At 50.1% G+C, this 144,179-nt stretch overlaps 2 protein-coding genes across 3 annotated transcripts in view; one reads left to right on the top strand and one right to left on the bottom strand.

Annotated features, from left to right (window-relative positions):
- Positions 1 to 40,937: 40,937 nt before the first annotated feature.
- Positions 40,938 to 131,180, top strand: ALMS1 (ALMS1 centrosome and basal body associated protein). 2 transcript variants are annotated; one of them, XM_073649878.1, is made up of 18 exons: positions 40,938 to 41,078; positions 96,146 to 96,329; positions 96,403 to 96,526; positions 96,722 to 98,618; positions 113,352 to 113,511; positions 118,312 to 119,433; positions 119,569 to 119,693; positions 121,091 to 122,459; positions 122,806 to 122,922; positions 124,663 to 124,818; positions 125,206 to 126,914; positions 127,022 to 127,127; positions 127,228 to 127,398; positions 127,523 to 127,767; positions 127,839 to 128,001; positions 130,289 to 130,352; positions 130,600 to 130,699; positions 130,976 to 131,180. In XM_073649878.1, exons 1-18 carry the CDS (start codon positions 41,055 to 41,057, stop codon positions 131,018 to 131,020), a joined length of 7,881 nt encoding a protein of 2,626 aa, XP_073505979.1. In that variant the 5' UTR covers positions 40,938 to 41,054; the 3' UTR covers positions 131,021 to 131,180. The 2 variants fall into 2 exon arrangements, with proteins under 2 accessions (XP_073505979.1, XP_073505970.1); XM_073649869.1 differs by having other exon boundaries at positions 40,958 to 41,099.
- An 11,278-nt stretch (positions 131,181 to 142,458) lies between these two features.
- Positions 142,459 to 144,179, bottom strand: part of AP5S1 (adaptor related protein complex 5 subunit sigma 1) — a 3,699-nt gene continuing 1,978 nt past the window's right edge. Inside the window, exons 2-3 of the mRNA XM_073657877.1 lie at positions 143,588 to 143,771; positions 142,459 to 143,501 (exon numbers count right to left, since the gene is read on the bottom strand). Coding sequence (XP_073513978.1) covers positions 143,090 to 143,501; positions 143,588 to 143,763 — 588 coding nt within the window. The 5' untranslated portion in view covers positions 143,764 to 143,771 and the 3' untranslated portion in view covers positions 142,459 to 143,089. The remainder of the gene's footprint in view (positions 143,502 to 143,587; positions 143,772 to 144,179) is intronic.

Here is a 144,179-nt window from a genome sequence, read left to right as displayed (position 1 = left end):
TCCTGGGGATGATGAGAGTGATACTCCATGTGTGCTACAGGAAGATAATACTGACAGCTCCTGGGGATGATGAGAGTGATACTCCATGTGTGCTACAGGGAGATAATACTGACAGCTCCTGGGGATGATGAGAGTGATATTCCATGTGTGTTACAGGGAGATAATACTGACAGCTCCTGGGGATGATGAGAGTGATACTCCATGTGTGCTACAGAGAGATAATACTGACAGCTCCTGGGGATGATGAGAGTGATACTCCGTGTGCTACAGGGAGATAATACTGACAGCTCCTGGGGATGATGGGAGTGATACTCCATGTGTGCTACAGGAAGATAATACTGACAGCTCCTGGGGATGATGAGAGTGATACTCCAAGTGTACTATAGGGAGACAATACTGACAGCTCCTGGGGATGATGGGAGTGATACTCCATGTGTGCTACAGGGAGATAATACTGACAGCTCCTGGGGATGATGAGAGTGATACTCCATGTGTGTTACAGGGAGATAATACTGACAGCTCCTGGGGATGATGAGAGTGATACTCCATGTGTGCTACAGGAAGATAATACTGACAGCTCCTGGGGATGATGAGAGTGATACTCCATGTGTGCTACAGGGAGATAATACTGACAGCTCCTGGGGATGATGAGAGTGATATTCCATGTGTGTTACAGGGAGATAATACTGACAGCTCCTGGGGATGATGAGAGTGATACTCCATGTGTGCTACAGAGAGATAATACTGACAGCTCCTGGGGATGATGAGAGTGATACTCCATGTGTGCTACAGGAAGACAATACTGACAGCTCCTGGGGATGATGAGAGTGATACTCCATGTGTGCTACAGGGAGATAATACTGACAGCTCCTGGGGATGATGGGAGTGATACTCCGTGTGCTACAGGGAGATAATACTGACAGCTCCTGGGGATGATGGGAGTGATACTCCATGTGTGCTATAGGGAGATAATACTGACAGCCCCTGGGGATGATGAGAGTGATACTCCGTGTACTATAATAGCAAAGATGGTGAAGCCAGCAGAGATATCACCAGGACGGAGCCATCAGTCAGTGAGATCAGTCAGGCATCCGGCAGAACGTTGTGTGCTCCATCTAGTGTTGAGAGAGCGTGCCTAACAAACAAGCAATCCCTGTATGTGTCACAGCTGCCTAACAAACAAGCAATCCCTGTATGTGTCACCGCTGCCTAACAAACAAGCAATCCCTGCATGTGTCACAGCGGACTAACAAACAAGCAATCCCTGCATGTGTCACAGCTGTCTAACAAACAAGCAATCCCTGTATGTGTCACAGCTGCCTAACTAACAAGCAGTCCCTGTATGTGTCACAGCTGCCTAACAAACAAGCAATCCCTGTATGTGTCACAGCTGCCTAACAAACAAGCAATCCCTGTATGTGTCACAGCTGCCTAACAAACAAGCAATCCCTGTATGTGCCACAGCTGTCTAACAAACAAGCAATCCCTGTATGTTTCACAGCTGCCTAACAAACATGCAATCCCTGTATGTGTCACAGCTGCCTAACAAACAAGCAATCCCTGTATGTGTCACAGCTGCCTAACTAACAAGCAATCCCTGTATGTGTCACAGCTGTCTAACAAACAAGCAATCCCTGTATGTGTCACAGCTGCCTAACAAACAAGCAATCCCTGTATGTGTCACAGCTGCCTAACTAACAAGCAATCCCTGTATGTGTCACATCTGCCCAACAAACAAGCAATCCCTGTATGTGTCACATCTGCCTAACAAACAAGCAATCCCTGTATGTGTCACAGCTGCCTAACAAACAAGCAATCCCTGTATGTGTCACAGCTGCCTAACTAACAAGCAATCCCTTTATGTGTCACAGCTGCCTAACAAACAAGCAATGCCTGTATGTGTCACAGCTGTCTAACAAACAAGCAATGCCTGTATGTGTCACAGCTGTCTAACAAACAAGCAATCCCTGTATGTGTCACAGCTGCCTAACAAACAAGCAATCCCTGTATGTGTCACAGCTGCCTAACAAACAAGCAATCCCTGTATGTGTCACAGCTGCCTAAGAAACAAGCAATCCCTGTGTGTGTCACAGCTGCCTAACTAAGAAGCAATCCCTGTATGTGTCACAGCTGTCTAACAAACAAGCAATCCCTGTGTGTGTCACAGCTGTCTAACAAACAAGCAATCCCTGTGTGTGTCACAGCTGCCTAACAAACAAGCAATCCCTGTGTGTCACAGCTGCCTAACTAACAAGCAATACCAGTATGTGTCACAGCTGCCCAACAAACAAGCAATCCCCGTATGTGTCACAGCTACCTAACAAACAAGCAATCCCTGTATGTGTCACAGCTGCCTAAGAAACAAGCAATCCCTGTATGTGTCACAGCTGCCTAACAAACAAGAAATCCCTGTATGTGTCACAGCTGCCTAACAAACAAGCAATCCCTGTATGTGTGACAGCTGCCTAAGAAACAAGCAATCCCTGTATGTGTCACAGCTGCCTAAGAAACAAGCAATGCCTGTATGTGTCACAGCTGCCTAACAAACAAGCAATCCCTGTATGTGTCACAGCTGTCTAACAAACAAGCAATCCCTGTGTGTGTCACAGCTACCTAACAAACAAGCAATTCCTGTGTGTCACAGCTGCCTAACTAACAAGCAATCCCAGTATGTGTCACAGCTGCCTAACAAACAAGCAATCCCTGTATGTGTCACAGCTGCCTAAGAAACAAGCAATCCCTGTATGTGTCACAGCTGCCTAACAAACAAGAAATCCCTGTATGTGTCACAGCTGCCTAAGAAACAAGCAATCCCTGTATGTGTCACAGCTGCCTAAAAAACAAGCAATCCCTGTATGTGTCACAGCTGCCTAAGAAACAAGCAATGCCTGTATGTGTCACAGCTGCCTAACAAACAAGCAATCCCTGTATGTGTCACAGCTGCCTAACAAACAAGCAATCCCTGAGTGTGTCACATCTGCCTAACAAACAATCCTTTTATGTGTCACAGCTGCCTAACTAATAAGCAATCCCTGTATGTGTCACAGCTGCCTAACTAACAAGCAATCCCTGTATGTGTCACAGCTGCCTAACAAACAAGCAATTCCTGTATGTGTCACAGCTGCCTAACAAACAAGCAATCCCTGTATGTGTCACAGCTGACTAACAAACAGGCAATCCCTGTATGTGTCACAGATGCCTAACAAACAATCAATCCCTGTATGTGTCACAGCTGCCTAACTAACAAGCAATCCCTGTATGTGTCACAGCTGCCCAACAAACAAGCAATCCCTGTATGTGTCACAGCTGCCTAACAAACAAGGAATCCCTGTAGTTGTCACAGCTGCCTAACAAATAAGCAATCCCTGTATGTGTCACAGCTGCCTAACTAATAAGCAATCCCTGTATGTGTCACAGCTGCCTAACAAACAAGCAATCCCTGTATGTGTCACAGCTGCCTAACAAACAAGCAATCCCTGTATGTGTCACATCTGCCTAACAAACAAGCAATCGGTGTATGTGTCACAGATGCCTAACTTACAAGCAATCCCTGTATGTGTCACAGCTGCCTAACAAACAAGCAATCCCTGTGTGTGTCACAGCTGCCTAACTAAGAAGCAATCCCTGTATGTGTCACAGCTGTCTAACAAACAAGCAATCCCTGTGTGTGTCACAGCTGTCTAACAAACAAGCAATCCCTGTGTGTGTCACAGCTGCCTAACAAACAAGCAATCCCTGTGTGTCACAGCTGCCTAACTAACAAGCAATCCCAGTATGTGTCACAGCTGCCCAACAAACAAGCAATCCCCGTATGTGTCACAGCTACCTAACAAACAAGCAATCCCTGTATGTGTCACAGCTGCCTAAGAAACAAGCAATCCCTGTATGTGTCACAGCTGCCTAACAAACAAGAAATCCCTGTATGTGTCACAGCTGCCTAACAAACAAGCAATCCCTGTATGTGTGACAGCTGCCTAAGAAACAAGCAATCCCTGTATGTGTCACAGCTGCCTAAGAAACAAGCAATGCCTGTATGTGTCACAGCTGCCTAACAAACAAGCAATCCCTGTATGTGTCACAGCTGTCTAACAAACAAGCAATCCCTGTGTGTGTCACAGCTGTCTAACAAACAAGCAATCCCTGTGTGTGTCACAGCTACCTAACAAACAAGCAATTCCTGTGTGTCACAGCTGCCTAACTAACAAGCAATCCCAGTATGTGTCACAGCTGCCTAACAAACAAGCAATCCCTGTATGTGTCACAGCTGCCTAAGAAACAAGCAATCCCTGTATGTGTCACAGCTGCCTAACAAACAAGAAATCCCTGTATGTTTCACAGCTGCCTAACAAACAAGCAATCCCTGTATGTGTCACAGCTGCCTAAAAAACAAGCAATCCCTGTATGTGTCACAGCTGCCTAAGAAACAAGCAATGCCTGTATGTGTCACAGCTGCCTAACAAACAAGCAATCCCTGTATGTGTCACAGCTGCCTAACAAACAAGCAATCCCTGAGTGTGTCACATCTGCCTAACAAACAATCCTTTTATGTGTCACAGCTGCCTAACTAATAAGCAATCCCTGTATGTGTCACAGCTGCCTAACTAACAAGCAATCCCTGTATGTGTCACAGCTGCCTAACAAACAAGCAATTCCTGTATGTGTCACAGCTGCCTAACAAACAAGCAATCCCTGTATGTGTCACAGCTGACTAACAAACAGGCAATCCCTGTATGTGTCACAGATGCCTAACAAACAATCAATCCCTGTATGTGTCACAGCTGCCTAACTAACAAGCAATCCCTGTATGTGTCACAGCTGCCCAACAAACAAGCAATCCCTGTATGTGTCACAGCTGCCTAACAAACAAGGAATCCCTGTAGTTGTCACAGCTGCCTAACAAATAAGCAATCCCTGTATGTGTCACAGCTGCCTAACTAATAAGCAATCCCTGTATGTGTCACAGCTGCCTAACAAACAAGCAATCCCTGTATGTGTCACAGCTGCCTAACAAACAAGCAATCCCTGTATGTGTCACATCTGCCTAACAAACAAGCAATCGGTGTATGTGTCACAGATGCCTAACTAACAAGCAATCCCTGTATGTGTCACAGCTGCCTAACAAACAAGCAATGCCTGTATGTTTCACAGCTGTCTAACAAACAAGCAATGCCTGTATGTGTCACAGCTGTCTAACAAACATGCAATCCCTGTATGTGTCACAGCTGTCTAATAAACAAGCAATCCCTGTATGTGTCACAGCTGTCTAACAAACAAGCAATCCCTGTATGTGTCACAGCTGCCTAACTAACAAGCAATCCCTGTATGTGTCACAGCTGCCTAACAAACAAGCAATCCCTGTATGTGTCACAGCTGCCTAACAAACAAGCAATCCCTGTATGTGTCACAGCTGCCTAACTAACAAGCAATCCCTGTATGTGTCACAGCTGCCTAACTAACAAGCAATGCCTGTATGTGTCACAGCTGCCTAACAAACAAGCAATCCCTGCATGTGTCACAGCTGCCTAACTAACAAGCAATCCCTGTATGTGTCACAGCTGCCTAACAAACAAGCAATCCCTGTATGTGTCACAGCTGCCTAACAAACAAGCAATCCCTGTATGTGTCACAGCTGCCTAACTAACAAGCAATGCCTGTATGTGTCACAGCTGCCTAACTAACAAGCAATCCCTGTATGTGTCACAGCTGTCTGACAAACAAGCAATGCCTGTATGTGTCACAGCTGTCTAACAAACAAGCAATGCCTGTATGTGTCACAGCTGTCTAACAAACAAGCAATCCCTGTATGTGGCACAGCTCCCTAACAAACAAGCAATCCCTGTATGTGTCACAGCTGCCTAACAAACAAGCAATCCCTGTATGTGTCACAGCTGCCTAACTAACAAGCAATCCCTGTATGTGTCACACCTGTCTAACAAACAAGCAATCCCTGTATGTGTCACAGCTGCCTAACTAACAAGCAATCCCTGTATGTGTCACAGCTGCCTAACTAACAAGAAATCCCTGTATGTGTCACAGCTGCCTAACTAACAAGCAATCCCTGTATGTGTCACAGCTGCCTAACAAACAAGCAATCCCTGTATGTGTCACAGCTGCCTAACAAACAAGCAATCCCTGTTTGTGTCACATCTGCCTAACAAACAAGCAATCACTGTATGTGTCACAGATGCCTAACTAACAAGCAATCCCTGTATGTGTCACAGCTGCCTAACAAACAAGCAATGCCTGTATGTGTCACAGCTGTCTAACAAACAAGCAATGCCTGTATGTGTCACAGCTGTCTAACAAACAGGCAATCCCTGTATGTGTCACAGCTGTCTAACAAACAAGCAATCCCTGTATGTGTCACAGCTGTCTAACAAACAAGCAATCCCTGTATGTGTCACAGCTGCCTAACTAACAAGCAATCCCTGTATGTGTCACAGCTGCCTAACAAACAAGCAATCCCTGTATGTGTCACAGCTGCCTAACAAACAAGCAATCCCTGTATGTGTCACAGCTGCCTAACTAACAAGCAATCCTTGTATGTGTCACAGCTGCCTAACAAACAAGCAATGCCTGTATGTGTCACAGCTGTCTAACAAACAAGCAATGCCTGTATGTGTCACAGCTGTCTAACAAACAAGCAATCCCTGTATGCGTCACAGCTGCCTAACAAACAAGCAATCCCTGTATGTGTCACAGCTGCCTAACAAACAAGCAATCCCTGTATGTGTCACAGCTGCCTAACTAACAAGGAATCCCTGTATGTGTCACAGCTGTCTAACAAACAAGCAATCCCTGTATGTGTCACAGCTGCCTAACTAACATGCAATCCCTGTATGTGTCACAGCTGCCTAACTAACAAGCAATCCCTGTATGTGTCACAGCTGCCCAACAAACAAGCAATCCCTGTATGTGTCACAGCTGCCAAACAAACAAGCAATCCCTGTATGTGTCACAGCTGCCTAACAAACAAGCAATCCCTGTATGTGTCACAGCTGCCTAACAAACAAGCAATCCCTGTATGTGTCACAGCTGCCTAACAAACAAGCAATCCCTGTATGTGTCACAGGTGCCTAACTAACAAGCAATCCCTGTATGTGTCACAGCTGCCTAACAAACAAGCAATGCCTGTATGTGTCACAGCTGTCTAACAAACAAGCAATCCCTGTATGTGTCACAGCTGCCTAACAAACAAGCAATCCCTGTATGTGTCACAGCTGCCTAACAAACAAGGAATCCCTGTATGTGTCACAGCTGTCTAACAAACAAGCAATCCCTGTATGTGTCACAGCTGCTTAACAAACAAGCAATCCCTCTATGTATCACAGCTGTCTAACAAACAAGTAATCCCTGTATGTGTCACAGCTGCCTAACTAACAAGCAATCCCTGTATGTGTCACACCTGCCTAACAAAGAAGCAATCCCTGTATATGTCACAGCTGCCTAACAAAGAAGCAATCCCTGTATGTGTCACAGCTGCCTAACAATGAAGCAATCCCTGTATGTGACACAGCTGTCTAACTAACAAGCAATCCCTGTATGTGTCACAGCTGCCTAACAAACAAGGAATCCCTGTATGTGTCACAGCTGCCTAACAAAGAATCAATCCCTGTATGTGTCACAGCTGCCTAACAAACAAGCAATCCCTGTATGTGTCACAGCTGCCTAACTAACAAGCAATCCCTGTATGTGTCACAGCTGCCTAACAAACAAGCAATCCCTGTATGTGTCACAGCTGTCTAACAGTCAAGCAATCCCTGTATGTGTCACAGCTGCCTAACAAACAAGCAATCCCTGTATGTGTCACAGCTGCCTAACAAACAAGCAATCCCTGTATGTGTCACAGCTGCCTAACTCACAAGCAATCCCTGTATGTGTCACAGCTGCCTAACAAACAAGCAATCCCTTTATGTGTCACAGCTGTCTAACAAACAAGCAATCCCTGTATGTGTCACAGCTGCCTAACAAACAAGCAATCCCTGTATGTGTCACAGCTGCCTAACAAAGTAGCAATCCCTGTATGTGTCACAGCTGCCTAACAAACAAGCAATCCCTGTATGTGTCACAGCTGCCAAACAAACAAGCAATCCCTGTATGTGTCACAGCTGCCTAACAAACAAGCAATCCCTGTATGTGTCACAGCTGCCTAACAAACAAGCAATCCCTGTATGTGTCACAGCTGCCTAACTAACAAGCAATCCCTGTATGTGTCACAGCTGTCTAACAAACAAGCAATCCCTGTATGTGTCACAGGTGCCTAACTAACAAGCAATCCCTGTATGTGTCACAGCTGCCTAACAAACAAGCAATGCCTGTATGTGTCACAGCTGTCTAACAAACAAGCAATCCCTGTATGTGTCACAGCTGCCTAACAAACAAGCAATCCCTGTATGTGTCACAGCTGCCTAACAAACAAGGAATCCCTGTATGTGTCACAGCTGTCTAACAAACAAGCAATCCCTGTATGTGTCACAGCTGCTTAACAAACAAGCAATCCCTGTAGGTATCACAGCTGTCTAACAAACAAGTAATCCCTGTATGTGTCACAGCTGCCTAACTAACAAGCAATCCCTGTATGTGTCACACCTGCCTAACAAAGAAGCAATCCCTGTATATGTCACAGCTGCCTAACAAAGAAGCAATCCCTGTATGTGTCACAGCTGCCTAACAAAGAAGCAATCCCTGTATGTGACACAGCTGTCTAACTAACAAGCAATCCCTGTATGTGTCACAGCTGCCTAACAAACAAGGAATCCCTGTAGGTGTCACAGCTGCCTAACAAAGAATCAATCCCTGTATGTGTCACAGCTGCCTAACAAACAAGCAATCCCTGTATGTGTCACAGCTGCCTAACTAACAAGCAATCCCTGTATGTGTCACAGCTGCCTAACAAACAAGCAATCCCTGTATGTGTCACAGCTGTCTAACAATCAAGCAATCCCTGTATGTGTCACAGCTGCCTAACAAACAAGCAATCCCTGTATGTGTCACAGCTGCCTAACAAGCAAGCAATCCCTGTATGTGTCACAGCTGCCTAACTAACAAGCAATCCCTGTATGTGTCACAGCTGCCTAACAAACAAGCAATCCCTGTATGTGTCACAGCTGTCTAACAAACAAGCAATCCCTGTATGTGTCACAGCTGCCTAACAAACAAGCAATCCCTGTATGTGTCACAGCTGCCTAACAAACAAGCAATCCCTGTATGTGTCACAGCTGCCTAATAAACAAGCAATCCCTGTATGTGTCACAGCTGCCTAACAAACAAGCAATCCCTGTATGTGTCACAGCTGTCTAACAAACAAGCAATCCCTGTATGTGTCACAGCTGCCTAACAAACAAGCAATCCCTGTATGTGTCACAGCTGCCTAACAAACAAGCAATCCCTGTATGTGTCACAGCTGCCTAACAAACAAGCAATCCCTGTATGTGTCACAGCTGCCTAACTAACAAGCAATCCCTGTATGTTTCACAGCTGCCTAACAAACAAGCAATCCCTGTATGTGTCACAGCTGCCTAACAAAGAAGCAATCCCTGTATGTGTCACAGCTGCCTAACAAAGAAGAATCCCTGTATGTGTCACAGCTGACTAACTAACAAGCAATCCCTGTATGTGTCACAGCTGCCTAACAAACAAGCAATCCCTGTATGTGTCACAGCTGCCTAACAAAGAAGCAATCCCTGTATGTGTCACAGCTGCCTAACAAACAAGCAATCCCTGTATGTGTCACAGCTGCCTAACAAACAAGCAATCCCTGTATGTGTCACAGCTGCCTAACAAAGAAGAATCCCTGTATGTGTCACAGTTGCCTAACAAACAAGCAATCCCTGTATGTGTCACAGCTGCCTAACAAACAAGCAATCCCTGTATGTGTCACAGCTGCCTAACAAAGAAGAATCCCTGTATGTGTTACAGCTGCCTAACTAACAAGCAATCCCTGTATGTGTCACAGCTGTCTAACAAAGAAGCAATCCCTGTATGTGTCACAGCTGCCTAACAAACAAGCAATCCCTGTATGTGTCACAGCTGCCTAACAAACAAGCAATCCCTGTATGTGTCACCGCTGCCTAATAAACAAGCAATCCCTGTATGTGTCACAGCTGCCTAACAAACAAGCAATCCCTGTATGTGTCACAGCTGTCTAACAAACAAGCAATCCCTGTATGTGTCACAGTTGCCTAACAAACAAGCAATCCCTGTATGTGTCACAGCTGTCTAACAAACAAGTAATCCCTGTATGTGTCACAGCTGCCTAACAAACAAGCAATCCCTGTATGTGTCACAGCTGTCTAACAAACAAGCAATCCCTGTATGTGTCACAGCTGCCCAACAAACAAGCAATCCCTGTATGTGTCACAGCTGCCTAACAAACAAGCAATCCCTGTATGTGTCACAGCTGCCTAACAAACAAGCAATCCCTGTATGTGTCACAGCTGCCTAACAAAGAAGCAATCCCTGTATGTGTCACAGCTGCCTAACTAACAAGCAATCCCTGTATGTGTCACAGCTGCCTAACAAACAAGCAATCCCTGTATGTGTCACAGCTGCCTAACAAAGAAGAATCCCTGTATGTGTCACAGCTGCCTAACAAACAAGGAATCCCTGTATGTGTCACAGCTGCCTAACAAACAAGCAATCCCTGTATGTGTCACAGCTGTCTAACAAACAAGCAATCCCTGTATGTGTCACAGCTGCCTAACAAACAAGCAATCCCTGTATGTGTCACAGCTGCCTAACAAAGAAGCAATCCCTGTATGTGTCACAGCTGCCTAACAAAGAAGAATCCCTGTATGTGTCACAGCTGCCTAACTAACAAGCAATCCCTGTATGTGTCACAGCTGCCTAACAAAGAAGCAATCCCTGTATGTGTCACAGCTGCCTAACAAAGAAGAATCCCTGTATGTGTCACAGCTGCCTAACTAACAAGCAATCCCTGTATGTGTCACAGCTGCCTAACAAACAAGCAATCCCTGTATGTGTCACAGCTGTCTAACAAACAAGCAATCCCTGTATGTGTCACAGCTGCCCAACAAACAAGCAATCCCTGTATGTGTCACAGCTGCCTAACAAACAAGCAATCCCTGTATGTGTCACAGCTGCCTAACAAACAAGCAATCCCTGTATGTGTCACAGCTGCCTAACAAAGAAGCAATCCCTGTATGTGTCACAGCTGCCTAACAAAGAAGAATCCCTGTATGTGTCACAGCTGCCTAACTAACAAGCAATCCCTGTATGTGTCACAGCTGCCTAACAAACAAGCAATCCCTGTATGTGTCACAGCTGCCTAACAAAGAAGAATCCCTGTATGTGTCACAGCTGCCTAACAAACAAGGAATCCCTGTATGTGTCACAGCTGCCTAACAAACAAGCAATCCCTGTATGTGTCACAGCTGTCTAACAAACAAGCAATCCCTGTATGTGTCACAGCTGCCTAACAAACAAGAAATCCCTGTATGTGTCACAGCTGCCTAACAAAGAAGCAATCCCTGTATGTGTCACAGCTGCCTAACAAAGAAGAATCCCTGTATGTGTCACAGCTGCCTAACTTACAAGCAATCCCTGTATGTGTCACAGCTGCCTAACAAACAAGCAATCCCTGTATGTGTCACAGCTGCCTAACAAAGAAGAATCCCTGTATGTGTCACAGCTGCCTAACAAACAAGGAATCCCTGTATGTGTCACAGCTGCCTAACAAACAAGCAATCCCTGTATGTGTCACAGCTGTCTAACAAACAAGCAATCCCTGTATGTGTCACAGCTGCCTAACAAACAAGGAATCCCTGTATGTGTCACAGCTGCCTAACAAACAAGCAATCCCTGTATGTGTCACAGCTGTAACAAACAAGCAATCTCTGTATGTGTCACAGCTGCCTAACAAAGAAGCAATCCCTGTATGTGTCACAGCTGCCTAACAAAGAAGAATCCCTGTATGTGTCACAGCTGCCTAACTAACAAGCAATCCCTGTATGTGTCACAGCTGCCTAACAAACAAGCAATCCCTGTATGTGTCACAGCTGCCTAACAAAGAAGAATCCCTGTATGTGTCACAGCTGCCTAACAAACAAGGAATCCCTGTGTGTGTCACAGCTGCCTAACAAACAAGCAATCCCTGTATGTGTCACAGCTGTCTAACAAACAAGCAATCCCTGTATGTGTCACAGCTGCCTAACAAACAAGCAATCCCTGTATGTGTCACAGCTGCCTAACGAAGAAGCAATCCCTGTATGTGTCACAGCTGCCTAACAAAGAAGAATCCCTGTATGTGTCACAGCTGCCTAACTAACAAGCAATCCCTGTATGTGTCACAGCTGCCTAACAAACAAGCAATCCCTGTATGTGTCACAGCTGCCTAACAAAGAAGAATCCCTGTATGTGTCACAGCTGCCTAACAAACAAGGAATCCCTGTATGTGTCACAGCTGCCTAACAAACAAGCAATCCCTGTATGTGTCACAGCTGTCTAACAAACAAGCAATCCCTGTATGTGTCACAGCTGCCTAACCAACAAGCAATCCCTGTATGTGTCACAGCTGCCTAACAAAGAAGCAATCCCTGTATGTGTCACAGCTGCCTAACAAAGAAGAATCCCTGTATGTGTCACAGCTGCCTAACTAACAAGCAATCCCTGTATGTGTCACAGCTGCCTAACAAACAAGCAATCCCTGTATGTGTCACAGCTGCCTAACAAAGAAGAATCCCTGTATGTGTCACAGCTGCCTAACAAACAAGGAATCCCTGTATGTGTCACAGCTGCCTAACAAACAAGCAATCCCTGTATGTGTCACAGCTGCCTAACAAAGAAGCAATCCCTGTATGTGTCACAGCTGCCTAACAAAGAAGAATCCCTGTATGTGTCACAGCTGCCTAACTAACAAGCAATCCCTGTATGTGTCACAGCTGCCTAAGAAAGAAGAATCCCTGTATGTGTCACAGCTGCCTGACTAACAAGCAATCCCTGTATGTGTCACAGCTGTCTAACAAACAAGCAATCCCTGTATGTGTCACAGCTGCCTAACAAACAAGCAATCCCTGTATGTGTCACAGCTGCCTAACAAAGAAGCAATCCCTGTATGTGTCACAGCTGCCTAACAAAGAAGAATCCCTGTATGTGTCACAGCTGCCTAACTAACAAGCAATCCCTGTATGTGTCACAGCTGCCTAACAAACAAGCAATCCCTGTATGTGTCACAGCTGCCTAACAAAGAAGAATCCCTGTATGTGTCACAGCTGCCTAACAAACAAGGAATCCCTGTATGTGTCACAGCTGCCTAACAAACAAGCAATCCCTGTATGTGTCACAGCTGCCTAACAAAGAAGAATCCCTGTATGTGTCACAGCTGCCTAACAAACAAGGAATCCCTGTATGTGTCACAGCTGCCTAACAAACAAGCAATCCCTGTATGTGTCACAGCTGTCTAACAAACAAGCAATCCCTGTATGTGTCACAGCTGCCTAACAAACAAGCAATCCCTGTATGTGTCACAGCTGCCTAACAAAGAAGCAATCCCTGTATGTGTCACAGCTGCCTAACAAAGAAGAATCCCTGTATGTGTCACAGCTGCCTAACTAACAAGCAATCCCTGTATGTGTCACAGCTGCCTAACAAACAAGCAATCCCTGTATGTGTCACAGCTGCCTAACAAAGAAGAATCCCTGTATGTGTCACAGCTGCCTAACAAACAAGGAATCCCTGTGTCACAGCTGCCTAACAAAGAAGCAATCCCTGTATGTGTCACAGCTGCCTAACAAAGAAGCAATCCCTGTATGTGTCACAGCTGCCTAACTAACAAGCAATCCCTGTATGTGTCACAGCTGCCTAACAAAGAAGAATCCCTGTATGTGTCACAGCTGCCTAACAAACAAGGAATCCCTGTATTTGTCACAGCTGCCTAACAAACAAGCAATCCCTGTATGTGTCACAGCTGTCTAACAAACAAGCAATCCCTGTATGTGTCACAGCTGCCTAACAAACAAGGAATCCCTGTATGTGTCACAGCTGCCTAACAAACAAGCAATCCCTGTATGTGTCACAGCTGTCTAACAAACAAGCAATCCCTGTATGTGTCACAGCTGCCTAACAAAGAAGCAATCCCTGTATGTGTCACAGCTGCCTAACAAAGAAGAATCCCTGTATGTGTCACAGCTGCCTAACAAACAAGGAATCCCTGTATGTGTCACAGCTGCCTAACAAACAAGCAATCCCTGTATGTGTCACAGCTGCCTAACAAAGAAGAATCCCTGTATGTGTCACAGCTGCCTAACAAACAAGGAATCCCTGTATGTGTCACAGCTGCCTAACAAACAAGCAATCCCTGTATGTGTCACAGCTGTCTAACAAACAAGCAATCCCTGTATGTGTCACAGCTGCCTAACAAACAAGCAATCCCTGTATGTGTCACAGCTGCCTAACAAAGAAGCAATCCCTGTATGTGTCACAGCTGCCTAACAAAGAAGAATCCCTGTATGTGTCACAGCTGCCTAACTAACAAGCAATCCCTGTATGTGTCACAGCTGCCTAACAAACAAGCAATCCCTGTATGTGTCACAGCTGCCTAACAAAGAAGAATCCCTGTATGTGTCACAGCTGCCTAACAAACAAGGAATCCCTGTATGTGTCACAGCTGCCTAACAAACAAGCAATCCCTGTATGTGTCACAGCTGCCTAACAAAGAAGCAATCCCTGTATGTGTCACAGCTGCCTAACAAAGAAGAATCCCTGTATGTGTCACAGCTGCCTAACTAACAAGCAATCCCTGTATGTGTCACAGCTGCCTAACAAAGAAGAATCCCTGTATGTGTCACAGCTGCCTAACAAACAAGGAATCCCTGTATGTGTCACAGCTGCCTAACAAACAAGCAATCCCTGTATGTGTCACAGCTGTCTAACAAACAAGCAATCCCTGTATGTGTCACAGCTGCCTAACAAACAAGCAATCCCTGTATGTGTCACAGCTGCCTAACAAAGAAGAATCCCTGTATGTGTCACAGCTGCCTAACAAACAAGCAATCCCTGTATGTGTCACAGCTGCCTAACAAACAAGCAATCCCTGTATGTGTCACAGCTGCCTAACAAAGAAGAATCCCTGTATGTGTTACAGCTGCCTAACTAACAAGCAATCCCTGTATGTGTCACAGCTGTCTAACAAACAAGCAATCCCTTTATGTGTCACAGCTGCCTAACAAACAAGCAATCCCTGTATGTGTCACAGCTGCCTAACAAACAAGCAATCCCTGTATGTGTCACCGCTGCCTAATGAACAAGCAATCCCTGTATGTGTCACAGCTGCCTAACAAACAAGCAATCCCTGTATGTGTCACAGCTGTCTAACAAACAAGCAATCCCTGTATGTGTCACAGCTGCCTAACAAACAAGCAATCCCTGTATGTGTCACAGCTGTCTAACAAACAAGTAATCACTGTATGTGTCACAGCTGCCTAACAAACAAGCAATCCCTGTATGTGTCACAGCTGTCTAACAAACAAGCAATCCCTGTATGTGTCACAGCTGCCCAACAAACAAGCAATCCCTGTATGTGTCACAGCTGCCTAACAAACAAGCAATCCCTGTATGTGTCACAGCTGCCTAACAAACAAGCAATCCCTGTATGTGTCACAGCTGCCTAACAAAGAAGCAATCCCTGTATGTGTCACAGCTGCCTAACAAAGAAGAATCCCTGTATGTGTCACAGCTGCCTAACTAACAAGCAATCCCTGTATGTGTCACAGCTGCCTAACAAACAAGCAATCCCTGTATGTGTCACAGCTGCCTAACAAAGAAGAATCCCTGTATGTGTCACAGCTGCCTAACAAACAAGGAATCCCTGTATGTGTCACAGCTGCCTAACAAACAAGCAATCCCTGTATGTGTCACAGCTGTCTAACAAACAAGCAATCCCTGTATGTGTCACAGCTGCCTAACAAACAAGCAATCCCTGTATGTGTCACAGCTGCCTAACAAAGAAGCAATCCCTGTATGTGTCACAGCTGCCTAACAAAGAAGAATCCCTGTATGTGTCACAGCTGCCTAACTAACAAGCAATCCCTGTATGTGTCACAGCTGCCTAACAAAGAAGCAATCCCTGTATGTGTCACAGCTGCCTAACAAAGAAGAATCCCTGTATGTGTCACAGCTGCCTAACTAACAAGCAATCCCTGTATGTGTCACAGCTGCCTAACAAACAAGCAATCCCTGTATGTGTCACAGCTGTCTAACAAACAAGCAATCCCTGTATGTGTCACAGCTGCCCAACAAACAAGCAATCCCTGTATGTGTCACAGCTGCCTAACAAACAAGCAATCCCTGTATGTGTCACAGCTGCCTAACAAACAAGCAATCCCTGTATGTGTCACAGCTGCCTAACAAAGAAGCAATCCCTGTATGTGTCACAGCTGCCTAACAAAGAAGAATCCCTGTATGTGTCACAGCTGCCTAACTAACAAGCAATCCCTGTATGTGTCACAGCTGCCTAACTAACAAGCAATCCCTGTATGTGTCACAGCTGCCTAACAAACAAGCAATCCCTGTATGTGTCACAGCTGCCTAACAAAGAAGAATCCCTGTATGTGTCACAGCTGCCTAACAAACAAGGAATCCCTGTATGTGTCACAGCTGCCTAACAAACAAGCAATCCCTGTATGTGTCACAGCTGCCTAACAAAGAAGCAATCCCTGTATGTGTCACAGCTGCCTAACAAAGAAGAATCCCTGTATGTGTCACAGCTGCCTAGCAAAGAAGGAATCCCTGTATGTGTCACAGCTGTCTAAGTAACAAGCAATCCCTGTATGTGTCACAGCTGCCTAACAAAGAAGCAATCCCTGTATGTGTCACAGCTGCCTAACAAAGAAGAATCCCTGTATGTGTCACAGCTGCCTAACTAACAAGCAATCCCTGTATGTGTCACAGCTGCCTAACTAACAAGCAATCCCTGTATGTGTCACAGCTGTCTAACAAAGAAGCAATCCCTGTATGTGTCACAGCTGCCTAACAAAGAAGATTCCCTGTATGTGTCACAGCTGCCTAACTAACAAGCAATCCCTGTATGTGTCACAGCTGTCTAACAAAGAAGCAATCCCTGTATGTGTCACAGCTTCCTAACAAAGAAGAATCCCTGTATGTGTCACAGCTGCCTAACTAACAAGCAATCCCTGTATGTGTCACAGCTGTCTAACTAACAAGCAATCCCTGTATGTGTCACAGCTGCCTAACAAAGAAGCAATCCCTGTATGTGTCACAGCTGCCTAACAAAGAAGAATCCCTGTATGTGTCACAGCTGCCTAACTAACAAGCAATCCCTGTATGTGTCACAGCTGCCTAACAAAGAAGAATCCCTGTATGTGTCACAGCTGCCTAACAAACAAGCAATCCCTGTATGTGTCACAGCTGCCTAACAAAGAAGAATCCCTGTATGTGTCACAGCTGCCTAACAAACAAGGAATCCCTGTATGTGTCACAGCTGCCTAACAAACAAGCAATCCCTGTATGTGTCACAGCTGTCTAACAAACAAGCAATCCCTGTATGTGTCACAGCTGCCTAACAAACAAGCAATCCCTGTATGTGTCACAGCTGCCTAACAAAGAAGCAATCCCTGTATGTGTCACAGCTGCCTAACAAAGAAGAATCCCTGTATGTGTCACAGCTGCCTAACTAACAAGCAATCCCTGTATGTGTCAGAGCTGCCTAACAAACAAGCAATCCCTGTATGTGTCACAGCTGCCTAACAAAGAAGAATCCCTGTATGTGTCACAGCTGCCTAACTAACAAGCAATCCCTGTATGTGTCACAGCTGCCTAACAAAGAAGCAATCCCTGTATGTGTCACAGCTGCCTAACAAAGAAGAATCCCTGTATGTGTCACAGCTGCCTAACTAACAAGCAATCCCTGTATGTGTCACAGCTGCCTAACAAACAAGCAATCCCTGTATGTGTCACAGCTGCCTAACAAAGAAGAATCCCTGTATGTGTCACAGCTGCCTAACAAACAAGGAATCCCTGTATGTGTCACAGCTGCCTAACAAACAAGCAATCCCTGTATGTGTCACAGCTGCCTAACAAAGAAGCAATCCCTGTATGTGTCACAGCTGCCTAACAAAGAAGAATCCCTGTATGTGTCACAGCTGCCTAACTAACAAGCAATCCCTGTATGTGTCACAGCTGCCTAACAAAGAAGAATCCCTGTATGTGTCACATCTGCCTAACTAACAAGCAATCCCTGTATGTGTCACAGCTGTCTAACAAACAAGCAATCCCTGTATGTGTCACAGCTGCCTAACAAACAAGCAATCCCTGTATGTGTCACAGCTGCCTAACAAAGAAGCAATCCCTGTATGTGTCACAGCTGCCTAACAAAGAAGAATCCCTGTATGTGTCACAGCTGCCTAACTAACAAGCAATCCCTGTATGTGTCACAGCTGCCTAACAAACAAGCAATCCCTGTATGTGTCACAGCTGCCTAACAAAGAAGAATCCCTGTATGTGTCACAGCTGCCTAACAAACAAGGAATCCCTGTATGTGTCACAGCTGCCTAACAAACAAGCAATCCCTGTATGTGTCACAGCTGTCTAACAAACAAGCAATCCCTGTATGTGTCACAGCTGCCTAACAAACAAGCAATCCCTGTATGTGTCACAGCTGCCTAACAAAGAAGCAATCCCTGTATGTGTCACAGCTGCCTAACAAAGAAGAATCCCTGTATGTGTCACAGCTGCCTAACTAACAAGCAATCCCTGTATGTGTCACAGCTGCCTAACAAACAAGCAATCCCTGTATGTGTCACAGCTGCCTAACAAAGAAGAATCCCTGTATGTGTCACAGCTGCCTAACAAACAAAGAATCCCTGTATGTGTCACAGCTGCCTAACAAACAAGCAATCCCTGTATGTGTCACAGCTGCCTAACAAAGAAGCAATCCCTGTATGTGTCACAGCTGCCTAACAAAGAAGAATCCCTGTATGTGTCACAGCTGCCTAACTAACAAGCAATCCCTGTATGTGTCACAGCTGCCTAACAAAGAAGAATCCCTGTATGTGTCACAGCTGCCTAACAAACAAGGAATCCCTGTATGTGTCACAGCTGCCTAACAAACAAGCAATCCCTGTATGTGTCACAGCTGTCTAACAAACAAGCAATCCCTGTATGTGTCACAGCTGCCTAACAAACAAGCAATCCCTGTATGTGTCACAGCTGCCTAACAAAGAAGAATCCCTGTATGTGTCACAGCTGCCTAACAAACAAGCAATCCCTGTATGTGTCACAGCTGCCTAACAAACAAGCAATCCCTGTATGTGTCACAGCTGCCTAACAAAGAAGAATCCCTGTATGTGTTACAGCTGCCTAACTAACAAGCAATCCCTGTATGTGTCACAGCTGCCTAACTAACAAGCAATCCCTGTATGTGTCACAGCTGCCTAACAAACAAGCAATCCCTGTATGTGTCACAGCTGCCTAACAAAGAAGAATCCCTGTATGTGTCACAGCTGCCTAACAAACAAGGAATCCCTGTATGTGTCACAGCTGCCTAACAAACAAGCAATCCCTGTATGTGTCACAGCTGCCTAACAAAGAAGCAATCCCTGTATGTGTCACAGCTGCCTAACAAAGAAGAATCCCTGTATGTGTCACAGCTGCCTAACTAACAAGCAATCCCTGTATGTGTCACAGCTGCCTAACAAAGAAGAATCCCTGTATGTGTCACAGCTGCCTAACAAACAAGGAATCCCTGTATGTGTCACAGCTGCCTAACAAACAAGCAATCCCTGTATGTGTCACAGCTGTCTAACAAACAAGCAATCCCTGTATGTGTCACAGCTGCCTAACAAACAAGCAATCCCTGTATGTGTCACAGCTGCCTAACAAAGAAGAATCCCTGTATGTGTCACAGCTGCCTAACAAACAAGCAATCCCTGTATGTGTCACAGCTGCCTAACAAACAAGCAATCCCTGTATGTGTCACAGCTGCCTAACAAAGAAGAATCCCTGTATGTGTTACAGCTGCCTAACTAACAAGCAATCCCTGTATGTGTCACAGCTGTCTAACAAAGAAGCAATCCCTGTATGTGTCACAGCTGCCTAACAAACAAGCAATCCCTGTATGTGTCACAGCTGCCTAACAAACAAGCAATCCCTGTATGTGTCACCGCTGCCTAATAAACAAGCAATCCCTGTATGTGTCACAGCTGCCTAACAAACAAGCAATCCCTGTATGTGTCACAGCTGTCTAACAAACAAGCAATCCCTGTATGTGTCACAGCTGCCTAACAAACAAGCAATCCCTGTATGTGTCACAGCTGTCTAACAAACAAGTAATCCCTGTATGTGTCACAGCTGCCTAACAAACAAGCAATCCCTGTATGTGTCACAGCTGTCTAACAAACAAGCAATCCCTGTATGTGTCACAGCTGCCCAACAAACAAGCAATCCCTGTATGTGTCACAGCTGCCTAACAAACAAGCAATCCCTGTATGTGTCACAGCTGCCTAACAAACAAGCAATCCCTGTATGTGTCACAGCTGCCTAACAAAGAAGCAATCCCTGTATGTGTCACAGCTGCCTAACAAAGAAGAATCCCTGTATGTGTCACAGCTGCCTAACTAATAAGCAATCCCTGTATGTGTCACAGCTGCCTAACAAACAAGCAATCCCTGTATGTGTCACAGCTGCCTAACAAAGAAGAATCCCTGTATGTGTCACAGCTGCCTAACAAACAAGGAATCCCTGTATGTGTCACAGCTGCCTAACAAACAAGCAATCCCTGTATGTGTCACAGCTGTCTAACAAACAAGCAATCCCTGTATGTGTCACAGCTGCCTAACAAACAAGCAATCCCTGTATGTGTCACAGCTGCCTAACAAAGAAGCAATCCCTGTATGTGTCACAGCTGCCTAACAAAGAAGAATCCCTGTATGTGTCACAGCTGCCTAACTAACAAGCAATCCCTGTATGTGTCACAGCTGCCTAACAAAGAAGCAATCCCTGTATGTGTCACAGCTGCCTAACAAAGAAGAATCCCTGTATGTGTCACAGCTGCCTAACTAACAAGCAATCCCTGTATGTGTCACAGCTGCCTAACAAACAAGCAATCCCTGTATGTGTCACAGCTGTCTAACAAACAAGCAATCCCTGTATGTGTCACAGCTGCCCAACAAACAAGCAATCCCTGTATGTGTCACAGCTGCCTAACAAACAAGCAATCCCTGTATGTGTCACAGCTGCCTAACAAACAAGCAATCCCTGTATGTGTCACAGCTGCCTAACAAAGAAGCAATCCCTGTATGTGTCACAGCTGCCTAACAAAGAAGAATCCCTGTATGTGTCACAGCTGCCTAACTAACAAGCAATCCCTGTATGTGTCACAGCTGCCTAACTAACAAGCAATCCCTGTATGTGTCACAGCTGCCTAACAAACAAGCAATCCCTGTATGTGTCACAGCTGCCTAACAAAGAAGAATCCCTGTATGTGTCACAGCTGCCTAACAAACAAGGAATCCCTGTATGTGTCACAGCTGCCTAACAAACAAGCAATCCCTGTATGTGTCACAGCTGCCTAACAAAGAAGCAATCCCTGTATGTGTCACAGCTGCCTAACAAAGAAGAATCCCTGTATGTGTCACAGCTGCCTAACAAAGAAGGAATCCCTGTATGTGTCACAGCTGCCTAACAAAGAAGCAATCCCTGTATGTGTCACAGCTGCCTAACAAAGAAGAATACCTGTATGTGTCACAGCTGCCTAACTAACAAGCAATCCCTGTATGTGTCACAGCTGCCTAACTAACAAGCAATCCCTGTATGTGTCACAGCTGTCTAACAAAGAAGCAATCCCTGTATGTGTCACAGCTTCCTAACAAAGAAAAATCCCTGTATGTGTCACAGCTGCCTAACTAACAAGCAATCCCTGTATGTGTCACAGCTGTCTAACTAACAAGCAATCCCTGTATGTGTCACAGCTGCCTAACAAAGAAGCAATCCCTGTATGTGTCACAGCTGCCTAACAAAGAAGAATCCCTGTATGTGTCACAGCTGCCTAACTAACAAGCAATCCCTGTATGTGTCACAGCTGCCTAACAAAGAAGAATCCCTGTATGTGTCACAGCTGCCTAACAAACAAGCAATCCCTGTATGTGTCACAGCTGCCTAACAAAGAAGAATCCCTGTATGTGTCACAGCTGCCTAACAAACAAGGAATCCCTGTATGTGTCACAGCTGCCTAACAAACAAGCAATCCCTGTATGTGTCACAGCTGTCTAACAAACAAGCAATCCCTGTATGTGTCACAGCTGCCTAACAAACAAGCAATCCCTGTATGTGTCACAGCTGCCTAACAAAGAAGCAATCCCTGTATGTGTCACAGCTGCCTAACAAAGAAGAATCCCTGTATGTGTCACAGCTGCCTAACTAACAAGCAATCCCTGTATGTGTCACAGCTGCCTAACAAACAAGCAATCCCTGTATGTGTCACAGCTGCCTAACAAAGAAGAATCCCTGTATGTGTCACAGCTGCCTAACAAACAAGGAATCCCTGTATGTGTCACAGCTGCCTAACAAACAAGCAATCCCTGTATGTGTCACAGCTGTCTAACAAACAAGCAATCCCTGTATGTGTCACAGCTGCCTAACAAACAAGCAATCCCTGTATGTGTCACAGCTGCCTAACAAAGAAGCAATCCCTGTATGTGTCACAGCTGCCTAACAAAGAAGAATCCCTGTATGTGTCACAGCTGCCTAACTAACAAGCAATCCCTGTATGTGTCACAGCTGCCTAACAAACAAGCAATCCCTGTATGTGTCACAGCTGCCTAACAAAGAAGAATCCCTGTATGTGTCACAGCTGCCTAACAAACAAGGAATCCCTGTATGTGTCACAGCTGCCTAACAAACAAGCAATCCCTGTATGTGTCACAGCTGCCTAACAAAGAAGCAATCCCTGTATGTGTCACAGCTGCCTAACAAAGAAGAATCCCTGTATGTGTCACAGCTGCCTAACTAACAAGCAATCCCTGTATGTGTCACAGCTGCCTAACAAAGAAGAATCCCTGTATGTGTCACAGCTGCCTAACTAACAAGCAATCCCTGTATGTGTCACAGCTGTCTAACAAACAAGCAATCCCTGTATGTGTCACAGCTGCCTAACAAACAAGCAATCCCTGTATGTGTCACAGCTGCCTAACAAAGAAGCAATCCCTGTATGTGTCACAGCTGCCTAACAAAGAAGAATCCCTGTATGTGTCACAGCTGCCTAACTAACAAGCAATCCCTGTATGTGTCACAGCTGCCTAACAAACAAGCAATCCCTGTATGTGTCACAGCTGCCTAACAAAGAAGAATCCCTGTATGTGTCACAGCTGCCTAACAAACAAGGAATCCCTGTATGTGTCACAGCTGCCTAACAAACAAGCAATCCCTGTATGTGTCACAGCTGTCTAACAAACAAGCAATCCCTGTATGTGTCACAGCTGCCTAACAAACAAGCAATCCCTGTATGTGTCACAGCTGCCTAACAAAGAAGCAATCCCTGTATGTGTCACAGCTGCCTAACAAAGAAGAATCCCTGTATGTGTCACAGCTGCCTAACTAACAAGCAATCCCTGTATGTGTCACAGCTGCCTAACAAACAAGCAATCCCTGTATGTGTCACAGCTGCCTAACAAAGAAGAATCCCTGTATGTGTCACAGCTGCCTAACAAACAAGGAATCCCTGTATGTGTCACAGCTGCCTAACAAACAAGCAATCCCTGTATGTGTCACAGCTGCCTAACAAAGAAGCAATCCCTGTATGTGTCACAGCTGCCTAACAAAGAAGAATCCCTGTATGTGTCACAGCTGCCTAACTAACAAGCAATCCCTGTATGTGTCACAGCTGCCTAACAAAGAAGAATCCCTGTATGTGTCACAGCTGCCTAACAAACAAGGAATCCCTGTATGTGTCACAGCTGCCTAACAAACAAGCAATCCCTGTATGTGTCACAGCTGTCTACCAAACAAGCAATCCCTGTATGTGTCACAGCTGCCTAACAAACAAGCAATCCCTGTATGTGTCACAGCTGCCTAACAAAGAAGAATCCCTGTATGTGTCACAGCTGCCTAACAAACAAGCAATCCCTGTATGTGTCACAGCTGCCTAACAAACAAGCAATCCCTGTATGTGTCACAGCTGCCTAACAAAGAAGAATCCCTGTATGTGTTACAGCTGCCTAACTAACAAGCAATCCCTGTATGTGTCACAGCTGTCTAACAAACAAGCAATCCCTGTATGTGTCACAGCTGCCTAACAAACAAGCAATCCCTGTATGTGTCACAGCTGCCTAACAAACAAGCAATCCCTGTATGTGTCACCGCTGCCTAATAAACAAGCAATCCCTGTATGTGTCACAGCTGCCTAACAAGCAAGCAATCCCTGTATGTGTCACAGCTGTCTAACAAACAAGCAATCCCTGTATGTGTCACAGCTGCCTAACAAACAAGCAATCCCTGTATGTGTCACAGCTGTCTAACAAACAAGTAATCCCTGTATGTGTCACAGCTGCCTAACAAACAAGCAATCCCTGTATGTGTCACAGCTGTCTAACAAACAAGCAATCCCTGTATGTGTCACAGCTGCCCAACAAACAAGCAATCCCTGTATGTGTCACAGCTGCCTAACAAACAAGCAATCCCTGTATGTGTCACAGCTGCCTAACAAACAAGCAATCCCTGTATGTGTCACAGCTGCCTAACAAAGAAGCAATCCCTGTATGTGTCACAGCTGCCTAACAAAGAAGAATCCCTGTATGTGTCACAGCTGCCTAACTAACAAGCAATCCCTGTATGTGTCACAGCTGCCTAACAAACAAGCAATCCCTATATGTGTCACAGCTGCCTAACAAAGAAGAATCCCTGTATGTGTCACAGCTGCCTAACAAACAAGGAATCCCTGTATGTGTCACAGCTGCCTAACAAACAAGCAATCCCTGTATGTGTCACAGCTGTCTAACAAACAAGCAATCCCTGTATGTGTCACAGCTGCCTAACAAACAAGCAATCCCTGTATGTGTCACAGCTGCCTAACAAAGAAGCAATCCCTGTATGTGTCACAGCTGCCTAACAAAGAAGAATCCCTGTATGTGTCACAGCTGCCTAACTAACAAGCAATCCCTGTATGTGTCACAGCTGCCTAACAAAGAAGCAATCCCTGTATGTGTCACAGCTGCCTAACAAAGAAGAATCCCTGTATGTGTCACAGCTGCCTAACTAACAAGCAATCCCTGTATGTGTCACAGCTGCCTAACAAACAAGCAATCCCTGTATGTGTCACAGCTGTCTAACAAACAAGCAATCCCTGTATGTGTCACAGCTGCCCAACAAACAAGCAATCCCTGTATGTGTCACAGCTGCCTAACAAACAATCAATCCCTGTATGTGTCACAGCTGCCTAACAAACAAGCAATCCCTGTATGTGTCACAGCTGCCTAACAAAGAAGCAATCCCTGTATGTGTCACAGCTGCCTAACAAAGAAGAATCCCTGTATGTGTCACAGCTGCCTAACTAACAAGCAATCCCTGTATGTGTCACAGCTGCCTAACAAACAAGCAATCCCTGTATGTGTCACAGCTGCCTAACAAGGAAGAATCCCTGTATGTGTCACAGCTGCCTAACAAACAAGGAATCCCTGTATGTGTCACAGCTGCCTAACAAACAAGCAATCCCTGTATGTGTCACAGCTGTCTAACAAACAAGCAATCCCTGTATGTGTCACAGCTGCCTAACAAACAAGCAATCCCTGTATGTGTCACAGCTGCCTAACAAAGAAGCAATCCCTGTATGTGTCACAGCTGCCTAACAAAGAAGAATCCCTGTATGTGTCACAGCTGCCTAACTAACAAGCAATCCCTGTATGTGTCACAGCTGCCTAACAAACAAGCAATCCCTGTATGTGTCACAGCTGCCTAACAAAGAAGAATCCCTGTATGTGTCACAGCTGCCTAACAAACAAGGAATCCCTGTGTCACAGCTGCCTAACAAACAAGCAATCCCTGTATGTGTCACAGCTGCCTAACAAAGAAGCAATCCCTGTATGTGTCACAGCTGCCTAACAAAGAACAATCCCTGTATGTGTCACAGCTGCCTAACTAACAAGCAATCCCTGTATGTGTCACAGCTGCCTAACAAAGAAGAATCCCTGTATGTGTCACAGCTGACTAACAAACAAGGAATCCCTGTATGTGTCACAGCTGCCTAACAAACAAGCAATCCCTGTATGTGTCACAGCTGTCTAACAAACAAGCAATCCCTGTATGTGTCACAGCTGCCTAACAAACAAGGAATCCCTGTATGTGTCACAGCTGCCTAACAAACAAGCAATCCCTGTATGTGTCACAGCTGTCTAACAAACAAGCAATCCCTGTATGTGTCACAGCTGCCTAACAAAGAAGCAATCCCTGTATGTGTCACAGCTGCCTAACAAAGAAGAATCCCTGTATGTGTCACAGCTGCCTAACTAACAAGCAATCCCTGTATGTGTCACAGCTGCCTAACAAACAAGCAATCCCTGTATGTGTCACAGCTGCCTAACAAAGAAGAATCCCTGTATGTGTCACAGCTGCCTAACAAACAAGGAATCCCTGTATGTGTCACAGCTGCCTAACAAACAAGCAATCCCTGTATGTGTCACAGCTGTCTAACAAACAAGCAATCCCTGTATGTGTCACAGCTGCCTAACAAACAAGCAATCCCTGTATGTGTCACAGCTGCCTAACAAAGAAGCAATCCCTGTATGTGTCACAGCTGCCTAACAAAGAAGAATCCCTGTATGTGTCACAGCTGCCTAACTAACAAGCAATCCCTGTATGTGTCACAGCTGCCTAACAAACAAGCAATCCCTGTATGTGTCACAGCTGCCTAACAAAGAAGAATCCCTGTATGTGTCACAGCTGCCTAACAAACAAGGAATCCCTGTATGTGTCACAGCTGCCTAACAAACAAGCAATCCCTGTATGTGTCACAGCTGTCTAACAAACAAGCAATCCCTGTATGTGTCACAGCTGCCTAACAAACAAGCAATCCCTGTATGTGTCACAGCTGCCTAACAAAGAAGCAATCCCTGTATGTGTCACAGCTGCCTAACAAAGAAGAATCCCTGTATGTGTCACAGCTGCCTAACTAACAAGCAATCCCTGTATGTGTCACAGCTGCCTAACAAACAAGCAATCCCTGTATGTGTCACAGCTGCCTAACAAAGAAGGAATCCCTGTATGTGTCACAGCTGCCTAACAAACAAGGAATCCCTGTATGTGTCACAGCTGCCTAACAAACAAGCAATCCCTGTATGTGTCACAGCTGCCTAACAAAGAAGCAATCCCTGTATGTGTCACAGCTGCCTAACAAAGAAGAATCCCTGTATGTGTCACAGCTGCCTAACTAACAAGCAATCCCTGTATGTGTCACAGCTGCCTAACAAAGAAGAATCCCTGTATGTGTCACAGCTGCCTAACAAACAAGGAATCCCTGTATGTGTCACAGCTGCCTAACAAACAAGCAATCCCTGTATGTGTCACACCTGTCTAACAAACAAGCAATCCCTGTATGTGTCACAGCTGCCTAACAAACAAGCAATCCCTGTATGTGTCACAGCTGCCTAACAAAGAAGAATCCCTGTATGTGTCACAGCTGCCTAACAAACAAGCAATCCCTGTATGTGTCACAGCTGCCTAACAAACAAGCAATCCCTGTATGTGTCACAGCTGCCTAACAAAGAAGAATCCCTGTATGTGTTACAGCTGCCTAACTAACAAGCAATCCCTGTATGTGTCACAGCTGTCTAACAAACAAGCAATCCCTGTATGTGTCACAGCTGCCTAACAAACAAGCAATCCCTGTATGTGTCACAGCTGCCTAACAAACAAGCAATCCCTGTATGTGTCACCGCTGCCTAATAAACAAGCAATCCCTGTATGTGTCACAGCTGCCTAACAAACAAGCAATCCGTGTATGTGTCACAGCTGTCTAACAAACAAGCAATCCCTGTATGTGTCACAGCTGCCTAACAAACAAGCAATCCCTGTATGTGTCACAGCTGTCTAACAAACAAGTAATCCCTGTATGTGTCACAGCTGCCTAACAAACAAGCAATCCCTGTATGTGTCACAGCTGTCTAACAAACAAGCAATCCCTGTATGTGTCACAGCTGCCCAACAAACAAGCAATCCCTGTATGTGTCACAGCTGCCTAACAAACAAGCAATCCCTGTATGTGTCACAGCTGCCTAACAAACAAGCAATCCCTGTATGTGTCACAGCTGCCTAACAAAGAAGCAATCCCTGTATGTGTCACAGCTGCCTAACAAAGAAGAATCCCTGTATGTGTCACAGCTGCCTAACTAACAAGCAATCCCTGTATGTGTCACAGCTGCCTAACAAACAAGCAATCCCTGTATGTGTCACAGCTGCCTAACAAAGAAGAATCCCTGTATGTGTCACAGCTGCCTAACAAACAAGGAATCCCTGTATGTGTCACAGCTGCCTAACAAACAAGCAATCCCTGTATGTGTCACAGCTGTCTAACAAACAAGCAATCCCTGTATGTGTCACAGCTGCCTAACAAACAAGCAATCCCTGTATGTGTCACAGCTGCCTAACAAAGAAGCAATCCCTGTATGTGTCACAGCTGCCTAACAAAGAAGAATCCCTGTATGTGTCACAGCTGCCTAACTAACAAGCAATCCCTGTATGTGTCACAGCTGCCTAACTAACAAGCAATCCCTGTATGTGTCACAGCTGCCTAACAAAGAAGCAATCCCTGTATGTGTCACAGCTGCCTAACAAAGAAGAATCCCTGTATGTGTCACAGCTGCCTAAATAACAAGCAATCCCTGTATGTGTCACAGCTGCCTAACAAACAAGCAATCCCTGTATGTGTCACAGCTGTCTAACAAACAAGCAATCCCTGTATGTGTCACAGCTGCCCAACAAACAAGCAATCCCTGTATGTGTCACAGCTGCCTAACAAAGAAGCAATCCCTGTATGTGTCACAGCTGCCTAACAAACAAGCAATCCCTGTATGCGTCACAGCTGCCTAACAAAGAAGCAATCCCTGTATGTGTCACAGCTGCCTAACAAAGAAGAATCCCTGTATGTGTCACAGCTGCCTAACTAACAAGCAATCCCTGTATGTGTCACAGCTGCCTAACTAACAAGCAATCCGTGTATGTGTCACAGCTGCCTAACAAACAAGCAATCCCTGTATGTGTCACAGCTGCCTAACAAAGAAGAATCCCTGTATGTGTCACAGCTGCCTAACAAACAAGGAATCCCTGTATGTGTCACAGCTGCCTAACAAACAAGCAATCCCTGTATGTGTCACAGCTGCCTAACAAAGAAGCAATCCCTGTATGTGTCACAGCTGCCTAACAAAGAAGAATCCCTGTATGTGTCACAGCTGCCTAACTAACAAGCAATCCCTGTATGTGTCACAGCTGCCTAACTAACAAGCAATCCCTGTATGTGTCACAGCTGCCTAACAAACAAGCAATCCCTGTATGTGTCACAGCTGCCTAACAAAGAAGAATCCCTGTATGTGTCACAGCTGCCTAACAAACAAGCAATCCCTGTATGTGTCACAGCTGTCTAACAAACAAGCAATCCCTGTATGTGTCACAGCTGCCCAACAAACAAGCAATCCCTGTATGTGTCACAGCTGCCTAACAAAGAAGCAATCCCTGTATGTGTCACAGCTGCCTAACAAACAAGCAATCCCTGTATGTGTCACAGCTGCCTAACAAAGAAGCAATCCCTGTATGTGTCACAGCTGCCTAACAAAGAAGAATCCCTGTATGTGTCACAGCTGCCTAACTAACAAGCAATCCCTGTATGTGTCACAGCTGCCTAACTAACAAGCAATCCGTGTATGTGTCACAGCTGCCTAACAAACAAGCAATCCCTGTATGTGTCACAGCTGCCTAACAAAGAAGAATCCCTGTATGTGTCACAGCTGCCTAACAAACAAGGAATCCCTGTATGTGTCACAGCTGCCTAACAAACAAGCAATCCCTGTATGTGTCACAGCTGTCTAACAAACAAGCAATCCCTGTATGTGTCACAGCTGCCCAACAAACAAGCAATCCCTGTATGTGTCACAGCTGCCTAACAAAGAAGCAATCCCTGTATGTGTCACAGCTGCCTAACAAACAAGCAATCCCTGTATGCGTCACAGCTGCCTAACAAAGAAGCAATCCCTGTATGTGTCACAGCTGCCTAACAAAGAAGAATCCCTGTATGTGTCACAGCTGCCTAACTAACAAGCAATCCCTGTATGTGTCACAGCTGCCTAACTAACAAGCAATCCGTGTATGTGTCACAGCTGCCTAACAAACAAGCAATCCCTGTATGTGTCACAGCTGCCTAACAAAGAAGAATCCCTGTATGTGTCACAGCTGCCTAACAAACAAGGAATCCCTGTATGTGTCACAGCTGCCTAACAAACAAGCAATCCCTGTATGTGTCACAGCTGCCTAACAAAGAAGCAATCCCTGTATGTGTCACAGCTGCCTAACAAAGAAGAATCCCTGTATGTGTCACAGCTGCCTAACTAACAAGCAATCCCTGTATGTGTCACAGCTGCCTAACTAACAAGCAATCCCTGTATGTGTCACAGCTGCCTAACAAACAAGCAATCCCTGTATGTGTCACAGCTGCCTAACAAAGAAGAATCCCTGTATGTGTCACAGCTGCCTAACAAACAAGCAATCCCTGTATGTGTCACAGCTGTCTAACAAACAAGCAATCCCTGTATGTGTCACAGCTGCCCAACAAACAAGCAATCCCTGTATGTGTCACAGCTGCCTAACAAAGAAGCAATCCCTGTATGTGTCACAGCTGCCTAACAAACAAGCAATCCCTGTATGTGTCACAGCTGCCTAACAAAGAAGCAATCCCTGTATGTGTCACAGCTGCCTAACAAAGAAGAATCCCTGTATGTGTCACAGCTGCCTAACTAACAAGCAATCCCTGTATGTGTCACAGCTGCCTAACTAACAAGCAATCCGTGTATGTGTCACAGCTGCCTAACAAACAAGCAATCCCTGTATGTGTCACAGCTGCCTAACAAAGAAGAATCCCTGTATGTGTCACAGCTGCCTAACAAACAAGGAATCCCTGTATGTGTCACAGCTGCCTAACAAACAAGCAATCCCTGTATGTGTCACAGCTGCCTAACAAAGAAGCAATCCCTGTATGTGTCACAGCTGCCTAACAAAGAAGAATCCCTGTATGTGTCACAGCTGCCTAACTAACAAGCAATCCCTGTATGTGTCACAGCTGCCTAACTAACAAGCAATCCCTGTATGTGTCACAGCTGCCTAACAAACAAGCAATCCCTGTATGTGTCACAGCTGCCTAACAAAGAAGAATCCCTGTATGTGTCACAGCTGCCTAACAAACAAGGAATCCCTGTATGTGTCACAGCTGCCTAACAAACAAGCAATCCCTGTATGTGTCACAGCTGCCTAACAAAGAAGCAATCCCTGTATGTGTCACAGCTGCCTAACAAACAAGGAATCCCTGTATGTGTCACAGCTGCCTAACAAACAAGCAATCCCTGTATGTGTCACAGCTGCCTAACAAACAAGCAATCCCTGTATGTGTCACAGCTGCCTAACAAACAAGCAATCCCTGTATGTGTCACAGCTGCCTAACAAACAAGCAATCCCTGTATGTGTCACAGCTGCCTAACAAAGAAGCAATCCCTGTATGTGTCACAGCTGCCTAACAAACAAGGAATCCCTGTATGTGTCACAGCTGCCTAACAAACAAGCAATCCCTGTATGTGTCACAGCTGCCTAACAAACAAGCAATCCCTGTATGTGTCACAGCTGCCTAACAAACAAGCAATCCCTGTATGTGTCACAGCTGCCTAACAAACAAGCAATCCCTGTATGTGTCACAGCTGTCTAACAAACAAGCAATCCCTGTATGTGTCACAGCTGCCCAACAAACAAGCAATCCCTGTATGTGTCACAGCTGCCTAACAAACAAGCAATCCCTGTATGTGTCACAGCTGCCTAACAAACAAGCAATCCCTGTATGTGTCACAGCTGCCTAACAAACAAGCAATCCCTGTATGTGTCACAGCTGCCTAACAAAGAAGAATCCCTGTATGTGTCACAGCTGCCTAACTAACAAGCAATCCCTGTATGTGTCACAGCTGCCTAACAAACAAGCAATCCCTGTATGTGTCACAGCTGCCTAACAAAGAAGAATCCCTGTATGTGTCACAGCTGCCTAACTAACAAGCAATCCCTGTATGTGTCACAGCTGCCTAACAAACAAGCAATCCCTGTATGTGTCACAGCTGCCTAACAAAGAAGAATCCCTGTATGTGTCACAGCTGCCTAACAAACAAGGAATCCCTGTATGTGTCACAGCTGCCTAACAAAGAAGAATCCCTGTATGTGTCACAGCTGCCTAACAAACAAGGAATCCCTTTATGTGTCACAGCTGCCTAACAAACAAGCAATCCCTGTATGTGTCACAGCTGTCTAACAAACAAGCAATCCCTGTATGTGTCACAGCTGCCTAACAAACAAGCAATCCCTGTATGTGTCACAGCTGCCTAACAAAGAAGCAATCCCTGTATGTGTCACAGCTGCCTAACAAAGAAGAATCCCTGTATGTGTCACAGCTGCCTAACTAACAAGCAATCCCTGTATGTGTCACAGCTGCCTAACAAACAAGCAATCCCTGTATGTGTCACAGCTGCCTAACAAAGAAGAATCCCTGTATGTGTCACAGCTGCCTAACAAACAAGGAATCCCTGTATGTGTCACAGCTGCCTAACAAACAAGCAATCCCTGTATGTGTCACACCTGTCTAACAAACAAGCAATCCCTGTATGTGTCACAGCTGCCTAACAAACAAGCAATCCCTGTATGTGTCACAGCTGCCTAACAAAGAAGAATCCCTGTATGTGTCACAGCTGCCTAACAAACAAGCAATCCCTGTATGTGTCACAGCTGCCTAACAAACAAGCAATCCCTGTATGTGTCACAGCTGCCTAACAAAGAAGAATCCCTGTATGTGTTACAGCTGCCTAACTAACAAGCAATCCCTGTATGTGTCACAGCTGTCTAACAAACAAGCAATCCCTGTATGTGTCACAGCTGCCTAACAAACAAGCAATCCCTGTATGTGTCACAGCTGCCTAACAAACAAGCAATCCCTGTATGTGTCACCGCTGCCTAATAAACAAGCAATCCCTGTATGTGTCACAGCTGCCTAACAAACAAGCAATCCGTGTATGTGTCACAGCTGTCTAACAAACAAGCAATCCCTGTATGTGTCACAGCTGCCTAACAAACAAGCAATCCCTGTATGTGTCACAGCTGCCCAACAAACAAGCAATCCCTGTATGTGTCACAGCTGCCTAACAAACAAGCAATCCCTGTATGTGTCACAGCTGCCTAACAAACAAGCAATCCCTGTATGTGTCACAGCTGCCTAACAAAGAAGCAATCCCTGTATGTGTCACAGCTGCCTAACAAAGAAGAATCCCTGTATGTGTCACAGCTGCCTAACTAACAAGCAATCCCTGTATGTGTCACAGCTGCCTAACAAACAAGCAATCCCTGTATGTGTCACAGCTGCCTAACAAAGAAGAATCCCTGTATGTGTCACAGCTGCCTAACAAACAAGGAATCCCTGTATGTGTCACAGCTGCCTAACAAACAAGCAATCCCTGTATGTGTCACAGCTGTCTAACAAACAAGCAATCCCTGTATGTGTCACAGCTGCCTAACAAACAAGCAATCCCTGTATGTGTCACAGCTGCCTAACAAAGAAGCAATCCCTGTATGTGTCACAGCTGCCTAACAAAGAAGAATCCCTGTATGTGTCACAGCTGCCTAACTAACAAGCAATCCCTGTATGTGTCACAGCTGCCTAACAAAGAAGCAATCCCTGTATGTGTCACAGCTGCCTAACAAAGAAGAATCCCTGTATGTGTCACAGCTGCCTAACTAACAAGCAATCCCTGTATGTGTCACAGCTGCCTAACAAACAAGCAATCCCTGTATGTGTCACAGCTGTCTAACAAACAAGCAATCCCTGTATGTGTCACAGCTGCCCAACAAACAAGCAATCCCTGTATGTGTCACAGCTGCCTAACAAAGAAGCAATCCCTGTATGTGTCACAGCTGCCTAACAAACAAGCAATCCCTGTATGCGTCACAGCTGCCTAACAAAGAAGCAATCCCTGTATGTGTCACAGCTGCCTAACAAAGAAGAATCCCTGTATGTGTCACAGCTGCCTAACTAACAAGCAATCCCTGTATGTGTCACAGCTGCCTAACTAACAAGCAATCCGTGTATGTGTCACAGCTGCCTAACAAACAAGCAATCCCTGTATGTGTCACAGCTGCCTAACAAAGAAGAATCCCTGTATGTGTCACAGCTGCCTAACAAACAAGGAATCCCTGTATGTGTCACAGCTGCCTAACAAACAAGCAATCCCTGTATGTGTCACAGCTGCCTAACAAAGAAGCAATCCCTGTATGTGTCACAGCTGCCTAACAAAGAAGAATCCCTGTATGTGTCACAGCTGCCTAACTAACAAGCAATCCCTGTATGTGTCACAGCTGCCTAACTAACAAGCAATCCCTGTATGTGTCACAGCTGCCTAACAAACAAGCAATCCCTGTATGTGTCACAGCTGCCTAACAAAGAAGAATCCCTGTATGTGTCACAGCTGCCTAACAAACAAGGAATCCCTGTATGTGTCACAGCTGCCTAACTAACAAGCAATCCCTGTATGTGTCACAGCTGCCTAACAAACAAGCAATCCCTGTATGTGTCACAGCTGTCTAACAAACAAGCAATCCCTGTATGTGTCACAGCTGCCCAACAAACAAGCAATCCCTGTATGTGTCACAGCTGCCTAACAAAGAAGCAATCCCTGTATGTGTCACAGCTGCCTAACAAACAAGCAATCCCTGTATGTGTCACAGCTGCCTAACAAAGAAGCAATCCCTGTATGTGTCACAGCTGCGTAACAAAGAAGAATCCCTGTATGTGTCACAGCTGCCTAACTAACAAGCAATCCCTGTATGTGTCACAGCTGCCTAACTAACAAGCAATCCGTGTATGTGTCACAGCTGCCTAACAAACAAGCAATCCCTGTATGTGTCACAGCTGCCTAACAAAGAAGAAGCCCTGTATGTGTCACAGCTGCCTAACAAACAAGGAATCCCTGTATGTGTCACAGCTGCCTAACAAACAAGCAATCCCTGTATGTGTCACAGCTGCCTAACAAAGAAGCAATCCCTGTATGTGTCACAGCTGCCTAACAAAGAAGAATCCCTGTATGTGTCACAGCTGCCTAACTAACAAGCAATCCCTGTATGTGTCACAGCTGCCTAACTAACAAGCAATCCCTGTATGTGTCACAGCTGCCTAACAAACAAGCAATCCCTGTATGTGTCACAGCTGCCTAACAAAGAAGAATCCCTGTATGTGTCACAGCTGCCTAACAAACAAGGAATCCCTGTATGTGTCACAGCTGCCTAACAAACAAGCAATCCCTGTATGTGTCACAGCTGCCTAACAAAGAAGCAATCCCTGTATGTGTCACAGCTGCCTAACAAACAAGGAATCCCTGTATGTGTCACAGCTGCCTAACAAACAAGCAATCCCTGTATGTGTCACAGCTGCCTAACAAACAAGCAATCCCTGTATGTGTCACAGCTGCCTAACAAACAAGCAATCCCTGTATGTGTCACAGCTGCCTAACAAACAAGCAATCCCTGTATGTGTCACAGCTGTCTAACAAACAAGCAATCCCTGTATGTGTCACAGCTGCCCAACAAACAAGCAATCCCTGTATGTGTCACAGCTGCCTAACAAACAAGCAATCCCTGTATGTGTCACAGCTGCCTAACAAACAAGCAATCCCTGTATGTGTCACAGCTGCCTAACAAAGAAGAATCCCTGTATGTGTCACAGCTGCCTAACTAACAAGCAATCCCTGTATGTGTCACAGCTGCCTAACAAACAAGCAATCCCTGTATGTGTCACAGCTGCCTAACAAAGAAGAATCCCTGTATGTGTCACAGCTGCCTAACTAACAAGCAATCCCTGTATGTGTCACAGCTGCCTAACAAACAAGCAATCCCTGTATGTGTCACAGCTGCCTAACAAAGAAGAATCCCTGTATGTGTCACAGCTGCCTAACAAACAAGGAATCCCTGTATGTGTCACAGCTGCCTAACAAAGAAGAATCCCTGTATGTGTCACAGCTGCCTAACAAACAAGGAATCCCTTTATGTGTCACAGCTGCCTAACAAACAAGCAATCCCTGTATGTGTCACAGCTGTCTAACAAACAAGCAATCCCTGTATGTGTCACAGCTGCCTAACAAACAAGCAATCCCTGTATGTGTCACAGCTGCCTAACAAAGAAGCAATCCCTGTATGTGTCACAGCTGCCTAACAAAGAAGAATCCCTGTATGTGTCACAGCTGCCTAACTAACAAGCAATCCCTGTATGTGTCACAGCTGCCTAACAAACAAGCAATCCCTGTATGTGTCACAGCTGCCTAACAAAGAAGAATCCCTGTATGTGTCACAGCTGCCTAACAAACAAGGAATCCCTGTATGTGTCACAGCTGCCTAACAAACAAGCAATCCCTGTATGTGTCACACCTGTCTAACAAACAAGCAATCCCTGTATGTGTCACAGCTGCCTAACAAACAAGCAATCCCTGTATGTGTCACAGCTGCCTAACAAAGAAGAATCCCTGTATGTGTCACAGCTGCCTAACAAACAAGCAATCCCTGTATGTGTCACAGCTGCCTAACAAACAAGCAATCCCTGTATGTGTCACAGCTGCCTAACAAAGAAGAATCCCTGTATGTGTTACAGCTGCCTAACTAACAAGCAATCCCTGTATGTGTCACAGCTGTCTAACAAACAAGCAATCCCTGTATGTGTCACAGCTGCCTAACAAACAAGCAATCCCTGTATGTGTCACAGCTGCCTAACAAGCAATCCCTGTATGTGTCACCGCTGCCTAATAAACAAGCAATCCCTGTATGTGTCACAGCTGCCTAACAAACAAGCAATCCGTGTATGTGTCACAGCTGTCTAACAAACAAGCAATCCCTGTATGTGTCACAGCTGCCTAACAAACAAGCAATCCCTGTATGTGTCACAGCTGCCCAACAAACAAGCAATCCCTGTATGTGTCACAGCTGCCTAACAAACAAGCAATCCCTGTATGTGTCACAGCTGCCTAACAAACAAGCAATCCCTGTATGTGTCACAGCTGCCTAACAAAGAAGCAATCCCTGTATGTGTCACAGCTGCCTAACAAAGAAGAATCCCTGTATGTGTCACAGCTGCCTAACTAACAAGCAATCCCTGTATGTGTCACAGCTGCCTAACAAACAAGCAATCCCTGTATGTGTCACAGCTGCCTAACAAAGAAGAATCCCTGTATGTGTCACAGCTGCCTAACAAACAAGGAATCCCTGTATGTGTCACAGCTGCCTAACAAACAAGCAATCCCTGTATGTGTCACAGCTGTCTAACAAACAAGCAATCCCTGTATGTGTCACAGCTGCCTAACAAACAAGCAATCCCTGTATGTGTCACAGCTGCCTAACAAAGAAGCAATCCCTGTATGTGTCACAGCTGCCTAACAAAGAAGAATCCCTGTATGTGTCACAGCTGCCTAACTAACAAGCAATCCCTGTATGTGTCACAGCTGCCTAACAAAGAAGCAATCCCTGTATGTGTCACAGCTGCCTAACAAAGAAGAATCCCTGTATGTGTCACAGCTGCCTAACTAACAAGCAATCCCTGTATGTGTCACAGCTGCCTAACAAACAAGCAATCCCTGTATGTGTCACAGCTGTCTAACAAACAAGCAATCCCTGTATGTGTCACAGCTGCCCAACAAACAAGCAATCCCTGTATGTGTCACAGCTGCCTAACAAAGAAGCAATCCCTGTATGTGTCACAGCTGCCTAACAAACAAGCAATCCCTGTATGCGTCACAGCTGCCTAACAAAGAAGCAATCCCTGTATGTGTCACAGCTGCCTAACAAAGAAGAATCCCTGTATGTGTCACAGCTGCCTAACTAACAAGCAATCCCTGTATGTGTCACAGCTGCCTAACTAACAAGCAATCCGTGTATGTGTCACAGCTGCCTAACAAACAAGCAATCCCTGTATGTGTCACAGCTGCCTAACAAAGAAGAATCCCTGTATGTGTCACAGCTGCCTAACAAACAAGGAATCCCTGTATGTGTCACAGCTGCCTAACAAACAAGCAATCCCTGTATGTGTCACAGCTGCCTAACAAAGAAGCAATCCCTGTATGTGTCACAGCTGCCTAACAAAGAAGAATCCCTGTATGTGTCACAGCTGCCTAACTAACAAGCAATCCCTGTATGTGTCACAGCTGCCTAACTAACAAGCAATCCCTGTATGTGTCACAGCTGCCTAACAAAGAAGAATCCCTGTATGTGTCACAGCTGCCTAACTAACAAGCAATCCCTGTATGTGTCACAGCTGCCTAACAAACAAGCAATCCCTGTATGTGTCACAGCTGCCTAACAAAGAAGCAATCCCTGTATGTGTCACAGCTGCCTAACAAACAAGGAATCCCTGTATGTGTCACAGCTGCCTAACAAACAAGCAATCCCTGTATGTGTCACAGCTGCCTAACAAACAAGCAATCCCTGTATGTGTCACAGCTGCCTAACAAACAAGCAATCCCTGTATGTGTCACAGCTGCCTAACAAACAAGCAATCCCTGTATGTGTCACAGCTGCCTAACAAACAAGCAATCCCTGTATGTGTCACAGCTGTCTAACAAACAAGCAATCCCTGTATGTGTCACAGCTGCCCAACAAACAAGCAATCCCTGTATGTGTCACAGCTGCCTAACAAACAAGCAATCCCTGTATGTGTCACAGCTGCCTAACAAACAAGCGTTCTGCTGCGGTCCAGCCTGTCATCTCGATGTAGCAGAGCTGAAGCTGTCGTGGGAACCATGGAAAGGTAAGGATGAGGTTGGTTTATTATTTTTCTTTTATTGCAGGAGATCGTTGGCTTCAGCTGGAATGGGCGTGATGGTAAGTATGGTTTAATTTAGAACAATAAAGAATTGTGTCTTTATTTCAATTAAAGGACTTTATTCTGGGTGTTTGTGTTTTTTTTAACTTTGACTATGGGGTTAGTAATGGGGGTGTCTTATAGACGCCTCTCCATTACTAACCTGGGCTTGATGTCAGCTGGCATTATAAGCTGACATCAACCCCAGCCCTATTACCCCACTGCCACCGCTACAGGGCAGTGGGAAGAGCGAGGCTAAGTGCCAAAATTGGCGCGTCCTATGGATGCGCCATTTCTGGGGCGGCTGACGGCTGGTGTTTCTAGCCTGGGAGGGGGCCAATATTCATGGCTCCCTTCCTGGGATATTAATATCAGCCCCCAGCTGTCTGCCTAGCCTTTGCTAGCTATTAAATTAGGGGGGACCCCACGTCATTTTTTGGGGGGTCCCCCATTTTAATAGCTAGTAAAGGCTATGTATTCCGCTGGGGGCTGATATTAGTAGCCTGGGAAGCTCCGTGGGTATTACCCCCTTCCCAGGCTTCAAACATCTGCCCCAGCCGTCTGCTTAACCTCCGCTAGAGACTAAAATTAAGGGGAACCCCACGCCAATTTTTTTTTAATAAATCCTTTATTTTAACACTAAATGACAAGTGCAGTAACCAACACTATCACTGTACTTCATATATATGTGACTGACATGTTTCTATCTATCTAATCTATGTGTGAAGCTCTATTCTGTCTGTTGTAAATTGTCGGGTACCGGTGTATGCCGCTGATGAATTGTGGGGTACCGGTGTATGCCGCTGATGAATTGTGGGGTACCGGTGTATGCCGCCACTGATGAATTGTGGGGTACCGGTGTATGCTGCTGATGATGAATTGTCGGGTACCGGTGTATGCCGCTGATGATGAATTGTCGGTACCGGTGTATGCTGCTGATGATGAATTGTGGGGTACCGGTGTATGCCGCTGATGATGAATTGTGGGGTACCGGTGTATGCCGCTGATGATGAATTGTGGGGTACCGGTGTATGCTGCTGATGATGAATTGTCGGGTACCGGTGTATGCCGCTGATGATGAATTGTGGGGTACCGGTGTATGCCGCTGATGATGAATTGTGGGGTACCGGTGTATGCCGCTGATGATGAATTGTGGGGTACCGGTGTATGCCGCTGATGATGAATTGTGGGGTACCGGTGTATGCCGCTGATGATGAATTGTGGGGTACCGGTGTATGCCGCTGATGATGAATTGTGGGGTACCGGTGTATGCCGCTGATGATGAATTGTGGGGTACCGGTGTATGCCGCTGATGATGAATTGTGGGGTACCGGTGTATGCCGCCGCTGATGATGAATTGCCGGTCGGCTTTTTTAAAGAGACGGTGCATGAAAATCAGAGGGCACTAGTGTGCTCTGAGTGCCCTGCTATGTTTTTCATGCACCCTCCTATATACCCTGCCTGCCTGTCTGCCTATATATTCTGCCTGCCTGACGTTTAATTGAGCACCGTTCCCATAGATTTGGGCAATTTTTGACCTTCTGCAGACCGCCGGGGGGGACCGCCAGAAAAATGCTGGAGTTTCCCATAGACTTACATTGGGCTCGTTGCTCGGGTCAAGCACCCGAGTATTCCAATCTGCTCGCCACGAGCGCCCGAGCATTTTAGTGCTCGCCCATCACTAGTAGCGAATAGCGATCAGTTGATAATCGCATCATTCACATCTATATTACCAAGTTCGTCCGCTAGAGGGAGCACAGGGTTATCAGTACAGCACACTGCGCACTGCGGTGATTCCCCGGCAGGTGTCGCTTCGCTCTCTCTGGTTCCAGCGGTGATGCGGCTTCTCCCCGGCAGATGGCGATCTCATCCCTCCTCTTCTCCCGCTCAGGCCCTTGGGCCGCGTCCATAGTAACGGGCGGCTGTGAGCGGCGGGAGAGCAGAGCACAGTGCGCAGGCGTCGGAGTCAGAAGCGGACATGGAGAGCGGAGAAGCGGCAGCGGTGAGTGGCTCCAATATGCCGGTAATAATATCACTGCTACGTCATCACTGGAGTGTTATACTATCACTGCTACGTCATCACTGGTGTGCTATACTCTGCAGTATACCTCCCTATACGGCTGTGCATTGTGTCTGCACTGTTGTAGTGTACAGTGTTGTGTACGGGGCGGTGTAATGTCAGTGTACAGGGTCTAGAGCTGTATATTATATGTGCAGGATCGGCTGAGGGCTGCGTATGCTGCTGTTTACCCCGTCTGTGGACCCCCCCCCCCCCTCCGAGACCCCCAGTACACGGGGCCTGCCCCTCCTGTCTCCCCCCGTACACGGCGCCCCCTCCCATCTCCCCCCCCCCCCCGTACACGGCGCCCCCTCCCATCTCCCCCCGGCACATGGCGCCCCCTCCCATCTCCCCCCATACCCGGCGCCCCCTCCCATCTCCCCCCGGCACACTGCGCCCCCTCCCATCTCCCCCCATACACGGCGCCCCCTCCCATCTCCCCCCATACCCGGCGCCCCCTCCCATCTCCCCCCGGCACACTGCGCCCCCTCCCATCTCCCCCCGTACACTGCGCCCCCTCCCATCTCCCCCCATACACGGCGCCCCCTCCCATCTCCCCCCATACCCGGCGCCCCCTCCCATCTCCCCCCGGCACACTGCGCCCCCTCCCATCTCCCCCTCCCATCTCCCCCCGTACACTGCGCCCCCTCCCATCTCCCCCCATACACGGCGCCCCCTCCCATCTCCCCCCATACACGGCGCCCCCTCCCATCTCCCCCCGGCACATGGCGCCCCCTCCCATCTCCCCCCGGCACATGGCGCCCCCTCCCATCTCCCCCCGGCACACTGCGCCCCCTCCCATCTCCCCCCGTACACTGCGCCCCCTCCCATCTCCCCCCATACACGGCGCCCCCTCCCATCTCCCCCCATACACGGCGCCCCCTCCCATCTCCCCCCATACACGGCGCCCCCTCCCATCTCCCCCCATACACGGCGCCCCCTCCCATCTCCCCCCGTACACGGCACCCCCTCCCATCTCCCCCCGGCACACTGCGCCCCCTCCCATCTCCCCCCGTACACTGCGCCCCCTCCCATCTCCCCCCATACACGGCGCCCCCTCCCATCTCCCCCCATACACGGCGCCCCCTCCCATCTCCCCCCATACACGGCGCCCCCTCCCATCTCCCCCCATACACGGCGCCCCCTCCCATCTCCCCCCGTACACTGCGCCCCCTCCCATCTCCCCCCATACACGGCGCCCCCTCCCATCTCCCCCCATACACGGCGCCCCCTCCCATCTCCCCCCATACACGGCGCCCCCTCCCATCTCCCCCCATACACGGCGCCCCCTCCCATCTCCCCCCATACACGGCGCCCCCTCCCATCTCCCCCCATACACGGCGCCCCCTCCCATCTCCCCCCATACACGGCGCCCCCTCCCATCTCCCCCCGTACACGGCACCCCCTCCCATCTCCCCCTGGCACATGGCGCCCCCTCCCATCTCCCCCCGGCACACTGCGCCCCCTCCCATCTCCCCCCGTACACTGCGCCCCCTCCCATCTCCCCCCATACACGGCGCCCCCTCCCATCTCCCCCCATACCCGGCGCCCCCTCCCATCTCCCCCCGGCACACTGCGCCCCCTCCCATCTCCCCCTCCCATCTCCCCCCGTACACTGCGCCCCCTCCCATCTCCCCCCATACACGGCGCCCCCTCCCATCTCCCCCCATACACGGCGCCCCCTCCCATCTCCCCCCGGCACATGGCGCCCCCTCCCATCTCCCCCCGGCACATGGCGCCCCCTCCCATCTCCCCCCGGCACATGGCGCCCCCTCCCATCTCCCCCCGTACACTGCGCCCCCTCCCATCTCCCCCCATACACGGCGCCCCCTCCCATCTCCCCCCGTACACGGCGCCCCCTCCCATCTCCCCCCATACACGGCGCCCCCTCCCATCTCCCCCCATACACGGCGCCCCCTCCCATCTCCCCCCATACACGGCGCCCCCTCCCATCTCCCCCCATACACGGCGCCCCCTCCCATCTCCCCCCGTACACGGCGCCCCCTCCCATCTCCCCCCGTACACGGCGCCCCCTCCCATCTCCCCCCATACACGGCGCCCCCTCCCATCTCCCCCTGGTAAACTGCGCCCCCTCCTGTCTGGGATCCCTCTGCCATTGGCCGGTGACACACCATATACTGGCGGGGGGCCGCCGCCGCTGCTGGTGTTTGTGTTTTCTCTTCTCTACCTGATAATTAACCTGCAGAGATTTCCTAATGAGGAGCCCTGTGCCCCTGGGAGCTCCCAGCGGGGGGCGCCATCTGTATGGCCTGGAACACGCGTGATATGTGAGGTGCGGCCTCCCGTCTGATCAGTGGCCTCGCAGCAGAAGGCTGAGGGCGGCCCCCCTTGTGATGGACCTGACGGTGGTATAGCACTGAGATGAATCCTTCCCATACCATCACCATCAGGTCCATAACAAAAGGGGGGCCGCCGACAGGACCCTGCTGACCTGTGCCGAAACGATGCAGGTAATGAATAAGAGTTACAGACGCCTGTGTGCGGTCCGGGCTATATCAGTGCTGTCACCACCAGGGGGCGAGGCTGACAACCTCTCACATGTATACAGGGTGGTTGTCATCAGTAGTGGAGCAGGCGGTGTGTGGATTTCACGTCCGATGACAGTCTGGGGGTATAAGGCTATGTTCACACATCATGTTTTTTTATGCAGATTTTCAGCTACGTTTTGCAGTACCAGCAAAGTCTATAAGATTCCAGGATTCTCTGTTCACACATCATGGTTTTGTTTTGTTCAGGATTTTGTGCTTTTCATGTTTTTTTGGAAAGTAGAGCATGTCACTTCTTTCAGCAGTTTTTCAGCATTTTTCACCCATTGGAAGTAATGGGTGGTGAAAAACGCTGAAAAAAACATGATGTGTGAACATGGCTATCAGGTTTTGCTGCTTTTTGTATTTTTTTTGTATTAGGAGAGTGTAATTAAAGTAGTGATGTGTATATTGTTAACATTGGCTGCGCTAGGTGTGAGATTGAACTATACCTGTGCCACTGAATAACAGACCCCATAGTGTGAAAGTAAAGAGTGCACAACAAACTCAATGCACTGTCAATGTCTTAGGTAAACTATTCCTGAACAATTCACCTCCCCCACTGTTATGCCAAAACCAGAATGAAATTTTGTTTTTAACAGAACTTTATGTACATGCATAAAAGAGACAAAAGGATAGTGAAAAAAACACACCAAAAAAGCAAGAAAAATCCCGAACGACCTCCTGGCAAAAGATCAGGTTTTGCTGCTGAAAAACCATGATGTGTGACCATAGCCTAAGAGTGCAGGGGTCTGTCTCATACCCAGAGCAGCCTCTGTTTCGCCTCCTGTCCTCTGACTCTCGGGGGAGAGAACAGGGGGGCAGAAGAGAGGACAGGGAGGTCCCCCCTCCTCTCCTCTGCCCCCCCTCCTCTCCTCTGCCCCCCCTCCTCTCCTCTGCCCCCCCTCCTCTCCTCTGCCCCCCCTCCTCTCCTCTGCCCCCCCCTCCTCTCCTCTGCCCCCCCTCCTCTCCTCTGCCCCCCCTCCTCTCCTCTGCCCCCCCTCCTCTCCTCTGCCCCCCCTCCTCTCCTCTGCCCTCCTCTCCTCTGCCCCCCCCTCCTCTCCTCTGCCCCCCCCTCCTCTCCTCTGCCCCCCCCTCCTCTCCTCTGCCCCCCCTCCTCTCCTCTGCCCCCCCTCCTCTCCTCTGCCCCCCCTCCTCTCCTCTGCCCCCCCTCCTCTCCTCTGCCCCCCCTCCTCTCCTCTGCCCCCCCTCCTCTCCTCTGCCCCCCCTCCTCTCCTCTGCCCCCCCCTCCTCTCCTCTGCCCCCCCTCCTCTCCTCTGCCCCCCCTCCTCTCCTCTGCCCCCCCCCCTCTCCTCTGCCCCCCCTCCTCTCCTCTGCCCCCCTCCTCTCCTCTGCCCCCCCTCCTCTCCTCTGCCCCCCCTCCTCTCCTCTGCCCCCCCCTCCTCTCCTCTGCCCCCCCTCCTCTCCTCTGCCCCCCCTCCTCTCCTCTGCCCCCCCTCCTCTCCCTCTGCCCCCCCCTCCTCTCCTCTGCCCCCCCCTCCTCTCCCCCCCCTCCTCTCCTCTGCCCCCCCCTCCTCTCCTCTGCCCCCCCCTCCTCTCCTCTGCCCCCCCTCCTCTCCTCTGCCCCCCCCTCCTCTCCTCTGCCCCCCCTCCTCTCCTCTGCCCCCCCTCCTCTCCTCTGCCCCCCCTCCTCTCCTCTGCCCCCCCCTCCTCTCCTCTGCCCCCCCCTCCTCTCCTCTGCCCCCCCTCCTCTCCTCTGCCCCCCCCTCCTCTCCTCTGCCCCCCCCTCCTCTCCTCTGCCCCCCCCTCCTCTCCTCTGCCCCCCCCTCCTCTCCTCTGCCCCCCCCTCCTCTCCTCTGCCCCCCCCTCCTCTCCTCTGCCCCCCCCTCCTCTCCTCTGCCCCCCCTCCTCTCCTCTGCCCCCCCCTCCTCTCCTCTGCCCCCCCCTCCTCTCCTCTGCCCCCCCCTCCTCTCCTCTGCCCCCCCCTCCTCTCCTCTGCCCCCCCTCCTCTCCTCTGCCCCCCTCCTCTCCTCTGCCCCCCCTCCTCTCCTCTGCCCCCCCTCCTCTCCTCTGCCCCCCCTCCTCTCCTCTGCCCCCCTCCTCTCCTCTGCCCCCCTCCTCTCCTCTGCCCCCCCTCCTCTCCTCTGCCCCCCCTCCTCTCCTCTGCCCCCCCTCCTCTCCTCTGCCCCCCCTCCTCTCCTCTGCCCCCCCTCCTCTCCTCTCCTCTGCCCCTTCTCCTCTCCTCTCCTCTGCCCCTTCTCCTCTCCTCTCCTCTGCCCCTTCTCCTCTCCTCTCCTCTGCCCCTTCTCCTCTCCTCTCCTCTGCCCCTTCTCCTCTCCTCTCCTCTGCCCCTTCTCCTCTCCTCTGCCCCTTCTCCTCTCCTCTCCTCTGCCCCTTCTCCTCTCCTCTTCTCCTCTCCTCTCCTCCTTCTCCTCTCCTCTGCCCCTTCTCCTCTCCTCTCCTCCTTCTCCTCTCCTCTCCTCTCCTCCTTCTCCTCTCCTCTCCTCTGCCCCTTCTCCTCTCCTCTCCTCTGCCCCTTCTCCTCTCCTCTCCTCTGCCCCTTCTCCTCTCCTCTCCTCTGCCTCCTTCTCCTCTCCTCTCCCCTTCCCTCTCCTCTCCTCTCCCCCTTCTCCTCTCCTCTCCCCTTCTCCTCTCCTCTCCTCTGCCCCTTCTCCTCTCCTCTCCTCTGCCCCTTCTCCTCTCCTCTCCTCTGCCCCTTCTCCTCTCCTCTCCTCTGCCCCTTCTCCTCTCCTCTCCTCTGCCCCTTCTCCTCTCCTCTCCTCTCCTCTCGACCCCCCTCTCCTCTCCTCTCCTCTCGACCCCCCTCTCCTCTCCTCTCCTCTCGACCCCCCTCTCCTCTCCTCTCCTCTCGACCCCCCTCTCCTCTGCCCCGTCCCCTTCTCTCCTCTACCCCTTCCCCTTCTCTCCTCTGCCCCTTCTCCTCTCCTCTCCTCTGCCCCTTCTCCTCTCCTCTCCTCTCCTCTCCTCTCGACCCCCCTCTCCTCTCCTCTCCTCTCGACCCCCCTCTCCTCTGCCCCGTCCCCTTCTCTCCTCTACCCCTTCCCCTTCTCTCCTCTGCCCCCCCCTCTCCTCTCCTCTGCCCCCCCTCTCCTCTGCCCCCCCCTCTCCTCTGCCCCCCCTCTCCTCTGCCCCCCCCTCTCCTCTGCCCCCCCCTCTCCTCTCCTCTGCCCCCCCTCTCCTCTGCCCCCCCCTCTCCTCTCCTCTGCCCCCCCCTCTCCTCTCCTCTGCCCCCCCCCTCTCCTCTCCTCTGCCCCCCCTCTCCTCTCCTCTGCCCCCCTCTCTCCTCTCCTCTGCCCCTTCCCCTTCTCTCCTCTGCCCCCCCTCTCCTCTCCTCTGCCCCTTCCCCTTCTCTCCTCTGCCCCTTCTCTCCTCTCCTCTGCCCCTTCTCTCCTCTCCTCTGCCCCTTCCCCTTCTCTCCTCTCCTCTGCCCCCCCCTCTCCTCTCCTCTGCCCCCCCTCTCCTCTCCTCTGCCCCCCCCTCTCCTCTCCTCTGCCCCCCCTCTCCTCTCCTCTGCCCCCCCCTCTCCTCTGCCCCCCCTCTCCTCTCCTCTGCCCCCCCCTCTCCTCTCCTCTGCCCCCCCCCTCTCCTCTCCTCTGCCCCCCCATCTCCTCTCCTCTGCCCCCCCCTCTCCTCTCCTCTGCCCCCCCCCTCTCCTCTCCTCTGCCCCCCCCTCTCCTCTCCTCTGCCCCCCCCCCTCTCCTCTCCTCTGCCCCCCCCTCTCCTCTCCTCTGCCCCCCCCTCTCCTCTCCTCTGCCCCCCCCTCTCCTCTCCTCTGCCCCCCCCTCTCCTCTCCTCTGCCCCCCCTCTCCTCTCCTCTGCCCCCCCTCTCCTCTCCTCTGCCCCCCCCTCCTCTCCTCTCTTCTCCCCCCTCTCCTCTCCTCTCTTCTCCCCCCCCTCTCCTCTCCTCTCTTCTCCCCCCCCCCCTCCTCTCCTCTCTTCTCCCTCTCCTCTCCTCTCTTCTCCCCCCCCCCCCTCTCCTCTCCTCTGGACCCACCGTCCTCTCCTCTGCCCCCACACCCCCCGGTCCTCTCCCCTGGTGGCCCCCCGGTCCTCTCCCCTGGTGGCCCCCCGGTCCTCTCCCTGGTGGCCCCCCGGTCCTCTCCTCTGGTGGCCCCCCGGTCCTCTCCTCTGGTGGCCCCCCGGTCCTCTCCTCTGGTGGCCCCCCGGTCCTCTCCTCTGGTGGCCCCCCGGTCCTCTCCTCTGGTGGCCCCCCCGTCCTCTCCTCTGGTGGCCCCCGGTCCTCTCCTCTGGTGGCCCCCCGGTCCTCTCCCTGGTGGCCCCCCCGTCCTCTCCCCTGGTGGCCCCCCGGTCCTCTCCCTGGTGGCCCCCCGGTCCCCCCCCGGTCCTCTCCCCTGGTGACCCCCCGGTCCTCTCCCCTGGTGGCCCCCCGGTCCTCTCCCCTGGTGGCCCCCCGGTCCTCTCCCCTGGTGGCCCCCCGGTCCTCTCCCCTGGTGGCCCCCCGGTCCTCTCCCCTGGTGACCCCCCGGTCCTCTCCCCTGGTGGCCCCCCGGTCCTCTCCCCTGGTGGCCCCCCGGTCCTCTCCTCTGGTGGCCCCCCGGTCCTCTCCTCTGGTGGCCCCCCGGTCCTCTCCTCTGGTGGCCCCCCGGTCCTCTCCTCTGGTGGCCCCCCGGTCCTCTCCCCTGGTGACCCCCCGGTCCTCTCCCCTGGTGGCCCCCCGGTCCTCTCCCCTGGTGGCCCCCCGGTCCTCTCCCCTGGTGGCCCCCCGGTCCTCTCCCCTGGTGGCCCCCCGGTCCTCTCCCCTGGTGGCCCCCCGGTCCTCTCCCCTGGTGGCCCCCCGGTCCTCTCCCCTGGTGGCCCCCCGGTCCTCTCCCCTGGTGGCCCCCCGGTCCTCTCCCCTGGTGGCCCCCCGGTCCTCTCCCCTGGTGGCCCCCCGGTCCTCTCCCCTGGTGACCCCCCGGTCCTCTCCCCTGGTGACCCCCCGGTCCTCTCCCCTGGTGGCCCCCCGGTCCTCTCCTCTGGACCCCCCGTCCTCTCCTCCCTTTCCTTCTCTCTAGAATAGATCATTGTTCTGCGTGTGGGTTGTCAGGTGTTGCGGTTGGTGCTCGCTGGTAACCAGTTTCTATAGTTAGCGGCTCTGACGCCTGCGCCGTGCACTCGGCATCGGATGGAAACAGAACAAGAGAATGTGGTAATTAGTTTTATTAATTCTTCTAATATAAATCGGCCTCAGGGGCGTAGCGGGGGACAGGGCGGGGGCCGGAGCTGTGGCATCACCTCTATCGGTGGTTATATAAGATGTGGCGGCTCCTCTCCTCATTGCGGTTACACTTCGGGCAGTAATCACCAGTGGAAACCTCATTGTTCTCTGTGCTACAGAGGAACATCCGGCCTAAAACTCAATCAGACGGGGAAATGGCAGTGTTACCCCGGAAACCAGTTAGTGCGTGACTGTCTGAACATGAACGCTGGCATGTGATTGGCTAATGTGGTCAGCTGATACTCTATTCCTCCGCCCTTCTCTCACAGCTGAAGCCTATTGGGTCTTTGTCTGTAGTGACCAATCAGAAAGCGTCTTTTAATTTCTGATCTGCACTGAAACAGAAGGCGTGGTGCCTGTGGGGGAGGGTGTGTCGCCTGTGGGGGGGGGGGGAGGGTGTGTTGCCTGTGGGGGGGGGGGGAGGGTGTGTTGCCTGTGGGGGGGGGGGGAGGGTGTGTTGCCTGTGGGGGGGGGGGGAGGGTGTGTCGCCTGTGGGGGGGGAGGGTGTGTCGCCTGTGGGGGGGAGGGTGTGTCGCCTGTGGGGGGGGAGGGTGTGTCGCCTGTGGGGGGAGGGGAGGGTGTGTCGCCTGTGGGGGGAGGGGAGGGTGTGTCGCCTGTGGGGGGGGAGGGTGTGTCGCCTGTGGGGGGGGAGGGTGTGTCGCCTGTGGGGGGGGAGGGTGTGTCGCCTGTGGGGGGAGGGGAGGGTGTGTCGCCTGTGGGGGGAGGGGAGGGTGTGTCGCCTGTGGGGGGAGGGAGGGTGTGTCGCCTGTGGGGGGAGGGGAGGGTGTGTCGCCTGTGGGGGGAGGGGAGGGTGTGTCGCCTGTGGGGGGGGAGGGTGTGTCGCCTGTGGGGGGGGGGGGTGTGTCGCCTGTGGGGGGGGGGGAGGGTGTGTCGCCTGTGGGGGGGGGGAGGGTGTGTCGCCTGTGGGGGGGGGAGGGTGTGTCGCCTGTGGGGGGGCAGGGTGTGTCGCCTGTGGGGGGGGAGGGTGTGTCGCCTGTGGGGGGGGAGGGTGTGTCGCCTGTGGGGGGGGAGGGTGTGTCGCCTGTGGGGGGGGGGAGGGTGTGTCGCCTGTGGGGGGGGGGGAGGGTGTGTCGCCTGTGGGGGGGGGGGAGGGTGTGTCGCCTGTGGGGGGGGGGAGGGTGTGTCGCCGGGGGGGGGGGTGTCGCCTGTGGGGGGGGAGGGGGTGTCGCCTGTGGGGGGGGAGGGGGTGTCGCCTGTGGGGGGGGGGAGGGTGTGTCGCCTGTGGGGGGGGGGGGAGGGTGTGTCGCCTGTGGGGGGAGGGCGTCCCTCACCATGGATTTGTACAATGGGGGGACCCGTTCTAGATCCGGGGTTCGGTCTCTTTACGTTGCTCATAGACAGAATTGCCCCGGATTGCAGATATTCAGGAGACGTCCTGCAGACAGAGTGATCGGTGATTATTATGACCCCTTGCATAACAGCTGCTCATATATATGAATAATACAGGTGTCCTATAGGAATATAATAATGATATACAGTACAGACCAAAAGTTTGGACACACCTTCTCATTTAAAGATTTTTCTGTATTTTCATGACTATGAAAATTGTACATTCACACTGAAGGCATCAAAACTATGAATTACCACATGTGGAATTATATACTTAACAAAAAAGTGTGAAACAACTGAAAATATGTCTTATATTCTAGGGTCTTCACAGTAGCCACCTTTTGCTTTGATGACGGCTTTGCACACTCTTGGCATTCTCTTGATGAGCTTCAAGAGGTAGTCACCGGAAATGGTCTTCACTTCACCGGTGTGCCCTGTCAGGTTTAATAAGTGGGATTTCTTGCCTTATAAATGGGGTTGGGACCATCAGTTGTGTTGTGCAGAAGTCTGGTGGATACACAGCTGATAGTCCTACTGAATAGACTGTTAGAATTTGTATTATGGCAAGAAAAAAGCAGCTAAGTAAAGAAAAACGAGTGGCCATCATTACTTTAAGAGATGAAGGTCAGTCAGTCCGAAAAATTGGGAAAACTTTGAAAGTGTCACCAAGTGCAGTTGCAAAAACCATCAAGCGCTACAAAGAAACTGGCTCACATGAGGACTGCCCCAGGAAAGGAAGACCAAGAGTCACCTCTGCTTCTGAGGATAAGTTTATCTGAGTCACCAGCCTCAGAAATCGCAGGTTAACAGCAGCTCAGATTAGAGACCAGGTCAATGCCACACAGAGTTCTAGCAGCAGACACATCTCTACAACAACTGTTAAGAGGAGACTTTGTGCAGCAGGCCTTCATGGTAAAATAGCTGCTAGGAAACCACCGCTAAGGACAGGCAACAAGCAGAAGAGACTTGTTTGGGCGAAAGAACACAAGGAATGGACATTAGACCAGTGGAAATCTGTGCTTTGGTCTGATGAGTTCAAATCTGAGATCTTTGGTTCCAACCACCGTGTCTTTGTGCGACGCAGAAAAGGTGAACGGATGGACTCTACATGCCTGGTTCCCACCGTGAAGCATGGAGGAGGAGGTGTGATGGTGTGGGGGTGCTTTGCTGGTGACACTGTTGGGGATTTATTCTAAATTATAGGCATACTGAACCAGCATGGCTACCACAGCATCTTGCAGCGGCATGCTATTCCATCCAGGTTTCGTTTATTTGGACCATCATTTATTTTTCAATAGGACAATGACCCCAAACACCTCCAGGCTGTGTAAGAGCTATTTGACCAAGAAGGAGAGTGATGGGGGGCTACGCCAGATAACCTGGCCTCCACAGTCACCAGACCTGTACCCAATCGAGATGGTTTGGGGTGAGCTGGACCGCAGAGTGAAGGCAAAAGGGCCAACAAGTGCTAAGCATCTCTGGGAACTCCTTCAAGATTGTTGGAAGACCATTTCCGCTGACTACCTCTTGAAGCTCATCAAGAGAATGCCAAGAGTATGCAAAGCAGTCATCAAAGCAAAAGGTGGCTACTGTGAAGACCCTAGAATATAAGACATATTTTCAGTTGTTTCACACTTTTTTGGTAAGTATATAATTCCACATGTGGTAATTCATAGTTTTGATGCCTTCAGTGTGAATGTACAATTATCATAGTCATGAAAATACAGAAAAATCTTTAAATGAGAAGGTGTGTCCAAACTTTTGGTCTGTACTGTACCTGCATTTAGTGCACCGCTATTCTTCATGTTGTATGCAGGGCTGTGGAGTCGAAAAGCCAAACCTCCGGCTCAATTTCCACGACTCCGACTCCCTCATACACGGCTCATGTTTAAGTGATAAGTACTGCTGCACAGATTCATCTCGGCTAAAAGTCGAGACCACTAGATCAGGAATAGGGCAGACATTTATAGGACATTTCATAACTTTCCCAAATTGTTATGAAAAAATATTCCCCACAAACTGCATTGAACTACTGTACCCAATTTATTATATATTTTAGGAGTTGGAGTCGGTCCATTTTATATCCACACCGACTCCACAGCCCTAGTTGTATGCTGACTGATCCCATCCTGCAGTCTGTGCCCTCTATACTTCATGTTGTATGCTGACTGATCCCGTCCTGCAGTCTGTGCCCTCTATACTTCATGTTGTATGCTGACTGATCCCATCCTGCAGTCTGTGCCCTCTATACTTCATGTTGTATGCTGACTGATCCCATCCTGCAATCTGTGCCCTCTATACTTCATGATGTATGCTGACTGATGCCGTCCTGCAGTCTGTGCCCTCTATACTTCATGTTGTATGCTGACTGATCCCGTCCTGCAGTCTGTGCCCTCTATACTTCATGTTGTATGCTGACTGATCCCACCCTGCAGTCTGTGCCCTCTATACTTCATGTTGTATGCTGACTGATCCCGTCCTGCAGTCTGTGCCCTCTATACTTCATGTATGCTGACTGATCCCGTCTTGCTGTCTGTGCCCTCTATACTTCATGTTGTATGCTGACTGATCCCGTCTTGCAGTCTGTGCCCTCTATACTTCATGTTGTATGCTGACTGATCCCGTCCTGCAGTCTGTGCCCTCTATACTTCATGTTGTATGCTGACTGATCCCGTCCTGCAGTCTGTGCTCTCTATACTTCATGTTGTATGCTGACTGATCCCGCCCTGCAGTCTGTGCCCTCTATACTTCATGTTGTATGCTGACTGATCCCGTCCTGCAGTCTGTGCCCTCTATACTTCATGTTGTATGCTGACTGATCCCACCCTGCAGTCTGTGCCCTCTATACTTCATGTTGTATGCTGACTGATCCCGTCCTGCAGTCTGTGCCCTCTATACTTCATGTTGTATGCTGACTGATCCCGTCCTGCAGTCTGTGCCCTCTATACTTCATGTTGTATGCTGACTGATCCCGTCCTGCAGTCTGTGCCCTCTATACTTCATGTTGTATGCTGACTGATGCCGTCCTGCAGTCTGTGCCCTCTATACTTCATGTTGTATGCTGACTGATCCCGCCCTGCAGTCTGTGCCCTCTATACTTCATGTTGTATGCTGACTGATCCCGTCCTGCAGTCTGTGCCCTCTATACTTCATGTTGTATGCTGACTGATCCCGTCCTGCAGTCTGTGCCCTCTATACTTCATGTTGTATGCTGACTGATCCCACCCTGCAATCTGTGCCCTCTATACTTCATGTTGTATGCTGACTGATCCCACCCTGCAATCTGTGCCCTCTATACTTCATGTTGTATGCTGACTGATCCCGTCCTGCAGTCTGTGCCCTCTATACTTCATGTTGTATGCTGACTGATCCCGTCCTGCAGTCTGTGCCCTCTATACTTCATGTTGTATGCTGACTGATCCCGTCCTGCAGTCTGTGCCCTCTATACTTCATGTTGTATGCTGACTGATCCCACCCTGCAGTCTGTGCCCTCTATACTTCATGTTGTATGCTGACTGATCCCGTCCTGCAGTCTGTGCCCTCTATACTTCATGTTGTATGCTGACTGATCCCGTCCTGCAGTCTGTGCCCTCTATACTTCATGTTGTATGCTGACTGATCCCGTCCTGCAGTCTGTGCCCTCTATACTTCATGTTGTATGCTGACTGGTCCCCGTCCTGCAGTCTGTGCCCTCTATACTTCATGTTGTATGCTGACTGATCCCGCCCTGCAGTCTGTGCCCTCTATACTTCATGTTGTATGCTGACTGATCCCGTCCTGCAGTCTGTGCTCCTATACTTCATGTTGTATGCTGACTGATCCCGCCCTGCAGTCTGTGCCGGACCCTCTATACTTCATGTTGTATGCTGACTGATCCCACCCTGCAGTCTGTGCCCTCTATACTTCATGTTGTATGCTGACTGATCCCACCCTGCAGTCTGTGCCCTCTATACTTCATGTTGTATGCTGACTGATCCCGTCCTGCAGTCTGTGCCCTCTATACTTCATGTTGTATGCTGACTGATCCCACCCTGCAGTCTGTGCCCTCTATACTTCATGTTGTATGCTGACTGATCCCGTCCTGCAGTCTGTGCCCTCTATACTTCATGTTGTATGCTGACTGATCCCACCCTGCAGTCTGTGCCCTCTATACTTCATGTTGTATGCTGACTGATCCCACCCTGCAGTCTGTGCCCTCTATACTTCATGTTGTATGCTGACTGATCCCACCCTGCAGTCTGTGCCCTCTATACTTCATATTTTATGCTGACTGATCCCATCTTATGGTCTGTGCCGCTCCCTTATACTTCATGTTGTATGCTGACTGATCCCGCCCTGCAGTCTTTGCTCTCTATACTTCATGTTGTATGCTGACTGATCCCGCCCTGCAGTCTTTGCTCTCTATACTTCATGTTGTATGCTGACTGATCCCGCCCTGCAGTCTTTGCTCTCTATACTTCATGTTGTATGCTGACTGATCCCTTCCTGCAGTCTGTGCCCTCTATACTTCATGTTGTATGCTGACTGATCCCGTCCTGCAGTCTGTGCCCTCTATACTTCATGTTATATGCTGACTGATCCCGTCCTGCAGTCTGTGCTCCTATACTTCATATTTTATGCTGACTGATCCCATCTTATGGTCTGTGCCGCTCCCTTATACTTCATGTTGTATGCTGACTGATCCCGCCCTGCAGTCTTTGCTCTCTATACTTCATGTTGTATGCTGACTGATCCCGCCCTGCAGTCTTTGCTCTCTATACTTCATGTTGTATGCTGACTGATCCCGCCCTGCAGTCTTTGCTCTCTATACTTCATGTTGTATGCTGACTGATCCCGTCCTGCAGTCTGTGCTCTCTATACTTCATGTTGTATGCTGACTGATCCCACCCTGCAGTCTGTGCCCTCTATACTTCATGTTGTATGCTGACTGATCCCACCCTGCAGTCTGTGCCCTCTATACTTCATGTTGTATGCTGACTGATCCCGCCCTGCAGTCTTTGCTCTCTATACTTCATGTTGTATGCTGACTGATCCCGCCCTGCAGTCTTTGCTCTCTATACTTCATGTTGTATGCTGACTGATCCCGCCCTGCAGTCTTTGCTCTCTATACTTCATGTTGTATGCTGACTGATCCCGCCCTGCAGTCTTTGCTCTCTATACTTCATGTTGTATGCTGACTGATCCCGTCCTGCAGTCTGTGCTCTCTATACTTCATGTTGTATGCTGACTGATCCCACCCTGCAGTCTGTGCCCTCTATACTTCATGTTGTATGCTGACTGATCCCACCCTGCAGTCTGTGCCCTCTATACTTCATGTTGTATGCTGACTGATCCCGTCCTGCAGTCTGTGCCCTCTATACTTCATGTTGTATGCTGACTGATCCCGTCCTGCAGTCTGTGCCCTCTATACTTCATGTTGTATGCTGACTGATCCCGTCCTGCAGTCTGTGCCCTCTATACTTCATGTTGTATGCTGACTGATCCCACCCTGCAGTCTGTGCCCTCTATACTTCATGTTGTATGCTGACTGATCCCACCCTGCAGTCTGTGCCCTCTATACTTCATGTTGTATGCTGACTGATCCCGTCCTGCAGTCTGTGCCCTCTATACTTCATGTTGTATGCTGACTGATCCCATCTTGCTGTCTGTGCCCTCTATACTTCATGTTGTATGCTGACTGATCCCGTCCTGCAGTCTGTGCCCTCTATACTTCATGTTGTATGCTGACTGATGCCGTCCTGCAGTCTGTGCCCTCTATACTTCATGTTGTATGCTGACTGATCCCGCCCTGCAGTCTGTGCCCTCTATACTTCATGTTGTATGCTGACTGATCCCGTCCTGCAGTCTGTACCCTCTATACTTCATGTTGTATGCTGACTGATCCCGTCCTGCAGTCTGTGCCCTCTATACTTCATGTTATATGCTGACTGATCCCGTCCTGCAGTCTGTGCCCTCTATACTTCATGTTGTATGCTGACTGATCCCGTCCTGCAGTCTGTGCCCTCTATACTTCATGTTGTATGCTGACTGATCCCGTCTTGCTGTCTGTGCCCTCTATACTTCATGTTGTATGCTGACTGATCCCGCCCTGCCGTCTGTGCCGGACCCTCTATACTTCATGTTGTATGCTGACTGATCCCGCCCTGCAGTCTGTGCCCTCTATACTTCATGTTGTATGCTGACTGATCCCGTCCTGCAGTCTGTGCCCTCTATACTTCATGTTGTATGCTGACTGATCCCGTCCTGCAGTCTGTGCCGGACCCTCTGTTCTTCATGTTGTATGCTGACTGATCCCGTCCTGCAGTCTGTGCCGGACCCTCTGTTCTTCATGTTGTATGCTGACTGATCCCGCCCTGCAGTCTGTGCTCCTATACTTCATGTTGTATGCTGACTGATGCCACCCTGCTGTCTGTGCTCTCTATACTTCATGTTGTATGCTGACTGATCCCGTCCTGCAGTCTGTGCCGGGCCCTCTGTTCTTCATGTTGTATGCTGACTGATCCCGTCCTGCAGTCTGTGCTGGACTCTCTGTTCTTGATGTTGTATGCGGACTGATCCCGTCCTGCTGTCTGTGCCGGACCCTCTGTTCTTCATGTTGTATGCTGACTGATCCCGTCCTGCAGTCTGTGTCCTCTATACTTCATGTTGTATGCTGACTGATCCCGCCCTGCAGTCTGTGCCCTCTATACTTCATGTTGTATGCTGACTGATCCCGCCCTGCAGTCTGTGCTCCTATACTTCATGTTGTATGCTGACTGATCCCACCCTGCTGTTTGTGCTCTCTATACTTCATGTTGTATGCTGACTGATCCCTTCCTGCAGTCTGTGCCCTCTATACTTCATGTTGTATGCTGACTGATCCCGTCCTGCAGTCTGTGCCCTCTATACTTCATGTTATATGCTGACTGATCCCGTCCTGCAGTCTGTGCTCCTATACTTCATATTTTATGCTGACTGATCCCATCTTATGGTCTGTGCCGCTCCCTTATACTTCATGTTGTATGCTGACTGATCCCGCCCTGCAGTCTTTGCTCTCTATACTTCATGTTGTATGCTGACTGATCCCGCCCTGCAGTCTTTGCTCTCTATACTTCATGTTGTATGCTGACTGATCCCGCCCTGCAGTCTTTGCTCTCTATACTTCATGTTGTATGCTGACTGATCCCGTCCTGCAGTCTGTGCTCTCTATACTTCATGTTGTATGCTGACTGATCCCGCCCTGCAGTCTGTGCCCTCTATACTTCATGTTGTATGCTGACTGATCCCGCCCTGCAGTCTGTGCCCTCTATACTTCATGTTGTATGCTGACTGATCCCACCCTGCAGTCTGTGCCCTCTATACTTCATGTTGTATGCTGACTGATCCCGCCCTGCAGTCTGTGCCCTCTATACTTCATGTTGTATGCTGACTGATCCCGTCCTGCAGTCTGTGCCCTCTATACTTCATGTTGTATGCTGACTGATCCCGTCCTGCAGTCTGTGCCCTCTATACTTCATGTTGTATGCTGACTGATTCCACCCTGCAGTCTGTGCCCTCTATACTTCATGTTGTATGCTGACTGATCCCGCCCTGCAGTCTGTGCACTCTATACTTCATGTTGTATGCTGACTGATCCCGCCCTGCAGTCTGTGCCCTCTATACTTCATGTTGTATGCTGACTGATCCCGTCCTGCAGTCTGTGCCCTCTATACTTCATGTTGTATGCTGACTGATCCCGCCCTGCAGTCTGTGCTCTCTATACTTCATGTTGTATGCTGACTGATCCCGCCCTGCAGTCTGTGCTCTCTATACTTCATGTTGTATGCTGACTGATCCCGCCCTGCAGTCTGTGCTCTCTATACTTCATGTTGTATGCTGACTGATCCCGTCCTGCAGTCTGTGCTCTCTATACTTCATGTTGTATGCTGACTGATCCCGCCCTGCAGTCTGTGCTCTCTATACTTCATGTTGTATGCTGACTGATCCCGTCCTGCAGTCTGTGCCCTCTATACTTCATGTTGTATGCTGACTGATCCCGTCCTGCAGTCTGTGCTCTCTATACTTCATGTTGTATGCTGACTGATCCCGCCCTGCAGTCTGTGCTCTCTATACTTCATGTTATATGCTGACTGATCCCACCCTGCAGTCTGTGCCCTCTATACATCATGTTGTACAGTGGTGGCAAAAAGTATTGGCACCCCTGCAATTCTGTCAGATAATACTCAGTTTCTTCCTGAAAATGATTTCAATCACAAATTCTTTGGTATTATTATCTTCATTTAATTTTTTGTCTTCAATGAAAAAGCACAAAAAGAATTGTCCTAAAGCCAAATTGGATACAATTCCACACCAAACCTAAAAAAGGGGGTGGACAAAAGTATTGGCACTGTTTGAAAAATCACGTGATGCTTCTCTAATTGGTGTAATTAACAGCACCTGTAACTTACCTGTGGCACCTAACAGGTGTTGGCAATAACTATATCACACTTGCAGCCAGTTAACATGGATTAAAGTTGACTCAACCTCTGTCCTGTGTCCTTGTGTGCACCACATTGAGCATGGAGAAAAGAAAGAAGACCAAAGAACTGTCTGAGGACTTGAGAAACCAAATTGTGCGGAAGCATGAGCAATCTCAAGGCTACAAGTCCATCTCCAAAGACCTGAATGTTCCTGTGTCTTCCGTGTGCAGTGTCATCAAGAAGTGTAAAGCCCATGGCACTGTGGCTAACCTCCCTAGATGTGGACGGAAAAGAAAAATTGACGAGAGATTTCAACGCAAGATTGTGCGGATGGTGGATAAAGAACCTCGACTAGCACCCAAACAAGTTCAAGCTGCCCTGCAGTCCGAGAGTACAACAGTGTCAACCCATACTATTCGTCGACGTCTGAATGAAAAGGGACTGTATGGTAGGATACCCAGGAAGACCCCACTTCTTACCCCGAGACATAAAAAAGCCAGGCTGGAGATTGCCAAAACTTACCTGAGAAAGCCTAAAACGTTTTGGAAGAATGTTCTCTGGTCAGATGAGACAAAAGTAGAGCTTTTTGGGAAAAAGCATCAACATAGAGTGTACAGGAAAAAAAAAAAGGCATTCAAAGAAAAGAACACGGTCCCTACAGTCAAACATGGCGGAGGTTCCCTGATGTTTTGGGGTTGCTTTGCTGCCTCTGGCACTGGACTGCTTGACCGTGTGCATGGCATTATGAAGTCTGAAGACTACCAACAAATTTTGCAGCATAATGTAGGGCCCAGTGTGAGAAAGCTGGGTCTCCCTCAGAGGTCATGGGTCTTCCAGCAGGACAATGACCCAAAACACACTTCCAAAAGCACTATAAAATGGTTTGAGAGAAAGCACTGGAGACTTCTAAGGTGGCCAGCAATGAGTCCAGACCTGAATCCCATAGAACACCTGTGGAGAGATCTCAAAATGGCAGTTTGGAGAAGGCGCCCTTCAAATATCAGGGACCGGGAGCAGTTTGCCAAAGAAGAATGGTCTACAATTCCAGCAGAGCATTGTAAGAAACTCATTGATGGTTACCGGAAGCGGTTGTTCGCACTTATTTTGGCTAAAGGTTGTGCAACCAAGTATTAGGCTGAGGGTGCCAATACTTTTGTCTGGCCCATTTTTGGAGTTTTGTGTGAAATGATCAATGATTTGATTTTTGCTTCATTCTCTTTTGTGTTTTTTCCTTGCAAGCAAATTAAATAAAGATAATAATACCAAAGAATTTGTGATTGCAATCATTTTTAGGAAGAAACTGAGTATTATCTGACAGAATTGCAGGGGTGCCAATACTTTTGGCCACCACTGTATGCTGACGGATCCCGTCCTGCAGTCTGTGCCCTCTATACTTCATGTTGTATACTGACTGATCCCGTCCTGCAGTCTGTGCCCTCTATACTTCATGTTGTATGCTGACTGATCCCACCCTGCAGTCTGTGCCCTCTATACTTCATGTTGTATGCTGACTGATCCCGCCCTGCAGTCTGTGCCCTCTATACTTCATGTTGTATGCTGACTGATCCCGCCCTGCAGTCTGTGCTCTCTATACTTCATGTTGTATGCTGACTGATCCCGACCTGCAGTCTGTGCTCTCTATGCTTCATGTTGTATACTGACTGATCCCGCCCTGCAGTCTGTGCCCTCTATACTTCATGTTGTATGCTGACTGATCCCGCCCTGCAGTCTGTGCTCTCTATACTTCATGTTGTATACTGACTGATCCCGACCTGCAGTCTGTGCTCTCTATACTTCATGTTGTATACTGACTGATCCCGACCTGCAGTCTGTGCCCTCTATACTTCATGTTGTATGCTGACTGATCCCGACCTGCAGTCTGTGCCCTCTATACTTCATGTTGTATGCTGACTGATCCCGTCCTGCAGTCTGTGCCCTCTATACTTCATGTTGTATGCTGACTGATCCCGCCCTGCAGTCTGTGCCCTCTATACTTCATGTTGTATGCTCACTGATCCCGCCCTGCAGTCTGTGCCCTCTATACTTCATGTTGTATGCTGACTGATCCCGCCCTGCAGTCTGTGCCCTCTATGCTTCATGTTGTATGCTGACTGATCCCACCCTGCAGTCTGTGCCCTCTATACTTCATGTTGTATGCTAACTGATCCCGCCCTGCAGTCTGTGCTCTCTATACTTCATGTTGTATGCTGACTGATCCCGACCTGCAGTCTGTGCTCTCTATACTTCATGTTGTATGCTGACTGATCCCGCCCTGCAGTCTGTGCTCTCTATACTTCATGTTGTATGCTGACTGATCCCGACCTGCAGTCTGTGCTCTCTATACTTCATGTTGTATGCTGACTGATCCCGACCTGCAGTCTGTGCTCTCTATACTTCATGTTGTATGCTGACTGATCCCGACCTGCAGTCTGTGCCCTCTATACTTCATGTTGTATGCTGACTGATCCCACCCTGCAGTCTGTGCTCTCTATACTTCATGTTGTATGCTGACTGATCCCGACCTGCAGTCTGTGCCCTCTATACTTCATGTTGTATGCTGACTGATCCCGTCCTGCAGTCTGTGCTCTCTATACTTCATGTTGTATGCTGACTGATCCCGACCTGCAGTCTGTGCCCTCTATACTTCATGTTGTATGCTGACTGATCCCGCCCTGCAGTCTGTGCCCTCTATACTTCATGTTGTATGCTGACTGATCCCGTCCTGCAGTCTGTGCCCTCTATACTTCATGTTGTATGCTGACTGACCCGTCCTGCAGTCTGTGCTGGACCCTCTGTTCTTCATGTTGTATGCTGACTGATCCCGTCCTGCAGTCTGTGCCCTCTATACTTCATGTTGTATGCTGACTGATCCCGTCCTGCAGTCTGTGCCGGACCCTCTGTTCTTCATGTTGTATGCTGACTGATCCCGCCCTGCAGTCTTTGCTCCTATACTTGATGTTGTATGCTGACTGATCCCACCCTGCTGTCTGTTCTCTCTATACTTCATGTTGTATGCTGACTGATCCCGTCCTGCAGTCTGTGCTGGACTCTCTGTTCTTGATGTTGTATGCTGACTGATCCCGTCCTGCAGTCTGTGCCGGACCCTCTGTTCTTCATGTTGTATGCTGACTGATCCCGTCCTTCAGTCTGTGCTGGACTCTCTGTTCTTGATGTTGTATGCTGACTGATCCCGCCTTGCAGTCTGTGCTCCTATACTTCATGTTGTATGCTGACGGATCCCGTCCTGCAGTCTGTGCCATCTATACTTCATGTTGTATGCTGACTGATCCCGTCCTGCAGTCTGTGCCCTCTATACTTAATGTTGTATGCTGATTGATCCCGCCCTGCAGTCTGTGCCCTCTATACTTCATGTTGTATGCTGACTGATCCCGTCCTGCAGTCTGTGCCGGACCCTCTGTTCTTCATGTTGTATGCTGACTGATCCCGTCCTGCAGTCTGTGCCGGACCCTCTGTTCTTCATGTTGTATGCTGACTGATCCCGTCCTGCAGTCTGTGCCGGACCCTCTGTTCTTCATGTTGTATGCTGACTGATCCAGCCCTGCAGTCTGTGCTCCTATTCTTCATGTTGTATGCTGACTGATCCCACCCTGCTGTCTGTGCTCTCTATACTTCATGTTGTATGCTGACTGATCCCGTCCTGCCGTCTGTGCCCTCTATACTTCATGTTGTATGCTGACTGATCCCGTCCTGCAGTCTGTGCCTGACCCTCTATACTTCATGTTGTATGCTGACTGATCCCGTCCTGCAGTCTGTGCCTGACCCTCTGTTCTTCATGTTGTATGCTGACTGATCCCGTCCTGCAGTCTGTGCTGGACTTTGTTCTTCATGTTGTATGCTGACTGATCCCGTCCTGCAGTCTGTGCCGGACCCTCTGTTCTTCATGTTGTATGCTGACTGATCCCGTCCTGCAGTCTGTGCCGGACCCTCTGTTCTTCATGTTGTATGCTGACTGATCCCACCCTGCTGTCTGTGCTCTCTATACTTCATATTTTATGCTGACTGATCCCATCTTACGGTCTGTGCCGCGCCCTTATACTTCATGTTGTATGCTGACTGATCCCGTCCTGCAGTCTGTGCCGGACCCTCTGTTCTTCATGTTGTATGCTGACTGATCCCGCTCTGCAGTCTGTGCTCCTATACTTCATGTTGTATGCTGACTGATCCCACCCTGCTGTCTGTGCTCTCTATACTTCATATTTTATGCTGACTGATCCCATCTTACGGTCTGTGCCGCGCCCTTATACTTCATGTTGTATGCTGACTGATCCCGTCCTGCAGTCTGTGCTGGACTCTCTGTTCTTCATGTTGTATGCTGACTGATCCCGTCCTGCAGTCTGCGCTGGACCCTCTGTTCTTCATGTTGTATGCTGACTGATCCCGTCCTGCAGTCTGTGTCCTCTATACTTCATGTTGTATGCTGACTGATCCCGCCCTGCAGTCTGTGCCCTCTATACTTCATGTTGTATGCTGACTGATCCCGCCCTGCAATCTGTGCCCTCTATACTTCATGTTGTATGCTGACTGATCCCGTCCTGCAGTCTGTGCCCTCTATACTTCATGTTGTATGCTGACTGATCCCGTCCTGCAGTCTGTGCCCTCTATACATCATGTTGTATGCTGACTGATCCCGTCCTGCAGTCTGTGCTCTCTATACTTCATGTTGTATGCTGACTGTTCCCACCCTGCTGTCTGTGCCCTCTATACTTCATGTTGTATGCTGACTGATCCCACCCTGCTGTCTGTTCTCTCTATACTTAATGTTGTATGCTGACTGATCCCGTCCTGCAGTCTGTGCCCTCTATACTTCATGTTGTATGCTGACTGATCCCGTCCTGCAGTCTGTGCCGGACCCTCTGTTCTTCATGTTGTATGCTGACTGATCCCGTCCTGCAGTCTGTGCTGGACTCTCTGTTCTTGATGTTGTATGCTGACTGATCCCGTCCTGCTGTCTGTGCCGGACCCTCTGTTCTTCATGTTGTATGCTAACTGATCCCGCCCTGCAGTCTGTACTCCTATACTTCATGTTGTATGCTGACTGTTCCCGTCCTGCAGTCTGTGCCCTCTATACTTCATGTTGTATGCTGACTGATCCCGTCTTGCAGTCTGTGCCCTCTATACTTCATGTTGTATGCTGACTGATCCCGTCCTGCAGTCTGTGCCCTCTATACTTCGTGTTGTATGCTGACTGATCCCGACCTGCAGTCTGTGCCCTCTATACTTAGTGTTGTATGCTGACTGATCCCGCCCTGCAGTCTGTGCCCTCTATACTTCATGTTGTATGCTGACTGATCCCACCCTGCAGTCTGTGCCCTCTATACTTCATGTATGCTGACTGATCCCGTCCTGCAGTCTGTGCTGGACCCTCTGTTCTTCATGTTGTATGCTGACTGATCCCGTCCTGCAGTCTGTGCCCTCTATACTTCATGTTGTATGCTGACTGATACCGTCCTGCAGTCTGTGCCCTCTATACTTCATGTTGTATGCTGACTGATCCCGTCCTGCAGTCTGTGCTGGACCCTCTGTTCTTCATGTTGTATGCTGACTGATCCTGTCCTGCAGTCTATGCTCCTATACTTCATGTTGTATGCTGACTGATCCTGTCCTGCAGTCTATGCTCCTATACTTAATGTCGTATGCTGACTGATCCCGCCCTGCAGTCTGTGCCCTCTATACTTCATGTTGTATGCTGACTGATACCGTCCTGCAGTCTGTGCCCTCTATACTTCATGTTGTATGCTGACTGATCCCGTCCTGCACTCTCTGTTCTTGATGTTGTATGCTGACTGATCCCGTCCTGCACTCTCTGTTCTTGATGTTGTATGCTGACTGATCCCGTCCTGCTGTCTGTGCCGGACCCTCTGTTCTTCATGTTGTATGCTGACAGATCCCGCCCTGCAGTCTGTGCTCCTATACTTCATGTTGTATGCTGACTGATCCCACCCTGCTGTCTGTGCCCTCTATACTTCATGTTGTATGCTGACTGATCCCGTCCTGCAGTCTGTGCCCTCTATACTTCATGTTGTATGCTGACTGATCCCGTCCTGCAGTCTGTGCCCTCTATACTTCATGTTGTATGCTGACTGATCCCGCCCTGCAGTCTGTGCCCTCTATACTTCATGTTGTATGCTGACTGATCCCGTCCTCCAGTCTGTGCCGGACCCTCTGTTCTTCATGTTGTATGCTGACTAATCCCGTCCTGCAGTCTGTGCCGGACCCTCTGTTCTTCATGTTGTATGCTGACTGATCCCGTCCTGCAGTCTGTGCCGGACCCTCTGTTCTTCATGTTGTATGCTGACTGATCCCGTCCTGCAGTCTGTGCTCCTATACTTCATGTTGTATGCTGACTGATCCCACCCTGCTGTCTGTGCCCTCTATACTTCATGTTGTATCCTGACTGATCCCGTCCTGCAGTCTGTGCTCTCTATACTTCATATTTTATGCTGACTGATCCCATCTTACGGTCTGTGCCGCGCCCTTATACTTCATGTTGTATGCTGACTGATCCCGCCCTGCAGTCTTTGCTCTCTATACTTCATGTTGTATGCTGACTGATCCCGTCCTGCAGTCTGTGCTGGACCCTCTGTTCTTCATGTTGTATGCTGACTGATCCCGTCCTGCAGTCTGTGCCCTCTATACTTCATGTTGTATGCTGACTGATCCCGCCCTGCAGTCTGTGCCGTCTATACTTCATGTTGTATGCTGACTGATCCCACCCTGCAGTCTGTGCCCTCTATACTTCATGTTGTATGCTGACTGATCCCGTCCTGCAGTCTGTGCCCTCTGTACTTCATGTTGTATGCTGACTGATCCCGTCCTGCAGTCTGTGCCCTCTATACTTCATGTTGTATGCTGACTGATCCCACCCTGCAGTCTGTGCCCTCTATACATCATGTTGTATGCTGACTGATCCCGTCCTGCAGTCTGTGCTCTCTATACTTCATGTTGTATGCTGACTGTTCCCGTCCTGCAGTCTGTGCCCTCTATACTTCATGTTGTATGCTGACTGATCCCGTCCTGCAGTCTGTGCTGGACTCTCTGTTCTTCATGTTGTATGCTGACTAATCCCATCCTGCAGTCTGTGCTCCTATACTTCATGTTGTATGCTGACTGATCCCACCCTGCTGTCTGTGCCCTCTATACTTCATGTTGTATGCTGACTGATCCCGTCCTGCAGTCTGTGCTGGACTCTGTTCTTGATGTTGTATGCTGACTGATCCCGTCCTGCTGTGTGTGCCGGACCCTCTGTTCTTCATGTTGTATGCTACTGATCCCACCCTGCTGTCTGTGCCCTCTATACTTCATGTTGTATGTGTTATGTTCTGCTACCAGAGCTAAGGAAAGAGAGGAGATCTGTCCCTACGATAGAACTCAGCTTAATCCCTACGATGTAACAAGGGACCTGATCCTGCGATCAGACCTGCTAAAGTCCTAAGCTAGTCTGTACGGAGACCTATAGATGTGGGGAAGGAATCCCTACAAGTACTAAGGACTGGGAGGAATATGGGACACCTCCTAACAGAAATAGTAGCAGACAGACGAACAAACAAAATATATAGAACATAGAGGTCCGTAGACCAAGCAAACTAACAGAGCAAGACACAGAGCACAGGCTAGCTAGAAAGTAGATATACAATGAAGTCCAGCAAAGCCAGAAGGGCGGAGCAGGATTAAATAGGCCAACAAGGTCATGTGACCAGCAAAGGAAAAAAAACCTAAGAGCAAGGTTCTAACAGTACCCCCCCTTCTAAGAGGATCCTCCGGATCCCCTAGGACCAGGCTTATCAGGAAATCTCCTGTGAAACGCTCTGATAAGTCTGGACGCGGAAACATCATCCGACCTCACCCAAGAGTTATCCTCGGGACCGAAACCTTTCCAGGCCACAAGATACTGCAAACTACCTCTATACCGTCTAGAGTTAAGGATGCGAGAAATTTCATATTCCCCGTCCTCCACCACCGGAGGAACAGAGGCAGAGGCGTCACAATCCGATACAACAGCTTTTTTCAACAGAGAGACATGAAATACCGGATTAATTTTCCAGGAGGTAGGAACCTCCAACCTAACAGCAGATTGGTTGACAACCTGAAGCACCTTAAAGGGCCCTACAAACTTGGGACCCAATTTCTTAGAAGGAATCCTCAACCGCAGATTCCTAGAGGACAACCAAACCATGTCACCAACAGCGAACAAAACCTCCTGTCGTTTCCTATCAAAGTAGTCTTTAGATTTTCTGTTGGCCTCCTGAAGATTACCACGCACATCCGTCCAAACTCTCTCCAAATCACCGGAAAAATTCTCCTCCTCAGGCACGGCAGATCCCAACTTGGAGAACGACCCAAACGACGGATGTCTCCCAGAACAACAAAAAAAAGGCGAACAACCAGCAGAAGAAGATGTATGATTGTTCAGAGCAAATTCAGCAAGTGGCAGAAACTCAGACCACCCCTCTTGATTGTCTGCCACAAAACAACGCAAGAACTGCTCAACATCCTGGTTTTTCCTTTCTGTCTGGCCATTAGATTCAGGATGATATCCGGACGAGAACGACAAATGAACTCCCAACCTATCACAAAAGGCACGCCAAAAACGAGCCACGAACTGAGGACCCCTATCAGAAACAATGTCAGTAGGAACGCCATGAAGTCTGACAATTTCCTTGACAAAGGCCTTAGCGAGAGTTTTAGCGCAGGGCAGTTTGACGAAAGGAACCAAGTGACACATCTTGCTAAAACGGTCCACGACCACCCAGATGACAGTAAAACCCTCAGAGGGGGGAAGATCAGTTATAAAGTCCATAGCCAAATGTGTCCAAGGAGCACTGGGGACCTCCAAAGGACAAAGCAACCCCGCAGCAGGAGTATGTGAGGACTTAGATCTAGCACATATAGTACATTGACGCACCCACTTAATGACTTCCTTCTGCCATCCAGGCCACCAAAAACTGCGACCCACCAGTCTCTTGGTCTCAGAGATTCCGGGATGACCTGCCAACCGAGATTCGTGACACTCAACAAACAAATCTCTCCTAAAGGTCCCAGGCACAAACAACCTCCCATGAGGAGTGTTAGATGGGGCATTCTCCTGTGCTTTAAGAATCTCATTTTCCAAAACGGAGTCCAAAGCAGCTATCACAACACCTTCTTGTAAAATGTTCTCCTCTTTCTCAGCACCGACTATGGGTGAAAAACTGCGAGACAAGGCATCCGCCTTAACATTCTTAGTACCAGGGATGTAAGTAACGGAGAAATTAAACCGCGAGAAAAACAGTGCCCACCTAGCGTGACGGGCATTCAGGCGCTTGGCAGCATCAAGATATATCAGATTTTTATGATCCGTAAGAACCTGAACGGGAAATTCCGCACCTTCCAAGAAGTGGCGCCAGTGTTCAAATGCGAGTTTAATAGCCAATAATTCCCGATTACCAATATCGTAATTCAGTTCAGTCTCCGAAAAATTTTTTGAAAAAAAGGCACAGGGATGTAATCCATCCCCGTTATCCTGAGACAATACTGCGCCAACCCCCACAGAGGAAGCATCAACCTCAACCAAAAACGGCTTAGTCACATCAGGCTGCATAAGGATGGGAGCAGAGGTGAACCTCTCCTTGAGATACACAAAAGCTTCAATGGCCTCAGAAGTCCACTGAACCGCATCAGCACCTTTCCTGGTGAGATCAGTCAGAGGTTTGACAATTTTAGAAATTTTTTTTATGAATTTTCTGTAATAATTGGCGAAACCCAAAAACCTCTGTATCGATTTCAAACCAATAGGCCTAGGCCATTCCTGCACAGCCTGAACCTTAACCGGATCCATCTCAAAACCTTCGCTGGAGATAATGTAGCCCAAAAAACTAATTCTCTGTACAGCGAACTCACATTTCTCCAGCTTAGCAAAAAGCGAATTGTCCATTAATAACTGTAATATCTCACGCACGCTCCGCCAATGAGACTCTAGATCCGGCGAATAAATCAAAATGTCATCCAAATACACAACCACATTTTTGCCGATCAAAGGTCTAAGGATGTCATTAATAAGATTCTGAAAAAATGCAGGAGCATTAGTAAGACCAAAAGGCATAACCAGATTCTCAAAATGACCCACAGGAGTGTTAGGCTGTGTGCCCACGTAGCATTTTTCAAGCGTTTTTGATGCGGAATTTCCGCAGCGTAAACGCTTGAAAAACGCTTGGTAACACGCACCCCATGGTCCCCAATGGGATTCCGCAAGTTCTATGCACATGCTGCGGATTTTTCCGCAGCGTTTATGCTGCGTTCAAAAATCCACAGCATGTCATTTAATTTTGCGTTTCCGCAAGCAGAATTGCCTTTGTTCAATGCATAAAAAACGCAAGGCAATTCCGCATGTGGAAAACGCGCGAAAAACGCGCGATAAACGCGTGCGGAATTCCGCATGCGTTTTCCCGGGAGAGGACTTGCATTTATGCAGCAGAAATTTTCTGCTTCATAAATGCAACGTGGGCACATAGCCTTAAAAGCAGTCTTCCATTCGTCACCCTCCTTCATGCGCAACAGATTGTATGCCCCCTTAAGGTCAATTGTAGAGAACCACTTGGCCCCCACTAACTGGTTAAACAGATCAGGAATCAATGGCAGTGGGTAAGGATTGCGTACCGTAATTTTGTTAATCTCACGAAAATCCAGACAAGGACGTAAACCGCCGTCCTTTTTTTTTACAAAAAAAAATCCAACCGCCACAGGAGACTTAGAGAGCCTAATGTGACCGGCGGCCAAACTTGTCTGTATGTATTCCTCCAAAGCCTTCCTCTCAGGAATAGTAAGGTTAAATAAACGACTTTTAGGAAGAGTCGCTCCAGGGACAAATTCAATAGAACAATCATAGTCTCTATGGGGAGGCAAAACCTGCGATTCCTTCTCAGAAAAAACTCTCCAAAAATCCTGAATAGGAACAGGCAATTCTCCCCTATCCAAAGCTGCAATACGCCCGTTACAACACTTGTCATAACATTTATGGCTCCAGGATTTAATTTCACTGGTAGACCAATCCAGTACAGGATTGTGAAATTTTAACCAGGGCAATCCCAATATTACTGGAGAAGGCAAGTTATTCAACACTACCAAATCCAATTTCTCATGGTGAACACCATTAATAGTGAGAGGAAATTCACAGACCTTGAGAGTAATATTCTTCAAAGGGGAACCATCCACAGAAACCACAGCAATGGGGGATGATAAAGGTTCAGGTTCTAAATTGAGTCTTTCCACAAATCCCCCATCAATTACATTCAGAGTAGACCCACAATCAACAAACACCCGAAATTCCATTAATTTTTTCTGAGCAATCGTGGAAGCAGCTAAAAATACACCCTTGGAATTTAAACAGGCAATACGGGCATGACTGACCATTTTTTTTTCTTTCTTCATACGAAGCTCACAGCCTTTAATCAAATGACCAGATTTTCCGCAATACAAACACAAGCCTTCAGAAAATCGACGGTCTTTTTCTTGAGAGCGAGGTGCCACCGATCCAATCTCCATCGGTTCACCACTGTTAGTACACACATTCTCATAACCAGAAACTGACATAGCAGAGGATTTGCTCTCATTAACCCTAGCACGCAGTCTCCTATCCACCCGTATAGCTAATTGCATAGCCTGTTGCAAATCTTCAGGTGTAGGATAAGCAATTAGCAGGTCTTTAACCCTTTCACTGAGCCCAGCAAGAAATAGACTTTTCAGAGCAGAATCGTTCCACCCTGTTTGAGTAGACCAACGACGGAAATGAGTACAATATTTTTCCACATTACCTGATCCCTGTTTTAAACGTCTCAACTCAGTCTCAGCTGATGCGACACGGTCAGGATCATCATATAATAGTCCCAAAGCAGAAAAAAAACTATCCACTGATCTGAAGCATGTATCACTAGGTTGCAAAGAAAAGGCCCACTCCTGAGGCTCTTTGCGCAAAAGTGACATTATGAACCCTACGCGCTGGGATTCATCCCCAGAGGACTTAGGTCTCAAACGAAAATACAATAAGCAAGCATTTTTGAATGAAAAAAATTCTCGGTGTTCACCAAAAAATAAATCCGGCAAACATACCTTAGGCTCCAAGAAATGTGCTCCAGGACAGTTACTCACGTGCTGACGGAGCTCGGCCACCTCCAGAGAGAGTCCCTGCAGGCGATGAACCAAATCCTGAACCGACACCATGATGGAACAGAAAAATCTTTCCTTAGAGAATTTGCTGGCTGGACTTACTGTTATGTTCTGCTACCAGAGCTAAGGAAAGAGAGGAGATCTGTCCCTACGATAGAACTCAGCTTAATCCCTACGATGTAACAGGGGACCTGATCCTGCGATCAGACCTGCTAAAGTCCTAAGCTAGTCTGTACGGAGACCTATAGATGTGGGGAAGGAATCCCTACAAGTACTAAGGACTGGGAGGAATATGGGACACCTCCTAACAGAAATAGTAGCAGACAGACGAACAAACAAAATATATAGAACATAGAGGTCAGTAGACCAAGCAAACTAACAGAGCAAGACACAGAGCACAGGCTAGCTAGAAAGTAGATATACAATGAAGTCCAGCAAAGCCAGAAGGGCGGAGCAGGATTAAATAGGCCAACAAGGTCATGTGACCAGCAAAGGAAAAAAAACCTAAGAGCAAGGTTCTAACAGTATGCTGACTGATCCCGCCCTGCAGTCTGTGCCCTCTATACTTCATGTTGTATGCTGACTGATCCCGCCCTGCAGTCTGTGCCCTCTATACTTCATATTGTATGCTGACTGATCCCGTCCTGCAGTCTGTGCCCTGTATGCTGACTGATCCCGTCCTGCAGTCTGTGCCCTCTATACTTCATGTTGTATGCTGACTGATCCCGTCCTGCAGTCTGTGCCGGACCCTCTGTTCTTCATGTTGTATGCTGACTGATCCTGTCCTGCAGTCTGTGCCGGACACTCTGTTCTTCATGTTGTATGCTGACTGATCCCGCCCTGCAGTCTGTGCCCTCTATACTTCATGTTGTATGCTGACTGATCCCGTCCTGCAGTCTGTGCCGGACCCTCTGTTCTTCATGTTGTATTATGTCTGATCCCGTCCTGCAGTTTGTGCTCCTATACTTCATGTTGTATGCTGACTGATCCCACCCTGCTGTCTGTGCTCTCTATACTTCATGTTTTATGCTGACTGATCCCGTCCTGCAGTCTGTGCCCTCTATACTTCATGTTGTATGCTGACTGATCCCGTCCTGCAGTCTGTGCCGGACCCTCTGTTCTTCATGTTGTATGCTGACTGATCCCGTCCTGCAGTCTGTGCCCTCTATACTTCATGTTGTATGCCGACTGATCCCGTCCTGCAGTCTGTGCTCTCTATACTTCATGTTGTATGCTGACTGATCCCGTCCTGCAGTCTGTGCCCTCTATACTTCATGTTGTATGCTGACTGATCCCGTCCTGCAGTCTGTGCCCTCTATACTTCATGTTGTATGCTGACTGATCCCGCCCTGCAGTCTGTGCCCTCTATACTTCATGTTGTATGCCGACTGATCCCGTCCTGCAGTCTGTGCCCTCTATACTTCATGTTGTATGCTGACTGATCCCGTCCTGCAGTCTGTGCTGGACCCTCTGTTCTTCATGTTGTATGCTGACTGATCCCGTCCTGCAGTCTGTGCCCTCTATACTAAATGTTGTATGCCGACTGATCCCGTCCTGCAGTCTGTGCTCTCTATACTTCATGTTGTATGCTGACTGATCCCGTCCTGCAGTCTGTGCCCTCTATACTTCATGTTGTATGCTGACTGATCCCGTCCTGCAGTCTGTGCCCTCTATACTTCATGTTGTATGCTGACTGATCCCACCCTGCAGTCTGTGCTGGACTCTCTGTTCTTCATGTTGTATGCTGACTGATCCCGTCCTGCAGGCTGTGCCGGACCCTCTGTTCTTCATGTTGTATGCTGACTGATCCCGTCCTGCAGTCTGTGCCGGACCCTCTGTTCTTCATGTTGTATGCTGACTGATCCCGCCCTGCAGTCTGTGCTCCTATACTTCATGTTGTATGCTGACTGATCCCACCCTGCAGTCTGTGCCCTCTATACTTCATGTTGTATGCTGACTGATCCCATCCTGCAGTCTGTGCTCTCTATGCTTAATGTTGTATGCTGACTGATCCCGTCCTGCAGTGTGTGCCCTCTATACTTCATGTTGTATGCTGACTGATCCCGCCCTGCAGTCTGTGCTCTCTATACTTCATGTTGTATGCTGACTGATCCCGTCCTGCAGTCTGTGCTGGACCCTCTGTTCTTCATGTTGTATGCTGACTGATCCCGTCCTGCAGTCTGTGCCCTCTATACTTCATGTTGTATGCTGACTGATCCCGTCCTGCAGTCTGTGCCCTCTATACTTCATGTTGTATGCTGACTGATCCCACCCTGCAGTCTGTGCCCTCTATACTTCATGTTGTATCCTAACTGATCCCGTCCTGCAGTCTGTGCCGGACCCTCTGTTCTTCATGTTGTATGCTGACTGATCCCGTCCTGCAGTCTGTGCTCTCTTTACTTCATGTTGTATGCTGACTGATCCCGTCCTGCAGTCTGTGCCCTCTATACTTCATGTTGTATACTGACTGATCCCGTCCTGCAGTCTGTGCCCTCTATACTTCATGTTGTATGCTGACTGATCCCACCCTGCTGTCTGTTCTCTCTATACTTCATGTTGTATGCTGACTGATCCCGTCCTGCAGTCTGTGCCCTCTATACTTCATGTTGTATGCTGACTGATCCCGTCCTGCAGTCTGTGCCGGACCCTCTGTTCTTCATGTTGTATGCTGACTGATCCCGTCCTGCAGTCTGTGCTGGAGTCTCTGTTCTTGATGTTGTATGCTGACTGATCCCGTCCTGCTGTCTGTGCCGGACCCTCTGTTCTTCATGTTGTATGCTGACTGATCCCGCCCTGCAGTCTGTGCTCCTATACTTCATGTTGTATGCTGACTGATCCCACCCTGCTGTCTGTGCCCTCTATACTTCATGTTGTATGCTGACGGATCCCGTCCTGCAGTTTGTGCCCTCTATACTTCATGTTGTATGCTGACTGATACCGTCCTGCAGTCTGTGCCGGACCCTCTGTTCTTCATGTTGTATGCTGACTGATCCCGCCCTGCAGTCTGTGCCCTCTATACTTCATGTTGTATGCTGACTGATCCCACCCTGCAGTCTGTGCCCTCTATACTTCATGTTGTATGCTGACTGATCCCACCCTGCAGTCTGTGCCCTCTATACATCATGTTGTATGCTGACTGATCCCGCCCTGCAGTCTGTGCCCTCTATACTTCATGTTGTATGCTGACTGATCCCGCCCTGCAGTCTGTGCCCTCTATACTTCATGTTGTATGCTGACTGATCCCGTCCTGCAGTCTGTGCCGGACCCTCTGTTCTTCATGTTGTATGCTGACTGATCCCGTCCTGCAGTTTGTGCTCCTATACTTCATGTTGTATGCTGACTGATCCCACCCTGCTGTCTGTGCTCTCTATACTTCATGTTGTATGCTGACTGATCCCGTCCTGCAGTCTGTGCCCTCTATACTAAATGTTGTATGCTGACTGATCCCGTCCTGCAGTCTGTGCCGGACCCTCTGTTCTTCATGTTGTATGCCGACTGATCCCGTCCTGCAGTCTGTGCTCTCCATACTTCATGTTGTATGCTGACTGATCCCGTCCTGCAGTCTTTGCTCTCTATACTTCATGTTGTATGCTGACTGATCCCGTCCTGCAGTCTGTGCTGGACCCTCTGTTCTTCATGTTGTATGCTGACTGATCCCGTCCTGCAGTCTGTGCCCTCTGTACTAAATGTTGTATGCCGACTGATCCCGTCCTGCAGTCTGTGCTCTCTATACTTCATGTTGTATGCTGACTGATCCCGTCCTGCAGTCTGTGCCCTCTATACTTCATGTTGTATGCTGACTGATCCCGTCCTGCAGTCTGTGCCCTCTATACTTCATGTTGTATGCTGACTGATCCCGCCCTGCAGTCTGTGCCCTCTATACTTCATGTTGTATGCTGACTGATCCCGCCCTGCAGTCTGTGCCCTCTATACTTCATGTTGTATGCTGACTGATCCCACACTGCAGTCTGTGCTGGACTCTCTGTTCTTCATGTTGTATGCTGACTGATCCCGTCCTGCAGGCTGTGCCGGACCCTCTGTTCTTCATGTTGTATGCTGACTGATCCCGTCCTGCAGTCTGTGCCGGACCCTCTGTTCTTCATGTTGTATGCTGACTGATCCCACCCTGCTGTCTGTGCCCTCTATACTTCATGTTGTATGCTGACTGATCCCGTCCTGCAGTCTGTGCTCTCTATACTTCATGTTGTATGCTAACTGATCCCACCCTGCAGTCTGTGCCCTCTATACTTCATTTTGTATGCTGACTGATCCCGCCCTGCAGTCTGTGCCCTCTATACTTCATGTTGTATGCTGACTGATCCCGCCCTGCAGTCTGTGCCCTCTATACTTCATGTTGTATGCTGACTGATCCCACACTGCAGTCTGTGCTGGACTCTCTGTTCTTCATGTTGTATGCTGACTGATCCCGTCCTGCAGGCTGTGCCGGACCCTCTGTTCTTCATGTTGTATGCTGACTGATCCCGTCCTGCAGTCTGTGCCGGACCCTCTGTTCTTCATGTTGTATGCTGACTGATCCCACCCTGCTGTCTGTGCCCTCTATACTTCATGTTGTATGCTGACTGATCCCGTCCTGCAGTCTGTGCTCTCTATACTTCATGTTGTATGCTGACTGATCCCGTCCTGCAGTCTGTGCCGGACCCTCTGTTCTTCATGTTGTATGCTGACTGATCCCGTCCTGCAGTCTGTGGCCTCTATACTTCATGTTGTATGCTGACTGATCCCGTCCTGCAGTCTGTGCTCTCTATACTTCATGTTGTATGCTGACTGATCCCGTCCTGCAGTCTGTGCCCTCTATACTTCATGTTGTATGCTGACTGATCCCGCCCTGCAGTCTGTGCCCTCTATACTTCATGTTGTATGCTGACTGATCCCACCCTGCAGTCTGTGCCCTCTATACTTCATGTTGTATGCTGACTGATCCCACCCTGCAGTCTGTGCCCTCTATACATCATGTTGTATGCTGACTGATCCCGCCCTGCAGTCTGTGCCCTCTATACTTCATGTTGTATGCTGACTGATCCCGCCCTGCAGTCTGTGCCCTCTATACTTCATGTTGTATGCTGACTGATCCCACCCTGCAGTCTGTGCCCTCTATACATCATGTTGTATGCTGACTGTTCCCGTCCTGCAGTCTGTGCCCTCTATACTTCATGTTGTATGCTGACTGTTCCCGTCCTGCAGTCTGTGCCCTCTATACATCATGTTGTATGCTGACTGATCCTGTCCTGCAGTCTGTGCTCTCTATACTTCATGTTGTATGCTGACTGTTCCCGTCTTGCAGTCTGTGCCCTCTATACTTCATGTTGTATGCTGACTGATCCCGTCCTGCTGTCTGTGCTCCTATACTTCATGTTGTATGCTGACTGATCCCGCCCTGCAGTCTGTGCCCTCTATACTTCATGTTGTATGCTGACTGATCCCGCCCTGCAGTCTGTGCCCTCTATACTTCATGTTGTATGCTGACTGGTCCCGCCCTGCAGTCTGTGCCCTCTATACTTCATGTTGTATGCTGACTGATCCCGTACTGCAGTCTGTGCCCTCTATACTTCATATTGTATGCTGACTGATACCATCCTGCAGTCTGTGCCCTCTATACTTCATGTTGTATGCTGACTGATCCCGTCCTGCAGTCTGTGCTGGACCCTCTGTTCTTCATATTGTATGCTGACTGATCCCGTCCTGCAGTCTGTGCCCTCTATACTTCATGTTGTATGCTGACTGATCCCGTCCTGCAGTCTGTGCCCTCTATACTTCATGTTGTATGCTGACTGATCCCACCCTGCAGTCTGTGCCCTCTATACTTCATGTTGTATCCTAACTGATCCCGTCCTGCAGTCTGTGCCAGACCCTCTGTTCTTCATGTTGTATGCTGACTGATCCCGTCCTGCAGTCTGTGCTCTCTTTACTTCATGTTGTATGCTGACTGATCCCGTCCTGCAGTCTGTGCCCTCTATACTTCATGTTGTATGCTGACTGATCCCGTCCTGCAGTCTGTGCCCTCTATACTTCATGTTGTATGCTGACTGATCCCGTCCTGCTGTCTGTGCCGGACCCTCTGTTCTTCATGTTGTATGCTGACTGATCCCGTCCTGCAGTCTGTGCTGGAGTCTCTGTTCTTGATGTTGTATGCTGACTGATCCCGTCCTGCTGTCTGTGCCGGACCCTCTGTTCTTCATGTTGTATGCTGACTGATCCCGTCCTGCAGTCTGTGCTGGAGTCTCTGTTCTTGATGTTGTATGCTGACTGATCCCGCCCTGCAGTCTGTGCTCCTATACTTCATGTTGTATGCTGACTGATCCCACCCTGCTGTCTGTGCCCTCTATACTTCATGTTGTATGCTGACGGATCCCGTCCTGCAGTCTGTGCCCTCTATACTTCATGTTGTATGCTGACTGATCCCGTCCTGCAGTCTGTGCCCTCTATACTTCGTGTTGTATGCTGACTGATCCCGACCTGCAGTCTGTGCCCTCTATAATTAGTATTGTATGCTGACTGATCCCGACCTGCAGTCTGTGCCCTCTATACTTCATGTTGTATGCTGACTGATCCCGCACTGCAGTCTGTGCCCGCTATACTTCATGTTGTATGCTGACTGATCCCACCCTGCAGTCTGTGCCCTCTATACTTCATGTTGTATGCTGACTGATCCCGTCCTGCAGTCTGTGCCCTCTATACTTCATGTTGTATGCTGACTGATCCCGTCCTGCAGTCTGTGCCCTCTATACTTCATGTTGTATGCTGACTGATCCCGTCCTGCAGTCTGTTCCGGACCCTCTGTTCTTCATGTTGTATGCTGACTGATCCCGTCCTGCAGTCTATGCTCCTATACTTCATGTCGTATGCTGACTGATCCCGCCCTGCAGTCTGTGCCCTCTATACTTCATGTTGTATGCTGACTGATCCCGTCCTGCAGTCTGTGCCCTCTATACTTCATGTTGTATGCTGACTGATCCCGTCCTGCAGTCTGTGCTGGACCCTCTGTTCTTCATGTTGTATGCTGACTGATCCCGTCCTGCAGTCTGTGCCCTCTATACTTCATGTTGTATGCTGACTGATCCCGTCCTGCAGTCTGTGCCGGACCCTCTGTTCTTCATGTTGTATGCTGACTGATCCCGTCCTGCAGTCTGTGCCGGACCCTCTGTTCTTCATGTTGTATGCTGACTGATCCCGCCCTGCAGTCTTTGCTCCTATACTTGATGTTGTATGCTGACTGATCCCACCCTGCTGTCTGTTCTCTCTATACTTCATGTTGTATGCTGACTGATCCCGTCCTGCAGTCTGTGCCCTCTATACTTCATGTTGTATGCTGACTGATCCCGTCCTGCAGTCTGTGCCCTCTATACTTCATGTTGTATGCTGACTGATCCCGTCCTGCACTCTCTGTTCTTGATGTTGTATGCTGACTGATCCCGTCCTGCTGTCTGTGCCGCACCCTCTGTTCTTCATGTTGTATGCTGACAGATCCCGCCCTGCAGTCTGTGCTCCTATACTTCATGTTGTATGCTGACTGATCCCACCCTGCTGTCTGTGCCCTCTATACTTCATGTTGTATGCTGACTGATCCCGTCCTGCAGTCTGTGCCCTCTATACTTCATGTTGTATGCTGACTGATCCCGCCCTGCAGTCTGTGCCCTCTATACTTCATGTTGTATGCTGACTGATCCCGTCCTGCAGTCTGTGCCGGACCCTCTGTTCTTCATGTTGTATGCTGACTGATTCCCGTCCTGCAGTCTGTGCCGGACCCTCTGTTCTTCATGTTGTATGCTGACTGATCCCGTCCTGCAGTCTGTGCCGGACCCTCTGTTCTTCATGTTGTATGCTGACTGATCCCGTCCTGCAGTCTGTGCCGGACCCTCTGTTCTTCATGTTGTATGCTGACTGATCCCGTCCTGCAGTCTGTGCCGGACCCTCTGTTCTTCATTTTGTATGCTGACTGATCCCGCCCTGCAGTCTGTGCTCCTATACTTCATGTTGTATGCTGACTGATCCCACCCTGCTGTCTGTGCCCTCTATACTTCATGTTGTATGCTGACTGATCCCGTCCTGCAGTCTGTGCTCTCTATACTTCATATTTTATGCTGACTGATCCCATCTTACGGTCTGTGCCGCGCCCTTATACTTCATGTTGTATGCGGACTGATCCCGCCCTGAAGTCTTTGCTCTCCATACTTCATGTTGTATGCTGACTGACCCCGTCCTGCAGTCTGTGCTGGACCCTCTGGTCTTCATGTTGTATGCTGACTGATACCGTCCTGCAGTCTGTGCTCTCTATACTTCATGTTGTATGCTGACTGATCCCGTCCTGCAGTCTGTGTCCTCTATACTTCATGTTGTATGCTGACTGATCCCGCCCTGCAGTCTGTGCTCCTATACTTCATGTTGTATGCTGACTGATCCCACCCTGCTGTCTGTGCCCTCTATACTTCATGTTGTATGCTGGCTGATCCCGTCCTGCAGTCTGTGCCCTCTATGCTTCATGTTGTATGCTGACTGATCCCGTCCTGCAGTCTGTGCTGGACTCTGTTCTTGATGTTGTATGCTGACTGATCCCGTCCTGCTGTCTGTGCCGGACCCTCTGTTCTTCATGTTGTATGCTGACTGATCCCGCCCTGCAGTATGTGCTCCTATACTTCATGTTGTATGCTAACTGATCCCACCCTGCTGTCTGTGCCCTCTATACTTCATGTTGTATGCTGACTGATCCCTTCCTGTATTCTGTGCCCTTTATACTTCATGTTGTATGCTGACTGATCCCGCCCTGCAGTCTGTGCCCTCTATACTTCATGTTGTATGCTGACTGATCCCGCCCTGCAGTATGTGCCCTCTATACTTCATATTGTATGCTGACTGATCCCGTCCAGCAGTCTGTGCCCTCTATACTTCATGTTGTATGCTGACTGATCCCGTCCTGCAGTCTGTGCCGGACACTCTGTTCTTCATGTTGTATGCCGACTGATCCCGCCCTGCAGTCTGTGCTCCTATACTTCATGTTGTATGCTGACTGATCCCACCCTGCTGTCTGTGCCCTCTATACTTCATGTTGTATGCTGACGGATCCCGTCCTGCAGTCTGTGCCCTCTATACTTCATGTTGTATGCTGACTGATCCCGTCCTGCAGTCTGTGCCCTCTATACTTCATGTTGTATGCTGACTGATCCCGTCCTGCAGTCTGTGCCCTCTATACTTCATGTTGTATGCTGACTGATCCCGCCCTGCAGTCTGTGCTCCTATACTTCATGTTGTATGCTGACTGATCCCACCCTGCTGTCTGTGCCCTCTATACTTCATGTTGTATGCTGGCTGATCCCGTCCTGCAGTCTGTGCCCTCTATGCTTCATGTTGTATGCTGACTGATCCCGCCCTGCAGTCTGTGCCCTCTATACTTCATGTTGTATGCTGACTGATCCCGTCCTGCAGTCTGTGCCCTCTATACTTCATGTTGTATGCTGACTGATCCCGTCCTGCAGTCTGTGCCCTCTATACTTCATGTTGTATGCTGACTGATCCCGTCCTGCAGTCTGTGCCCTCTATACTTCATGTTGTATGCTGACTGATCCCGACCTGCAGTCTGTGCCCTCTATAATTAGTATTGTATGCTGACTGATCCCGACCTGCAGTCTGTGCCCTCTATACTTCATGTTGTATGCTGACTGATCCCGCCCTGCAGTCTGTGCCCTCTATACTTCATGTTGTATGCTGACTGATCCCACCCTGCAGTCTGTGCCCTCTATACTTCATGTTGTATGCTGACTGATCCCGTCCTGCAGTCTGTGCCCTCTATACTTCATGTTGTATGCTGACTGATCCCGTCCTGCAGTCTGTTCCGGAACCTCTGTTCTTCATGTTGTATGCTGATTGATCCCGTCCTGCAGTCTATGCTCCTATACTTCATGTCGTATGCTGACTGATCCCGCCCTGCAGTCTGTGCCCTCTATACTTCATGTTGTATGCTGACTGATCCTGTCCTGCAGTCTGTGCCCTCTATACTTCATGTTGTATGCTGACTGATCCCGTCCTGCAGTCTGTGCTGGACCCTCTGTTCTTAATGTTGTATGCTGACTGATCCCGTCCTGCAGTCTGTGCCCTCTATACTTCATGTTGTATGCTGACTGATCCCGTCCTGCAGTCTGTGCCGGACCCTCTGTTCTTCATGTTGTATGCTGACTGATCCCGCCCTGCAGTCTTTGCTCCTATACTTGATGTTGTATGCTGACTGATCCCACCCTGCTGTCTGTTCTCTCTATACTTCATGTTGTATGCTGACTGATCCCGTCCTGCAGTCTGTGCCCTCTATACTTCATGTTGTATGCTGACTGATCCCGTCCTGCAGTCTGTGCCCTCTATACTTCATGTTGTATGCTGACTGATCCCGTCCTGCAGTCTGTGCCCTCTATACTTCATGTTGTATGCTGACTGATCCCGTCCTGCAGTCTGTGCCCTCTATACTTCATGTTGTATGCTGACTGATCCCGCCCTGCAGTCTGTGCCCTCTATACTTCATGTTGTATGCTGACTGATCCCGTCCTGCAGTCTGTGCCGGACCCTCTGTTCTTCATGTTGTATCCTGACTGATCCCGTCCTGCAGTCTGTGCCGGACCCTCTGTTCTTCATGTTGTATGCTGACTGATCCCGTCTTGCAGTCTGTGCCGGACCCTCTGTTCTTCATGTTGTATGCTGACTGATCCCGTCCTGCAGTCTGTGCCGGACCCTCTGTTCTTCATGTTGTATGCTGACTGATCCTGTCCTGCAGTCTGTGCCGGACCCTCTGTTCTTCATGTTGTATGCCGACTGATCCCGTCCAGCAGTCTGTGCCGGACCCTCTGTTCTTCATGTTGTATGCTGACTGATCCCGTCCTGCAGTCTTTGCTCTCTATACTTCATGTTGTATGCTGACTGATCCCGTCCTGCAGTCTGTGCTCTCTATACTTCATATTTTATGCTGACTGATCCCATCTTACGGTCTGTGCCGCGCCCTTATACTTCATGTTGTATGCTGACTGATCCCGCCCTGCAGTCTGTGCTGGACCCTCTGTTCTTCATATTGTATGCTGACTGATCCCGTCCTGCAGTCTTTGCTCTCTATACTTCATGTTGTATGCTGACTGATCCCGTCCTGCAGTCTGTGTCCTCTATACTTCATGTTGTATGCTGACTGATCCCGCCCTGCAGTCTGTGCCCTCTATACTTAATGTTGTATGCTGACTGATCCCGCCCTGCAGTCTGTGCCCTCTATACTTCATGTTGTATGCTGACTGATCCCGTCCTGCAGTCTGTGCCCTCTATACTTCATGTTGTATGCTGACTGATCCCACCCTGCAGTCTGTGCCCTCTATACATTATGTTGTATGCTGACTGATCCCACCCTGCTGTCTGTTCTCTCTATACTTCATGTTGTATGCTGACTGATCCCGTCCTGCAGTCTGTGCCGGACCCTCTGTTCTTCATGTTGTATGCTGACTGATCCCGCCCTGCAGTCTGTGCTCCTATACTTCATGTTGTATGCTGACTGATCCCACCCTGCTGTCTGTGCCCTCTATACTTCATGTTGTATGCTGACTGATCCCGTCCTGCAGTCTGTGCCCTCTATACTTCATGTTGTATGCTGACTGATCCCGTCCTGCAGTCTGTGCTGGACTCTGTTCTTGATGTTGTATGCTGACCCCGTCCTGCTGTCTGTGCCGGACCCTCTGTTCTTCATGTTGTATGCTGACTGATCCCGCCCTGCAGTATGTGCTCCTATACTTCATGTTGTATGCTAACTGATCCCACCCTGCTGTCTGTGCCCTCTATACTTCATGTTGTATGCTGACTGATCCCTTCCTGCATTCTGTGCCCTCTATACTTCATGTTGTATGCTGACTGATCCCGCCCTGCAGTCTGTGCCCTCTATACTTCATGTTGTATGCTGACTGATCCCGCCCTGCAGTCTGTGCCCTCTATACTTCATATTGTATGCTGACTGATCCCGTCCTGCAGTCTGTGCCCTCTATACTTCATGTTGTATGCTGACTGATCCCGTCCTGCAGTCTGTGCCCTCTATACTTCATGTTGTATGCTGACTGATCCCGTCCTGCAGTCTGTGCCGGACCCTCTGTTCTTCATGTTGTATGCTGACTGATCCCGTCCTGCGGTCTGTGCCGGACACTCTGTTCTTCATGTTGTATGCTGACTGATCCCGCCCTGCAGTCTGTGCCCTCTATACTTCATGTTGTATGCTGACTGATCCCGTCCTGCAGTCTGTGCCGGACCCTCTGTTCTTCATGTTGTATGCTGACTGATCCCGTCCTGCGGTCTGTGCCGGACACTCTGTTCTTCATGTTGTATGCTGACTGATCCCGCCCTGCAGTATGTGCTCCTATACTTCATGTTGTATGCTAACTGATCCCACCCTGCTGTCTGTGCCCTTTATACTTCATGTTGTATGCTGACTGATCCCTTCCTGCATTCTGTGCCCTCTATACTTCATGTTGTATGCTGACTGATCCCGCCCTGCAGTCTGTGCCCTCTATACTTCATGTTGTATGCTGACTGATCCCGCCCTGCAGTCTGTGCCCTCTATACTTCATATTGTATGCTGACTGATCCCGTCCTGCAGTCTGTGCCCTCTATACTTCATGTTGTATGCTGACTGATCCCGTCCTGCAGTCTGTGCCCTCTATACTTCATGTTGTATGCTGACTGATCCCGTCCTGCAGTCTGTGCCGGACCCTCTGTTCTTCATGTTGTATGCTGACTGATCCCGTCCTGCGGTCTGTGCCGGACACTCTGTTCTTCATGTTGTATGCTGACTGATCCCGCCCTGCAGTCTGTGCCCTCTATACTTCATGTTGTATGCTGACTGATCCCGTCCTGCAGTCTGTGCCGGACCCTCTGTTCTTCATGTTGTATGCTGACTGATCCCGTCCTGCAGTCTGTGCTCCTATACTTCATGTTGTATGCTGACTGATCCCACCCTGCTGTCTGTGCTCCTATACTTCATGTTGTATGCTGACTGATCCCACCCTGCTGTCTGTGCTCTCTATACTTCATGTTGTATGCTGACTGATCCCGTCCTGCAGTCTGTGCTCTCTATACTTCATGTTGTATGCTGACTGATCCCGTCCTGCAGTCTGTGCCCTCTATACTTCATGTTGTATGCTGACTGATCCCGCCCTGCAGTCTGTGCCCTCTATACTTCATGTTGTATGCTGACTGATCCCGCCCTGCAGTCTGTGCCCTCTATATTTCATGTTGTATGCTGACTGATCCCGTCTTGCAGTCTGTGCCCTCTATACTTCATGTTGTATGCTGACTGATCCCACCCTGCAGTCTGTGCCCTCTATACATCATGTTGTATGCTGACTGTTCCCGTCCTGCAGTCTGTGCCCTCTATACTTCATGTTGTATGCTGACTGTTCCCATCCTGCAGTCTGTGCCCTCTATACATCATGTTGTATGCTGACTGATCCCGTCCTGCAGTCTGTGCTCTCTATACTTCATGTTGTATGCTGACTGTTCCCGTCTTGCAGTCTGTGCCCTCTATACTTCATGTTGTATGCTGACTGATCCCGTCCTGCTGTCTGTTCTCCTATACTTCATGTTGTATGCTGACTGATCCCGCCCTGCAGTCTGTGCCCTCTATACTTCATGTTGTATGCTGACTGATCCCGCCCTGCAGTCTGTGCCCTCTATACTTCATGTTGTATGCTGACTAATCCCGTCCTGCATTCTGTGCTGGACTCAGTTCTTGATGTTGTATGCTGACTGATCCCGTCCTGCTGTCTTTGCCGGACCCTCTGTTCTTCATGTTGTATGCTGACTGATCCCGTCCTGCAGTCTGTGCCGGACACTCTGTTCTTCATGTTGTATGCTAACTGATCCCACCCTGCTGTCTGTGCCCTCTATACTTCATGTTGTATGCTGACTGATCCCGCCCTGCAGTCTGTGCCCTCTATACTTCATGTTGTATGCTGACTGATCCCGCCCTGCAGTCTGTGCCCTCTATACTTCATATTGTATGCTGACTGATCCCGTCCTGCAGTCTGTGCCCTCTATACTTCATGTTGTATGCTGACTGATCCCGTCCTGCAGTCTGTGCCCTCTATACTTAATGTTATATGCTGACTGATCCCGTCCTGCAGTCTGTGCCGGACCCTCTGTTCTTCATGTTGTATGCTGACTGATCCCGTCCTGCAGTCTGTGCCGGACACTCTGTTCTTCATGTTGTATGCTGACTGATCCCGCCCTGCAGTCTGTGCCCTCTATACTTCATGTTGTATGCTGACTGATCCCGTCCTGCAGTCTGTGTTCCTATACTTCATGTTGTATGCTGACTGATCCCACCCTGCTGTCTGTGCTCTCTATACTTCATGTTGTATGCTGACTGATCCCGTCCTGCAGTCTGTGCCCTCTATACTTCATGTTGTATGCTGACTGATCGCGTCCTGCAGTCTGTGCCGGACCCTCTGTTCTTCATGTTGTATGCTGACTGATCCCGCCCTGCAGTCTGTGCTCCTATACTTCATGTTGTATGCTGACTGATCCCACCCTGCTGTCTGTGCACTCTATACTTCATGTTGTATGCTGACTGATCCCGTCCTGCAGTCTGTGCTCTTTATACTTAATATTTTATGCTGACTGATCCCATCTTACGGTCTGTGCCGCGCCCTTATACTTCATGTTGTATGCTGACTGATCCCGTCCTGCAGTCTTTGCTTGCTCTCTATACTTCATGTTGTATGCTGACTGTGCCGGACCCTCTGTTCTTCATGTTGTATGCTGACTGATCCCGTCCTGCAGTCTGTGCCCTCTATTCTTCATGTTGTATGCTGACTGATCCCATCCTGCAGTCTGTGCTCTCTATACTTCATGTTTTATGCTGACTGATCCCGTCCTGCAGTCTGTGCCCTCTATACTTCATGTTGTATGCTGACTGATCCCGCCCTGCAGTCTGTGCCCTCTATACTTCATGTTGTATGCTGACTGATCCCGCCCTGCAGTCTGTGCCCTCTATACTTCATGTTGTATGCTGACTGATCCCGTCCTGCAGTCTGTGCCCTCTATACATCATGTTGTATGCTGACTGTTCCCGTCCTGCAGTCTGTGCCCTCTATTCTTCATGTTGTATGCTGACTGTTCTCGTCCTGCAGTCTGTGCCCTCTATACATCATGTTGTATGCTGACTGATCCCGTCCTGCAGTCTGTGCTCTCTATACTTCATGTTGTATGCTGACTGTTCTCGTCTTGCAGTCTGTGCCCTCTATACTTCATGTTGTATGCTGACTGATCCCGTCCTGCTGTCTGTGCTCCTATACTTCATGTTGTATGCTGACTGATCCCGCCCTGCAGTCTGTGCCCTCTATACTTCATGTTGTATGCTGACTGATCCCGCCCTGCAGTCTGTGCCCTCTATACTTCATGTTGTATGCTGACTGATCCCGCCCTGCAGTCTGTGCCCTCTATACTTCATGTTGTATGCTGACTGATCCCGTCCTGCAGTCTGTGCCCTCTATACTTCATATTGTATGCTGACTGATCCCATCCTGCAGTCTGTGCCCTCTATACTTCATGTTGTATGCTGACTGATCCCGTCCTGCAGTGTGTGCCCTCTATACTTCATGTTGTATGCTGACTGATCCCGCCCTGCAGTCTGTGCTCTCTATACTTCATGTTGTATGCTGACTGATCCCGTCCTGCAGTCTGTGCTGGACCCTCTGTTCTTCATGTTGCATGCTGACTGATCCCGTCCTGCAGTCTGTGCCCTCTATACTTCATGTTGTATGCTGACTGATACCGTCCTGCAGTCTGTGCCCTCTATACTTCATGTTGTATGCTGACTGATCCCACCCTGCAGTCTGTGCCCTCTATACTTCATGTTGTATCCTGACTGATCCCGTCCTGCAGTCTGTGCCGAACCCTCTGTTCTTCATGTTGTATGCTGACTGATCCCGTCCTGCAGTCTGTGCTCTCTTTACTTCATGTTGTATGCTGACTGATCCCGTCCTGCAGTCTGTGCCCTCTATACTTCATGTTGTATGCTGACTGATCCCGTCCTGCAGTCTGTGCCCTCTATACTTCATGTTGTATGCTGACTGATCCCGTCCTGCAGTCTGTGCCCTCTATACTTCATGTTGTATGCTGACTGATCCCACCCTGCAGTCTGTGCCCTCTATACTTCATGTTGTATCCTGACTGATCCCGTCCTGCAGTCTGTGCCGGACCCTCTGTTCTTCATGTTGCATTGTGACTGATCCCGTCCTGCAGTCTGTGCCCTCTATACTTCATGTTGTATGCTGACTGATCCCGTCCTGCAGTCTGTGCTCTCTTTACTTCATGTTGTATGCTGACTGATCCCGTCCTGCAGTCTGTGCCCTCTATACTTCATGTTGTATGCTGACTGATCCCGTCCTGCAGTCTGTGCCGGACCCTCTGTTCTTGATGTTGTATGCTGACTGATCCCGTCCTGCAGTCTGTGCTGGACCCTCTGTTCTTCATGTTGTATGCTGACTGATCCTGTCCTGCAGTCTGTGCCGGACCCTCAGTTCTTCATGTTGTATGCTGACTGATCCCGTCCTGCAGTCTGTGCCGGACCCTCTGTTCTTCATGTTGTATGCTGACTGATCCCGTCCTGCAGTCTGTGCTCTCTATACTTCATGTTGTATGCTGACTGATCCCGCCCTGCAGTCTGTGCCCTCTATACTTCATGTTATATGCTGACTGATCCCACCCTGCAGTCTGTGCCCTCTATACATCATGTATGCTGACTGATCCCGTCCTGCAGTCTGTGCCCTCTATACTTAATGTTATATGCTGACTGATCCCGTCCTGCAGTCTGTGCCGGACCCTCTGTTCTTCATGTTGTATGCTGACTGATCCCGTCCTGCAGTCTGTGCCGGACACTCTGTTCTTCATGTTGTATGCTGACTGATCCCGCCCTGCAGTCTGTGCCCTCTATACTTCATGTTGTATGCTGACTGATCCCGTCCTGCAGTCTGTGCTCTCTTTACTTCATGTTGTATGCTGACTGATCCCGTCCTGCAGTCTGTGCCCTCTATAATTCATGTTGTATGCTGACTGATCCCGTCCTGCAGTCTGTGCCCTCTATACTTCATGTTGTATGCTGACTGATCCCGTCCTGCAGTCTGTGCCGGACCCTCTGTTCTTGATGTTGTATGCTGACTGATCCCGTCCTGCAGTCTGTGCTGGACCCTCTGTTCTTCATGTTGTATGCTGACTGATCCCGTCCTGCAGTCTGTGCCGGACCCTCTGTTCTTCATGTTGTATGCTGACTGATCCCGTCCTGCAGTCTGTGCCCTCTATACTTCATGTTGTATGCTGACTGATCCCGTCCTGCAGTCTGTGCCCTCTATACTTCATGTTGTATGCTGACTGATCCCGCCCTGCAGTCTGTGCCCTCTATACTTCATGTTATATGTTGACTGATCCCACCCTGCAGTCTGTGCCCTCTATACATCATGTATGCTGACTGATCCCGTCCTGCAGTCTGTGCCCTCTATACTTCATGTTGTATGCTGACTGATCCCGCCCTGCAGTCTGTGCCCTCTATACATCATGTTGTATGCTGACTGATCCCGCCCTGCAGTCTGTGCCCTCTATACTTCATGTTGTATGCTGACTGATCCCGTCCTGCAGTCTTTGCCGGACCCTCTGTTCTTCATGTTGTATGCTGACTGATCCCGTCCTGCAGTCTTTGCCGGACCCTCTGTTCTTCATGTTTTATGCTGACTGATCCCGTCCTGCAGTCTGTGCCCTCTATACTTCATGTTGTATGCTGACTGATCCCGTCCTGCAGTCTGTGCCGGACCCTCTGTTCTTCATGTTGTATGTTGACTGATCCCGTCCTGCAGTCTGTGCCCTCTATACTTCATGTTGTATGCTGACTGATTCCGTCCTGCAGTCTGTGCCCTCTATACATCATGTTGTATGCTGACTGATTCCGTCCTGCAGTCTGTGCCCTCTATACATCATGTTGTATGCTGACTGATCCCGCCCTGCAGTCTGTGCCCTCTATACTTCATGTTGTATGCTGACTGATCCCGCCCTGCAGTCTGTGCCCTCTATACTTCATATTGTATGCTGACTGATCCCGTCCTGCAGTCTGTGCCCTCTATACTTCATGTTGTATGCTGACTGATCCCGTCCTGCAGTCTGTGCCCTCTATACTTAATGTTATATGCTGACTGATCCCGTCCTGCAGTCTGTGCCGGACCCTCTGTTCTTCATGTTGTATGCTGACTGATCCCGTCCTGCAGTCTGTGCCGGACACTCTGTTCTTCATGTTGTATGCTGACTGATCCCGCCCTGCAGTCTGTGCCCTCTATACTTCATGTTGTATGCTGACTGATCCCGTCCTGCAGTCTGTGTTCCTATACTTCATGTTGTATGCTGACTGATCCCACCCTGCTGTCTGTGCTCTCTATACTTCATGTTGTATGCTGACTGATCCCGTCCTGCAGTCTGTGCCCTCTATACTTCATGTTGTATGCTGACTGATCGCGTCCTGCAGTCTGTGCCGGACCCTCTGTTCTTCATGTTGTATGCTGACTGATCCCGCCCTGCAGTCTGTGCTCCTATACTTCATGTTGTATGCTGACTGATCCCACCCTGCTGTCTGTGCACTCTATACTTCATGTTGTATGCTGACTGATCCCGTCCTGCAGTCTGTGCTCTTTATACTTAATATTTTATGCTGACTGATCCCATCTTACGGTCTGTGCCGCGCCCTTATACTTCATGTTGTATGCTGACTGATCCCGTCCTGCAGTCTGTGCCGGACCCTCTGTTCTTCATGTTGTATGCTGACTGATCCCGTCCTGCAGTCTGTGCCCTCTATTCTTCATGTTGTATGCTGACTGATCCCATCCTGCAGTCTGTGCTCTCTATACTTCATGTTGTATGCTGACTGATCCCGTCCTGCAGTCTGTGCCCTCTATACTTCATGTTGTATGCTGACTGATCCCGCCCTGCAGTCTGTGCCCTCTATACTTCATGTTGTATGCTGACTGATCCCGCCCTGCAGTCTGTGCCCTCTATACTTCATGTTGTATGCTGACTGATCCCGTCCTGCAGTCTGTGCCCTCTATACTTCATGTTGTATGCTGACTGATCCCACCCTGCAGTCTGTGCCCTCTATACATCATGTTGTATGCTGACTGTTCCCGTCCTGCAGTCTGTGCCCTCTATTCTTCATGTTGTATGCTGACTGTTCTCGTCCTGCAGTCTGTGCCCTCTATACATCATGTTGTATGCTGACTGATCCCGTCCTGCAGTCTGTGCTCTCTATACTTCATGTTGTATGCTGACTGTTCTCGTCTTGCAGTCTGTGCCCTCTATACTTCATGTTGTATGCTGACTGATCCCGTCCTGCTGTCTGTGCTCCTATACTTCATGTTGTATGCTGACTGATCCCGCCCTGCAGTCTGTGCCCTCTATACTTCATGTTGTATGCTGACTGATCCCGCCCTGCAGTCTGTGCCCTCTATACTTCATGTTGTATGCTGACTGATCCCGCCCTGCAGTCTGTGCCCTCTATACTTCATGTTGTATGCTGACTGATCCCGTCCTGCAGTCTGTGCCCTCTATACTTCATATTGTATGCTGACTGATCCCATCCTGCAGTCTGTGCCCTCTATACTTCATGTTGTATGCTGACTGATCCCGTCCTGCAGTGTGTGCCCTCTATACTTCATGTTGTATGCTGACTGATCCCGCCCTGCAGTCTGTGCTCTCTATACTTCATGTTGTATGCTGACTGATCCCGTCCTGCAGTCTGTGCTGGACCCTCTGTTCTTCATGTTGCATGCTGACTGATCCCGTCCTGCAGTCTGTGCCCTCTATACTTCATGTTGTATGCTGACTGATCCCGTCCTGCAGTCTGTGCCCTCTATACTTCATGTTGTATGCTGACTGATCCCACCCTGCAGTCTGTGCCCTCTATACTTCATGTTGTATCCTGACTGATCCCGTCCTGCAGTCTGTGCCGAACCCTCTGTTCTTCATGTTGTATGCTGACTGATCCCGTCCTGCAGTCTGTGCTCTCTTTACTTCATGTTGTATGCTGACTGATCCCGTCCTGCAGTCTGTGCCCTCTATACTTCATGTTGTATGCTGACTGATCCCGTCCTGCAGTCTGTGCCCTCTATACTTCATGTTGTATGCTGACTGATCCCGTCCTGCAGTCTGTGCCCTCTATACTTCATGTTGTATGCTGACTGATCCCACCCTGCAGTCTGTGCCCTCTATACTTCATGTTGTATCCTGACTGATCCCGTCCTGCAGTCTGTGCCGGACCCTCTGTTCTTCATGTTGCATTGTGACTGATCCCGTCCTGCAGTCTGTGCCCTCTATACTTCATGTTGTATGCTGACTGATCCCGTCCTGCAGTCTGTGCCCTCTATACTTCATGTTGTATGCTGACTGATCCCGCCCTGCAGTCTGTGCCCTCTATACTTCATGTTGTATGCTGACTGATCCCGTCCTGCAGTCTGTGCCCTCTATACTTCATATTGTATGCTGACTGATCCCATCCTGCAGTCTGTGCCCTCTATACTTCATGTTGTATGCTGACTGATCCCGTCCTGCAGTGTGTGCCCTCTATACTTCATGTTGTATGCTGACTGATCCCGCCCTGCAGTCTGTGCTCTCTATACTTCATGTTGTATGCTGACTGATCCCGTCCTGCAGTCTGTGCTGGACCCTCTGTTCTTCATGTTGCATGCTGACTGATCCCGTCCTGCAGTCTGTGCCCTCTATACTTCATGTTGTATGCTGACTGATCCCGTCCTGCAGTCTGTGCCCTCTATACTTCATGTTGTATGCTGACTGATCCCACCCTGCAGTCTGTGCCCTCTATACTTCATGTTGTATCCTGACTGATCCCGTCCTGCAGTCTGTGCCGAACCCTCTGTTCTTCATGTTGTATGCTGACTGATCCTGTCCTGCAGTCTGTGCTCTCTTTACTTCATGTTGTATGCTGACTGATCCCGTCCTGCAGTCTGTGCCCTCTATACTTCATGTTGTATGCTGACTGATCCCGTCCTGCAGTCTGTGCCCTCTATACTTCATGTTGTATGCTGACTGATCCCGTCCTGCAGTCTGTGCCCTCTATACTTCATGTTGTATGCTGACTGATCCCACCCTGCAGTCTGTGCCCTCTATACTTCATGTTGTATCCTGACTGATCCCGTCCTGCAGTCTGTGCCGGACCCTCTGTTCTTCATGTTGCATTGTGACTGATCCCGTCCTGCAGTCTGTGCCCTCTATACTTCATGTTGTATGCTGACTGATCCCGTCCTGCAGTCTGTGCTCTCTTTACTTCATGTTGTATGCTGACTGATCCCGTCCTGCAGTCTGTGCCCTCTATACTTCATGTTGTATGCTGACTGATCCCGTCCTGCAGTCTGTGCCGGACCCTCTGTTCTTGATGTTGTATGCTGACTGATCCCGTCCTGCAGTCTGTGCCGGACCCTCTGTTCTTCATGTTGTATGTTGACTGATCCCGTCCTGCAGTCTGTGCCCTCTATACTTCATGTTGTATGCTGACTGATTCCGTCCTGCAGTCTGTGCCCTCTATACATCATGTTGTATGCTGACTGATTCCGCCCTGCAGTCTGTGCCCTCTATACTTCATGTTATATGCTGACTGATCCCACCCTGCAGTCTGTGCCCTCTATACATCATGTATGCTGACTGATCCCGTCCTGCAGTCTGTGCCCTCTATACTTAATGTTATATGCTGACTGATCCCGTCCTGCAGTCTGTGCCGGACCCTCTGTTCTTCATGTTGTATGCTGACTGATCCCGTCCTGCAGTCTGTGCCGGACACTCTGTTCTTCATGTTGTATGCTGACTGATCCCGCCCTGCAGTCTGTGCCCTCTATACTTCATGTTGTATGCTGACTGATCCCGTCCTGCAGTCTGTGCTCTCTTTACTTCATGTTGTATGCTGACTGATCCCGTCCTGCAGTCTGTGCCCTCTATAATTCATGTTGTATGCTGACTGATCCCGTCCTGCAGTCTGTGCCCTCTATACTTCATGTTGTATGCTGACTGATCCCGTCCTGCAGTCTGTGCCGGACCCTCTGTTCTTGATGTTGTATGCTGACTGATCCCGTCCTGCAGTCTGTGCTGGACCCTCTGTTCTTCATGTTGTATGCTGACTGATCCCGTCCTGCAGTCTGTGCCGGACCCTCTGTTCTTCATGTTGTATGCTGACTGATCCCGTCCTGCAGTCTGTGCCCTCTATACTTCATGTTGTATGCTGACTGATCCCGTCCTGCAGTCTGTGCCCTCTATACTTCATGTTGTATGCTGACTGATCCCGCCCTGCAGTCTGTGCCCTCTATACTTCATGTTATATGTTGACTGATCCCACCCTGCAGTCTGTGCCCTCTATACATCATGTATGCTGACTGATCCCGTCCTGCAGTCTGTGCCCTCTATACTTCATGTTGTATGCTGACTGATCCCGCCCTGCAGTCTGTGCCCTCTATACATCATGTTGTATGCTGACTGATCCCGCCCTGCAGTCTGTGCCCTCTATACTTCATGTTGTATGCTGACTGATCCCGTCCTGCAGTCTTTGCCGGACCCTCTGTTCTTCATGTTGTATGCTGACTGATCCCGTCCTGCAGTCTTTGCCGGACCCTCTGTTCTTCATGTTTTATGCTGACTGATCCCGTCCTGCAGTCTGTGCCCTCTATACTTCATGTTGTATGCTGACTGATCCCGTCCTGCAGTCTGTGCCGGACCCTCTGTTCTTCATGTTGTATGTTGACTGATCCCGTCCTGCAGTCTGTGCCCTCTATACTTCATGTTGTATGCTGACTGATTCCGTCCTGCAGTCTGTGCCCTCTATACATCATGTTGTATGCTGACTGATTCCGTCCTGCAGTCTGTGCCCTCTATACATCATGTTGTATGCTGACTGATCCCGCCCTGCAGTCTGTGCCCTCTATACTTCATGTTGTATGCTGACTGATCCCGTCCTGCAGTCTGTGCCGGACCCTCTGTTCTTCATGTTGTATGCTGACTGATTCCGTCCTGCAGTCTGTGCCCTCTATACATCATGTTGTATGCTGACTGATCCCGTCCTGCAGTCTGTGCCCTCTATACTTCATGTTGTATGCTGACTGATCCCGCCCTGCAGTCTGTGCTCTCTATACTTCATGTTGTATGCTGATTGATCCCGCCCTGCAGTCTGTGCCCTCTATACTTCATATTGTATGCTGACTGATCCCGTCCTGCAGTCTGTGCCCTCTATACTTCATGTTGTATGCTGACTGATCCCGTCCTGCAGTCTGTGCCCTCTATACTTAATGTTATATGCTGACTGATCCCGTCCTGCAGTCTGTGCCGGACCCTCTGTTCTTCATGTTGTATGCTGACTGATCCCATCCTGCAGTCTGTGCCGAACACTCTGTTCTTCATGTTGTATGCTGACTGATCCCGCCCTGCAGTCTGTGTTCCTATACTTCATGTTGTATGCTGACTGATCCCGTCCTGCAGTCTGTGTTCCTATACTTCATGTTGTATGCTGACTGATCCCACCCTGCTGTCTGTGCTCTCTATACTTCATGTTGTATGCTGACTGATCCCGTCCTGCAGTCTGTGCCCTCTATACTTCATGTTGTATGCTGACTGATCGCGTCCTGCAGTCTGTGCCGGACCCTCTGTTCTTCATGTTGTATGCTGACTGATCCCGCCCTGCAGTCTGTGCTCCTATACTTCATGTTGTATGCTGACTGATCCCACCCTGCTGTCTGTGCACTCTATACTTCATGTTGTATGCTGACTGATCCCGTCCTGCAGTCTGTGCTCTTTATACTTAATATTTTATGCTGACTGATCCCATCTTACGGTCTGTGCCGCGCCCTTATACTTCATGTTGTATGCTGACTGATCCCGGCCTGCAGTCTTTACTTGCTCTCTATACTTCATGTTGTATGCTGACTGATCCCGTCCTGCAGTCTGTGCCGGACCCTCTGTTCTTCATGTTGTATGCTGACTGATCCCGTCCTGCAGTCTGTGCCCTCTATTCTTCATGTTGTATGCTGACTGATCCCATCCTGCAGTCTGTGCTCTCTATACTTCATGTTGTATGCTGACTGATCCCGTCCTGCAGTCTGTGCCCTCTATACTTCATGTTGTATGCTGACTGATCCCGCCCTGCAGTCTGTGCCCTCTATACTTCATGTTGTATGCTGACTGATCCCGTCCTGCAGTCTGTGCCCTCTATACTTCATGTTGTATGCTGACTGATCCCACCCTGCAGTCTGTGCCCTCTATACATCATGTTGTATGCTGACTGTTCCCGTCCTGCAGTCTGTGCCCTCTATTCTTCATGTTGTATGCTGACTGTTCTCGTCCTGCAGTCTGTGCTCTCTATACTTCATGTTGTATGCTGACTGTTCTCGTCTTGCAGTCTGTGCCCTCTATACTTCATGTTGTATGCTGACTGATCCCGTCCTGCTGTCTGTGCTCCTATACTTCATGTTGTATGCTGACTGATCCCGCCCTGCAGTCTGTGCCCTCTATACTTCATGTTGTATGCTGACTGATCCCGCCCTCAGTCTGTGCCCTCTATACTTCATGTTGTATGCTGACTGATCCCGCCCTGCAGTCTGTGCCCTCTATACTTCATGTTGTATGCTGACTGATCCCGTCCTGCAGTCTGTGCCCTCTATACTTCATATTGTATGCTGACTGATCCCATCCTGCAGTCTGTGCCCTCTATACTTCATGTTGTATGCTGACTGATCCCGTCCTGCAGTGTGTGCCCTCTATACTTCATGTTGTATGCTAACTGATCCCGCCCTGCAGTCTGTGCTCTCTATACTTCATGTTGTATGCTGACTGATCCCGTCCTGCAGTCTGTGCTGGACCCTCTGTTCTTCATGTTGTATGCTGACTGATCCCGTCCTGCAGTCTGTGCCCTCTATACTTCATATTGTATGCTGACTGATCCCATCCTGCAGTCTGTGCCCTCTATACTTCATGTTGTATGCTGACTGATCCCGTCCTGCAGTCTGTGCCCTCTATACTTCATGTTGTATGCTGACTGATCCCGCCCTGCAGTCTGTGCTCTCTATACTTCATGTTGTATGCTGACTGATCCCGTCCTGCAGTCTGTGCTGGACCCTCTGTTCTTCATGTTGCATGCTGACTGATCCCGTCCTGCAGTCTGTGCCCTCTGTTCTTCATGTTGTATGCTGACTGATCCCGTCCTGCAGTCTGTGCGGACCCTCTGTTCTTCATGTTGTATGCTGACTGATCTCTATTTTGTTGAATATCATTTAGGCGGTCGAGTCGTGGTACCAGCTCCCGGCAGAGGAGGATGCCAGCATTGCCTTCCCAACACTTAGTGAGACGGTCGCCCGCGGGGAGCACACTGACTTCCCGAGCTTGGAGGAGGGAACTCTGCTGTCGGACAATGCGCTGCGGAGCGGCTTCTCTGTGGGCCGGACGCACTCACGTCAGCTGGGTATGGAGCAGTTACACGTGGCTCTCTCCTCAGTAGATGCAAGTGGTGATGGCTGTATGTGTTTGCCTGACAGAGGTCCAGGACAGCCGCCTGTCTCCCTGCCTGCCCCTCCTGACTGAGGATGCTTCCCCGGGACAAAAGTACTTTGAAGACACCTTGTTCCAGAAGACACAGATGGATGACTTTGCTCCTCTGAGGTAAAGTAAGGAGGTGGGACAATAAAGGAGTTCTCTGGGCTTCATAAAAATGGCAGCTGCCCGTGCATTAACCTCAAGGACAAATCTATACTTTATACCCAGAGGGTGCACACACAGGCTTATGTCTGCCCACTAATAAAAGGCGACCAAATACAACAACTCCAGACCTGTTCCCTGTCCTTTGTATCTTTGCAGAGCTACCCTAGACATGTCCGAGTTCCCCGGACCGCCATCGAAGTCATTGCAATTGAGTGACGCGGTGGAGCTGGCCAGTAAAGAGATAACGATGGACCACGGAGAGGGAGGCATCTCTGTGTCCCAGCATTACCTGAGGACAACCATGGATGGTGGTGGAGATGGTGGCGACTCTCACCCCTTAAGCCGTGGAGACAAGGAGGTGGAATCGTCAGCCCTAAGACTGACCTCCCCTGATGATGAAATTGAACCTGACAGGGGGCTGGTGAATGAAGACGGCTCATTCTTTAGTTGCACTGTCCCGGCACCCATTTTGTTGGGGCTGTTGGAGAAAGAGGTGGGCATGTCAAGCAGCAGTGGAACATCCTCCAGACGTTCCTCCAAGTCGTCCTTCGCTGAGGGGTCAGAAAACATCAATGTGATGAAACAGGGACCTGATCCAGGATGCCAGAACCTTGGCACCTCCGATCCCAGGATAACTTCCCACCAATTAGTAGAAGAGTCCTTTAGAGACTCCAGTCAAATCGATTTTGAGAACGTCCAGAGAGAAACAGAAGATCCCAATGAAATTAACCAGCGACACCTGTCTGGGGTGACGTTTCGGCTATTGAGGGCATCTCTTCACCAGCAACTCTGCTCTGAAATCCAGGAGAGATTCCAGAAGAGAGAGTCATCAGACGCTACCACAAGCAGGAACGAGACCATTGAACTAGAAAGCCCACCGGCCCTCAGGAAATGCCAAACTGAAGTGACCAGCAAGGTGGAAGACTCAGCAGCACAAGCCCACCTGAGGCATGAACTAAGCATGTCCTCTAGAAGTAGTATAGAACGGGGACATAAAGATACTGAGATGTCACATGCAGGAAACACTCCTGTGGACGAGGCTTCCTTCCTTGGCAGAATACCCCATCCCATCTCCCAGTCAACACCTGGGACCTTGACAATGAATCGGAAACTGCTCTCTGGTAGAATACAGCAAATCAAAGCCAAGCTGACCGGTTCTGACATGTCCTTACATGAGGAGCCTTCTGACGAGACTTCTCGCCATAATGTAGCTCCTTCTGCTATGCCCCAATCTATCCAGAGCAGCCAAGGATATCCTGAGAGCAGCGACTCTCAAAGGTCATTATCTCCTCAAAGAAGGAGAATTCAGTCTCTGCCAAGTCTAAATTATATCGAGAAGGTCGGAGCCTGGAATACAAATACAAACCAGTCATTCGATGCTTTGGTTCTCCGTGGCTTAACTGGAGTGTCTCCAAAAAAGTTGGCTTATAATGCCGTGGCCGATACCTTGAACCGCATGCTCACCAAACAGACAAGTACCACTGCACCAAAGAAAGGGCTCTCCGCATCGTTCAAGGCCACATCCTCTATGACCAACCTGAGTGTGGCGGAGAAAGAGTCATCCTCCACCATCACCAGATCTAAGTCTTACAACTCTGTCTTATCTGTAAGAGATCATCTGCAAATAGACAGACAACCCATAGAAGAAGCTCAAGAGATGAGCAAGTCTGGTGTGTCACAATCCCGTGTCTCGCCGAGAGGATCTTCTTCAGCCTCCGGTAAGTGGGTCGAAAATAACTTCAGAAGTTCAAGTGGTGGAGGCCATGATCTTCCTGCCGAGCGGACTTCATCAGGACTTGAGGACAATTCATTTAGAGGACAAGAGACCTCAACGACTCAGAGATGGAGCTTTGTGACAATGGATCAGTTCAGTGATGTCTCATTGGATCAAGATTACGCCAATAGCTCTCATTCCAGTAGCCACGAGAAAGCGAAGCTCCAGAGGTCTCTGACTTCTGCAGAGCGTGACCTGACCAGAGGAGGAGAGAACGATTGGTCTCCTGCTGAAGAAACGTCTGGGAAAGAGGAGCTGGACATAGAAGAGAGGATACCTGTAAGTAGCACGTTCTTAGAGGTGTCAGAGGGAACCTGTCACTAGGTTCATGCTGACCGAACCATGGGCAGCAGGAACCAGAACCAGAGCCTGGCTCAGCGATTTCAGCCAGGAATGGCTGCCGAATTTCTGAGTAAACATAGTTGGAAAAGCTGTCCGGGATAATAGGGAGAGACCTGACTAGTCCAGCGCCGGCCGGGGCCAGGATTCTTCCCACATCCCTCCAGTAGATTAACAGGTCTCTTACTATGTACACACACAAAAGAGACCTGTCAACTGTAGGGGGGGAGCAGGGACAAGCTGGTGGGCCAGCGGTAGACCAGAAAGCTGTCTATTCATACAACGTTTCCTCTGAAATAGGCAGGCGCTGATACATGCTGCTCGTGGTTCGGTCCATGTGACAAGTTTCTATTAATGTAAGATGGGAACTACATCCTGTATTATACTCCAGAGCTGCACTCACTATTCTGCTGGTGCTGTCACTGTGTACATACATTACATTACTGATCCTGAGTTACATCCTGTATTATACTCCAGAGCTGCACTCACTATTCTGCTGGTGGAGTCACTGTGTACATACATTACATTACTGATCCTGAGTTACATCCTGTATATTATACTCCAGAGCTGCACTCACTGTTCTGCTGGTGCTGTCACTGTGTACATACATTACTGATCTTGAGTTACATCCTGTATTATACTCCAGAGCAGCACTCACTATTCTGCTGGTGCAGTCACTGTGTACATACATTACATTACTGATCATGAGTTACATCCTGTATTATACTCCAGAGCTGCACTCACTATTCTGCTGGTGCTGTCACTGTGTACATACATTATATTACTGATCCTGAGTTACCTCCTGTATTATACTCCAGAGCTGCACTCACTATTCTGCTGGTGCAGTCACTGTGTACATACATTACATTACTGATCCTGAGTTACATCCTGTATTATACTCCAGAGCTGCACTCACTATTCTGCTGGTGCTGTCACTGTGTACATACATTATATTACTGATCCTGAGTTACATCCTGTATTATACTCCAGAGCTGCACTCACTATTCTGCTGGTGCAGTCACTGTGTACATACATTACATTACTGATCCTGAGTTACATCCTGTATTATACTCCAGAGCTGCACTCACTATTCTGCTGGTGCAGTCACTGTGTACATACATTACATTACTGATCCTGAGTTACCTCCTGTATTATACCCCAGAGCTGCACTCACTATTCTGCTGGTGCAGTCACTGTGTACATACATTACATTACTGATCCTGAGTTACCTCCTGTATTATACTCCAGAGCTGCACTCACTATTCTGCTGGTGCAGTCACTGTGTACATACATTACATTACTGATCCTGAGTTACCTCCTGTATTATACTCCAGAGCTGCACTCACTATTCTGCTGGTGCAGTCACTGTGTACATACATTACATTACTGATCCTGAGTTACCTCCTGTATTATACTCCAGAGCTGCGCTCACTATTCTGCTGGTGCTGTCACTGTGTACATACATTACATTACTGATCCTGAGTTACCTCCTGTATTATACTCCAGAGCTGCACTCACTATTCTGCTGGTCCAGCCGCTCCCTCTCTCCTCACACACATATTATACATATATACACAATAATAACCATCTACACTGTGACATCTGGTCCGGTTACCTAACAAATAATAACAATATAATAAACAATAACCGACAAATTATATACAAACTAATATATACAAGACAAAACAAAACCCCCCACACTCGAGCCCACCAGTCCCTCCCCGGCACTGACCTGAGAGCTGGTCCTGCGTCTCATGCCTCAGTCCAACGTCCATAGGACAGATCAGGCAGTGCCAGTTTTTCACCCAAATATCCAGTGTCCCACAAGATGAACCCACCTCCCCCCTTTTCCCTCCACCCAAACCCATATATACAATATATACAGAAACAAACAATACAATAACCACAACTGACAAAGCCCAAGTTCGGTGCCTGCAGCCCTACATCACTGTCTACTGATCAATAAAACAAAAATCTATGGTGTCAGCAGCAGCCCACCACCAGGAGAGGAGACGACCAGACTAGGGCACACTAAAAGAAAAGCCCCTCCAGAGGAGAGTGGCCCTCCGTGTACCCAGTCTCTCATACTCCAGAGAACGCACCTTCACCAGGTCACCGAGTATGGTCCTAAACACATCGTCCACTGGGAGGATTTTCCGCTGCGTCGATACTAAGCACCGTGCGTTCCACGTGTGATACCTAACCACTGCGCTAACTAGAAATAAGGTGCAGCGGTCCCGACCACCCAGGTCCCCGAATGCTCCATAGGCCCATTCCGCATAAGAGAGACCGGCCAGCCAATGGAGGCGCCCACCCTGTTGTACACCTCTGTGTTAATGGGACAATGAAGCAGGAAGTGGTCCATGCTTTCAAGCATAGTGCCACAATGCTCCCGAGGACAGTTCCTGTCCTCAGAGCTCCTACACTTCAGATTGTCCCTCACACACAGTTTCCCATGGAAGCAGCGCCAAGCCAAGTCCCAAACCTTCGAGGGGATCCTGATAGAATTCAAAAGATGCAGACCCACCCCAAGATCCCGACTTGGGCAATCCCTGAGCGCCAGAGGCCTCTGAAAATGGGTCAACAGAACCCTTTTGTCAAGGAGCTTCCTTGGCAGAGTCCTGACCTCCCACATTCCCAGACCCCACCGGCGAATTACCTTCAGAACCACGGTAGCGTAAGCCGGGAGATGTCCATGCGGTGTGCGGAGATCCTTCACTTGCCCTCCTGTCTCCCATTCCTGGAAGAAAAGCTGAAACCATCCCTACAGGAGAATACCCACGGAGGAGCCCTCTCTTTCCAGAGGTTTGCAATATTGATCTTAATGAAGGTATTCACAAGGAATACCACAGGGTTGACCATACCCAACCCTCCTAGTCTCCTCGTACGGTAAGTAATCTCCCTCTTGACCAGGTTCAGTCTATTCCCCCATAACAGTTGAAAGAACAAACTGTAGACCCGAGTCCAGAGAGGCTCTGGCAAGATGCACACACTGCCCAGATAGATCAGCAAAGGGAGCAGGTAAGTTTTGATCAGGTTTACCCTCTCCCTTAGGGTCAAAGACCAACCCTTCCATTGGTTCACCTTCTGAGTGGCGATCTCTAGCCTGCTGTCCCAATTTTGTTTGGGGTAATCCCCCTGGCCAAATTCGATGCCAAGAACTTTTGCAGAGACTTTGGGTTCTGGAAGGGTGTCCGGGAGATCAAAACCAGGATCTCCTCCTCCCAGCCAGAGACTCTCACACTTATCCCGGTTGATCTTAGACCCGGATGCCTCCGAGTAGCGATTTACCTCTGACCTCAGCCATTCTGCCTCCCCATCAGAGGAAACAAAAACGGTGACGTCATCGGCATACGCCACCGGTGCTGCCCGGTCCATCCCGATCCCAGCTAACGGTCCACGCTCCACCCTCCTAAGAAGTGGGTCAATCGAAAACGCGTACAGTAGCGGGCTCAAGGGACAACCCTGGCGAACACCACACCCAACCTCAAAAGAGCTGCCAATCCAACCGTTCACAAGCGGGAAACTCTCTGCCCCAGCGTACAAGGTCTTAAGCCAATCAACGAACCCCCCCGGCAGGCCATACCTCAGAAGGACAGACCAGAGGTACTCATGATTAACCCGATCAAACGCTTTTGCCTGGTCCAATGACAGCATGTACCCCTTCCAGTGGCCAGCCCTACCCTGCTCCACCGCCTCTCGGACACAGAGTACAGCACTAATTGTACTGCGGCCCCGAACAGAGCAATGCTGGGCCCCCGAAAGGAGCTGGGGTGCAAATTTCACCAGCCGATTAAACAGCACCTTTGCCAAAACCTTCCTGTCTGCATTGAGAAGCGCTATGGGACGCCAATTCTCAATGCAAGATGGGTCCTTACCCTTTGACAAGATGATCAGGGCAGACCTCCTCATTGACTTTGGCAGAGTGCCCGAGGAAACACACTCATTGAATACCTCAGTCAAGAGGGGAACCAAGGCGTCCTTAAAGGTCTTATAGAATTCAGATGTTAAGCCATCCGGACCGGGAGATTTCTTCAGGGCAAGCCCTTCAATCGCCAACTTAACTTCCTCTTCCCTGATCATCTCTGTCAAAACGCCAAGAGAGGGGTCTACCCCTGGTTCGGGGACAGCTTCAGCCAGAAAAGCCGACATCTCATCCCATTCCAGATCCCTCTTCCCCAAGAGGTGCGAGTAGAAGGATCTGACGACCTCCAGGATCCCTGATCTGGATCTTTTCAGGGACCCCGCAGTGTCAACCAGTCCTGTAACAACTTTACTATTCACTGACATCTTGCAGTTTCTGTAAGGGTCGGGCGAGCGGTACTTCCCGTAATCCCTCAAAAACCAAAGATGCGTGTCTATCATACTGACACCTCATTAGCAAAGATTTCACTCTGGAGATCTCCTCGCGGCTACCTCCAGTTGAGACAAGATGCTCGAGTTTCCTCCTCAGGCCCTGATACAGGCGATACCTGTCCAGGCTCCTGAGGCTCGAGAGCTGGCGGAAGAATCTCGCCACCCTTTTCTTGAACATCTCCCACCACTCTGACTTACTACTACAAAGATCCAGTAAGGGTACCTGGCTCTGAAGAAAATCCTCAAAGGACTGTCTTATCTCCGCTTCTTCCAAGAGAGACGAATTGAGCCTCCAAAAGCCTCTTCCCATGCGGGGGGTCTCTGTAACATTCAGGGAAAACAAAATCATACAGTGATCGGAGAACTCCACCTCAACAACAGATACTGCTGAAGAGACGGCTTCCTCCTTTAAATAAAACCTGTCTATCCTGGACCTACAGTTACCTCTATGATAGGTGAACCCCTCGTGGCCTGGGGTGTGCCGGATGTGGACATCCACCAGGCGAGCCTCACTAGCTATACTATTAAGGGCAACGCTATCATAAGTCAGCTTGTCTCTGGAACCTCCTCTATCCCGGGGCCTCGTGACAGTGTTGAAGTCCCCTCCAAAGACGACCTGCCGACTCGTAAAAAGGTAGGGCTTGATCCTCGTAAAGAGACACTTCCGGTCCCATTTAGATTGGGGACCATAGATGTTAATGAGCCGAAGCTCTTGTCCCTTCATGAGGACATCTAATATCAGGTTCCTCCCCATTTCTAACTCAATAACCCGTCGGCATTCTACCGGTGCGGTAAAAAGGACCGCCACTCCGCTATACGGCTCGGCCGCAAGAGACCAATAGGAGGGCCCGAGTCTCCACTCCCTCTTAGCTATAAACACCTCTGCCATATTTTGCAGCCTGGTCTCTTGCAAAAAGAAAATGTCAGCTTCAACCCGGCTGAGAAAATCAAAGGCCGCAAATCTAGCCATGTTTGACTTAATGCTGGCGACATTAATGGACGCCAGCGTCAACGGAGTGGGTACCGCCATCATTGGTGATTGAGTTAGATGGCTTTCTTCTTCCCACTCCCCTTATCCTCTGCCTCAGAGGAGGAATCCTTCCCCCTCTTTAATGACACAGAGGTGTCCATTCCCACATTTTTCCTTCTTTTTTCGTCCTCGTCTCCAGACTCTGGGCCAGTCCCTCCCCCCAAGGACCTTGCATCCCCAGGAGAAGGAGACTCGGCGCCCCCTGTAAGCTCCGCTGAAGCCGGAACCTCACCCTCAGCCTCCTCCTCAGAGGAAGAGATGTTATCAAGGGCTTGGAACCGGTTAGAAAGACCAACCAGAGGGGAGTCGGTTTTACCTTCCTTAGGTACCTTGGTCAGAGCGGGAGATGATGTTTTATCTCCCTTCTTTCTCTTCTTTTTGGTGCCGAGCTTACGCTTGTTCTCTAGCCACCGCTTATTATCCTCATCCATACTTTCATAATGGGAGGATTCTGAGGCAGAGGCGGTTTCCTCCCTGTTGATCCTCCTGACCTCCTCATCCAACTCATCATCCCTCGGGGCCTCAGCAGCAAGACTGGCATCCAGGACAGGGGCTGCCCCGGTAGTCTGGGGCTCGCCCCGCTCCCTCTCCTGTCTGCGCTTGTCTAGACGCCTCAGCTGGGCAGGCGTCTTTTTATTGCTTTTCTTCCCTGTCCCCTCCCCAGCAGAATCGGCCTCACGGCTTACTCCCACCGGGGTCTCGACTGCATTAGCGAAGGAGCGAGGACAACGGCTGAATGGGTGACCTAACTCACCACACAGGTGGCACCTAATCTCCACACAAGAGGCGGCAAGATGGCCGACACCCCCACACAACGCGCATTTCTGCACAGTGCAGTTTGCACTGAAGTGTGTGGGGTCGCCGCACCTGTGACAGAGCTTCGGTTGCCCCTGGTAGAAGACCAGGATACGATCCCTACCCAGGAAGGCAGACGATGGAATGTGGGCAACCGTACCACCTGAACGCTTAAGTTTTACCATAAACTTCCAGGCCCCTGACCAGATACCAAACTCGTCGCGGTTTTTCTTTGGCATCTCCACCACCTCTCCATACCGACCAAGCCACGTCATGATGTCATAGCAAGAAAGCGACTCGTTACGAGTCATCACGGTCACTTTCTTGATCTGGTTTTGGCGAGACACTGCCTGAACGGCAAAGTCTCGCCAGCCGGGCTCATTTTTTGCCAACTCATAATTCGCCCAGAAGAGCTCAAGCCCCTCCGGCCGAACAAAGCTGACATCAAACTCAGGCGTGGAATAGGGATGTATCAAGGCGTAGATGTCAATCGCCTTGAAGCCCATCCTCAGCAAGAGCTCCACAACTTTAGACCTTGGAGGACATGCATCACTGCCCCTCCACCGAAGACGGACCACATTCCTACGCACACTGCCTGGCCCGGCTGTTGGGAGGGACCACACTGTATCTCCCCCTTTTTGCTCTCGGAAGGCCCCGAGGCCATGCCTCTCTATCCAGAAGGATAGATCAACCTCTCGACCCTCTACCATTAGTGATCTCTCCCCCTTCTTTAGAGCCTCCAGAAGGCGCCATTGCAACATGCCGTCCCCAAAGCCCGGAGACGAGGAGGATGCCCTATTTGCCCCGGAGGTGACACTGGCATAACTCTGGACAGGTGTTGCCACCCCCGGGGGGGCAACCTGACCAGTGACCACATCAGCCCCAACAGCATCACCATTACCCACCTCCATCTCACCCTCCACCAAACCAGCAACCACACCACTAGACAATGAATTAGTCTCATTCACCTCCACCACCACATTCATTCCTGCTGGACCAGTAACAATGGTGGATGACATTTTGACCTCCGCATCAGGCACAAGGGGCTCAGTCACCTCCATAGAACTGGAGGCGACCTCACCCCCGGTCTTATGTGTGCCCTCCACATCATTGGTCGGTAATTTCCGCTGTTTGGCATTCGGTATAATGTGCCGCTGATCTTTAGCTGCGGTTAGGCGCCGCTGATCTTTAACATCAGGATCTTCCGGACCAGCGACGCCAACACAAAATAGCACTTTGGTGGGAGGACCGGAACGCTCAGCCCCGACAGCCCCCTCACACTGCCGCCGCTTCTCAACTAAGTGATCAGCGGCAACAGCATTCAGAGGCGCCGAGGCTACCGGAGCTGCCCCCGACACCGGGCTGCTCCCCCCTCCCACTGAGGAGCGCACCACAGCATCGTTGCCTGATGGAACGCCCGCCGCCGGGCCGCCCTCACTGTCCAGCCTCTCGGCTGATGCACCTCCTGCTGCGTCCCCGCTACTACAAGCAGAGACGGAGCTCTGCGCCTCACTACCGCGCTCTGTAATCTCCCCGCGCCTTTGCACCGGATCCACAGCAGAACCCGGGCTGGGCTGGGCAACGGGGCTTATACCGCGAGCTGAGCCTGCCGCCGACTCAGGGGGTACAGGGAGGGGGGCATATACGTATCTTACCGCTTCCTGCAGCTTTGGCTTGGTCTTCTTTGCCTTTTTGTGGCCCCCAGGTGCCTCTTCTGGTAGATCGTCACCAAGATGGAAGTTTTGGAGGCACACTGGGGACTCCAGGAGCTTAATCTCCGCCATTAGCGCCCCTCCCTGGCCGCTGCTGTCACTGTCCTCCCCAGAGCCGGCAGAACTGCGACCGGATGTCACTGTCGCCTGTCCTGCAGGGAGCTCGCTGCACGTGGCCTGCGGGTGACTTTGCAGGCTGCCAGGTGGGGCTTGCTGCTGGTCATCATCACTCTCATCATCCACCTGGCTCTCAGGCTGCAGCCCTATCTGCCTTTGCTCTCTGGTATCAGCCATTTCTCTGTAGCGGTCTTCATTTATAAGTTTTTCTTTGAAAGGACCACTCTGCTCCCTGATGTCAGCTTTCCTAAGTTCCAGGCGTTGAATTTCACTGCTCAGTCTTTTTACCTCGGCTTGGAGCTTGGCCTTCCTTGGTTTGGAGGCCCCCGCAGCTTTGGCGCTTGTGCAGCGCAGCTCATCCCGGAGCCTCCTGATGAGCTTACTGGCATCTTCATACTCACGGAGGTGGGTCATGACCCGGGAGGCATAGGTGGACACAGACTCCCGGGGTCCCTGCAGCGCCCACCCCCCCTCAGGGAGGTCGGCCTCACCTCCGTGAGCACTCAGCTTTCCTCCGGAAGGAGCGCCATCATGCACGCCGCTGTCAGGCTTTTCCTCCATGCTGGAAGCCTTGCAGCTTCTGGGGGTCTCCACAATCCCGGGGGGAGTAGGAGCCACATTGCTGCGACTCCTGGTGCAGTGTCTCACCCCCGAGTCCTCTGATGTGCAGGCCGGTTGCTGGTTTCTTCTGCCCCCCGCCGGCCTGGTTCGGGAAGCAGAAGCCTGGGACTTGGCTCCATCACTCATCCCAGAAACCCGCTCCCTCCCTGGGAAAGAGAGAAAGCAGGTCCCCAGGTGGAGAGGTGTTGGTTTCTCAGAGATCAGGAGCTCACAGCAGGATCTGCAGCCACCACACCCGCAATCACCACACTGACTAGCAGCTGATCAGAGCTGCACCCAGTATGCTGCTGGTGGAGTCACTGTGTACAGACATTACATTACTGATCCTGAGTTACATCCTGTATTATACTCCAGAGCTGCACTCACTATTCTGCTGGTGCAGTCACTGTGTACATACATTACATTACTGATCCTGAGTTACCTCCTGTATTATACTCCAGAGCTGCACTCACTATTCTGCTGGTGCAGTCACTGTGTACATACATTACATTACTGATCCTGAGTTACATCCTGTATTATACCCCAGAGCTGCACTCACTATACTGCTGGTGCAGTTACTGTGTACATACATTACATTACTGATCCTGAGTTACATCCTGTATTATACTCCAGAGCTGCACTCACTATTCTGCTGGTGCAGTCACTGTGTACATACATTACATTACTGATCCTGAGTTACATCCTGTACTTTACTCCAGAGCTGCACTCGCTATTCTGCTGGTGCAGTCACTGTGTACATACATTACATTACCGATCCTGAGTTACCTCCTGTATTATACTCCAGAGCTGCACTCACTATTCTGCTGGTGCAGTCACTGTGTATATACATTACATTACCGATCCTGAGTTACCTCCTGTATTATACTCCAGAGCTGCACTCACTATTCTGCTGGTGCAGTCACTGTGTACATACATTACATTACTGATTCTGAGTTACCTCCTGTATTATACTCCAGAGCTGCACTCACTATTCTGCTGGTGCAGTCACTGTGTACATACATTACATTATCGATCCTGAGTTACCTCCTGTATTATACTCCAGAGCTGCACTCACTATTCTGCTGGTGCAGTCACTGTGTATATACATAACATTACTGATCCTGAGTTACCTCCTGTATTATACTCCAGAGCTGCACTCACTATTCTGCTGGTGCAGTCACTGTGTACATACATTACATTACTGATCCTGAGTTACCTCCTGTATTATACTCCAGAGCTGCACTCACTATTCTGCTGGTGCAGTCACTGTGTAAATACATTACATTACTGATCCTGAGTTACCTCCTGTATTATACTCCAGAGCTGCACTCACTATTCTGCTGGTGCAGTCACTGTGTACATACATTACATTACTGATCCCGAGTTACATCCTGTATTATACCCCAGAGCTGTACTCACTATTCTGCTGGTGCAGTCACTGTGTACATACATTACATTACTGATCCTGAGTTACATCCTGTATTATACCCCAGAGCTGCACTCACTATTCTGCTGGTGCAGTCACTGTGTACATACATTACATTACTGATCCTGAGTTACCTCCTGTATTATACTCCAGAGCTGCACTCACTATTCTGCTGGTGCAGTCACTGTGTACATACATTACATTACTGATCCTGAGTTACATCCTGTATTATACCCCAGAGCTGCACTCACTATTCTGCTGGTGCAGTCACTGTGTACATACATTACATTACTGATCCTGAGTTACATCCTGTATTATACCCCAGAGCTGCACTCACTATTCTGCTGGTGCAGTCACTGTGTACATACATTACATTACTGATCCTGAGTTACCTCCTGTATTATACTCCAGAGCTGCACTCACTATTCTGCTGGTGCTGTCACTGTGTACATACATTACATTACTGATCCTGAGTTACCTCCTGTATTATACTCCAGAGCTGCACTCACTATTCTGCTGGTGCCGTCACTGTGTACATACATTACATTACTGCTCCTGAGTTACATCCTGTATTATACTGCAGAGCTGCACTCACTATTCTGCTGGTGCAGTCACTGTGTACATACATTACATTACCGATCCTGAGTTACATCCTGTATTATACCCCAGAGCTGCACTCACTATTCTGCTGGTGCAATCACTGTGTATATACATTACATTACTGATCCTGAGTTACATCCTGTATTATACTCCAGAGCTGCACTCACTATTCTGCTGGTGCAGTCACTGTGTACATACATTACATTACTGATCCTGAGTTACCTCCTGTATTATACTCCAGAGCTGCACTCACTATTCTGCTGGTGCAGTCACTGTGTACATACATTACATTACTGATCCTGAGTTACATCCTGTATTATAATTCAGAGCTGCACTCACTATTCTGCTGGTGCAGTCACTGTGTACATACATTACATTACTGATCCTGAGTTACCTCCTGTATTATACTCCAGAGCTGCACTCACTATTCTGCTGGTGCAGTCACTGTGTACATACATTACATTACTGATCCTGAGTTACCTCCTGTATTATACTCCAGAGCTGCACTCACTATTCTGCTGCTGCAGTCACTGTGTACATACATTACATTACTGATCCTGAGTTACATCCTGTATTATACTCCAGAGCTGCACTCACTATTCTGCTGGTGGAGTCACTGTGTACATACATTACATTACTGATCCTGAGTTACCTCCTGTATTATACTCCAGAGCTGCACTCACTATTCTGCTGCTGCAGTCACTGTGTACATACATTACATTACTGATCCTGAGTTACATCCTGTATTATACTCCAGAGCTGCACTCACTATTCTGCTGGTGCAGTCACTGTGTCCATACATTACATTACTGATCCTGAGTTACCTCCTGTATTATACTCCAGAGCTGCACTCACTATTCTGCTGGTGCAGTCACTGTGTACATACATTACATTACTGATCCTGAGTTACATCCTGTATTATACTCCAGAGCTGCACTCACTATTCTGCTGGTGCAGTCACTGTGTACATACATTACATTACTGATCCTGAGTTACATCCTGTATTATACTCCAGAGCTGCACTCACTATTCTGCTGGTGGAGTCACTGTGTACATACATTACATTACTGATCCTGAGTTACCTCCTGTATTATACTCCAGAGCTGCACTCACTATTCTGCTGGTGCAGTCACTGTGTACATACATTACATTACTGATCCTGAGTTACATCCTGTATTATACTCCAGAGCTGCACTCACTATTCTGCTGGTGCAGTCACTGTGTACATACATTACATTACTGATCCTGAGTTACACCCTGTATTATACTCCAGAGCTGCACTCACTATTCTGCTGGTGCAGTCACTGTGTACATACATTACATTACTGATCCTGAGTTACATCCTGTATTATACTCCAGAGCTGCACTCACTATTCTGCTGGTGCAGTCACTGTGTACATACATTACATTACTGATCCCGAGTTACATCCTGTATTATACTCCAGAGCTGCACTCACTATTCTGCTGGTGTAGTCACTGTGTACATACATTACATTACTGATCCTGAGTTACATCCTGTATTATACTCCATAGCTGCACTCACTATTCTGCTGGTGCAGTCACTGTGTACATACATTACATTACTGATCCTGAGTTACCTCCTGTATTATACTCCAGAGCTGCACTCACTATTCTGCTGGTGCAGTCACTGTGTACATACATTACATTACTGATCCTGAGTTACATCCTGTATTATACTCCAGAGCTGCACTCACTATTCTGCTGGTGCAGTCACTGTGTACATACACTACATTACTGATCCTGAGTTACATCCTGTATTATACTCCAGAGCTGCACTCACTATTCTGCTGGTGCTGTCACTGTGTACATACATTATATTACTGATCCTGAGTTACCTCCTGTATTATACTCCAGAGCTGCAGTCACTATTCTGCTGGTGCAGTCACTGTGTACATACATTACATTACTGATCCTGAGTTACATCCTGTATTATACTCCAGAGCTGCACTCACTATTCTGCTGGTGCAGTCACTGTGTACATACATTACATTACTGATCCTGAGTTACATCCTGTATTATACCCCAGAGCTGCACTCACTATTCTGCTGGTGCAGTCACTGTGTACATACATTACATTACTGATCCTGAGTTACATCCTGTATTATACTCCAGAGCTGCACTCACTATTCTGCTGGTGCAGTCACTGTGTACATACATTACATTACTGATCCTGAGTTACATCCTGTATTATACTCCAGAGCTGCGCTCACTATTCTGCTGCTGCAGTCACTGTGTACATACATTACATTACTGATCCTGAGTTACATCCTGTATTATACTCCAGAGCTGCACTCACTATTCTGCTGGTGCAGTCACTGTGTACATACATTACATTACTGATCCTGAGTTACATCCTGTATTATACTCCAGAGCTGCACTCACTATTCTGCTGGTGCTGTCACTGTGTACATACATTACATTACTGATCCTGAGTTACATCCTGTATTATACTCCAGAGCTGCACTCACTATTCTGCTGGTGCAGTCACTGTGTACATACATTACATTACTGATCCTGAGTTACATCCTGTATTATACTCCAGAGCTGCACTCACTATTCTGCTGGTGCAGTCACTGTGTACATACATTACATTACTGATCCTGAGTTACATCCTGTATTATACTCCAGAGCTGCACTCATTATTCTGCTGGTGCAGTCACTGTGCACATACATTACATTACTGATCCTGAGTTACATCCTGTATTATTCTCCAGAGCTGCACTCACTATTCTGCTGGTGCAGTCACTGTGTACATACATTACATTACTGATCCAGAGTTACCTCCTGTATTATATCCCAGAGCTGCACTCACTATTCTGCTGGTGCAGTCACCATGTACATACATTACATTACTGATCCTGAGTTACCTCCTGCATTATACTCCAGAGCTGCACTCACTATTCTGCTGGTGCAGTCACTGTGTCCATACATTACATTACTGATCCTGAGTTACATCCTGTATTATACTACAGAGCTGCACTCACTATTCTGCTGGTGCAGTCACTGTGTACATACATTACATTACTGATCCTGAGTTACCTCCTGTATTATACCCCAGAGCTGCACTCACTATTCTGCTGGTGCAGTCACTGTGTACATACATTACATTACTGATCCTGGGTTACATCCTGTATTATACTCCAGAGCTGCACTCACTATTCTACTGGTGCAGTCACTGTGTACATACATTACATTACTGATCCTGAGTTACATCCTGTATTATTCTCCAGAGCTGCACTCACTATTCTGCTGGTGCAGTCACTGTGTACATACATTACATTACTGATCCTGAGTTACATCCTGTATTATTCTCCAGAGCTGCACTCACTATTCTGCTGGTGCAGTCACTGTGTACATACATTACATTACTGATCCTGAGTTACCTCCTGTATTATACCCCAGAGCTGCACTCACTATTCTACTGGTGCAGTCACTGTGTACATACATTACATTACTGATCCGGAGTTACCTCCTGTATTATACTCCAGAGCTGCACTCACTATTCTGCTGGTGCAGTCACTGTGTACATACATTACATTACTGATCCTGAGTTACCTCCTGTATTATACCCCAGAGCTGCACTCACTATTCTACTGGTGCAGTCACTGTGTACATACATTACATTACTGATCCTGAGTTACCTCCTGTATTATACTCCAGAGCTGCACTCACTATTCTGCTGGTGTAGTCACTGTGTACATACATTACATTACTGGTCCTGAGTTACATCCTGTATTATACTCCAGAGCTGCACTCACTATTCTGCTGGTGTAGTCACTGTGTACATACATTACATTACTGATCATGAGTTACATCCTGTATTATACTCCAGAGCTGCACTCACTATTCTGCTGGTGCAGTCACTGGGAATATACATTACATTACTGAGTTACCTCCTGTATTATCCTCCAGAGCTGCACTCACTATTCTGCTTGTCCAGTCACTGTGATAGTTTTTTTACTTCAGGCCTTGGTGGAGCTGCTGCTTATAGTAAACAGGATGATCTTGTCTTTCAGACTTATCTCAGGAACCTCGGGATTGATCAGTCCCCCACCACGATCCTCACACCTTTTGTTCCAAAGGGCCCCATTCTGGAACCAGAGTTCTCCCCAACAGATCTGAGAACAATCAAAGGATCCACCGCAACACCGAGCCAAAGTATGAGGCTGTCTGAAGGTAAGTGTCCGAGGGCGGAGAGTCTGCTCACAGTGCCCCCTTCTGTTTAGTGTCTGTACCCTGTATACTGCACTGTGGGAGATATAGTTATCGCGCACCATACTGTCGTCTCGTGTATCACTAGTAGTGTTGAGCGAGTATGTTCTATTATTCCTTTCTCCGAGTATGCTCGGGCCGAGCTCCGAGTAGTTCCAGCTGCTCGATGATGCGTTTGAATCGCTCCCATGTGCATGGTTTGCAACTGTTTGACAGCTTTATTACATGTGATGTCTATTTCTTACACATTCCTCACATGTAATAAAGCTGTCAAACAGTCACAAATCATGCACATGGGAGCGATTCAACCATATCACCGAGCAGCTGTAACTACTCGGAGCTCACCCGAGCATACTCGGCGAAAGGGTTAACAAAACATACTCGCACATCAAAACTATGAATTACCACATGTGGAATTATATACTTAACAAAAAAGTGTGAAACAACTGAAAATATGTCTTATATTCTAGGTTCTTCACAGTAGCCACCTTTTGCTTTGATGACTGCTTTGCACACTCTTGGCATTCTCTTGATGAGCTTCAAGAGGTAGTCACCGGAAATGGTCTTCCAACAATCTTGAAGGAGTTCCCAGAGATGCTTAGCACTTGTTGGCCCTTTTGCCTTCACTCTGCGGTCCAGCTCACCCCAAACCATCTGGCGTAGCCCCCCATCACTCTCCTTCTTGGTCAAATAGCCCTTACACAGCCTGGAGATGTTTGGGGTCATTGTCCTCGTGAAAAATAAATGATGGTCCAACTAAATGCAAACCGGATGGAATAGCATGCCGCTGCAAGATGCTGTGGTAGCCATGCTGGTTCAGTATGCCTTCAGTTTTGAATAAATCCTCAACAGTGTCACCAGCAAAGCCCCCCCACACCATCACACCTGCTTCTCCATGCTTCACGGTGGGATCCAGGCATGTAGAGTCCATCCGTTCACCTTTTCTGCGTCGCACAAAGACACGGTGGTTGGAACCAAAGATCTCAAATTTGGACTCATCAGACCAAAGCACAGATTTCCACTGGTCTAATGTCCATTCCTTGTGTTCTTTAGCCAAAACAAGTCTCTTCTGCTTGTTGCCTGTCCTTAGCAGTGGTTTCCTAGCAGCTATTTTACCATGAAGGCCTGCTGCACAAAGTCTCCTCTTAACAGTTGTTGTAGAGATGTGTCTGCTGCTAGAACTCTGTGTGGCATTGACCTGGTCTCTAATCTGAGCTGCTGTTCACCTGCGATTTCTGAGGCTGGTGACTCGGATAAACTTATCCTCAGAAGCAGAGGTGACTCTTGGTCTTCCTTTCCTGGGGCAGTCCTCATGTGAGCCAGTTTCTTTGTAGCGCTTAATGGTTTTTGCAACTTCACTTGGGGACACTTTCAAAGTTTTCCCAATTTTTCGGACTGACTGACCTTCATTTCTTAAAGTAATGATGGCCACTCGTTTTTCTTTACTTAGCTGCTTTTTTCTTGCCATAATACAAATTCTAACAGTCTATTCAGTAGGACTATCAGCTGAGTATCCATCTGACTTCTGCACAACACAACTGATGGTCCCAACCCCATTTATAAGGCAAGAAATCCCACTTATTAAACCTGACAGGGCACACCTGTGTAGTGAAAACCATTTCCGGTGACTACCTCTTGAAGCTCATCAAGAGAATGCCAAGAGTGTGCAAAGCAGTCATCAAAGCAAAAGGTGGCTACTATGAAGAACCTAGGATATAAGACATATTTTCAGTTCTTTCACACTTTTTTGTTAAGTATATAATTCCACATGTGGTAATTCATAGTTTTGATGCCTTCAGTGTGAATGTACAATTTTCATAGTCATGAAAATACAGAAAAATCTTTAAATGAGAAGGTGTGTCCAAACTTTTGGTCTGTACTGTATCACTAGTAGTAGTGCCCCGTGCAGCCTCCTCATGTATCACTAGTAGTAGTGCCCCGTGCAGCCTCCTCGTGTATCACTAGTGGAAGTGCCCCGTACAGCTTCCTCGTGTATCACTAGTAGTAGTGCCCCGTGCAGCCTCCTCATGTATCACTAGTAGTAGTGCCCCGTGCAGCCTCCTCGTGTATCACTAGTAGTAGCGCCCCGTTCAGCTTCCTCGTGTATCACTAGTGGAAGTGCCCCGTGCAGCTTCCTCGTGTATCACTAGTAGTAGCGCCCCGTGCTGCCTCCTCGTGTATCACTAGTAGTAGTGCCCCGTGCTGCCTCCTCGTGTATCACTAGTAGTAGTGCCCCGTGCAGCCTCCTCGTGTATCACTAGTGGAAGTGCCCCGTGCAGCCTCCTCGTGTATCACTAGTGGAAGTGCCCCGTACAGCTTCCTCGTGTATCACTAGTAGTAGCGCCCCGTGCAGCCTCCTCATATATCACTAGTAGTAGTGCCCCGTGCAGCTTCCTCGTGTATCACTAGTAGTAGTGCCCCGTGCAGCTTCCTCGTGTATCACTAGTAGTAGTGCCCCGTGCAGTCTCCTCATGTATCACTAGTAGTAGTGCCCCGTGCAGCCTCCTCATGTATCACTAGTAGTAGTGCCCCGTGCTGCCTCCTCATGTATCACTAGTAGTAGTGCCCCGTGCAGCCTCCTCGTGTATCACTAGTAGTAGTGCCCCGTGCAGCCTCCTCATGTATCACTAGTGGAAGTGCCCCTTACAGCTTCCTCGTGTATCACTAGTAGTAGCGCCCCGTGCAGCCTCCTCATGTATCACTAGTAGTAGTGCCCCGTGCAGCCTCCTCGTGTATCACTAGTAGTAGTGCCCCGTGCAGCCTCCTCGTGTATCACTAGTAGTAGTGCCCCGTGCAGCCTCCTCGTGTATCACTAGTAGTAGTGCCCCGTGCAGCCTCCTCGTGTATCACTAGTGGAAGTACCCCGTACAGCTTCCTCGTGTATCACTAGTAGTAGTGCCCCGTGCAGCCTCCTCGTGTATCACTAGTAGTAGTGCCCCGTGCAGCCTCCTCATGTATCACTAGTAGTAGCGCCCCGTGCAGCCTCCTCGTGTATCACTAGTGGAAGTGCCCCGTGCAGCCTCCTCGTGTATCACTAGTGGAAGTGCCCCGTGCAGCCTCCTCGTGTATCACTAGTAGTAGTGCCCCGTGCAGCCTCCTCGTGTATCACTAGTAGTAGTGCCCCGTGCAGCCTCCTCATGTATCACTAGTAGTAGCGCCCCGTGCAGCCTCCTCGTGTATCACTAGTGGAAGTGCCCCGTGCAGCCTCCTCGTGTATCCCTAGAAGTAGTGCCCCGTACAGCCTCCTCGTGTATCCCTAGAAGTAGTACCCCGTGCAGCCTCCTCGTGTATCACTAGTGGAAGTGCCCCGTGCAGCCTCCTCGTGTATCACTAGTAGTAATGCCCCGTGCAGCCTCCTCGTGTATCACTAGTAGTAGTGCCCCGTACAGCCTCCTCGTGTATCAATAGAAGTAGTGCCCCGTGCAGCCTCCTCGTGTATCACTAGTAGTAGTGCCCCGTGCAGCCTCCTCGTGTATCACTAGTAGTAGTGCCCCTTGCAGCCTCCTCGTGTATCACTAGTTGTAGTGCCCCGTGCAGCCTCCTCGTGTATCACTAGTAGTAGTGCCCCGTGCAGCCTCCTCGTGTATCACTAGTAGTAGTGCCCCGTGCAGCCTCCTCGTGTATCACTAGTAGTAGTGCCCCATGCAGCCTCCTCATGTATCACTAGTAGTAGTGCCCCGTGCAGCCTCCTCATGTATCACTAGTAGTAGTGCCCCGTGCAGCCTCCTCATGTATCACTAGTAGTAGTGCCCCGTGCAGCCTCCTCGTGTATCACTAGTAGTAATGCCCCGTGCAGCCTCCTCGTGTATCACTAGTAGTAGTGCCCCGTGCAGCCTCCTCGTGTATCACTAGTAGTAGCGCCCCGTGCAGCCTCCTCGTGTATCACTAGTAGTAGTGCCCCGTGCAGCCTCCTCGTGTATCACTAGTAGTAGTGCCCCGTACAGCCTCCTCGTGTATCACTAGTAGTTGTGCCCCGTGCAGCCTCCTCATGTATCACTAGTAGTAGTGCCCCGTGCAGCCTCCTCATGTATCTCTAGTAGTAGTGCCCCATGCAGCCTCCTCGTGTATCACTAGTAGTAGTGCCCCGTGCAGCCTCCTCGTGTATCACTAGTAGTAGTGCCCCGTGCAGCCTCCTCATGTATCGCTAGTAGTAGTGCCCCATGCAGCCTCCTCGTGTATCCCTAGAAGTAGTGCCCCGTGCAGCCTCCTCATGTATCGCTAGTAGTAGTGCCCCATGCAGCCTCCTCGTGTATCACTAGTAGTAGTGCCCCGTGCAGCCTCCTCGTGTATCACTAGTAGTAGTGCCCCGTGCAGCCTCCTCATGTATCGCTAGTAGTAGTGCCCCATGCAGCCTCCTCGTGTATCACTAGTAGTAGTGCCCCGTGCAGCCTCCTCGTGTATCACTAGTAGTAGTGCCCCGTGCAGCCTCCTCGTGTATCACTAGTAGTAGTGCCCCGTACAGCCTCCTCGTGTATCAATAGTAGTGCCCCGTGCAGCCTCCTCGTGTATCACTAGTAGTAGTGCCCCGTGCAGCCTCCTCGTGTATCACTAGTAGTAGTGCCCCTTGCAGCCTCCTCGTGTATCACTAGTAGTTGTGCCCCATGCAGCCTCCTCATGTATCACTAGTAGTAGTGCCCCGTACAGCCTCCTCGTGTATCCCTAGAAGTAGTGCCCCTTACAGCCTCCTCGTGTATTCTTAGTAATAGTGCCCCTCTTCACTTCCAGTCACTCCCTGCATTGATTTCCTTCTTTCTTCTTGGTCAGGGGGCTCTCAGAGCGCTGTGAATGTCTCCCAGTCCAGCCTGTATTCCTCCACATCCACCACCAGCGTGTCTATCCCTATGGGATCAGAAGTTGGGCCGGAGTCTCCATTACCCACTGACACGTCTCCTCCGTTCGGCTCTGGATCTGGTAACGACAGACCGATCAGCCAGGATGACATGATGGCGCGGGGTGTTGGCCAGGATTTGGTGGTGCTCTCTCCCTGTGTGGAGATGGCTCAGGATGCCCAGCCCATTCATGATCTTACATGGAGCAGTACGGCTGCCCAAAATGTCCTCATCGATGACAGTGTGGGGTCCATGCAGGTAAAGCAGCTGATCAAGCAGTTTAAGTCTGGTGGCATCGACGACACCGCCACACGGGATAATGAACAGGTCACATCCTTACAAGGTTCCCACATGAATCTTCCCACCATGAATCCTGTCAATGACTCATTTGTAGGGTCCAACACCCTCAAGGAGATCCAGAAACTCTTGGCCGAAGCAGATGTTGGTGTTAATAGAACGATGTCTACTTCACACCGGGCGTCTCCAGTTGGGGATCCATACACCAAGGATCCAAGATGTCTCAATCTAGAGGCGTCTCTGAATAGCCTTTCAGCGAGCCCTCTGGATCTCCAGGTGAAGGACATGTCCTGGGATTCCTCATTTAATAGCGGCTCTACAGGAGACCACTTCAAGGATTCATCGGTGACTTGGAAGAACGACTCTCTCCATAGTGGGGACAGCTCTTACTTAGGGGAACTTGTAGGCAGCAGAAGCGCCCACCCTGCGCCCTTCAATCTACAGCGACAGTGGGGAAGGTCAGAGCCAGAAGGCTGCAGTAAAGCCACCGCAAGTAAGGCGATGTCATCTAATGGAAGGATGGACAGGGTTCAGCGCAGTGAACAACTTCTAAGCAATGTTTCGAGCTCCGTGGGAGTCCTGAGGAACGCCTTGGCTGTAACCGGTACGGGTTACCTTACGGGGAGGGAAGCGGAAAGCGATGAAAGTAGCGGAGACTCCCTGGCTGCGCGGGTTACGAGCCTCCTGAAGAGCGATGCACCTTGGAGTAACACGTCGCGAGCCGTACAGAGAGCAGACGAGGAGGAAAGGAAGGCACGAGGTGAGGCTGGTCCTGGACCACGTAAGTACGGCACGGCCATCAGTGGAGCGGGGCTGTCCCTCCGCCGGGTATTATAGGGCCTCCGGTCCAGACTCCCAACCTCTCACTGAACGTTCTTCTGCTCTTTCTTGTCAGGGTCGGTGAAGCTGAAGCTGACGAGTCAGTCCACGATGCCGGACACCGAGCTGAGCGAGGAGGACAGAAGACGGATCGAGGAAATCAAGAGAGAACTGCTGGGCAGAGCCGCGCACGCTGAGAAGGTGACCACCCATGTAGGACAACAACCAGCCACCGTATAAGGGGGCGGGATATCGGGGAGACCAGTGTGATATAGCATCAAGGGCTGGAGGGGGGCAGGACGCAGTTATCCGCTCCTCCAGTAACGTTTGTGCTTGTTGTGCCGCAGCTGCCGGGGAGGATCGCAGGTAAGTTCACATTGTGCCATGTACCGTGCTTCTCTGCATGATGGCACGATTGCCTGAACCGGACTGTGCCGGGAAGGGGTGACCAGCTGAAAATTACCTGATCTGACCACTAGGGGGACACCTACTGGTTCAGGGGTCTTGGCACGTCCATCTGCCCATTATAAAGGAAAGTTCTGCAACTTTCTCCCAGACTTTGTGTTTCTGTTCATCACCGTGTTTATGATCCCTGCTTACTGCCAGTGAACAGGGACGTTCACATCCAGAGTGTGACCCCCTGTATAGATCTCAGGTGAGAGTTCATCACAATGTATCATCCAGGGCAGTCCTCCGGCCGGTATCGATCCCCTGAGGATTCGTTACAATGTACCGGTGCAGGTAAAACGCCTTCATGTGACGGAGGATTGGGCAAGCTGCAATTTATTAGGTCACTGACTGCAGGCAGAGCTCGTTATACAATACCAGGTTTATCTATGAGCCCTGTACGATGCCGCCGTCTGCACGGGGTGTGATTCCTGTGTGCTGTGTCTGTAGTGTGTGATCTGGTGGGAACTACAAGTCTCAGCATGGTCTGACAACCTGTGTGCTGCCAACCCAAGATTAACCATCTCCCAGGAACAAGTGCGCTCAGCAGACTCCTGGCTGATACCAGCGGGCGGCAGCGCTTCGCTCCGCTCCGGTAGTGTCCTCCATGTGATGCCGCCATTGCCTGGTGTTCTGTATTGTGTGTGGCCCTGAGATTCTCCGTGTGACGTGTTTTCGGAGGGTCTCTCCGTACGTCGAGGGATCTGGGGGGGGATTTCTAGAAGCCGCAGTTAGTAAAGGCCACTCGTGGTGCGGCGTCGCACCGGCCATGACCCTGAGCCCCGGAAGCTCCACTTCCAGCTTCATTCACCGTTGTCTCTTTTGTCTCCGTTTTCTCGGATTATTTTGTCCTTGTAGAAAATGATTTTTTTTTTAGCCCTATAGATATTTATAACCACGGTAAAAGCTCAGAACACGGGATTCTGTCCTCGCACAATGGAAGGCAAAGAAAGGCAGCGTAGGCGGCCATATCCAGCGAGATCTCACCACTCAGCGCCTTAAATAGCTGGTGTTAACCCTTCACTGTCAGAACCGGCAATGCAAATCCCCCGCGAGGATCCCAGAGCTGCGCAGGGATGTGTTTTTGGGTTTGGGGGTCTCTCCGGCTGATTCCTCACATCTACAGACCTCTCATTGCTCTGTCATTATAGGATTATTCCCACCCCGACAAGCCGGCGTCTTCAGGGGACACGGGAGCTTTCAGCTTACGACTGACACCGTCACCATTCCTGCTACCCATCACCAGCGCTGATCACCTCGCGGACAACATGAAAAGTATAACTTCTGAGGCTCAACCCAATGTAACTTATGGGGCAATGACCAAGGATGTGTCCTCTATGGAGGCTGATCAGCCTCCGCCAACATCTCACCAAGATCCAATATCCGAGCATCAAAGTGAAAAAGCATCAAGAAGAAATGTCCTCGAGCCAGAGAAACATGACGTGCCTCAGGTGACATCAACCGAAGAGGCCACAAAACCAATATCTTCTATCACATTCTCCTCCCGGAAACGCTCCCCACCTCTGTCCTCTTCTCTGGATGGCGGGTCTCCACTGCTTCTCTCTGTCCTTGATAAGTCACCAACCTCCCGAGGCTCAGAGCTCCATCCTTGTCCGTCGCCATCACAGAACGTCCATCGCATTCCTTATGAAGACGCGTCATCGTCTCGCCCGGCTGCTGTGGATCACATTCTATGGCGGCTCGGTGAATCCTCAACACAAGAATTTTCAGCACGTTCCTGGGCCGCAGAAAATACCACTGCTGTGTCCACACAATGGACGTCTGCTCCATCTGCTGAGAGGTTCAGTCTGTTCCCGTATTCTCAAAAGGAAAATATGGTTTCTGGAAATGTAAATCCGGAAGGTTCTTTAGTCATTAATCGTGATCTTCCGATGAGTAATGTTGGCGGCAACCATCGAATAACGTGCAGCAGGCTGGAAGCTGGAGGAGATGGGTCACGTCCATCGTCTTCTCAGGAGTTCCAACCCAAACCAATAATATCTTCTCCAACTCTGAAAGCCCTTTCTTGTATCCACTTGACCATCTCTCCAAAGGACGACATGAAGGTTCTCGACGTATCCAGAGCCCTGGTGACATCAGATATTGAGGGTTTGCCTCATGACCCAAAAATAAATGAACTTACGTCTTGGTCGTTTTCTGCAGACCTGTCCAGGAATGACCTGAGCCATAAGGACCGCTCAGCTGGATCGGCGCCACTCAGCCGTTTACACCTAACCTGTACGGGAGACAATAAAGCCATTCATGAAGACGGCGTCCAATTTATGGAGAAAGAAAACATTCCCGAAAGACTGATCCTGTCTGACAGAAGACGCTCGCCATTATTTGACGCCACTACCCAGATAACCACCGAAAGTCCAGAGAAGACCACCTTCTCAGCAGAGATCTTTGTGGAGGGGTCAGTAAGAGAAACCTCAAGGTCCTCAATCCGAAAAGTCAGCCAGACCCCAGAACGAAAGCCAACGTCCCGTACTCCGCTGTCCTGCCTGTCCAGGGCTACTGGTGAGCGGTGAATCTTCTGTCTTCCCTGTTCGTGTCATGTAGATGTCCTCACCATAGTGGGTGGGCCATGTCTTACCCCACACTGCCGGGGTGCTATCACATGTAGTGGAGTGGGTCTGCCTTATTACGATGGGGTGGCCAGAATCACTACACAAACAGTGATGACTCGAGGCCTCTGGGTCCCAATGTAGAGTCTATAACGAGTAGCCGGCCTCCATAATCTGTATACAGTACTGGTGGTAGAGGCCATTGTCCCCCGCAGCGGAGCCTGGGTGCCCCCTTGTATCTTTTCCCTTTGCTGAGACACAGGGTAACATTGTGATCATCTCTGTTCCCCTTGGTACAGATCAACCTCTGCTGCTGCCGTACCGACCCCCGGGGAGCCCAGAACTCTTCTATGTGCCCTACATGGAGGGAGGATCCAGGATGTCCCCCGTCAGCACCGTCGAGAGCTCCCACCCAGGTAACAGAGGCCTCGGTCACCCCATCACCTCGCAGCTGATCTCGGATACGTGCAGAACTTTCCTCTGTTCTAGTATTACATTGTTGTGATTCTGAGAAGAACCTGAAACTCCCCGGTGTCTGGTAGCGTCATGTACCGTGCAGTTGCACCTACATCGTTCCTACACCCCATGCTTTACACTTCTGCTTGCAGTCATTTCAGTTACTTAGTATGCAGTGCAGGTGTTGCTCATACTGCAATATTGTCGCTGGTTCATCGTTTTATGCGCTGACCTATAACTGCCCTCTGTGCATTTCTGTAATGGCTCCGTTGTGAGTAATGGATCTGGAATCCCTGTGCCCGCCTCGCGTCGGCATTCCCCGCGCCCGCCTCGCGTCGGCATTCCCCGCGCCCGCCTCGCGTCGGCATTCCCCGCGCCCGCCTCGCGTCGGCATTCCCCGCGCCCGCCTCGCGTCGTCATTCCCCGCGCCCGCCTCGCGTCGTCATTCCCCGCGCCCGCCTCGCGTCGTCATTCCCCGCGCCCGCCTCGCGTCGTCATTCCCCGCGCCCGCCTCGCGTCGGCATTCCCCGCGCCCGCCTCGCGTCGTCATTCCCCGCGCCCGCCTCGCGTCGTCATTCCCCGCGCCCGCCTCGCGTCGTCATTCCCCGCGCCCGCCTCGCGTCGGCATTCCCCGCGCCCGCCTCGCGTCGGCATTCCCCGCGCCCGCCTCGCGTCGTCATTCCCCGCGCCCGCCTCGCGTCGTCATTCCCCGCGCCCGCCTCGCGTCGTCATTCCCCGCGCCCGCCTCGCGTCGTCATTCCCCGCGCCCGCCTCGCGTCGTCATTCCCCGCGCCCGCCTCGCGTCGTCATTCCCCGCGCCCGCCTCGCGTCGTCATTCCCCGCGCCCGCCTCGCGTCGTCATTCCCCGCGCCCGCCTCGCGTCGTCATTCCCCGCGCCCGCCTCGCGTCGTCATTCCCCGCGCCCGCCTCTCGTCGTCATTCCCCGCGCCCGCCTCTCGTCGTCATTCCCCGCGCCCGCCTCTCGTCGTCATTCCCCGCGCCCGCCTCTCGTCGTCATTCCCCGCGCCCGCCTCGCGTCGTCATTCCGCGCGCCCGCCTCGCGTCGTCATTCCGCGCGCCCGCCTCGCGTCGGCATTCCGCGCGCCCGCCTCGCGTCGGCAGTCCCCGCGCCCGCCTCGCGTCGGCAGTCCCCGCGCCCGCCTCGCGTCGGCAGTCCCCGCGCCCGCCTCGCGTCGGCAGTCCCCGCGCCCGCCTCGCGTCGGCCGTCCCCGCGCCCGCCTCGCGTCGGCCGTCCCCGCGCCCGCCTCGCGTCGGCCGTCCCCGCGCCCGCCTCGCGTCGGCCGTCCCCGCGCCCGCCTCGCGTCGGCCGTCCCCGCGCCCGCCTCGCGTCGGCCGTCCCCGCGCCCGCCTCACATCGGCCGTCCCCACGCCCTCCCTCGTCGCTGACGGCGTCCCCGCGCCCTCCCTCGTTGCTGCCGGCGTCCCCGCGCCCACCCTCGTCCCTGCCAGCGTCCCAGCACCCTCCCTCGGTGCTGCCGGCGTCCCCTCCCTCGGCGCCGCCGGCGTCCCCGCCCTCGGTCTGCCGGCGTCCCCATTCCCGCCCTCGTCCACGCCAACTTCACCGCGTCCTGTCCTCGCACCTGTGTCTCGGCGCCGACGTCACCACGCCCTAGTCTCCGTGTCCTCCCCACTATTTCACCTCAATAATAAAAGTTGAACCTCTTGCTTATTTCTTATAGGCTCCAATGACGCCATTTCCCCAAAGTTTCCCCCCAACATTTTGGGGTCCGCTACAGAACAGTTACCTGACCCCTGCATACCCAGACACCGAGAGGGCATCTACAGTAAGGAGCAGAACCTGAATATGGCAGACTGGAAGCAGAAGCCGGCACGAGGTGAGCAGCAGCTACAACATGGCGGCCAGGAGGTGCGCTCAGATATGCCAGTATGGCTCCATACCACTCCCATCTAGAGCAGCATTCATAGTTCTGTTCTGTGAATGGCGTCTTCTCCAACCTGTTCACATGTAACAGAAAATTCCATGCAGAGAAAAGAGTGACAGCGCTGACCGGCAGATTCTGCCCGGAAAAGTCAAGAATTAATCGCATGGAATGACGACAATTGGGCTGATCCCCGTGTGTAACCACGACACAGCAGGAATCTGGAATTACAGTGGCTGCAGCTCTGGATGTGATTGGAGGATGTGGATGGATCCCAGGACTCGGGACGTGATCTCATGTTGTCTTGGACGGAGATTCATTCAGTATTTTCTTCTCTCTTAGGTCCGGCTGACGACGCGCTGTCATCCCGGCATCCATCAGCTCCCGCACCGCTGTCATCTCCGGCAGAACAGGATTCTGGGAACTTAAATAAAATGTCATCCTACAGCCTACTCCATCCTAGCAGGTCTCAGTCCAGAGAGAAGTGGGACCCCAGCGGGTGGCAGCCGTATCCAGTCTCCTCCCTGGAGGATAGCCAGTTCCTTCCTTTACAGCCAGAAATGGATTATCCCCAAGAACAGTCTGATATTGTTCTACGTTCTAGGAAGGAAACTATCCCAGACACTGCTGGACGGACCCCCGCGCAGAACCCTGGAGGACTGAGTCACAAGAGCGTGCAGACCCCCGGAGGACTGAGTAACGAGAGCGCGCAGACCCCCGGAGGACTGAGTCACAAGAGCTTGCAGACCCCCGGAGGACTGAGTCACGAGAGCGCGCAGACCCCCGGAGGACTGAGTCACAAGAGCGTGCAGACCCCCGGAGGACTGAGTCACGAGAGCGCGCAGACCCCCGGAGGACTGAGTCACGAGAGCGCGCAGACCCCCGGAGGACTGAGTCACGAGAGCGCGCAGACCCCCGGAGGACTGAGTCACGAGAGTGCGCAGACCCCCGGAGGACTGAGTCACGAGAGTGCGCAGACCCCCGGAGGACTGAGTCACGAGAGTGCGCAGACCCCCGGAGGACTGAGTCACGAGAGTGCGCAGACCCCCGGAGGACTGAGTCACGAGAGTGCGCAGACCCCCGGAGGACTGAGTCACGAGAGTGCGCAGACCCCCGGAGGACTGAGTCACGAGAGTGCGCAGACCCCCGGAGGACTGAGTCACGAGAGTGCGCAGACCCCCGGAGGACTGAGTCACAAGAGCGCGCAGACCCCCGGAGGACTGAGTCACAAGAGCGCGCAGACCCCCGGAGGACTGAGTCACAAGAGCGCGCAGACCCCCGGAGGACTGAGTCACAAGAGCGCGCAGACCCCCGGAGGACTGAGTCACAAGAACGCGCAGACCCCCGGAGGACTGAGTCACAAGAGCGCGCAGACCCCCGGAGGACGGAGCGACTACCCCAGCAGCAGCCCGGACCAGAGCTTCTCCAGAACTCAGAGCGTCGTCTCCCACCAGAGCCTGGATGATTTGTGGGCGCGATACACGGAAAACAGAAGACGGGCGACCGAGTCCAGCAGAGATGTGGAGGTGTCCCTTGTGGAGCGTCTCGAGCGGCTGGCGAGACTGCTGCAGAACCCCCCACATCGCTCACTGAGGTCATGTAAAGACGAGGAGAGCCATCAGAAGAGAGAGACGAAGAAAGCTGCCCGGGAGCAGTGGTACAGGAGGAAACTGGGAGAGGACCCTGTGCCGGATGATGGCTCAGTGGGTAAATCCTACGAGGACCGTGCTGACAGCGGCTCCCTGCAGTCGGACCCCATGTCTGAGGTGAGAAGTACGGTGAACACCACCAGCACAGAGTCACAGGTGGGCAGTGATGCCTCATCCATGACTATCGGCAGCACCTCTGTGTCCACCATAGACACCATCAGACTGATTAACGCTTTTGGACCCGAGAGGGTTATTCCTTCATCAAGACTCGGCCGTCTGTACAGCACCATCAGCCTGCAGAAGAAGCACACCGAGAAGACAGTGAGGGGATTGAAACGCGCGTCAGCGGGCCGGGGGACCTCCAGGACGGAGATGCAGGAGCTGCTGAGGAGTCAGACCAAGGTAGAGGGACGTGAGATGTTACCAGGGGAATTGTATGAGGGATCCGGGGTAATCGCCGTAGTATACAGGTCCAGGGCTCATGATGTCACTCATTGTGTCTCCTTAAGATGTTGGATGCTGAATCTGTCGCCTTGTCCAACTGTTCATGGGAACCAAGTCCAGCGCTAAGACAGAAGAAGAGCAGCCGCAGGCTGAACAAAGGCGTCCAGGCTGGTAGGGTGCCTCTGTGTCCGGGCGGGGCGGCCACCTCTGGTCTCTTGCCGTGGCCTCTTTGGATGTAGCCACTTACACTGCGTGTCTCTGGTTCCTGTAGGAGAGCTGGAGATTGTGATGAGCGGCACCAGGAAGAACACGCGAGATGTGGGCACCACGTTCCCATCTCCAGGAGGAGAGCGGCTAACGACAGCGACTGCTGTGAACATGGAGACGAACACAAGAGCGTCAAAATGCAAAGTGACCATAGCAGCGCCGTACATCCCGCCAGGTGTGCGACCTCTCCAGCTGTGCCACACTAGTATAGACTTGTCATGTGTCGGTGTTATGGTGGCTATTAACCATCTGATGTCTACATCGGTGTAATAAACGGGCTCTTCTCGCTGTAATCGCAGGGCTGAGCTGGTTTGTGCCGGCTGAAAACCTGAAATCTGAGTCTCGGAAGGAGAATGAGCCGAGGATGAGGAGGGGTCCGGTATTGGCCTGGTACGAAGCAGTAACCAGCACCAAACCCTGGAGAGAACCCCTGCGGGAGAAGAATGAGCAGGACCAGGTCACAGGGAGAGCAGATGGCCCGATCCACAGCACCAGGGTCATCCCTACAGCACAGGACAAGCCCTTCATCAAAGTGTCCCTGCAGGTGAGGGCGGACGAGTGTGATTTCAGGAGCGCGGTCCTCTGGGTCCTGTGTAATCCTCTGTTATGTCTCAGGAGTCTCTGAGGTCTCACCGGCCGGACTTTATCTTCCGCTCTGGAGAGAGGGTGAAACGGCTGCAGCTCCTCGCAGAGGAACGCAGATTACAGAGCGTGTTCCAGGATGAGAGAGACCGGCTCTTCAACAAGCCGTGTAGGAGCGCGGCCCCCCAATACAAAGGTGACCACCGTGGGTTCTAGGGCAAGCAAGAATGATGACTGGATCCAGCACTCTAATTTTTATCCTCCACTTTCCGCTTCCTCCAGTCTACATCGTCCTCCTCCTCCGGACATCTCTATACCTACTTTTCCTCCTGAAGACCCTTCTGTACTTCCTTTTTTTCCTCTGTCCCTGCTACTCTTCCTTCCAAGTCCTACTTTGTCCCATTTCCTCCTCTTCCTTCTAGGTTCCACTCTATCCCTCCTCCAGTCTGTCGCTCCTCTTCCTCCGGGCCCCCCTCTGTCGCTCCTTCTCTTCCTCCGGGCCCCCCTCTGTCGCTCCTTCTCTTCCTCCGGGCCCCCCTCTGTCGCTCCTTCTCTTCCTCCGGGCCACCCTCTGTCGCTCCTTCTCTTCCTCCGGGCCACCCTCTGTCGCTCCTTCTCTTCCTCCGGGCCACCCTCTGTCGCTCCTTCTCTTCCTCCGGGCCACCCTCTGTCGCTCCTTCTCTTCCTCCGGGCCACCCTCTGTCGCTCCTTCTCTTCCTCCGGGCCCCCCTCTGTCGCTCCTTCTCTTCCTCCGGGCCCCTCTCTGTCGCTCCTTCTCTTCCTCCGGGCCACCCTCTGTCGCTCCTTCTCTTCCTCCGGGCCACCCTCTGTCGCTCCTTCTCTTCCTCCGGGCCCCTCTCTGTCGCTCCTCCTCTTCATCCTCCGGGCCCCTCTCTGTCGCTCCTCCTCTTCATCCTCTGGGCCCCTCTCTGACGCTCCTCCTCTTCATCCTCCGGGCCCCTCTCTGTCGCTCCTCCTCTTCATCCTCCGGGCCCCTCTCTGTCGCTCCTCCTCTTCATCCTCCGGGCCCCTCTCTGTCGCTCCTCCTCTTCATCCTCCGGGCCCCTCTCTGTCGCTCCTCCTCTTCATCCTCCGGGCCCCTCTCTGTAGCTCCTCCTCTTCATCCTCCGGGCCCCTCTCTGACGCTCCTCCTCTTCATCCTCCGGGCCCCTCTCTGACGCTCCTCCTCTTCATCCTCCGGGCCCCTCTCTGACGCTCCTCCTCTTCATCCTCCGGGCCCCTCTCTGTCGCTCCTCCTCTTCATCCTCCGGGCCCCTCTCTGTCGCTCCTCCTCTTCATCCTCCGGGCCCCTCTCTGTCGCTCCTCCTCTTCATCCTCCGGGCCCCTCTCTGTCGCTCCTCCTCTTCATCCTCCGGGCCCCTCTCTGTAGCTCCTCCTCTTCATCCTCCGGGCCCCTCTCTGTCGCTCCTCCTCTTCATCCTCCGGGCCCCTCTCTGTCGCTCCTCCTCTTCATCCTCCGGGCCCCTCTCTGTCGCTCCTCCTCTTCATCCTCCGGGCCCCTCTCTGTAGCTCCTCCTCTTCATCCTCCGGGCCCCTCTCTGTCGCTCCTCCTCTTCATCCTCCGGGCCCCTCTCTGACGCTCCTCCTCTTCATCCTCCGGGACCCTCTCTGACGCTCCTCCTCTTCATCCTCCGGGCCCCTCTCTGACGCTCCTTCTCTTCATCCTCCGGGCCCCTCTCTGTAGCTCCTCCTCTTCATCCTCCGGGCCCCTCTCTGTCGCTCCTCCTCTTCATCCTCCGGGCCCCTCTCTGTCGCTCCTCCTCTTCATCCTCCGGGCCCCTCTCTGTCGCTCCTCCTCTTCATCCTCCGGGCCCCTCTCTGTCGCTCCTCCTCTTCATCCTCCGGGCCCCTCTCTGTCGCTCCTCCTCTTCATCCTCCGGGCCCCTCTCTGTCGCTCCTCCTCTTCATCCTCCGGGCCCCTCTCTGTCGCTCCTCCTCTTCATCCTCCGGGCCCCTCTCTGTCGCTCCTCCTCTTCATCCTCCGGGCCCCTCTCTGTCGCTCCTCCTCTTCATCCTCCGGGCCCCTCTCTGTCGCTCCTCCTCTTCATCCTCCGGGCCCCTCTCTGTAGCTCCTCCTCTTCATCCTCCGGGCCCCTCTCTGACGCTCCTCCTCTTCATCCTCCGGGCCCCTCTCTGACGCTCCTCCTCTTCATCCTCCGGGCCCCTCTCTGACGCTCCTCCTCTTCATCCTCCGGGCCCCTCTCTGTCGCTCCTCCTCTTCATCCTCCGGGCCCCTCTCTGTCGCTCCTCCTCTTCATCCTCCGGGCCCCTCTCTGTCGCTCCTCCTCTTCATCCTCCGGGCCCCCCCTCTCTCCCTCCTCTCCGCTGACATCCTCTCCATCTTTGTTGTACCTCTTCTGGTTCCTGCTTGCTCTGGTTCTGTATCTGTGTAATGATGCGCACCTGTTATAACACCGCTCTATAATACCGCTCACCATCTCACACTTTTCCCCTCATTATAGATTACAAATTATCGCAGCAGAACCGAACCATCCCGAAAAAAGAGATGATCCAAAGGTCCAAGAGGTGAGACGTGGGCTGGTGTTACACTGACATCCGGGCTTTTTTTTTTTCTGATGTGACCGGCTCCAGAGGGTTAATAATGTGTGAAAGTAGAAGCGATTGTCGATCCAGCTCATAATGTGAGCACAAAGGAGTAATCCACGGGCAGCCATGGAGGAGACTGCCCGGCGTCCATAGGTGTCTACGGGCGCTGCGGACAGTGCTGGGGAGGACGCTCCCGTATTTATTGTGTTTATCGTGGTTATTCCAGGATTTATGAGCAACTTCCAGAAATCAGGAAGAGAAAGGAAGAAGAGAAGAGGAGATCTGAGTACGAGACCTATCGTCTGAAAGCCCAGCTCTTCCGGAAGGTTAGTATGCCGCAGTACTACAACATCCCCACACGATGGCAGCACCTCCTCGCTGTGGATTAATAAAGTAATACCGCTACAAGATGGCAGCACATCCTGGTCTGTGCATATATATTTTCAGTAGCACAGAGGGTGTCAGGAGAGGAAGGAGCTGATCTACTTTCTGCTTCTCCCGATTTTGATAATTTATCGCTCAGATCCGTGTGCTCTTTTCTGAAATACTCTGTGCTGCTGGACGGAGTCTGCTACTCATTTTATTAATTTCCTCTTTTGTAGAAAGTGACCAATCGCATTCTGGGCAGGAAGACCCCCTGGAACTGACCTCTCCCCACCGCCAGAAAATGCCTTGTCCCCCACACCTGACAGTGCGGACCCCTCCCCGTGTTTTTTTTTTGTAGATTTGGGTATTTATATATTTTTTAGCAGACGGAGATTTTATATTTTTGTGGTTTTATAATTTAAATAAATGTAATATATTTGACTTAAGTGTTTCCGTCTCCAGTCACCTCCAGAGCTGCAGCTCCCCTGCTGCTGCTTTCCTGCTCACCCTCAGGCGTCTCCCTCCAGCAGAGGGCAGTGTAATGTGGAGGCTTCGTGACTAGTGAGGAGCGAGCACTAAAATGCTCGGGTACCGGGTCGAGTAACGAGCCCAATGTAAGTCTATGGGAAACTCAAGCATTTTTCAGGTGGCTCCCCCCGGCGGTCTGCAGAGGGCCTAAAAATTGCCCAAATCGATGGGAACAGTGCTCAAATGTCATGGGAACAGCATGGGGAAGACCCCTGGAAGCATCTCTGACTCTCAGGTCACTGCTGTGAACAATGTTGTTAGAGTATTACACCGCTTTTACCGACTCACAATAAAACATACAAAAACAAATCCAAAATGGATTTTCCTGGGAAATATGTTAAGGAACATCCTTTCCAGGGTAATGACTTGTATATAAGGCAAAATAAATATACAAAAACAAAAATACTCCTCCACACTTTGGGCTATGTTCACACCTAGCGTATGCAAGGGCTGTCAAAAATTTGGACGCACCCCAATACCCCTTTGAAGACACAGAGGTGAGCCTCAGTAACAAAATGTTCCCATTAGAAAGGAGCCGGCCTCCTATACTTGTAATGCGCATGCACTAAGTGTATGGGCTGAAAATTATTTACCCCTGGGGGATATACATGAACATACTGTATAACAAACATTTCCTACGGGCATCATAAACACCCTTACAAAAAATTGTGGGTGTTGCTTAACAGTCACCCTGGTGATATGGTGGTGGAGGATGCGGAGAAGGAGGAGGACAAGAGCAAATAGACTAAATCAGGAAGCGTATACCCATGTCTGGGTGTGAAGAGGTGCATGGGAATACACCTCCCGAAATAACACAGTGGATTTGACTTTATGTTACTCTGCTGTCATTTGGTGGTGTTGAGGAGTCTGGCCCAATCCAGCCCTTGTTCATTTTTATAAGAGTCAGCCTGTCAGCATTTTCAGTTGACAGGAGGATGCGGTTATCAGTTATAATTCCACCAGCAGCACTAAAAACCCGCTCTGATAAAACGCTGGCGGCAGGGCAGGCCAGGACCTCCAAGGTGTAGAGAGCCAGTTCATTCCACATATCCAGCTTGGATACCCAATAATTATAAGGCACAGCGGAATCACGGAGGACGTTGGTACGGTCGGCACGGTACTCTCTCAGCATCCTCCCAAACTTTGCACTCCTTGTGAGAGTACCCCGCGCCTCAGGGCCTGTGCGATGGGAGGGTCTGAGAAAACTCCCAGAACTTTGAAAGTGTTCCCCTGCCTCTGCTGGATTGCATTTGTGTCTCACTCGCCGGTACTCCTTGGTTGTCCAACGAACTGTGACCACTGCTGCCAGTGTTTTCAGATGCGGAATTATTAAAAAAAATTCCCAACAAGGGCCTTCTGGTACAGCCCCATTTTAGTAGACGTGTCCGCTTCAGGAATAAGAGATATAAAGTTCTCCTTGTAGCGTGGGTCTAGAAGTGTCACCAACCAGTAATGACTGTCACCCAAAATTTGGAGAACGCGAGAGTCACTGGAAAGGCAGCGTAATATAAAGTCAGCCATGCGTGCCAGGCTGCGAACAGTCAAGACTTCCGTGTCCTCACCAACACAAGTGACCATGCTCTCCTCATCCTCCCTGTCCTCAGCCCATCCACACTGAACAGACGGTATGACAGTTGTGCAGGTAGTACCCTCTACAGTGTATGAAACTAGCTCCTGTTCATCCTCCTCCTCATTGTCACCCAATCCATGTTGGGATGAGATGAGGCTTGGCTGTGTGTAATCACCCTGTATGGTTCCTTGCTCCATCTCATCGTGCTCTGCCTGCAATGCATCCTCTTTGATTGTGAGCAGAGAGCGTTTCAGAAGACAGAGAAGCGGGATGGTGACGTTAATTATGGCCTCATCACCTCTCACCATCTTGCTGGAGTCCTAAAAGTTTTGGAGGATAGTACAGATGTCTGACATCCATGTCCACTCCTGAGGTCTTATGTGTGGAGTCTGACCTGAATTCCGACGGCCTTGTTGATGCTGGTACTCAACAACTGCCCTCTTCTGCTCACAAATCCTTCCCAACATCTGCAGTGTAGAGTTCCAACGCGTGGGGACATCGCACGCCAGTCGGTGAGCTGGAATCTGCAAACGTTGCTCAAGGGCGGCGGAAGCTGTAGCTGACTTTGTAAAATGGGCACACAGGCGGCGTACTTTGACAAGCAGATCCGAGTAGGTTTTGAGAAACCACTGAACCACGAGATTAAGCACATGGGCCAGGCATGATACGTGTGTGAATTTGTCTCGCTTCAGAGCCGCCACGAGGTTCCGGCCATTGTCACACCCGACCATGCCTGGTTGTAGGTTCAGCGGTGTTAGCCACAGTTCTGCTTGCTCTTTCAGAGCTGTCCACAACTCTTCAGCGGTGTGCGGTTTGTCACCTAAGCATATTAGCTTCAGCACAGCCTGTTGCCGCTTGGTCGAGGCAGTGCTGCAGTGCTTCCAGCTTGTGTCTAGTGATGAGTGAATATGTTCGAAATCCAATCTCCAAACTTAAGTTCGACACAAATGTGGCACATTTGGATTCGTGATCGGAAATGCTACCAAAATGTATTAAATTCGGGAAAATCGTTAACGTTCAGCGAATTTCCGTGGTTATATGATTGCAGGGCAACTACAGCGTTTTTTACAGTTTTGCTAGCATAGTGCTTGTGTGTTACCCCAGGCCTGGATGCCACAAATATTAAAGGCTGTGTCTGAGAGCAGGAGGGAGGTTCCCTGGTCAGGGACCATTAGCATGCAGCACCTCCTGTCCCAGGCCAGTAGGGGGAGCAGGCTGCCCCTATAAAAGCTGGAACTGGGGCAGGGTTAGGGAGACGAGGACCCACTTCTGAAGCATCCAGAAGGGTTCCTAGAGAAGAGGGACAGGTCAGCAGCAGCTGAGGAGTCCAGGAGGCAGAGGAGCAGCAGCGAGCCAGGGACAGAGGCGACGAGAGCCGGTCCTGGCTGAGAGAAGTACACTACCGGACATTGGGGTCCGAGGCTGTCAGGGTTGCAAGCCCGGCAGCAGAGAACCAACCCGCGAGGGATTTCAGGTTCCTTGGCCTGAGAAGCCTGGAGGCTCCGCCACACAGAGGGACCGGTACAGCACTGAGAAGCAAAAGGTACCCAAGGCCCGAGTCGCAAGCCATACAGGCGAAGTACACGGCCAGCTCAGGGACGTGGGCTATCACCACCACGAAAAGGGGGATAGTCAGCAAGGGCAGAGAGAGAACGGTAGGCCTTCACACTCACCCTGACCAGTGGGGCTCGCCCGAGTGCTCTCAGACACCCAGGCCCATTCCTACCCGGTACACCTGTTGGGTCATTAGTAATACCTGCAATAAAGACCCTGGACTGTTTAAAGCGGTCTCTGAACTCTGATTATTGCGGCCTGCACTATCACCCCCAGCATTCACATACACTGCCCTGAGGCTACACTCTTCCCGTGGGGAGTTATCCTATCCCTGTGCTGCACAACAACACCAGCCTCAGCGGTCTGCCTAGCATCGGCCGTCATCCCTGACCGCAATCGATGGGTGGCGTAGTCGAACATTCATAACTCTACCAATAGACCGCCACAGCATTTGGTCTGACCACCCTGAGCCACGGGATCGGGATGCCACTACTACCCCCATCATCGCACTGAAGCCCGGTTCCGGGTGCCCCATGGCCCAGGGGGCGAGTCACTTGTGTATGATGAGTGGGGGGACGTGGTAGATGAGTGGGGGGCTGGTGATAGCTCAGAACAGGTCAGATCAGCGGTGCACTGTTTGTTTTTTTTCTTCCTGTAGGAGGTAACTTTAAGTCAGCAAAGCGCGGCTAACCAATCAGAGCGCAGGAATCATCCAGTGTCCCAGACACAACGGCTTCTGAAATTGGCTGCTGAAATCACATGTCCTCTCCATCTAAAATGCGGCCATGTTCCCTCAGCACCATTTTATGCACGCCAATCGTGTTAGACGCTGCTCCTGTGTAAGATATTAGCTAGATAGAAGAGCTCTTCTGTGGAAGTCAGATAGTGTAGATAAGTCCTGTGCTGTGAACCTGTTCAATCAACCTTGCAGCACTTTTTTTTGTGCAATTACTGAGTCTGACAGAGCAGGGCCTATGGCATAGAACAGTGTTGTGCGCCGGTTTTACTGTCTGTGCTCCATGCAGGGGTATATCTTCAATCTATTGCACTTGCTAATGTGATAAAGCAAGCAAGCCCTCGTAGGCCACTTTTTGATTCTGTGGGGTTGAAATTTAGCTATCTACAGAGCTTGTCAGTGCAGAGCACAAAAAAATTTTTTTTTGCTAATGTGATAGTGCAAGCTGTGTTATCCCAGTTTGTCATTTTTTTGGTGGGTGAAATTCAGCTGTATGCACAGTAAAAAAAATTGAATTGATGTCTTGCTAGCCAGAGTCCACTAAAGATTTTTTTTTGTGTGGCAAGCGTGATACAGTCTGCTAAAAGCCACCTGCTTTCTTAGTGGCGATGAACCTCAGCTGTTTACAAAGTAAAAAAAACTGATTTTTTTTCTCTTGCTAGGCAGAGTCCAAAAATTATTTTTTTTTTCTGTCGCAAACGTGTTACACTCTGCTATAAGCCACCTAGTGCTTTTAGTGGCGGTGAAATTCAGCTGTATTCAGAGTTATGCAGAGTAAAAAAGTCAATTTTTTGCTGTTCCTAACGTTATACAGCAGGCTACATCTGAGTTTGAAATAATTTGGAGAATATCTTCTATGTCATACAGGCCTCATCCACAGTAATAAAAATACTTTCTTCTGTTAGTAACGTTATACAGCAAGCCATATCTTACCTTGTCATTTAGTGTCGCTGAAATTCAGGTGTGTGCAGAGCTGTTGCAGAGGAAAAAATCTAATTTTGTTTTGCTAATAGCGTGCTCCTACCACAGCATCTGAGCAACATGAGAGGGAAAAAGAGAGGTCGTGGTGGAAGGGGGAATACGCTTGGTGTTCAAGGTATACATGGGTTAGGTGGTAATATTAGTGAAAGCAATAGTGAACCAACACCGTCATGTCCTATCCAAAGACAACTGACAACTTCTGTTACTGGACGGGCTACTCCACTCCCTTTCTTTGGCAGCCGCACAGCGATACGCCTTGTTAATAAGGCCCAGAAAGAGTAGGTGCTCCAGTGGATGGCAAGCGCTGCTTCTAGTGGCCTCTCCTCTTCTTCCTCCACCTCAACATCACACACAATACAGTCCACAGAGGTGGCATCCCAATTACCCTTGCTTCCCCCCTCGTCACAACAGTCCAACTGACTGTAGCGAACCACAGATGGGCGAGTCTGTAGAACTCTTCACCCATTCTATACCATAGGCATCAGAAGTGTACTCCAAACATTCACAGAGTCAAGGGGAGGAAAGCATCTGCAACGATGCCCAAATTTTTTTTTAGGATGGATTTGGGGCAGGACGAAGTAGGGTCCGAACAGGTTCCTGACCCTCGTTACCAGACGTTAACCGCAGGGGAGGGAGGTGATCCTGATGAGACTCAGATACCTGAGGCTCATGCGGACTGTACTGTACTGTCAGGGCAACAAGAGGAGAAGGGTCACTCTGAGGGCGAGGAATGGGATAACATTTTGGATGATGACGAGGTTGAAGATCCTACTTGGTGTGAATCCAGAGTCACGCAGCCGAGTAGCTCATCTGAGGAGGTGGAGAAAGAAGACAAGAAGGTTACCTTCCGCCCTATGGCGCAGACACGGAGTGATGCAAGCACGAGGTCACTGCATCCTTAGCCACAACTGTGGCAGTGGCCAGCAGCGGTGGCAGATCTGCAGCTCGCAGGGGTGGCAAGGGTTGCCTAGCCTGGGCCTTTTTTGTCACTGCAAAGGATGAGTCAACTTACATTATCTGTAAACTTTGTGTCAGAAAAATATTAAGAAAATATTAACAATTTCTCCCAAACCCCTCTTCCATTCTCCCCTATAGTAGTTGTCAAAAGAGAAGAGCTGACACTTGTCCAGTGGCATCTATGAAAATTAACACACACATGAGAAGGGCCTTGTAAGCAAATGTTAGCACATTAGGTGCTACCAAAGCCAATTAACACAGGCCTGTGATAAATTTACAGCTAGCTGAGACGGTTGTATTCCCAGTGCTTCAAAAGGAATTTAACAGAGGTCTGCAGACGGGCCGGAGTCGACACGAAATATGGAATAACTAAGGTTCCACACGTCCGATAATAATGGGGCCCATATTTTTAGTGACAGGGTCAGATAAGGAACAATATGCTTATTTTCCCATAGCTATAAGCCCTTCCAGGGAGCTGTGGTGCAACAGTACCAAAATAACAGACCGAAACTGTCGTGTGTGGTCTCTGGAGAAAGGTAAATTCATAACGGAAAATATGGCATCACTTTCGGGCTTCAGCGAACAACCAGTGATAAGTTATCGCAAAAGCCAGATATTTTAATAAAAATGTGAAGGCTGGAGTCCAGCCCATGTGATGTTATCCCAGGGGGGATGTGTGGCAGTTCTTCCCCTTCGGCATAAAAGAATCCGCTGAGGATGGATCAGTATTCACTGCTGGAGGTATAGAGAGAGACTATAAGCAATGGATCAGTTCGATAACGTTCAAATCAAAGTTGGCGTCCCCCCTCCAGCTATACTGAATCATCTCTGCGATCTTATAGTAAGTTTCTTCTTTAATCCTTATTATTTTGTGTAACTGCATATGTATTGTATTGTCCCCTTTTGTAAAATCTTTGTATATTTTTCCTAAAAACTGCTTCCCTTTTAGATTAAATATAAAATCTAATAGTTCTGTTTCTTTTGTTCTGTAATCGTTCCCTCCCCTGAAGCCATATACGCTACCAAAACGCAGGTGTCCTACCTGGCCTGTATTATATTTCAAACTGGCCGGTGGTGGCAGCGAATAGTAATAATTGGGCTATTGTGAAGCTGGCAGTAACCGTACGAGGGCGTATACACATATTCCATTCGTTGAAATCCAGAGGTGTGACGCCATACGCTTTCTGCTCGCTTGCCGATAGCTACATAGCTACGTAGTGAGTAATCGGGATCGTGTGCTCGTGAATTCCTGCTCAATCCTGTGAGTTCTTGACAAATTGGCGGCAGCGGTGGAATATTGTGTGATCTTCCCGGTGGCGTCCCTGACACTTTGCAATAAAAAACTCAGTAGAGGGGAAAAAGTGCAATAATTTGACTACAACATGCATGAACCTTCATATGCGCGCACAACATGCGTTACGTTGGGAATCTCACTAAGCTAAAATGCAGACCAGTGGACATCAACAACCATCAGCTGCCCCATCAACCACATCCGCTGCTTATTTTTTCCTCTGTTACAGTGCAAAGTATTGGCACGCAGATCTCCCACCACAAAACTTCTGGTACTATACCCGCTTCAGTCAGGCTGAGTGAGAGCCCGTCAGCTGTAACGAAAGCGGACATGCCTGCTGTGTTTGTTTCACCGAGCACACCACATGTTTCTCAATCCACTGTAACATCTGCACCTCACTCACGGTCCAGCAGTTTGTCCGCTTCACCGTACTCCGCCCTCTCTCAGCACCACAGCCAGCCCTCGATCCCGCAGTTGTGGTCACGTAAAAGATTGTTTCATCCTACGCATGACAAAGCTAAGAGGTTGAACTCCACCATCTCCAATCTGTTGGCCACGGAAATGCTGCCTTTCCGCCTGGTAGGTACAGAATGTTTACGAAAGCTGATGGCCATCGCAGTCCCCCAGTACCAGTTGCCCAGTCGCCATTACTTCTCTAAGAAAACTGTGCATGCGCTACACCAGCATGTCGCAGACAACATCACCCGTTCCTTGTCTAAATCTGTCTGCCAGGGTGCATTTCAGCACAGACACCTGGGCGAGTAAGCATGGCCAAGGGTGTTACATCTCGCTGACTGGGCACTGGGTGACTCTGGTGGCTGTGGGGAAGGGGCTGCTCCACAAATCTTGGAATCCGAAAGGCTTGCAGAAGAAACCTCTGCATTTCCCACTTCCTCCGCTGCTTCTGCGTCCTCTATCTCCTCTAGGGCCTCCACCTGCTCACTCAACCTCTGCCTTAACGAGACGCGCGTTCCAACACTGCAGAGCGAATCCACACAACCTCCATACTGCCTTGTCAGGGCTCACCGCAATCAGGCAGTGTTCAAATGAATATGCCTTGGAGATCACAGTCATACGGGTGAAGATTTGTGGGCAGCTCTCCAGGCTCAGTTTGAGCAATGGCTGTCTCCGCTGAACCTAGAGCCAGGGAAGGCCATGTGCGATAACTGTGCGAACCTGTTAGCGGCCCTAGGCCGAGGCAAGCTCACACACACGTGCCTTGCATGTCTCACGTCCCCAACCTGGTGGTACAGTGATTTCTCCGCCACTATCCCGGCCTGGATGAGCTGCTTCAGAAAGTACGGAAGCTGTGTGCTCACTTCTGCCGTTCGCACCCCTCATGTCATCGACTCGCATCGATACAGAGGTCTTTGTCAGTGCCAGTTAACAGGTTGATCTGCGATGTGCCGATGCGGTGGAATTCCACTCTGCCCATGTTGCAGCGACTGTGGCAGCAGCAGCGAGCCCCGACGCAATGTCATGTCAAGGTTTTTATTTTTACCGCGGGCACGCCAGCTTAGCTGAGGAGACTACTGCTCCCCCCCAGCCGCGCCGCTCTTGCTGTTAGCAGTGGTCGGATGAGAGGAGTAGTAGTGCTCTCCCGATCTGGGTACCAACCGCAACGCGTTTCTGCCGCGAATTCGCGCCTATGGGCTTTAATTGAAACGCAGCAAATCCGCAGGTATAGATATTATACCCGTGGATTTGCTGCGGTTCAATTATAGTCAGTGGGAGCGAATTTAAGGCGTAAACGCCTGAATAATGGCTATGCTGCGGTTTTTTCCGCAATGGTAATCCTGAGCAGAAATTTACGCATCATGTGCACAGCACATCAGGATTACCATTGCAATAGCTGGCAGAGCGATTTTGATGCGTATTCGTGCGGGGGAAACGCATCAAAAACACTATGTGTGCACTTTTAACCTAACTCCTGCTATCATCACTGAATATCTGCAGCTGGATTAGTCCTCAGAAGGACTGTTCGTTCAGATGGATGCAGATATACACTACCGTTCAAAAGTTTGGGGTCACCCAGATAATTGTGTTTTCCAAGAAAACTCATACTTTTATTTATCAAATGAGTTGCAAAATGAATAGAAAATATCGTCCAGACATTGAGAAGGTTAGAAATAATGATTTTTATTTGAAAGAATAATTTTTTCCTTCAGACTTTGCTTTGGTCACAGAATGCTCCTTTGCAGCAGTTCCAGCATTGCAGACCTTTTTCTAGATGTTATTTTGCTGAGGTCATCTTGAGACATTTCCCCCCATGCTTCCTGAAGCCCCTCCAGAAGTTGGATTGGCTTGATGGGCACTTTTTGCGTTGTACCATACGGTCAAGCTGCTCCCACAACAGCTCAATGGGGTTGAGATCTGGTGACTGCGCTGGCCGCTCCATTACAGATAGAATACCAGCTGCCGGCTTCTTCCCTATAGTTCATGTATAATTTGGAGGTGTGCTTTGGGTCATTGTCCTGTTGTAGGATGAAATTGGCTCCAATCAAGCGCTGTCCACAGGGTATGGCATGGCGTTGCAAAATGGAGTGATAGCCTTCCTTATTCAAAATCCCATTTACCTTATACAAATCTCCCACTTTACCAGCACCAAAGTAACCCCAGACCATCACATTACCTCCACCATGCTTGACAGATGGCGTCAGGCACTCTTCCAGCATCTTTTCAGTTGTTCTGCGTCTCACAAATGTCCTTCTGTGTGATCCAAACACCTCAAACTTTGATTTGTCTGTTCATAAAACTTTTTTACAGTCTTCCTCTGTCCAATGTCTGTGTTCTTTTGCCCATATTAATCTTTTCCTTTTATTAGCCAGTCTCAGATATGGCTTTTTCTTTGTCCTGAAGGCCAGCATCCCGGAGTCGCCTCTTCACTGTAGACGTTGACACTGGTGTTTTGCGTGTACTATTTAATGAAGCTGCCAGTTGAGGAGCTGTGAGGCGTCGATTTCTCACACTAGAGACTCTAATGTACTTGTCTTGTTGCTCAGTTGTGCAGCGGGGCCTCCCACTTCTCTTTCTACTCTGGTTAGAGCCTGTTTGTACTCTCCTCTGAAGGGAGTAGTACACACCGTTGTAGGAAATCTTCAGTTTCTTGGCAATCTCTCGCATGGAATAGCCTTCATTTCTAAGAACAAGAATAGACTGTCGAGTTTCACATGAAAGTTCTCTTTTTCTGGCCATTTTGAGTTTCATAGAACAAACGTAATGCTCCAGATTCTCAACTAGCTCAAAGGAAGGTCAATTTTATAGCTTCTCAAATCAGCCAAACCGTTTTCCGCTGGGCTAACATGCTTGTGCAAGGGTTTTCTAAACATCCATTAGCCTTCTTACACAGTTAGCAAACACAATGTACCATTAAACACTGGAGTGGTGGTTGTTGGGAATGGGCCTCTATACACCTATATAGATACTGCAATAAAAACAAGACGTTTGCAGCTAGAATAGTCATTTACCACCTTAACAATGTATAGAGTGGATTTCTAATTCATTTAATGTTAGCTTCATTGAAAAAAATGTGCTTTTCTTTCAAAAATAATGAAATTTCGAAATGACCCAAAACTTTTGAACGGTAGTGTGTATATATGTGTTGTGGTATACCTACACTAACTAGAAACAAGCAAATCTCTCCCTACACTGTCTGATTCCGGAGTGACTGTGACGAGCATGACGGCGCCAGGTCTGATATAGTCCTGATGACGCTGTGCGGCCAGCCAATCACTGTAATGCCCACAACCAACATGGCTACGGCATTACAGTGAGTAGCAGGCAATCCCTGCATATCCATTGGCTCTGTAAAGCGCGCCAAACATGCAGGGAGGGGACCCGAGCTCCCGCCGAGAAACCCCGGAAATACTTGCCGCTCGCTCATCATTAGTCATGACACTGTCACCGCAGCTCTGGGTGTGTTTGGAGGATATGTTAGGAACTTGTCGGGCCCCACAACCATCCTTGTGACCACACCAAATACTCAGTAATTCAAGCCCACAATAATTACAGATCTTCCGCAAAAGTAAGTGTCCCCCCGCGTGGCCTAGTAATATATGAAAATCTTTTCACTTCTAGTTTCCAGTCACTGACAACAAGCAGAGATCTTGAAAAAACTGTTTATTTACACAGGACTGGTGGTAAAGATGACAGGACAGGGGTCGCTGTTCCTCAGGCGGCCGTCGCCCCGTATGGCAGGACAGGGGTCGCTGTTCCTCAAGCGGCCTTCGCCCCGTATGACAGGACAGGGGTCGCTGTTCCTCAGGCGGCCGTCGCCCCGTATGACAGGACAGGGGTCGCTGTTCCTCAAGCGGCCTTCGCCCCGTATGACAGGACAGGGGTCGCTGTTCCTCAGGCGGCCGTCGCCCCGTATGGCAGGACAGGGGTCGCTGTTCCTCAGGCGGCCGTCGCCCCGTATGGCAGGACAGGGGTCGCTGTTCCTCAGGCGGCCGTCGCCCCGTATGGCAGGATAGGGGCCGCTGTTCGTCAGGCGGCCATTACCCTGTACGACAGGATAGGGGCTGCTGTTCGTCAGGCGGCCATTACCCTGTATGACAGGATAGGGGCCGCTGTTCGTCAGGCAGCCGTCGCCCCGCATGACAGGGCAGGGGGCGCTGTTCCCCAGGCGGCCGTCGCCCCGTATGACAGGACAGGAGGCGCTGTTCCTCAGGCAGCCAGGGCGCCGTTCCTCAGGCGGTCATTATCCTGTATGACAGGGCAGAGGGCGCCGTTCCTTAGGCGGTCATGCACCCGCTCAGCTCCTTCTCTAGCGCCTGCACAGCCGCGTGACTGAGGAACAGCAGCACCCCCTGCGGGATGAAGGTGTCCAGGATCAGCTCCATCTTGTCAGCGCGGAGGACGGTGTGACTGCTGTGGGTGATGAGGCGCAGCGTCTCCAGCAGATACTTAACCATCATCCGCAGCGTCATCTCCGCCAGCGTCAGGTTCTCCTGGGGGTCACAGATCAGAGCGAACCCGAAGAGGTGAACTCCAACCCAGAGCACAATCATCTCCTGGGGAAAGGGCACCCCCGCTGGTAACCCCAGCACCCCGACATCCTCCTCATGGAGAACGACCATCTCCTCCGAATCAGCAGCCGGACGAGCGGAGACCTGACGTCTCAGAACACACAGTGACTCCACCTGCCTGAGGAAGAGACGGCAGCAATGCATCATGGGAGATCTGCACATCATGAGGGGGGGGGGGGGGATCATGAAGTGGGGGGACATTACCGGGCCACAGCCGCCATCTGCTCCTTCCTCCTCACATTCTCCTTCTCCAGGAATTCTTCATCCGTCCGCTGCTGATCATCTAGGACTGCGCAGGTGAAAAGCCGCTGATACAGGACCCTGCAGGGCGGACCCCCAGGAGCGGAGCCCACCGTATGGATGAGGAAACCGTAGACCATGGCGCAGTCTGCAATATATCATGCATCAGTCTGAGATTATCGGGTCCGCTGCACCCCACCAAGAACCAGAAGCCCCCCCCAAGAACCAGGGTCCGGACACCCCACCAAGAACCAGAAGCCCCCCACCAAGAACCAGAAGCCCGCCACCAAGAGCCAGAGTGAGGACACCGCACCCCACCAAGAACCAGGGTCCGGACACCGCACCCCACCACGATCCAGAAGACTCCCACCAAGAATCAGGGTCCGGACACCGCACCCCACCAAGAACCAGAGTCCAGACACCGCACCCCACCAAGAACCAGGGTCCGGACACTGCACCCCACCAAGAACCAAGGTCCGGACACCGCACCCCACCAAGAACCAGAAGCCCCCCACCAAGAACCAGGGTCCGGACACCGCACCCCACCAAGAACCAG

The sequence above is a fragment of the Phyllobates terribilis genome, unplaced genomic scaffold (genome assembly GCF_046119375.1).
Source record: "Phyllobates terribilis strain yellow unplaced genomic scaffold, ASM4611937v1 Scaffold_1__5_contigs__length_1240528914, whole genome shotgun sequence".
In the NCBI taxonomy this organism is placed as follows: domain Eukaryota; kingdom Metazoa; phylum Chordata; class Amphibia; order Anura; family Dendrobatidae; genus Phyllobates; species Phyllobates terribilis.
The sequence above is the reverse complement of the archived record's forward strand: the minus strand, read 5'-3'. Positions and strand labels throughout refer to the sequence as shown.

Bases quoted from the DNA above. Each gene is read 5' to 3' on its own strand.
- ALMS1 (XM_073649869.1), top strand. From the start codon at position 41,055: ATGGAGAGCGGAGAAGCGGCAGCGGTGAGTGGCTCCAATATGCCG. The intron at 96,330-96,402 runs GTATGGAGCAGT...TTTGCCTGACAG, and splicing joins GACGCACTCACGTCAGCTGG to AGGTCCAGGACAGCCGCCTG. The intron at 122,923-124,662 runs GTAACAGAGGCC...TATTTCTTATAG, and splicing joins CGTCGAGAGCTCCCACCCAG to GCTCCAATGACGCCATTTCC.